Source organism: Peromyscus maniculatus, chromosome 5 (assembly GCF_049852395.1).
Source record: "Peromyscus maniculatus bairdii isolate BWxNUB_F1_BW_parent chromosome 5, HU_Pman_BW_mat_3.1, whole genome shotgun sequence".
NCBI lineage: Eukaryota > Metazoa > Chordata > Mammalia > Rodentia > Cricetidae > Peromyscus > Peromyscus maniculatus.
Window position 1 is genome coordinate 25,760,799 of NC_134856.1, and position 144,179 is coordinate 25,904,977.

The following is a 144,179-nucleotide window of genomic DNA, read 5'->3' on the forward strand; positions in this document are numbered from 1 at the left end:
AGCTATTCATCTCCTTGGGCACTAAAGCACTCATTTCTGAACTAGTTTTTGATTCCTTTGGACATTTGGGGAAAATCCAGGAGATACATTATTATGTATACTGGAAGATCTTTAAAGATGAGGCTTCAGAGATAAAGAAGTAATAGGAGAAAAACACATGTGCTTCTGCACTCACGCTCCCCCGAGAAAACTGTGCCTAGTAAAATGAGACACTGTCCAGGTGACGAGATGCATGGTTTGAACTGTGCTGTAGGTAACATTGAGCGCATGTTAGCAGGCTAGCTTATCAGAAGTTGCCTTTGATCTCTGAGTCTCAGTATTTTTAGTTGGAATCCTCAAGCTGTGTGCTACTAGGCAAGTTACTTAGCCTCTTTGAATCCCAGTCTCATCGTTTCAAAAGTAGAGATAGGACACACTTGGAAGAGCTGTGGTGAGAATCAGGAAATAATTCAAATGTGAGGCACTCATGTGTCTTCTTCTATGGAAGTTGGTTGTAAACTGCAAAGTGTTAGTTAAGTATTGAGTCATTATTAATGTTATTCTGAATCTATATTTTGGATGTACTTATTTTTTCTATTCAAATAACTTCAGTGAACAAAATAGAAGGCCTAGAATTGATATAGGGATTCTACTTGCTAATGCAAATCCAAGTTTATGAGAGTAACCCTTTACCCCCAAAGGGGGAGGGACAGTAATTAACAAAGAACTTGGCTTGGACATGGGGAAATTCCTATTTTTTTTCCTTTGGACACTAAGGTGGCCCCAAGGTAAGAAGAGACACAGAGTTAGGGGTGATGTGGGAGAGAAGGAGTGGAAATAATGACTAAACATCAACTGTGATACTGTGATCTTACTTACTTTTAAGAATGGAAGTCTTACCACTGACTCTTTGTCCTGATCGTGAGACACTTTTCCTCCTATTGGGTTGCCTTGGCCAACCTTAATATGAGGGCTTTCACCTTGTCTTATTGTGTCTTGTTTTGTCCAGTTTGGCTGTCATCTTTTGGAGGCCTGTTTTCTTCTAAAGAGGAAATGGAGGTGGGGGTAGATCTGGAGGAGAGGGGAGGTGGTGGGGAAATAGGGGGAGTAGAGGGAGGGGAAACTGTGGTTGAGATGTATTGTATAACAGAATAATCTATTTTTAATAAAAGAAAAAAAAGAATGGAACATTGTCTTAACATGCAGTTTCCTTTGAAGGACAAACATCTGTAATTAGGCACACACCACTAAAGAGACCTAGGAGGAGCTGATGTTTGGGAACTGAAGGTTCAGCTTTAAGGAATGGCAGGATATTCTTGAAGTTCCCTGTCTGTGTTGAAAATGTTCAAACCATGCAGACAAATCATAGACCCATCCTAGCAAAAGCTGGCACCACAAGGTGAGACCAAAGGAGTTAAATGCCTTGGGATAAACAATCTTGTGCATCCTTGAAGGACACTAAATATAGAAGCCAAGTCCAGTAGTGCAGAACACACAGAGGCAGGGTATCGTCGGGGCTATGTGAGGGTGTTTCTTAATAAACTAGGCTTCTCATGGATAATGGCTTGTTCAAAGTCGTGGGAGACACCTTAGAAGAACTAAGCTCATCTGTCCATCTGATATCAAATGAGTAGACAACGATCCATGGGAAAAAACAGCACTGAAACTTGAGAACTTGCTAGAAACCAGCCCATTTCTGCTTTGTACTTTGTGAGTTTGGTCAAATTGTGTATGTGTGTGTGTCTGTGTATGTATATATATCTTCTGAACTCCATTATCTTAATGTAGAATAAGGCAGCATTGGGTGACGTGCAAAAATGTATGTAAAGACTTGAGTTCTGTGACATATAACAAGCAGCTATGATAATGGATCATATTTTAAATAAAGTATGCACAAAATGCTCTGTCATGTGGTTAGGGGCTTCAACCAAAGGCCCTCTGTAGAAATATGTCAGGAATGTTGGAGCTGTCTCGAAAAATGTTCTATGCTAACTTGGAGAGTGAAAAATGAGGACTTAGATAACAAAAGCCAAACAAAATGGGAATCATACTCTAATATGTTCTTTGAACTTTGTCTGTTCAAGGAAAAGTTGCTTTGGACTAAGTAGAAACAGCTTCCAGATTTAACGATTCACTTTTGGACTCTGGCAATTGTCTTTGTGCCCAGAGACTTTAAATATGTTATTTTTTTGTTTGTTTGTTTTTAGTTCTGGAGAAAGTTTATTTATTTATTTATTTATTTATTTATTTATTTATTTATTTATTTATTTATTTATTTATTTATTTAGTTTTTTGAGACAGGATCTTCCAGGGTTCAGGTTGACCCCAAACTCACTGTGTTGCTGAACGTGGCCAGCCTTGGACTTGGGATCCTCTGGCCTCCATCTCCCACATGCTGTGATTGCTGGTGTGCTCCACCACACCAAAATGAAGGCATAACTTAAAGTATACTTCATTCGAATATCAATTAGTTGATTAAGGCTGCTACATTAAGTATGTTAAATTCCAACAAGTATTTATAAAATATACATGCCTGTATTATCTACCTTTAGTTCTTTCGAGGGGAAATTTAGTCAACAAAATTCATGACCCAGAAATGATATGATAATTCTATCAGATGCTGAAAAGCTAATTTTAAGTCAGTATTTTCTCTCCATGAAAAACACATATAGTAGTTAAAAAACAACGAACATTGCTATTTGTTTAGTGATGGCTGACTCCTTCTCTCAATGGCTGGCAGTCCAGTTTGGGCAGTGATTATGAGACATAGGAACGTGACTCCTTGTCTTTAGTGGTCTACTTTTCCTGGTTGGCTCATGCTGGTGCAGTTATGACCGGTCCTGCTGTCTGTCCACATCTACTGTAAAATCAGAGAAGTGAGGAGCTTTCCAAACCTGACTAGACTAGATGTCCAAGGCAAGCCAAAGAAGAGGTGGACTGAGTTTCCCCCTGGGTAGTTTGTTCTGACACTGCCTTGACTTTCATTTCGGATGATTCATTGACATTGTTCACTGACAGTTCACTGAAGGCCAGGCTGCACTGTCATCAGTGATAATTTACTCTATAGTCATTTATCATGAGAAAATTATGGTCTTTTGTTCATAAAGTATTCAACGAAGTGTTCAGTAAAGCAATCACAGAAGTATAAGACATTAGTAAGTAGTAATAATAGGACAAAATTAAATAATTGCAAGGCCTTCCAAGGACAGATCCATTATGGCAAAACATAGGCAAGGATAAGACACAGAGGAGGAGACAGAGAGGAAGTGTAGGGATTGCTGACCATGGCGGGCACTAACAGTGAGCCGGCCGGAAAAGGATGGAGATGGGAAAAGGATGGGGAGAGAAGGGAATCGAATGTCAGCACAGATGAGAGGGCACATGACTTGGTGACTCCCAGGCTTAGAGATCGGCAGCCCAGGAATGGGGTGGAATCATTCCCTGAGGAAAAATCAGGAAGACAGTAGACAGAGAGGGATGGAGAGTGAATAGACAACATGCAGGTTCAGGTATTATAACATCAGATATTATGAAAAGCAATGGCATACAGAGAAATACATATTTTCTAGATTAGTACTTAAAATAACAGAGATCAAAATAAGAGGCATCAAGGACAGATATATTTCAGCCATGACACAGACCTGTCTTTCATGACTCAATAAGTTTTAACTAAATAAGACTGCTCATTATAATAAATTGAGAAAATATGGTAATAAACATCAAAAGGACTTGTGAGGTTAATATGTTTTTTGTTTTCACTATTAAGAGGCCAGGAAAATAACCTGTACAATACATACAATGCACAAAAGACACACAGAACAGCAGTAAAAGGATCAAAACGTGAAGTCAGACTGGAAATCCAACAAGAAGGCTGAAAAGTAATCACTCAAATACACAGATATACAGATAATCAGCATTCAAAATTAGTTTTCTTGATGAGTCTTTAAAAATATGGGTTCTTTAGTTTTTTTTTTTTTGAAAACCAATCACTGGAACAAAGCATAAGGACAAAATAAGAAGCGCATGTCCCCTCTCCAGTTCCTCAGCTCTGGGGTCCAGGAATGGCTTCTAGCCTCTGGCTCTGGGGAAACATGGGACCTTACCTGAGCTGTTGACCAGCAGCTGGCCACAGCTTCTCAGGGCTTTTCCTAGGCCTGAAGAGACTTTCTTGGCTCTGGATGCTGGCTGGAAGCATGTGTGGCAGAAACATGGAGCCCATCACAGGGATCCTCACAACACAACAGCTTGGTACCCCCAGAGTGATGAGGGGAAGAACACAATATAGAAGCCACGGTTGTTTCTGTATCACTCTCAGGAGTGACACCTGTCATTTCTGTCACAGGCTATTGTCAGTGACCACTCTTGAAACAGTATGGGAGGATTCCACATAGGAATAGAATTCCAGGAAGCAGGGGTCATTAAAGGTCATCTTGGAAATGGAGTCTCACTGTGTCACGTGGCAATGGCAGCACATTACCTGAGTGGGGAGATGGCTCAGCTGTTGAGTACACAATGCTTTTGCAGTGGACCAGAGTTCGGTCCACAGCATGCCTGTCAGGTGGCATACAGCCAACCACTTGTAACTCCAACTTTGGGTGGTCCTACGCTCTCTTCCAGACTCCAGGTACCTAAACTAACATGCCTATTCCCTTCCCCCATAATTAAAAAAAGGTTAACTGAGCAAAATAGAGACTATGAAAAAGACCTTAATTATTATAGAAAAAGGTCAACATAAAGATAACAGACATTGTTTGCCTACATTATAAGCAGTGTTGGTTTGTTTCATTTTTTTTCTGAATAGATTTTGATATTTTATAAGAATTGTACAGTGGGCTGAAGTGATGACTCAGCAGTTTCCAGCACCTGCATGGTGGCTCACAGCTGTCTGTAACTCTAGTTCCAGGGGATCTGATGTCCTCTTCTGATGTCTGTGCATGCCCTTCCATGACATATACCCACAAAGAAACATACACATAAAAGTAATAAAAAATAAATCTTTAAAAATAATTTTATAATCACCACAGATTTATTTATTATATTCTTTATAAATGCTAAAAAACTCAGAACAAGCATTGATCAGTCAATATTAATTTTTCTTACATTCAGTATGAACATGCACAATACAAAGCAAATTCCTGACCAAAAAGAGTGAAGTATCATAATAACTCAATATGATTAATTAAATTTTGACTGCCAAAATTGAAAGGACCCATATGCCTCTGAGCCCAGGTATCGTGGAGGAATTCAAAGACAATAGCTAGGCTCTCGGTTGGTGGCAGGGAAGCTAATTTTTCATTTTCACCTTCTTAAAAGATACTTTGTGCCTAGGCTAGGTGACCTCTCAGGTAAGTTTCCAACTTCAAACTAGGTTGATTTTCAGCAGATATTTATTAAACGCTTAATAAGTATTTAAAGCATAATGCTTTCTCAGCCAACTGCTACACAGTCCAAGATTCATGAGGAATTTCAAGGTGTTTTTGGAAAGAACTGTTGCTGTGAATGTTTATTTTTTACTTGCACCATGAAGTCCAGACCCTGCCCCAGCACACCGGAGGTTGGCATTTGGAGACATGAAAAGCACGACAGAAGTTTTCTGCAGCATTTACAGCTTCAATTGCTTGCTCCATGGAGGGGGCATATCTGTGATTCTGCGCATTTAACCCTGAGCAGGGTCTGCTGGTACCCAACAGGTCGGTCCTGGTATTTCCTTCTGCAGGATGTCCGCTCTGCTTGTCTTCCCGCATGAGAGAATGCAGATGTTCCTGAAAGCATCTTTTCGTGGACTGATGCTGAGAGAAGGCATGGGGCTGGACGGGAGCTGTCAGGGCCAGCCGGGGGTGCAGCCCAGCTACTGAAACATGAGCTGTTTTCCAGGAAGCAGACTCACTCCTGTTTCTGTTGAACCAGAGGACAAAATGTTCTACTGCTCTTTTAAAATGTCAAGATCCAAATATCACCATTGCAAAGACACTCTTGGATCATCTGTTTCCATGAAGTGTCACTAACATGTTTCATGCAGGTGTGTGATGCAGAGACCTGGATGTGGTAAAGGTGGGTCCAAAGAACATGGAAATGTCATGTGACTGCAAGTAGGGATGATGAGCTCTGTACATGTCTGTCAAAATGTCACTCAAATGACAAAGCCACTGCTCCCTGTGAAGGGCTTTTCCAGGCTGTTTGTGATACGGACACCAATAAAATGTTGATAGTCTATGGCATATTGCATGCTTGAGTAGTTGGATTCCCTGGCAGATGGAAAGTCCTGACATCTGCCCCAGAGACCTAAGACATACAGGTGAGGAAAGAGCCTTGGGGACATTGCTCTTTAGAGACTAAGTTGAGAAGACACATTAGCTCATTCATACACTAGGATTGTGAATGCACCCTGTGTGTGTGTGTGTGTGTGTGTGTGTGTGTGTGTGTGTGTGTGGTGTCTCTCAATCATATATAAAGAAACACGAAGGAGGAAGTCAGACATGTGGGTGTGGACTAAACCAAGCCTCAGAAGTATAGTCGGGATTTTGGGCATGGATTTGCACCAAAGCAGACAAAATATATGTACCATAGAATGCAGAAACATTTTGGTCATATTCAAGTCACAAAGCAGGCAGAGAGTCCATAAAGATTAGTCTGAGAGCATGAAAAACTTCCCTGACTTCATCTTTTCCCACAGTCCCACAGATGGTCAGAGCTTAAATAAAATGGAAGAATGGTGGCCACAGACAGAATAAGGCTGAGAGGTACTTAATTACAAGTTCAACTTTCAATCTGTTCACAGCCAATAATTCCTTGGCCAATCAAATCCTTAAATGCTTGAACACAGCACACCAGGCAGTCTGAGTCAGCTGAGCCTCGGCTGTGTCAATGTCCCTGACTTGGTACTACCTTCCTTTGGAAAGCCTGACTGATTTACCACCTTACCATCTTTATCACTGGGAGACAGGATCGGTTTTCTGAGATGGTAATATGAAGTTCATGATTAACAAGATGTGAAAGTTGTCCATCTTGAAGAAGAATGGAAAGAGAGAAAAATATGTTTTTCATTTACATACCTAGAACTCTGTGTGGTAGGAGTGATGATAATATTTAACAAATAGTTACAGAGCAGGTAGTGTTAGTAACTTGTACACATTGTCTAGTGTAAACCCCATAGTAACCCAATGAGGTTGATACTATCATCTTGTTAAGGAAAAATCAGAGAACAAATGCACCCATGATTTACAAAATTAGTAAGTAGAAGTCTTTCTTTGAGACATGACATTATACTCAGAGACCATTCTTTTTCCACTGGCCAGTGTTTCTTTCCTTAAGTCTTGCATAAAGTGGCTCACACAGAGCTGTTAAAGAGGTCAACCACTCTGTGGTATTTCTTGAAAATATGCTCTGAGGGCCTCCTCATCGCCTGCCCTAGCCGTCCTAACAGCCACCTCATCACCTCCTCCTCTGGCAGGCCTTGCCTGGCTTCCCCATTAGAATGTGCCATGCAAACTTCCCTGATGTCTCTGATTTTGCTCATTGTGCCCATCGCTATATGATATTTTAGAGCTATTTTGTATCAGCTTATTTTTACCCTTATTCTGGTATGCATGCTTCACTGTGAGCTCGGTCCTCCTCCTCTTCTCCCTCCTCTTCATCCTCTTCCTCTTCCTTCTTCGTAGAACTTAGATCAGGGCCTAACAGACAAGAGATAATCTATAAGCAGTTAGTTGGTTCATATGCATAAATATACTGTTATGAATATTTTAATTGGTTTGAAGTAAAGGAGAAAAATCATAATTGGCCCCATCTTTGTTTCTACTCTGTCTTTGCCCACTGTACTCTGTTACTGTATTTATGAAATATCAAGCTTTAGTTAACTCTTCCCCTGTCCAATGTTAAAACTCACTACAAGGAAGACAGTTAAGGAAGATGACTGTGCCATGGATGGCCACGTGTCTACCCAAACCCACCATTCCTGTCCTGTAATGCTTGGAGTGACTGCGTAGCCTTCACCCATGTCTCCCAAGGTCTTCTTTCTGCATGGAGCACAGCCCTAGGATCAGCTCTTGGCAATGATGAGCCAGGTGCGTCATTTCAGGGATGATCTTTTAAGCACAAGATGAGTTTCCCAGTCTTCTCCAGCTAACTACCCATCAGGCAATGAAGCCTCACTGGAGGACGATCCAAAGATACGGTCTAGGTCTCTGAGTCATTCTGTGTAGGAAGATTACTTACTCTCTATAGGTGTAACACCAACATTTTAAATGAGTAAAACATGTGCCTTCAGGATTTATTTGTTTTAATGTCTGTTTTACCTACATTTATATAACAGGTGAGAAAAATTCTGGGAGATTTGGTGGAAATTTTGGTTCAGATTTACAGTTTTTTTGAACTAGAAGACATGTCAAAGATACTCCATATTTTTCTAATTTTTAGTTTTTAGGCTTAAAATATTCTTTAAAAATAAATCATTGTAACTTTGCTTTTTATTGGTGGGGGGAGTATAGGCATGGGTCTCTGCTTGCTGACTCAGAAGTGCCGAATGAGAGGAGGTTCATGACTGTAGACTCTCCAAATTAGTGGGGAACTTCTGACTAGGACGAGCCAGCCATATCTCCATGTTAACACATAGTGTGCTAACAGCAATGAAGGATGTGGATGGATGTCTCTGAAATACAGCTGAGTTGCCTAGACTCCTCATGGACCTCCCAATAAGGTTAAATGATAATGGGCTTTGAAGCTACTAGAGGCACGCCTTAACCTACAGTGATTTACTGCCTATCTTTGTTCACATAGAGCAGGACCTTTGAGAAGGGCCATATTAAGTTGGAAGAACCCCTGTGCCAATGTCCTAAAGGCTTTAAAATAGAACCATATTTAATTTGACTCTGGTTTCAAGGGAGATCCAGCCCATTCAGAGGGAAAGGCATGGCTGCAGGAAATGCCTTCTTACAAGAGGGGTTGCTTCATGGCAGTGGCAATATGTGAATGCTGCTTTTCACATCCTGGCTGACCAGGAAGCAGAACACTCATGGCAGAACCAGAAGTGGACATAACCTTCAGGCCTGCCACCAGTGACCCAGTCTGATAGGTAGGCCATACTGCCCAAAGGGTCCTTAGTTTCCCAGAACAGTGCCATCATCTGAAGTCCAAGTATCAAGACACACAAGCCTGTGTGTGTGGGGGGGTGGATTTTACATTCAAACCATAGCAGTCAGTGATTAAACTCATCTTCCATGATTATTGCTTTGGAGTATAGAAGATGTATAATAGCTGTTTTCCTAAACAATGCAAGCTGGAGAGATAAAAGTACTTTAAAAACTATTGATATAGAATACATAATGATATACTTATCCTGTACAAATCATGATGGATTTTTTACAAACTAAACAGACCTATGATATCCATAGAAAATAGCAACCCTATCACACACCCTTGAAAGCCTCCCACACTCCTTTCTAATGAGATTAATCTCTTTCAGGGTTTCTAGCATACTAGTTAGTTCCCCTTTTTATAATGTGTGTGAATGGGATCACATAGTGGATATTCTTTTGTGTCTGACTTCTTACACTCAATATTGAGTTGACAGAACCTACCCCATCCTTCTACATACTTATACACCATTCCTTATTACTGCTTCCATTAAATACACCACATTTGTTTAGACATTTTACCCTATAGACATTTGGATTGTAGCCAGTGTGGTTTAAAGTTATTGCAAATGGTTCTTTCTGCCAAGCATGTTCTAGTTGTCTTTTAGTAAAGTCAAACTGTATTCTTATAGCTATATGTACTCATAGCTAGATCAGAAGAATATTAGATAACACCAAAATGCTTTCCATGGTGGGTGAGCCAGTTAATGTCACTACCAGCAATGGGTGAAGATTTGAGTTACTTTGACAGCACTTAGGATATTTTTTGTCTTTATTGTTTTAACCACTCTAGAGGATAGTGATAATATACTGTGATTAAATTTGCATTTCCTTCATGGCTTATGAATTTGATAATATGGAAATATATTGTTGCTCATTTGGATACTGTAGTGGTTTGAATGAAACATGTCCCCATAGGCTCAGGTATTTGGGCACTTGGTTCCCTGTTGGTGGCGCTATTTGTGGGAGGTTTTGGAGCCTTTAGGAGGTGGAGACTTGATTGAGGAACTGAGGTGGCTGTTGGGAATTTATTGCCTTGCCTCACTTCTAGTTCATGCTCTCTACTTCCTTTGTGTGGTTAAGATGTGATCTCTCAACTTCCTGCTCTAGTCCCTCACTACTATGTCTCCCAGTTGCTGTGACTCCCTCTCTGGAACCACAGATCAAAATAACCTCTTCCATAAGTCACTTTTGGTCACAGTGTTTTGTCACAGAAAGAAAAAAGGTGACTCAAATACCTTTGTGAAGTCTTTTAGCTCCCTTTATCCATTTCTCTATTGAGTGGTCTGTCTTTTTTTCTTGTTGACTAACAGTTCTTTATATTCTTTAGATAATCATCTTTTAAAATGTTATGTTCACACACACATAATATCTTCCTACTTTGTGGGTTGTTCTATTATTTACTTAATATCATATTTTCATGAACCAATACTCCTTTTACAAAGCTACAAGGCAAAAAATGATACACTGCTAAGTGCTAAAAGCAATTTAGTGTGAAGAGTGGAAGAAATATTGAGATTCCTAAGCCTATTAAACTGCATATGTATCTTCTAGAATCCAGTGACTATATTTGTCTTTTTCATTCTTGTCTTTCTAATAATAGTATTTGAAAATCAACAGTTCCCCTAGTGTTGTGAAATAGTAGGAGTAATTAAAAATTTCTTTTACATTCATCATGAGTGTGAGCATATGTGTGAGCGTGTGTGTGTGTGTGTGTGTGTGTGTTGCACACGTGGACATCAGAAGACAACTTGCAAGAGTTGGTGTTCTCCTTTCACCATGTGGGTACCAGGGATTCAATTCAAGTTGTCATGTTTGGCAGCAAGGACTGTTTCCAACTGAGCCATCTCACTAGGACTATTAGGATTAATTAAAAAATATATTGCCACCAAGACATCTCCATGTGACTCTTTCAATCATACTAATTCCCCAGCAAAGATGGTTACCACAGCACAGGCCCTTTAGAGCCTTTAATGCCAAGTCCAACCTAGCCACAGGCTTCCCCAGAAAACAACTGTCAGCCTTCTGAAAACATTAAACCAAAAATCAATGTCCAGTTTACAATAGCACATAAGGAAGGCAGTGAAAGCAATGTTTTAAGATTTAAATTTACCTCAAACTCTTCTTGGGCTTTCTAGTATAGTTAGTGATATTTTTTATTTAAAAACTAAGGACATGAGATATTATTGAAACAACTAGAATTTGATGTCAGAACTCAATCCAGCACAAGTTCTATGTTGGAAAAAAACAAAAAAGACAAAGTAAGTTATAACTCTGTGTACAGTAATGTAAATGAATGAACACATTCTCTAGAGAATTGGAATTTACTATGTGAAGTCTTGTAAAGAAGGGATATTTTTAAAATCTTGGCTCTAGACTGATTGTTGAAATGATTCTTTTCCTCCTAAGACAAAATATATTCTTGTCATATAATTAAATATTTTATAACCTCAGAATGTTGTTTTACAGTAGACCAACTATGAGTTGGGATGCGAGCTGACTGCACTGTGGTCTGGTGGGAGTTGAAGCAGAGGACATGGTTTCTAGAAGTTATTTCTTCAGCCTGGATACTAAGGATCAGTCACCTGCTTGGTGCATCCTTTCTTCCCACAGATTTACTGTCTCCCTGTTGCCTGGAGAAAGGTACAGTTCCTTAAAGACTATCTGAACCCCTTTTGTGTTCCCATCAGAAGGGATTACCAAGTAACAGAGTCCTATTAGTAATAAATGAAAATACCATGGGACATACCTTTCAGCCCCATGTAGGAGTATAAATGAACATCAAAGTGGATTGGAAGTTCACTGAAATCCTTACTGCTGGACCTTTGGCATCATCCTGGAGGTGGGGTGGCTCTGCCTCTCCCCTTCCTGCCTTCATTGTTCCTAGCATGTTATTACACATGTTGGATAATGTAAATGTGCTTCTGGGTATAAATGAACATCAACTCTTCTTTGTGAAATTTTAATATAGGAATTTAACAGCTATTGCTTGTTATAAGAGTACATTATTAAGTATTCAGAACTCAGAAAATGAATCATTTAGTAGCAAATTCTTTTAATGAGGTACGTTTTCTCCCCCAATGGAAAATGTGACCAAACCACTACCAACTTTGGTATTTGCTTTTCTTATTTGAGACAAGGTCTCATATAGACCAGTCTGGTCTCAAACTTGCTGTGTAGCAGAGACTGGCCTTGAACTCCTCATTCTCCTGCCTCTACCTTCCAAGCGTTGGGATCACAAGCATATGCCACCACACTTGACTCATGGCAAAGTTGTAAAACACAAATCTCTCTCAAGGAATGTCTAAAGGGATAACCTCACGATGGCCCAGTGTAATTTTTTATGGCTTAAATTTCCTTTAAACATGATCTGTTTTATTTTAAGATATAAATATTTTTTAAAAGCATAAGTTGTAAGCAACTGGAAAATTGGTTTTAAGTACATGCAATATATGATTTCAAAAATGTTTAGAATCATAGTGTTATTTCCATGACTGAGATTTCATAAACACATCCTACAGTAACTCTTTGTGGTTTGGTATGTTTCTGTAAAACTGAGGCACTCATTAAACACAAACACATTTTCTACCCATCACTGTAGACACTATGCTTTATTGTGTTGTTAGAATGTTTTTATGTATAAATCTTTTCAAAAAATTTTCCTCTGGTCATAACCGTATCCATAGCTAAGTATGTGGGTTGATGTTAGTACAAGGATGGCGAAGTGTTTGGGCCCAGCTGCCCTTTAGACAGGTGTTGGGAGGTAAGCTGATATTATATACAAAACCAGTTCTTTCCCTACTCATCCAGAACTGTTGCTGTTCAAATTACTGTGCTAATAAAATTCACACTGCCTCTTCTGCTTGGTGCCATATCAATGCTGTTTACTTATCCTTAACATACAGTAGAATTAAAACTACAGAGGAAAATCTCTTTTTCTTATTAGACTGCTTCAGGAAAAAAAAAAAAAACCAAAAACCTTCCTTCTGTGATATCTGTTTCTAATTTGTCTTTGGGGAAAGAAATGCCAAATAGTTGCCTTGTTTTCCCCTCAGATATTCAGAACCTCACTAAACTGCAGTCCAACCAAGATGCGCGCCCCAGCGTGGGTTCCCCTCTCAGGATCATAGTCAATAAACTTGATTAGTTTGTAGAGCGTTCCAAGCCACCAGCCCACAAGGCAGGTTGAGCCAGTACCTTCACTTATTCCCCGTTCCTTCTAGACCACCAGGGCTCTAGTTTGTATTTTTAAACCTGGGTTAAATTGTGGCATAACCACAAACCATTGTATGCTATTAACAGTGGGGTTCCAATGAATGACTGACGAACAAAGTCTTAGCACACGAAGCCCATTCCTCTCAATGATAAACACATGTTATTAATGAAATGTTTCTAAGTGGCCCAGGCAGTTTGAAGTCTGTCTTGACTGACGAGACTGTATTTTGCTGTATGGGCTAAACAAACAAAATATTTAAAAATATTTTATTAGAAGAATATGTCTCAGTGAATCACTAAGACACAATTTGTAGATCTGGACTTGGAACTAAATGTCCTCTCCTCCTGGATGCTACTCATATTCCTCCAGAGGTCAAAGAAAACATATAATTCTTCTCTCTTTCTTAAGAAGATCTGAAGGGTGTCAAATTTAACTGCTAGGCCAGCTTCAAAGAGAAGTGTCTTGATGCAAAAAGATCTGGACACAGGTACTCCATGGGACACTGTGGGCGAGGATCTGTTTCCTGTGCGACTCAGATTCCAAATCCAGGTCCTTGGAGAATTTGTTCTCTAGGATGCTAAATAAAGATCAGATGTGATTCACCCCCAGCTTCCTCTAAGTTCATGAGGTAGGTGATTGAAGACTGTGTTCGTGCCTGTGTGGTGTTTTCATTCATCACCAACCCCGACTGATTAGCATGTGGGCATCCATGAACATAGACAGTGAGTCTTTTGTGCAAATTTCCCAAACTCCTGTTTAACATAAAGGGTAGTAAACCCCAAACCAAATAAAACGGCATTGGCGTTGCATGCTAGATGTCTGTGAAACATTCCAGGGCTTCGGACCACCAAACTCGAACCCACGATGGTTGCATTTAGTTTTGATCAAATTGGGCAGTGTTGCCTCAAGCTGGTTTGTATTTCTTCTTTTCAAATTTACCCAAACCCAGTTAGGGTAGCCAGAGAGTAGAGAGCTAGCAGAAGCACAACGTATCCTTAATCTGTCTGGAGCTCTTTTGAGAACTGCGCTGAATTGTGAGGGAATGAGGGACAATGCTACCAGCCTCCAAACAGCTCTGAGTAGCCAATGTGTGCAGAAGTGAAGCCTCAAAGTGGCCAGGTGAAGGTATGTACTTCAGAGAAACCACACTGCATCAGGCAGATCGCTCTCTGTTGGATGAAGTTAATGTCATCGATATATTGTAGCAGTAAGCTGCGCAGGCATCCCTGAGAGAGCCCAGGGTCCAAGCCCAGCCCCAGAGAATGCGTGAATGGACAGAAGTCTAACCAGCGCCACTCGAGCTCTGTCCACAGTTTCTGTCCTCAGGCAGCAGCACACCTCCTCTGTCTCTGCTCGTCCATAAGCTTATGACAGGTGCACACTGCCTACTTACATGCTTCCCGCCTGGGGTCCACTCTAGAAACAGTGCATTCAGAAGCCTGTGGGGCCTGGTGTCCTTTCTTTGGTGCATGAATTCTTCCTCCCGATCACTGGTGGCCCTTTATGGCCCTGATAGGCAGTGAACATCTTATGACATACCTTATCACTCCACCAAACACATTCGTCCTAGCTATTCCCGTTTCTAAAACCCTAACCGTTGAGCCAACAATCTAAAAGTAAAATTGCAGAGGCAGGGGAGATGACTCAGTGGTTAAATCATCCACTGTGCAAGCATGAGGGGGACGCTCAGGTCCACAGAAACCGCGTAACTGCTGTGCAAGCATGGCCGCCGGCCTGTAAGTTCCACTGTGGAGGGCAGAGACAGGGATCTCCAGAGCATGCTGCTCAATAAGGCCAGCTGTAACAGTGAACACAGGGTCCGACTGAGAGACCGTGCCTTGTTGAATAAGGTAGAAGAATTGAGGAGCCTGCGTCTTAACATCAACCTTGTCAACCATGGGCCTCTACATGTATACATACACACATGCCTATGTACTCACACATGGGCACCTACACACATGCAAAACCATGCATAGAAGCGTGTGCATAACACACACACACACACACACACACACACACACACACACACACACACACGAAAAATGAGAAAAACATAACAATAAAATTTATCTGCCAAGAGCTAATCATGAGCTCGAGTGTTATTGTGTACATTTCACAATAGCTTGTGTGGAGAGAACACATCCAAAATATGCTAATGAATTAGGATTGACAGATGGTGTCAAGGAGCAGAAGAAGGCTTCCAGATGTCAGACATCCCCTCATGTTCTAGCCTGTGGCCTGTTATGCATTAACTGCTGCCTCAGCTCCCCTCTACCTGGATGATATTATACAAGAGCAAAGTCTGTTTTCTAACACTCCCCTTTTGCAGGTAAAGAAACCATTAGAAGAACTGCCTTCTGAGGTTCAATTAAAAAATCTTCTCTACAGTTATTTGATTTGACAAATGGGTAGAGAAAAATAATTTCTGCATTACATGTTTTATGATAAGGAATTCAAGGGTCCTAGAATTTTGTAGCTGATAGGAGACTAAAGTCAAATAAATCCATATGATGGATAACAGAGTAAAGACCAGAAACCAAGTCTTTTTGGCCTTTCAATATCACACATAGCAAGATAGATAGATTACATTGTTTAAACTTTTCAATTATAGTAGACTCCTACTGATGGCTTGATATTAAATACATGCACATACCTCTCTCTCTCTCTCTCTCTCTCTCTCTCTCTCTCTCTCTCTCTCTCTCTCACACACACACACACACACTAATTGGAGGAATTGGAATTTAACATTAAATGCATTTCCAATTTTTCCTTTTGAGTTTGATATTTTTACAAATTCCAAGCCAATAGAAGTTGCTGTTTCACCCTCAGTATTAGAGAGCCCAGTACAGCAAGGCTGGGTTCATTTTTGTCTTGATTTTTACATTTTTGAATTCTATCTTGTAAAATCAGTGCTTCAAAGGCTCAGAGATGGGCCAGAGGAGACAAATGTCCTTCCAGTTTCAATGCTTCTTTTAAAGTAGGTGTGATGGCACAGACTTATAACCCTAGTACCCAAGAGGCTGAGGCATCAGGGATGGGAGGATCAGGGTGCAAGTTTAACCTCAACTATAATGTTGAGTTTGTGGCCAGCCTGGGTTATATTACACCCTGTCTCAAACAACACAAACAAACAAACAAACAAACAAACAAACAAACAAACAAACAAACAGAAAACCAGCCTAAGTGTTATCTTAAGTGGTGCAATGGCTTCACCAGCTGCTTTGCTCACTTGTACTCTGAAATTTATTAAGGACTGCCCATAATTTGGGCATCACATCTGGCACTGAGTATGCACACAATGAAATAAGACATTTCTGCCTGAGCCAGTGACCCATTAGTCTTAACCAACATGAATCCCTCCCCACACTTTTTTTTCAGGGCACACAGAGTATATTTTTCAGTCTCCTTTACCATATTCCATCCAGAGGAACGAAAGTGCAAGCTTCGTGAAAATTTCGGATTTACTCTACAAATGTATTGTGTATGAGGCCGGTTTCCATCTAATCTATGACATAAATGAACAGGACTCTACTAACCTAGAAAAGAGAGGAATCCCAAGAAAAAAGGAGTTTCCTGAGTGGCTGTGCGGAAGAGAGACCCTGCCCAACCCATCATCTTGCAGCAGATCAGGGATGGGAAATTCATTTCACTGTACTAAGTCATTGATATCCCCAAACCGTTAGAGCAGTTAACGGATAGTATCCATCAGAAGTAACAAACTCCTCAATTGGTGGCTGAAGATGAAAATGATCCTGGGTTGGCCATTTGGATGGGGCTCGTCTGGAGTGCCCATCTTTTAGATGAAGTAGAGAACCTTTATCACTCTTAGACCAGCCTTACAGGCCACACAAGGTCATTTCTGCCATTGTTTGGAAGCAACTCCTAAGCACATGAAGAATCAGGCTGAGTGGACACAGGTGCCTCCAACCTCCTTGGAGATGGCAAAGAGTTCCAGAGTCATATTTTCAGACCACCAAACTCCCTCTCGAAGCTTATCTGAGATATTGTTTTCTCTTTCAACCTGAGGATTTTGTTTGTCCTTCGTCTGAGTCCCAGGGTGGGGTGAGAAACTAGGGGTGAAGACTATTTGCTCTCGTCCTGTCTTCTCCAAAATATTTGCTCTGTGCCATGGTGCTTCCACTTATGAGGACTGGTGTTTGGAAACTCCAAGGCCGGGAAGTGGCAGGACACTATGCCTTTTACTGCTGCAGGCCTTCTCCTAGGCTAAAATGTTCTACCCAATGCTCCACTGCCTGAGGGTGGAGGACCAGCCGGTAAAGGAAATAGGGTGTTTGTGGTTGGGCACAGTTTGTATTATTAACATATATTTAACATTCAAACACTATTCCATCAAACATGCAACAAACCAAAGGATGAAAACCATTGTTCTGCTTTGATACTTCTAGGACACAATGTGTTTGCAATGGTAAGCTCTCTCTCTCTCTCTCTCTCTCTCTCTCTCTCTCTCTCTCTCTCTCTCTTCCTCTACTGCTTTCCCCCGCCTCTCTTTTTATTTACTATTTTTCTTCAGTTGCATCCTTGGGAGATTCCAGTAATTTATAGCCTTAGAAACCTGGAAACAGCGTGGGAACTCTACAAGATTATAATTTAAATGACCGTGCAGTTCCTCATGCTATCACAGGCTCATCAAATAGTTCACAGTTTCCTCCTTGGCACTATACAAGTAAGAAGTGTCACCGTGTCAAAGGCAAACCAAGTTGTGTAGATATACAAGTGTTTGAAATTCCCCATAAAACCTTACTATGGACAGGGTAAGAAAAACATGGAGTGGTCAGTGGACTCTTCCTGCTGTCTTTCAAATCTGTGACAAACACCTCTCAGATTAATATTGACCTTCACAGATACTGTTTGGAGTTTCTCAGATGTTTATTTAGTTCCCCTGCCTCCTGTTGTCTCTCTCTGTGTGTATGAGTGTGTGAACGCATGTGTATGCATGTGTGCACACACACATCGAGGAACTACTTCAGAAGTCAGCTCTCACCTTCCACCCCACTGAGGCGCAGTCTCTCTCTCTTGTTTCATCACTGTGCTGTACACTACAGACTACTCGGCCTTCACCTTTCTGCGTAATCTTTCTGTTTCACTTCCCAATGCACTGTGGGTGTGCTGGGACGACAGGCGTGTGCCACTGCATCCAGATTTCTGCAGTATCCTGTCTCCACTTTGCATCTCATTATAGGAGTGCGGGGGGTCACAGGTGCATGCCTTCTCGTCTGGCTTTTCATGTGCGTCAAGGGTCACACTTGCATTAGCATGTTGGTCTAAGCAAAGGCTCTAACCTGCTGAGCCATCTCTCCTGTCCCCAGATGTTTAGTTCTGGGTTTTTGAGCTATCATTTGATCTGTAGCGGCTGCTTTGTCTCTTCACACTTGTTTTGGGTTTTATTTGCGTGTCTGTTTCTGAATCCGTTGTGACAATGGACTAGCTGGAATCTTATCCACCAGGCCCATCCTTGGAATACAGGTGTCAGAGGTGAAGTGGAGAACTGGCTTTCTGGGGGGCTGTGTGCTGCACACCAGTGGGCACAGACAGCATCTGTAATGGAGGAAGAAGAAGAGGGTGGACCCACTACTATGGAGAAAAACTGGACACTGAGTGTTTCAGACAGACAATCGGAATGAAGGGTAAGAGCCTGATATTGATTCTCTAGATGGTCAGAGATCGGAGGACTGAAGGACCAAGATCAGAGAGAGTCCTCCTGGCCATATCCCACACAAAACACAGTATGATGCCCAAGGGGCCAAGGGATTGGTCAACATGCTTGTGGGAGTGACCAAGGGATGAATCAAGTTCCCTAATTGGTTGTCAGACCCTGAAAAAAATGATGCCTGTTCGATCCTATAACAACCAAGCAAAGTACAGCTGGCTTTAAAGATGAATTTAGATTCCCATCTGGTAGAAATATACTGATATTACATGCTTAAATCTTTTAGACAATTTAAACTTACAAAACACTGATGGACTAATGGAAAAGTGGTCTTTGCGAATGTAACATGAGCTTTTGTGTGTTGAGGGTAGTGCTGTTTCCTCAGAGCCGAACAGACTTTTGCAATCCCAGTACCTGCTGTGGGTGTGAAGTCGGAGTGTAGACAGTTGACTGCTTGGGATCCATTTTTCTTTTAAACCGCAGCAGAAGTCTGAATAAAATCCAGCCCAGTCAGCCTCTAGGCATGGATGAAATTCAAGTTCACAAAGATCTCTTGCAAGCCCAATCCAGCTTATTTATACATTTTAAGTGCCTTTGAAAGAAACGCTGGGCTGTAATTTCATCAAACACTGACTTGAATATTCAGCAGGGCAAATGACTGCTTCAAACTTCCCTTTCCAGCATGTCTGGCAGTTGATTTCGGCTGACAGTGCAGCAAATGGAGTTCTGTGCTTCAGGGCAAGACCTCTGGCACCTTTGCCCAGGCAGCAAGAGACGGAGACACTCCAGTATGTTAATTGCTAATCTCATTAGACTGTGGGATTGAGGTGTCTCAGTACAGTTAAGCCATTTGTCCCCAGCCAAATGCTGTGTCAGTAGGTTGCGACTGCCCTACACACTTCTGATCCTTAAACTGTTTTTTTTTTTTTTGCTTGTTTGTTTTTGAGACAGGGTTTCACTGGGTAGTCGTAGTCCTGGCTATCCTGGAACCCACTCTGTGTTCAACCTAGGCTGATCTTAAACTCACAGAGATCCACCTGCTTCTGCCTACTGAGTGCTGGGATCAAAGGCATGTGCCACCACTGCGTGGATGATCCCTAACTGGTATTCCCTCTCTAATATGGACTAGGGGGGTCCAGCCCCTTGAGTGCCCTCCCAGGGTCTGGAAAGAATCTACAACCAGTTGATAATTTAATCTTTGATGATAGGAAATGAATCTACGTACATGAAATTTTTTAGTCCATACGCTTTATTCTTCTGAGTCAGTTCTCTCCCTACATAGCTTCTATTCTGCTCTCTATGCCTTGCTCACTTCCTGCCTGATTTCTCTCTACATTTATCTGTTGTATCCTCCAAGTGATATCTTAATTCTCTTGCATTAGTTCTGCCCCATCTAGGTTCTCATCCATCTAGTTCCTTCCCATCTTAGCTCCTCTCTCATCTCCTTCTTTCTCATCTTCTTCTTCATCTTGTTCTTCCCCATCTGACTCTTCCTCATCTTCCATCTTGTTCCTCTGGTACTCTCTTTTAGCCCTTTGATCTAGTTCTTCCCCCATCTGGTTCATTCCTCTCCAGTTCTTACCCATCTAGTTCTTCCAGTCTCTTTTTCTTCTCTGTCTCATCCTCAGGTTCTATCCCTCAAATCCTCTTCTCAGTCTCCTTATGCCTCTCCACTCCCTCATCTCTCGGGTATTCAGTTATAAAACCAAGTAATGGAAATCCTCTGGCAGAGCAAGATCACCAGGCTTGAATCCCTACAGGGCCATAAAGGCAGATAAGAGTTTTCCTCAGGCAGTGGCCACCAGGCTTTCTTTTACAACCCAAAAGGGGAGTGGGAGGAGGTCAACTGAGAGCTAATGATTGGTTAGTATATCAGAAAAAGGGAATTTATGTGCTCAAACTACATTCCCAGAAGTGGTTAGGTAAGAAGTTAGGAGTCTATAGTGTTAGTAAGGCAGTATAAGAAAGGAGGGTCTCAGCTAAAATTGCACAAGAAATAAAGCTATCTGCCTGACCTAGGAAACATGTATCGTTTCCACAACATGTTACCTTAGTTCAGGAGATTGTTTGGCCTTGGGTGCTTGATAGGCATTTTAGATAAATATGCCATTAGGAGTTCTTGGAAGCACACAAGAAAATCATTTGCAGGAATTGGCTAATATACATACAAAAGCTAAAATATCACCAAGACTTCTTTTTTTATAATTAATTTAATTTTACATATCAGCCATGGATTCCCTTGTCCTCCCCCTCTCCCCTCCCCACCTTTTCCCCAGTCCACCCCCCATTCCCATCTCCTCCAGGGCAAAGACTCCCCTGGGGATTCAGCTCAACCTGGTAGATTCAGTTCAGTCAGGTCCAGTCCCCTCCTCCCAGGCGGAGCTAAGTGTCCCTGCATAGGCCCCAGGGTTCAAACAACTAACTCATACACTGAGGACAGGTCCCAGTCCCACTGCCTGGATGCCTCCCAAACAGATCAAGCTAATCAACTGTCTCCCAAGGGCCTGATCCAGTTGGGGGCTCCTCAGCTGTTGGTTCATAGTTCATGTGTTTCCATTCATTTGGCTATTTGTCCTCGTGCTTTTTCCAATCTCGGTCTCAACAATTCTCGCTCATACAAACCCTCCTCTTTCTCACCAATTGGACTCCTGGAGCTCCACCTGGGGCATGGCTGTGGATCTCTGCATCCGGTTCCCTCAGTTATTGGATGAGATTTCTAGCACGACTATTAGGGTGTTTGACCATCCTATCACCAGAGTAGGTCAGTTCAGGCTTTCTCTTGACCATTACCAGTAGTCTATTGTGGAGGTATCTTTGTGGATTTCTGTGGACCTCTCTAGCACTTTGCTTCTTCCTATTTTCATGTGGTCTTTATTTATAATGGTCTCTTATTTCTTGTTCTCCCTCTCTGTTCTTGATCCAGCTGGGATCTCCCACTCCCCTAAGCTCTCTTTCCCTCGAACCTTGCCCTTCATTACCCCCACTCACGTCCAGGTTGTTCATGTAGATCTCATCCATTTCTCTGTCATTGGTCAATCCCCATGTCTTTCTTAGGGTCCTGTTTTCTAGGTAGCCTTCCTGGAGTTGTAAGTAGCAGTCTAGTCATCTTTGTTTTACATCTAGTATCCTCCTATGAGTGAGTACATACCATGTTTGTCTTTCTGAGCCTGGGTTACCTCACTCAGGATGTTTTTTTCCAGATTCATCCATTTGCCTGCAAACCTCATGAAGTCATTGTTTTTCTCTGCTGAGTAGTATTCCATTGTGTATATGTACCACATTTTATTTATCCATTCTTCAGTTGAAGGGCATCTAGGTAGTTTCCAGGCTCTGGCTATTACAAACAATGCTGCTATGAACATAGCTGAGCAAGTGCCCTTTTGGTATGATTGAGCATTCCTTTGGTATATGCCCAAGAGTAGTATAGCTGGGTCTTGAGGGAGATTGATTCCCAGTTTTCTGAGGAAGCGCCATATTGATTTCCAAAGTGGCTGTACAAGCTTGCATTCCCACCAGCAGTGGAGGAGAGTTGCCCTGGCTCCATCACCAAGACTTCCTAAGCCATGGCTTGACCTTTGGAACAGTCCTTGACCTTTCCAAGTAGTAGCTTTTGTCATAGTAGCTGGGTTCCATGCATTTTCCTGTGGCCTGCAGCACCTCTCTCTTCTCTAGCACTTTCTACAACACAGTGGAAAGCCTGGCTCCGTGAACCAAGAGGGCACATGCTGCCAGTGCCACTCACAACCAAGCACCTGTGACCCTGGAGCCCCCTCAGGTACCCCTAGTATTCAGGTAGGTTTAGCCCCAAACCCCACCTGCCTTGGCATCTCTGAAGCACTCTCTGCAAGTAAACCCAGAGTGGAAGGAATAACCCCTGACACTGCACTCTGGGCATGCTGAGAGCAGTTGTGTTCCAATCAGTGGCTAACACGCATTTTTCCAACTGATCTTACTAGTTTTCTCTGTACAGAAAACAAAAGCCTGCTGTGGATATCGCTCTATATAAATAAAACACTGATGGCCAGTGACCAGACAGGAAGTATAGGCGGGACAACTGGCTCACTCCCCATCTAAACCCAGACATATTGCTTTAAAAAATGGTTAAGATTCTTGTGTCCCAAATCAGAAGAGCCCTCTGGTGTGGGACAGAGAAAAACCAATATTTTTATTTAAAACAGGTTGATTATAAATGCGATCTGTTTCTAAAAAAGAAAAGGGGATATGATATAGATATATAGGATATAGAGATAAGAAAAAGGGTAGATTAATGAACCTACTTTTAAAGAACAACAACTTGTTTAAAATGTTTTACATTGGTATAGATTTTAGTTTATGTTTAAAATGTTTTACATTGGTATAAATTTTAGTTTATTGATACAAACTTAAAAGTTTTGTTATCCTGTATATATATTTCTATTCTTGTTTGAGGTATTATGTTTATATAACTCATTTAAAATTGTAATGGATAATTAAGAAATAGATTAATAATTAGTCATCTATGATAATCATATTTATAGCCATGTTAGATAAGTCTTCTAGGTATACATAAATATATTTCAGATAGATGGGTAGTCTTCAAACACTTCAAAGACCTACAGAATATGGCATTTAAAATGTTTTAATAATTTAGACGTTCTGGACAGTGAGACATGTCTGCTCCTGGTAGCACTAAATTTACTTCGGAGAGGAAGATGGGCATCAAAAACACTCCATATGGAGTTTATCTTCACCTTGACAAAGATAGCCATTTGGGCAAGAAACTGTTCTTGCCCCGACTGCTTGATCGACTGGACATGCAAGACCATGGAAGGATGACCACTAAACTTTGCTTGACAAGATGGTCCTTCAGGTTCCTGCTTCACAGAGAAAACTGCCAGACATTCTACAGGACACTAAAAAAAAAAATGACAAAGAGACTCTAGGCCTGTGAGCTAAAGACAGATGCCCCAACTTTACATAGGAACATTAGATGACTGTCCAGGCTGTCAGCTGTCTCTGTCTACCCTGTAAGACTCCCGAAAGTTGCTTACATCCTTTTCCCATTTCTCAGGTAATATTATATCCTTCTGAGGTCTTTGATGTGGTTAAAAACTAGATAGTTGTAATTTCCTCAGTTATGATAAAAGATAAGTTAGATATAAAACTTAAACTCACAAATATAAGATAGATAGGACATCTTTAATATTGTAACTGCAATTCTTGCTCGATAATTGTTTTGTTATATGTAATTTTACCATGTTAAAGTTAAAACCTTCCTTTTTTAAAAAAAAAGAAGAAAAGGGGAAGTGCTGTGGATATTGCTCTATATAAATAAAAGACTGATGGCCAGTGACCAGACAGGAAGTATAGGCGGGACAAGGAGAGAGGAGAATTGGGGAAACAGGAAGAAGGAGGGAGAGACACTGCAGCCACTGCCAGGACAAGCAGCATGTAAAGACGCCGGTAAGCCACAAGCGACGTGGCAAGGTATAGATTTATAGAAATGGGTTGATTTAAGATATAAGAACAGTTAGCCAGAAGCCTGCCATGGCCATACAGTTTGTAAGTAATATAAGCGTCTGAGTGATTATTTTATACGTGGATTGTGGGACTGCGGGGCTTGGTGGAACCTGGAGAGAAGCCCTCCAGCAACAAAAGCCTTGGAATGACATGCTTTTGAAAAGATGGCCATGGTTTTATAAAAGAAACATTGGGTCCTTTGGCTTTGGAGATGCTCCTAACACAAGGTAAAACACAGTGCACATGTCAGCCATGACATGGAAAGAGGAGAGGGCCTTCTGGTCTTGGATTTCCAGGGAAGTGTGTAGGAAGTTTACTTCCCCGTTCTGCAGAAGCTGAGAAATTAGTCCCACTAAGAGCACAAACATGTATGGAAAGCATCCATGTCACTGTTACATGCTGTTGCACTTTTCAGAGGGAAACAGTCAAGACTTCAAATGGTCCCCATCCCGGATGTGGACAGTTTTCCTGTTCTTTCACTATGTGGACACTTAGTCACTTGGTCATTGTGAAGTGACTGATGGCTGTGGCCTGTTCACTACCACAGCCCTGAGATCCTGAGAGGGTAAGCTCAATATGTCAGACCATGTCTGTAGCCAGTGGCCCCAACCGCCCCTCCCCTGAGGACCTCCAACTGCCAGGCTGTTCCCACAGAACACTAATGGCTTTAATGGCTGGACTCAGCCCCTCCAGAGGCAGGATGCAAGCTCTGCCCTACAGAGCGAAAAGGCCAAGCTCAGGACTTGAAAATACACCAATCCCTGAACTTGAAATCCCACCAATCCCTGGGCTAGTCCCAAGCTCAGGACTTGAAATCCCACCAATCCCCACCCTGGAGATCTCCATGCTAGAAAGCACCACTCACCAAGAAACTCTATATAAACCCTGTCTTCTGCTCAGTTCTCTGCTGATTCTTGCTGGAGCAGAGTCAGCCCCGCTCCTGGGTTTCCCCCCATCAATAAACCTGTTGTTTGAATTTGGTTGTGCTGTGTGACCTTGTGGTATTCCTTAGCTCCTGACTGCAAGGATACCTTTCCCTTTAGAGCAGTAACACTTTGGGGAATCCGTCCCCATCTGGACCAGAGCTGCAACACTTGCTCTGGGGAAGCCTTTCCCCTTGGAGCTGTAACACGACACTGCCTGCTCCTGGTGTTTGTCTCCCAAACTTCCACACATTTGTGGTCAACGGGCTCCTCTGCCTCAAGGTTAAGTATTTTTCATTCAGAACTCACAGCAGGTCGGTTTAACCCTGCCCGATGCCGGCCTTTCCACCACAGCTATAGATTGGGTTTCAGTCTTGAGTTCTAGGTATGTCATTTTGCTAAGTTTTGTTTGCCTGGGACTCCAGCATCTTTATTTATTTTTTTCCTACAAAGCTTTGTGTCCAGTGGCTGAGGGTATAGGTCATAGAGGGTCAAAGAGGCCTGTGTTCTGGTCTTAGTTTATCATGGAATCAGGTATATTTTTTCTATTGGTAGATTTTTATTTATAAAGTAGGACTAATAAAATATAGCTCAGATCATTGCTGTGAAGGTTAAATAATATATTGTATGTTAGCTTTCTGCCATTTACCAAATACCCAAGACAGCTTACAAAGACAAAGGTTTATTTTGACTCATGGCACTGGAAGTGCTACTCTGTAATGGGCAGAGTTGTTGTTTTTAGGCCTCTCCTGTCTGTGGAGCTGAGGGCTATTATACACACACACACACACACACACACACACACACACACGCACACGCACACGCACACGCACACGCACACGCACACACACACACACACACACACACACACACAAACACACACACAATAGTAATAAATCTTAAAAATGATTCAGAAGGCAGGCCAACATCCTAGGAAGAGATTCTCTAACAATATTTTCAATTTTGACTGACATCTCCCTTGCTTGCATTTAGGTGCCCACGTGTTTGAGTGCTTCTTTTCGTCTTTAAATGACCTTGTTCTTCATGGTCTACACAGAGTGCTTTGTGAATAAGCAGGAGAGAGGAAAGTTAAGATTATCAAGCACATTGAAGACTTCCTATGGGCAATTTTGAGGGCCTGACTATGTTGAGGGCCCAGGATAGATACAGTAGTGTGTTGTCTTTTGTGTCCATGTTTTGCTCTAGCAGTTCAAGGACAGCACTGGAGAGTCTGCAGAGAGGAGAACTGACTTCCTTGGGGGTTTTCGTGGATAGAGTAACAGACCTTTGAGACTAAGCTCAGCTTTTGCTTTTCATTATGAAAGATGCACAGTGGACTGCCACCCATTCGTCTTCATTTCTACTCTTCTGTTATTTCTCATGTGTCGGTTGTAAATACTTTTATGGCTATTTTATTTTGTATTTGTTTCAAGTAACACTGTCTATTTTCTAAAGTCAGAATTTTCCCTGATGGGAGCTAAGCCTGGGGCACTGGGCTTGGTGGATAGTTACCTGGCTAAGGATAAGATGCACGCTCCCCATGAGGAAATCAGACCACAGTCACTTGTGTGTCTCCCTGTGTGCAAGTGGGTATCCCAGACCCGCGTGCTTTAGAGACTATGTATGATGCTACTTATCATCTTATTTCCACCCATGGATCCTTCAGTCTCAATCCCCTCTTTGCAGATAGAGCTCTCAGTGACAGGACCTCCAAAAAAGTGACACTTCCGACGTTGGTTCGTTCGCCAGTCTCTTGTCCTTGTCTTCTACCCCCTCTGATTTGGAGATGACATTTATAGTTAACAGTGCTGGGGGTCAAACTCAGGGCTTCATCCAAACAATGCAAGTGCTCTACCAACTGAGCTACACCCCAGCCTGTTGCCAACCTTAAATCTACCAAAGGCTTCACATGGTGGAGAATTCCCTCCCCTTTCTCTTCTACCAAAATGGCAATGCAGCCATGATAGGGTGGCAACTTGTCATGGCGTGGCCAGGCTCTGCCATGGTAGAAATGCTGCAGGGTGAAAACCCCTTTGGCCGCCCTAACCCAGCTCTAATCCAGCTCATGTGTAAAACTGGCCTTTTCGACCCTGACTTTTCATATAATCAGAACTCAGGCAGGGGGAGGGGTCATTCACTGGCAATTTCAAACCCAATGGTAATTATAACTCTAGTGTCCAAGGTATCTCATTGATTTAGCCTGTAAGTTCTGCATTAAGACTGTGCTGAAGTAAGTCTCACAATGACATGGGCTCAGTCCTATTACTTTCAGGAAGAGTGAGGCACTTCCCTGGGGGGTATTTCTGTAATTTTTAGTAAGTGTCTTGTTAATGACTGTAAAATAGTTTATAGTATCTTGTGATTATTTAGTCAAAATGAAATCCTTTAAAAATATTTCCTGCTATTACCTAAAAAACTGTCCAAGGAACATCTGGAATTTAAACTATTTATACTGGGGGCTGGAGAGAGGACACAGTAGTTAAGGGCACTTGCTGCTCTTGCAGAGAACCTGGGTTCAGTTCCCCGCTCCCACATGACAGCTCACAACTGTCTGTAACTCCAGTTCTAGGGCATCCAACACCCTCTTCTAGCCTCCATGGGCATCAGGCATGCATGTTGCTCATACAGGAAGCCAAAACAATCATACAAATAAAAATGAATAAAGTTTATGTCACTTATACATTGCCAATATGACTACAAATAAAATCCTCCAAGTGCTGATGTGTACATGGCCAAGGTGATTTTGGACAATCATGGTCTAAGTATTGATTCATGGGGTAGATGAACTAGAGTGACAACATACAGACCCTCAGTGCATATGGTTGGACTCATTAACCAGTCTACAGGTGACAACCTCACCTGGGCCTCAGAAAGACATAATTTACCTCACTGACCTTGAAAGACTGCAGTGAAGTTCACAGGGTATCCTAGCTACATTTCTGTTGCTGAAGAAAGCAACTTAGGGAGAAATTCTGCTTGCAACTCCCAAGTTAGAGTCCATCACTGTGGGGAATTTCCAGCACCAGGAGCTAAGAGCAGCTGGTCACACCACTTCCACAGTCAAGAGCAGAGAGAAAGCAAATGCATGCATGATTAGTCCTCAGCTGGCCTTCTCTACTCTACACTCCAGAGCACAAAGCCAATAAATGGTGCTGCCCAAGCTTGGACAGGGTCTTTCCACATATGTTGAGGCAATCAAGACCATCCCTTCTACCGCCACTGACCTGCCCAACCTGATAGACAATCCCTCACTGAGAGTCTCTTCCCAGGTCATTCTAGATCGTGTGAAGTTGACAAGACTAACCATCAAACACACTAAAAATTAAATGAAAAGTACTGTCCTGAGTAATTTCTTTCCCCCCGGCTAGTCCTCACAGTGTTATACAACCTTGCTGATGTTGTTCTCTTAGGATTCATGACCCTCGATTTTCGTCCATTGCGTTGATGATGTCTTCTTTCACATCTACTCACCAGGCTCAGCTGAGCACTGTTTGCCAGCATGTATTATCCTGGATTTCCCAGAATGCAGATGAGAGTTTGGAGGCAGATAACGTCCTTCCACAGCAATCTGAAGAAGCAGGAATGAAATAGGAAGAGAGAAAATAAACAAACGAAAAACCACTAAACCAAACTGGTCACTATCTGAAGCAACTGGTCCTTGATCCTGGAGAAATTTTTAAGAGCCTTTGAAATGCACTCCAGAACTGTCTGAGTGGATGCAAAGCAGAAACACTTAGCAATCACCTTCATGTTCACAGGTGGTCCAGGGACAGTGGTGGACAACACACACATGAGCGCTGAGCGCTGAGTGGCACACACCCGGGAAGCTCCCGTGCAGGCTGCTGAACGGCTTTGTCAAGTCATGACTGAAAAGCTGTAGAACAGTTACTTACTCACTCTGATGGCAGCTAAAATAAAGAGGCAAGTAAACTGAGGTGGGACAGACAGAGATACAGACAGAGAGCTGAACTGGTGGATTCCCATAGCTGTCAGGTTCTCTCACACACACTCGTGTGGTGGAAATGACTGACCCGAGTTTGTAATCCTCCAATCTAAATCACTAGTTCAGTTCACATTCCTGGATTGCACACTCACTCATTCTGTTCTCTACATGCTATCTGCATTAGAATACTCCAGAGAATATGCACACAGTTCCAAATGTGTAAGCCTAAGTCTTACAGGACCAAGAAGTTCTGGTTTGCTACAGCATAGTAGAAAAGCTATAGCTCCTATACATTTCAACAAGCTAGAAAAAAAGATTTGAATGTTTTGTCAAGGTGAAATAGTAATTATTTGAATACACAGATATACTTAACTGGACATAAACATTACAGAGTGTGTACATGCATGGAAGCATTTTGATATACTAATCATTTCAACAATTTTTATTCTTTTAATTTTCAGTCACAAATAAATTTAATTTGAGACTGGGACTGTAATGCTACCCCTAGGTCAATCATCAGCACCAGAAAAATCACTTTGTATCAATTTTTAAAATCCTAACCCTTGACAATTTCCTACAAACTCATTCTTCCCTTGGTTTTTAAGCAGGTTGATGGTTCCCAGGTTCCTCAACTGTTGAAGCAAATTTGTTGCTTATCTGTTGCAATATAGCAAATTACTGCAAAACTAGTGACTTGAAAGAACAGTTTCTGATGCACCATTGGTTGCACGAAGAGCTCAGAGGAGCATAGCTCCTCCCATAGAGGTTGTAGTTGAGCTGTGGACCATAGCCATCAAGGTTCAGGAGAGTGGGAAGGTGTGACTTCCAAACTGGCCAGTCCCACAGAATTTGCAAGAACCTCAGTTCTAGATGGAGCTGTTGGTAGGGGTCCTCAATGATCTGCATGAGAAACTCTTCCTTGGGATGCTTTCTTTACAGGAAGTGATCCAAGAGGGAGCCATTGAGGCACAAGCCTTGTACAATCCTGCCTCAGTCACAGACCATCTCTTCTGCCACCTTCCAGTGACTGCACAGACCATGTCTGTCACATTAGGGGAGGGATTACAAAAGGCAGTGAACACCAGAAAGTGAAGAGAATGAGAGGTGGCCATGGAGACCCCTCCTCATTACAACGAGTCCTGGAATAATCTTGTGGGTTCATTCAGTGGCTCCCCAAGTCCTGTTTATTTATTTCTATTATACAGTCCCGACTTTGTCCATTTTTCTCTGTCCTTGGTGTCATGGCCCCAATCAAACGCCCATCATATTCTGCTTGAACTCTTCATAGATATTTCTTGTGTCTACTTTGGCTTTTTTTCTGACTTGTTGTTAATGGTGTATCCAGATGAAGTATGCTTTGGAAACATAACACATATGTCACTCTGGAGATTCCCAATTATTCCACGGCACCCTTAGAATGAAATGCAAACCTCTTAATAAAACTTATGGGACCCTGTGTCTCTGATTTGACCTCTTTGTTTTCCCCTAATTACTATGGTACAGAATTAATTGAATCATTTGCTCAAATGTAGACACACACACACACACACACACACACACACACACACCACACCACACCACACTATGCACACCACATACATGCATATAACATACACCACACTATTCACACCACTTATGCACTTATGCACAGATACACACACCATACCATACCACATGCATGTACATAATACACAAACACTGACTACACTATACATATTACATAGACACATATAACATGCACACCACACTATACACACCACATGAACACATACATATACCACATTATACAAATCATACACACAATATTATACATACCACATAGATATATATAACACACATACACCATTATACATACCACATAGACACATATATCACAGGCACACCACACTATACACCCCACACAGACACACATAACATGCACCACACCATGCAATCGTGTAGACACACACTCATCCTATTTATCAGTTGCTATCCCAACCACTCTCTTTCTTTGTCCAACTTTGACTACCTTTCAAATATCACATGAAATTTCTGAAAATTTCCTAGCTCTTCAATCAAAACTATGTCCATGCGCTTTCTCTAGTGCTCTAGCTGTTGATACTTTGTTATACTCTGTGTGTCTACCCCATCCAATCACAGCTGTTGATACACACACACACACACACACACACACACACACACACACACACACACACACGGTGATATTTTGTGTATGCTCTAACAAATAAAACTTGTCTGAAGATCAGAGGACAAAGCCAGCCACTTAGTTAGTCATAGAGGCCAGGCAGTGGTGGCACACACCTTTAATCCCAGAACTCAAGAGGCAGAGGCAGAGACAGAGGGATCTCTGTGGGTTCAAGGACACCCTGGGCTACACAAGATTGATCCAGTCTAAAAGAGAAACAGAGCCAGGCAGCGGTGGCACACACCTTTGATCTAAGAACTTGAGATCTCACCCCTTTAATCCCAGCACTAGGGAGGTGGAGACAGGAAGTGATATGGCTGGGCAGAGAGAGGAATATAAGGTGGGAGGAGACAGGAGCTCAGCCCTTTCAGGCTGAGGATTCATGGAGGTGAGATCTAGTGGCTGGCTGTTCTGCTTCTGATCTTTCAGCATTTACCCCTATATCTGACTCTGGGTTGTTATTAAGACTAGTATTCATGCTGCACGGATAGCCACACAATACCACAACATATCTGTTAATTAGACAGTTAGTGAATAAATGAAGGCTACACCGAAGGAAGTCTTTCTATTATTATAGTTTTAAATAAAAAAATAATACTGTCTCTATATCAAAGTTTCCCACAAGTTCTGGATGACTGCTGAGCAAAGAATGAAGAGGAATCTACTAAGGGAAATAAAATATGGGTCACTGTCCACATTGCTATAAACTTAGTGGGATGAGATACAAATAAGCAGAAAGATAACAAACAGAGCAACAAACAAAAAATTATTTCAAACGAGGCCAACAGAGCACATGAAGCATGTTGTTACAAGTGAAAAATGCCAGCGTGGAGTTGCAATACAGTTCAGGAGTTCAAGTCAAAGTGAAGAATAAACGACTTTGCATGTATTGCTTTGCTTTCCAGGTCATTAATCCACTGACAGTGACAACAACATAAAGATAGAGCTCCGTCTCTGAAAAGCTCATTGCTCATCTGCTCTGAACACGATTAATCAAATGTGATTGTTTGATACAAAACAAGCTTTCTTCTTCCTAATGGCATCAAGCTGACGCTTACTAGACAGAGGGAACCAAGCATTTGCACATGCTCATTCTGGAGGAGGTCATGTGTTCAGATGAATGGTTTTTAATACTTAGCCAAGCTTTAGGTTGAGTATGTGTGTGTGCGAGTGTGTTGGTGCACATGTGTCGGCATGTACTGAAGGCCAAAGAGCAACCTTGGGTAGCCTTCCCTAGGAGCTGTCCACCTTGATTTCTTGAGACAGTGTCTCTCACTGGCTAGGATCTTGCCACGTAGGCTAAGCTGGCTGGCCAGTGAGCCCCATGATCCTCCTGTCTCCAGTCCCAGTGATGGGGTTACAGGCATACATCACGTCACCATGCCTAGCTTTTTTATGTGGCTTCTGCAGGTGGAGCTCAGGTCCCTATGCAACAAGCAAGTACTTGACTGATACAGGCCTCTCCCTAGCCCCAAAGCTGCAGGTTTAAAAACTATTTCTCCTCTCCTGTTATCACTACCCTTGGTACATGTATACTTGTATTCAGCACTGTGTAACTTTGGCTCTCTTTCCAGGAAAGCCAAGGAATGATTTTTATTTTCTTCAAAACTCAGTTGTCCAGTACCCAACGTCTACAAATCAATGACAGTTAAATATATTAATGCCTCCTTCTGTCTTTTCGCTCTTCTTTTTTGTCCTGTAACCAACCTGGGGTGTTTTAACAAATTTAATGACCATTTTCAAATCCTTTTCTGCACACTGTGCTACTTCTATGAACTTTTAACCAACGTGTCTGATGAAGGGAGAAAACTGATTGCTTTAAACATGGAAGGAACAGCTCTGCAGTTTCAAATGAACAATCAAAAGCAATTTCTGCTTCCACTGCTGCAGCAGGAACTGGAGCCTCTGGGAGAACGTGGGCATTCAGGGCTTCCTTCACTTTTAGCTTAAAGAAACGAGCTTTGAAAATTTACCTGTCAGTGGTCAGTTGAGACCTAACTCCTTGGAATTAACTTATACTTTCTTAGAAGGTGATGAAAGTCATAGAAAAAGGAAAATGAATTCCAGCACTTAGCCATACAAAACCTCCCTTGAAGCTCTCATGGAACCTGTGAGGCTGGTCTGGCCTCATGAGCCAGTTTCTTGAGTAAATGAAAATATTAAAAAAGAAAAACCAACCCTATATGTCATTTGCATTGAGTTACAAATACTTCATAGCACAGCTTCTCAATCTGTGGGTCTTGACCCCTCTGGGAGTTGCAGATCACATGTCCTATATATCAGATATTTGCATTAGGATTCATAACAGTAGTAAAACTACAGTTATGAAGTAGCAACAAAATAATTTGATGGGTGGGGGTCAGCACACCATGGGGAACTGTGTTAAAGGGTCACACATTAGGAAGCTTGAGGATCTCTGCTCATAGCAACATGTTGGTGCTCCAAAATGATTTTTTCATCCATTTCAGGACCACTGATAGAATGAGAAGTTCAAAAAATATGAAAGGAGGGTTGTTGATAGAATACACATGTTACTATGGTGATATTTTTGGAGCATAGAGTTTGCCAGGAACATGGTGTAATTCTGGCTAATTTCAGCTCAAATTAAATGCTGTTGTGACAAAACATGAATGTCTCTAGGTCACATCAGTGTGATTTTCCCTGGGAAATTAGATTATTCTTCATTGAAAACACCAGTTACAGGCATGACCACACAGCTTCATAAATCTTCCTGATGCAAGACATGGGAAATGAGCCCTTGTAATGCAACCATTATTAAGAAGTGTTCTAAATTCTCAAGATACCACTTTGCACAGATCCACCCTCCCAATTGCTACACTGACAAGTCCCTATCAGAGCTCCAGTTTCGAGCTGATGAGGCATGCCTGCCTCACAGGGAGCAAGCCTGGTGGATTTTGGACCACAACTCTCCAGAAGCAAGTGTGTACTAGAGGCAAGTGTTTGAAGGGAAAAACCTCAGCTCTTTCCACAGATACTCTCCTCAATGGCTTCTGTTTCACATGGCATCATAGGCTAGATTTTGTTAAGTTTTGCTTAATTTAATGTTTGTGTGGATTTTCCAAGAGCATTTGGGATTCAGGTTCATTGTCTCTGTCATGTAGAGGGATGAAACAGACGTCCCCCCCCCCATATGCCATTGGGTGTGTGTAGGTACCTGGTATTAACCTCAATGCACATACTCGATGTCAACAGATAGGACTTCTAGGAGTTTGGAAAGAGATGGAATGTCCATTCAATTGACAGTTTATAGTTAGCTTCCAAATATGGAATTCTCAGGTTGCTTCTTGTGATTTTCAGCTGTGGACTAGCCTGGTACTCCCAACCTTCTTTGAAATGAGCATGTGATGATAACGGTGTGAGGAAGTGGGTGTTGATGCATAAGGTGTCTGAAGCTGAGGCAGGCTTCTGGAGCATCTGGACATACCCTGTTAACATGAAGATGGACAGCCAGGGTTTCAGAACCTCCACAGCTGTGACCCGAGTGTGCAGAGTTGGAGGAAACACTGTGTCATGGCTATCTGACCCCATGTCTCCCAAAAATGTCACAGCTCTTCTGAAATTTGATTAAATCACTCGTATCAACTTAAACAATACAGCTTAGAACAGCATCCAACCCCATGAGAACAATGTGGTAAATTTGTTCAGTATTTGCCTTTCAGTGCCTACAAATTATAGCTCCCGGTTAAGCACTTAGTGTCAAATCTCTTTAAACAGTATCCACAAGAAAGTACTAAACAGCAACAGAGCAAACATTTCAATTCAGCTTGATATCAATAATAATCTCAAAATTGTAGGTTACATCACAACCTTCTAATAATTTTCCAGGATCCAAAAAAATTAATATGTTCCCAAGAATCTGAATGTGAGGGATATATAAAACTCACTATAGAAATAATATAAGATATTGATTAGGTATCTGACCCCAAAATATGATATAACTTTAATATGAAAACAATCATCATATTTCTTGGAATAGAAAAAGACATTTTGACCACATTCATTTTCTTTTCTTAAATATTTATTTTATTGTTTTTAAATTTGTGTGTGTGTGTGTGTGTGTGTGTGTGTGTGTGTGTGTGTGTAGGAGTCTGTGGAGGCCAGAGGTATCAGATCCCCTGGAACTAGAGTTACATGTGATTGTGAGCCTCCTGATATGTATGGGTTCTGGGAAGAAAACTCAGGTCTTCTGTAAGAGCAGCAAGTGCTCTTAATGGGTGAGCCATCTCTTGAGACCCTCTCTGTCCAGCAGTTCAGTCTGTGTGTGATATCCTAGCAGTCTCTCTCTCTCTCATAAACACAGAGTATGTTCAGTTTCTGCCTGTTGTGTGCACTTGTCTAGGCTTTTGACTCACACTTACACATGTTTCTTTTATGGAAAAGTACTTTCTGAGCAGAATTCATGGAAACACGGACTCTGGACATATATATTTTGTAGAATTGAGAACTTGCAAGCTTCACTGCATCTCAATATCATTCTCCTCTGTCAGCTCTCGCTGCTATAGATTCAAGTTGGATTTCAAACTGAGTCGATTCGGTACAGTCAATTCCACAGTTTTCAATTTCCTGACTGATGTGGAAGCCAATGCTTGAAAAACAGTCTCATTCCAAAGTGAAAAATCAAAGCCTGTTCCCAAGAATCTTATAAACAGATTCATTTTCCTCCAAAGACATTTATCTGCAACTGCCTAGACCAGAGACTCAAAACTTCGCAGCTACTCCACAAAGCTGGGAAGTGGCAGATGAAGAAGAGCCAAGCTGAAATCTCCCTCCAAATCTCCCACGCAACCCCACAGTATAAGGAGAAATCGTAGGAAAAAACTCATTTAATCTCACCATTTTCAAGACAGGGAACCCAAGAGGGGAAGCCGATGACTCTTCAGCTCGTCGGCAGCTCTAGGACAGGAACCATGGCATTCTTCATTCCAGTCTGGCTGCTAATTCTCAACTGAAAGAAAAAAATGATTCAGTTCAGTGAAATGATTCAGGAAAATCGCCCTTCAGTCTCCCCTTCACTCACTGCTTCCTCAATACTCCTCTAGTAAGAAAAGATAATAAAATACCTCTAAAATTTCATCAGAATAAATAAATAGTATTCTAGAAAATGCACTTAGTCAAAGACACACCGAAGAATTCCAATATCAACAGCTTGTTAGATGATGACTAGAGGTTTTTAATTAAAAATGATGTCCACAGGGCCAGAGGATAACTTCCTGGGGTGGCCTCTCCTACAGTGTGGGCCCTGGGGATTACACTAAGGTCATCAGACTTGAAGGCAAGAGCCTTTACCTTGGAAATGGAGTTTGTATCCCCAAAAACCATGGCCCCTGACCTTTTGGAAGGAGATTTAAGCACATTCTAAGCTCCTTTTGAAACCCTCTTCTCTGCTTTCTGGATCATTTGATGCTTAGATCCTCTCCTATGTAAGGTTTCTGGCTACACTTTCTCATCCCCTTTCCTAAAAATGAAACCTGAACATGGCTCCACAGATTCCTAACTTAAGCTGGTATTTTACAACCCCACATCTCGTATAATAATACCCTAAACATGGCGTTCCACATACCACTCTTCCCCCTCCAACACGAGAATTGTCATAGTTCCTTGCTGCTTTTCAAGGCAAGTCCAAACGTTTGAGGCTGGATTTGCTGCTCTTCATGGATTGGCTTCACTTAGCAGATCGGAGATTCCACTGCTTTTCAATTTTTAAGATTCCTGAGGTGGAGCCCATCCTTCACTATCCTTCACTAAACGTTTTCTCATTTCTCTGTCTTGGTTTTCACATTCAAGTTCAGTGGAAGACTATGCCTCTAGCTATGGCTGTAGATACCTCACAAACATTCCCAGACTGCATAGCTTCCTTGAGGTTTTTGAGATTGAAGTTGAACTAAAACCGCTCCCCTCACTAAGAATTCCAGCATCAGTCATACTACTGGCAGATATGGATGTCCTAGAAGCATCATCTAGACTGGAACTTGCCTATTGCACACATCCTTCTCTTTGCCTAAAATACACATCCCCTTTCTTTGCCCACAGCACACACACACTTCTGGTTGACTAGTGCACACACTTTCTCCTTGCCTGCAGTAAACTGCAAACACTCTACCTTGCCTACAGGACACAACCTTCTCCTTGTCTACAAAACACACCCTACGTTTTGCCTACATCATATACACTTCTTGTTTATGATGCAAACCCATCTACTTGAACAAAGAATGCACCTTCTCCTTCTTCAAAGCACAAACCCTTTTCCTTGATAGAGTACACACCCTTCTCTTTGCCCACAGCTCACGCCTTTCTCCTTGTCTACATTATGCGCCCTTCTCCTTGCCTACAGTACAAATCCTTCTCTTTGCTTACAGCAACACTCTTCCTTGCCTATAGCCCACATCCTTCTTCTTGTCTGCAATACACACTCTTCTTTCCTACAGAACTCAACCTTTTCTTGCCTACTGAACACAAGTACATACAGCTCATTAGTTTCCACAATGCCAATTAGCAAGTGTATCTTAAATTAAATATTTGTATACATTTATATTGATAACATATCATTATTTTATTTGGCTCTCATATCTATGAGGTTGATCAAGGAATTGTTTACATATTTATATATGGATAAAGAAATTGAAGGCAAAGAAACATTATGGAGTGAAAAGATTAGTATTTTTCCTTGCCAACTCTAATATTAAAAAGTCTACAATAACTTATTTTCCTGTTTCCTAAGTGAAATATTTATTGCTCTCTAAAAGTAAGATATTAGGGACAAGGGAGCCTGAGCTCTTTCAGGGTCTCATGATGTTTATCTACTTGGCTTCAACTTAGTGGGATGCCAAAGATTTTTTTCCTGCAGTGAAAATGTGTAGAGCGTCTGTGTACTTAGCATCCTACATCCTGTCCAGTTCCAGAGACATGCGATTTAAGTATTCTTAACTTTGCTTTCTGCTGCATGTGTGTACACACTTGTCTACCAAAGAACAGGCTCTCTCATGTAGAATTCATCACATGGGAAGAGGTGAAGGGGAGGAGAGGATGGGCAGAGGAAGGGTGTGGTGGTTTGACAGAAAATGACCCCCAAGGGTGTGGCACTACTAGGGAATGTGGCCTTGTTGGAGTAGGTGTCATCTTATTGGAGCAAGTATGTCACTGTGGAGGCAGGCTTTGAGGTCTCATATGTGCTCAGGCCATGCCCAGTGAGGCATTCATAGCCTGCTCATCTCTCATTAGACCTGACCATCCAACACTGACATGCCAGGGATGAGGTTTTCCATGTTCACCTTTTTGGAGATTTATTGAAACTACAGGAGACATGTCATCCTAGTAAGTATTGGGGTTTGCAATGTATTCAAGAATGGACTGTTGGCCGGGCAGTGGTGGCACACACTTTTAATCCCAGCACTTGGGAGGCAGAGCCAGATGGATCTCTGTGAGTTCAAGATCAGCTTGGTCTACAGAGTTCCAGGACAGGCACCAAAACAACACAGAGAAACCCTGTCTTGAACAAAATAAAACAAAACAGAGCAAAACAAAACAAAACAAAGCAAAACAAACAACAACAAAAGAATGGACTGTTATTTCAGTTTGTCCTTCCTACAAACTGCCTATCTCTATCACAAGGTCAACTTAAGTCAAGAGCATTTGACAAATTCATAATAAGTAAGTTATTTTTTGAAACAGAATCTCACATAGCCCAGGCTGACCTTGAACTCCTGATCTTAGCTCAAGCCTTCCAAGTGATGGGATTACAGGCATGAGGCACCATGCCCAGGACAGATTATTTTTGGAGGAAACGTTTCTTAATGAAATGGTTACTCTGCTGCTCAGTGTTTACTCTCCTTTTCTTTTTAAAACTTTAGTTTTCTTCATCTTCCTAATGTTAGGGAAATCAGGCATACTAAAGATGTACAGGAAAGACATAAAAATGAGTAGATATTTAGGGCTCTGGACACACCATTTACTCGAATCTTTAAAAAGCAGTACCTTTGGCATCCACTGTGCGCTAGCTGGGTCTTAGCCAGGCTGCTGTCGGATTAAACCCTCATATGCATCAGCTCGCAAAGCATGATGGGTGTGGCAGCAATAGTCTCAAATCGAGAACTGGTAGACTCTTCAGCCTCTGGAGCTGGCGACATCTCGTCTGTTTTCCAGCTCTGAGTGGAAAGTGCACAGCTGAGATGGGAAAAGACTGGGGGGGGGGGGCGTAGTTCAGCTGGCAGAGTGCTTGCTCCGTAAGCGTGAGGGCCTGAGTCTGATCTGCAGGACCTACGAAAAGAGACAGGTGTGGTGGGGGAGACAGGTGTGGAGGGGGAGACAGGTGTGGGGGAGAGACAGGTGTGGGGGAGACAGGTGTGGGGGAGACAGGTGTGGGGGAGAGACAGGTGTGGGGGAGAGACAGGTGTGGGGGAGAGACAGGTGTGGGGGGGAGAGACAGGTGTGGGGGGGAGAGACAGGTGTGGGGGAGAGACAGGTGTGGGGGAGAGACAGGTGTGGTGTGGGGAGAGACAGGTGTGGAAGGGGAGAGAGACAAGTGTGTGTGGGGAGAGACAGGTGTGGAGGGGGAGAGACAGGTGTGTGGGGGGAGAGACAGGTGTGGAGGGGGAGAGACAGGTGTGGAGGGGGAGAGACAGGTGTGGAGGGGGAGAGACAGGTGTGGAGGGGGAGGAGAGACAGGTGTGGAGGGGGAGGAGAGACAGTTGTGGTGTGGGGAGAGACAGGTGAAAGGGGCCCCATGGGCTGGCCAGTGTGAAAGAATGAGCAAGTACCTGTCCTAGTGAGAGACCTCATCTCAAAAAGCAAAGTGGACAGTTGCTGGGGAAGGATGCCAGCCAAAGTTATCCTCTGGCCTGCAGATGGATGTGCATACACACTGACACACACAGGAACATGGACACCCATCCACATATATGCACACGTGCACACTCACCCATAGACATGGACATCCTCCCTCTAACTAGCTGAATAGCATTGTCTTTAATTCTAACATCACTTGGGATTTGCAGAGCTTTGCCGGGACTGCAGGAACTACATGCCTCATATTCAGTTTGAATCTCTTTGCTCCTTCCTTCTGGATCCTTAGCTTCAGCGGCAATTTTAGGTATCTTTGGGTGCACTGTGGAACAGTGAGAATCTGATGTGAAGCCCTTGATGGATGAAGTGATCTCAGCTTCTCTATGTCTCCATTCATCTCTGGTTCAAACCGTGGCAGAAGGTGATACAGTATGGTTTTGCATTTCCCAACTGGAGCTGTGGCAGCTGGTCTCAGTATTTGACCTCAGCAGGGGAACCTGACATGCGAGCAGAGTTGGAAGCCATCTTTCCTCTGTTCTCTCTTTCCCTTCTTCAAGTCTGTTTATTTCCTTCAGACACTGAACTGATCTTTGTGCCATCTTATTGAAGATACTTGTTGGTACCATCATTGGGGTAAAATGGTTTGGAAAGGTTGGACTCTCGTTTTCTCCTCCTCCTTCTTCGGCCCTAATGAGCTTCCATGCACATGCACCTCTCCCCAGTCCTGTATAATCTAGTTTCTCCAGAGCAGCCCCAGAAGGCGCTGTTTTACTTTTCCAATGTTCTTCACCATAGAAATTGGACTGTTTGTTACAAGTCCATAGACTGGTATAATTACAAGAAGCATCTAGATCATCATTTGGATTCTGAATATTCCTTCAAGGGCCTGGGTGTTGAAGGTCTGGCCCCAGTGTGTTGAAACTTTAAGAGGTAGGCCTATGGGAAATCTTAGGTCACTTGGGGGGAATTGTGGCATTCTGCTCTTTTCCACTCTTTTGGATTTCCTCTTTGGGATCAGCGGCTTTCTCTGCCACATTCTCTCGCCACGATGTGCCACCACTGACCCAAAGCAATCAGTTGTGGATTGAAAGCTTTGAAACCAGGAGCCAAGGTAAACCCCCTCTTTCTATCAGTTCATCACCTCATTTTTTTATAATAGTAATAAAAGCCTGACTAACGTGTGCACTAATGATGGTGAGCTGATGGCCACACTTAAATGAGTGCACTCGATAAGTGACGCTAAGTTTAATATCCCATAGAAACATTACACAAAGACTTAATCTCTCCCTCCCTCCCTCACTCCTCCTCTCCCTGTCTCTGCTGAAAGCAAGCCAAGAAATTCATCGAAAGTGATTCTATGTAGTTTTAAGCTGTGGCCATTCCACCATTTAGTGTTTTTAAACCCAGCCCTCTCCCACATTCCAGAATGTCTGTGGTTGTATTTAAGTTCATAAGGATCTGGGACATTTTGCACCAATTTGAAACCTTCAACCTATGTGCTTTTTGGAGCAGTTGTATCTCCATGAATTTATCTTCAGAGAGGGGCCCACCCAAGTAGGCAAATAGCTGTTTTAAAAAAAAAGCAGCTCTTTATGGAGAATCCTAGAACCTGCTGGCTAGATCACCACCATTCCTGTGAATCTCCAACAGTTTCCTGCCTGTATTTGAACAGCAGTGAAACGTTTTGGTTTTCTACTACTGAGGGACTGAGAGTGTTCGGTTGTCTTTTCTACTCAAATCTAAGTTATATGTGTAGCAGATGTTTCCAGTTGTGTTAATGGCATTGAGTTTTGTGTGGGGTAAGATGCAGAAAACCAGAGCATAATTTGAGATCAAGCCAAACACTGCTGCTTATTGCTTTCAATGAGCAAAATTTGAACTCATGTTTCTAAGATACAAAACTTAACATGTTAGTATCTAGAAAATACAGTATGTAGGAGGTCATTCCCACCTGAAAACTCAACTGCTTTTTATGCATAAAACCATTACTTGATGAGAGCCCATTTTCTTCTAAAAGCTGAAGGGGTCTACTGCATATGTTCTTCAAAACTCAGAGAGCCAGCTCCTTCCACAGTGAGATGAAGCATTTCCTAACGAGACGACATCCTGAAAACACTGTTAGCACAGAACATATGGTCAAGAGCTGGGTAACTCATGCAGTATCTCCAGAGAAGAAGGACTTGGGGCCAAGTGTTATCACATTTCTCTGGGTTTTCCTCTCTCCTGGTGGGGATAGGAACTTGTGGTTTTATCATAAAGGGATAAAATGGCAAGGAATCATGTACTGGCTTCCAGTCACAGAGCAAAGCCATCCACATCTGTTTCTAGTATTCTGTTGAAGAATCTCTCCAGTTGATAATTTGGATTGGATGCAAATTGGTTTGTTTTCCTTGGTCCTTTCTTCCAAGCTCAGATAAAACAAACCTATCCCGTGGGTCCAAAAGTTTGCATTCTGAATTCTTGGTTTACGTGGTGCAGATTCCCTCTGTTACATTGCTAACACATTATCCATCTTGAAAAGAACAAACCTGGCAGGATTTATATTATATAAACTCCCACAACTGACTGCATTTTGTGTGTGTGTGTGTGTGTGTGTGTGTGTGTGTGTGTGTGTGTGTGTATGTGTGTGTGTATGTGTGTGTGTGTGTGTGTGTGTGTGTGTGTGTGAAATTAGAATTCTTATGGATTGCCAATGCAATTCTGTCTTACCATGTCATATTTGCTTTAACTGACTTGCCCTCTGTGACTTCTTGTTTAGAAGCCCTATTGTAACATTTATCTAATGAGATTAAAAGAAGGATGCAGCCCAATGATTAAAGGTAATAAAGTCTCTTGAAGTGAGCTGGGTAGCTTGACTGATTTCTGTTACTTGAAGAATCAGATGCATTGTTCTTTTTTTAAAATGTAATCCATAATTACATAATTCATGGATGAAGAGAATACCATATATAGACAAAATTTTAAGCTGAAGTTTTTAAGTTCAAGAAAAGAGAGTCCTTTTATCAGTGTTAAAAAAACATATTAAGGGGACAACTACAAAAGTAAACAAAGAAAAAGTTTTTTAAGATATAAATGTACAAACTCACAGAAACATGCCAAATGTGGTTGTTTATTCATCTTGTTGATAGATGAAAATGAGAAGCGGACCAAGGAGATAACAGGAAATAGTTCTTCAAGGAATTTTTGAAAAAGAGATGTCTATGTTATAGAAGCCTAGGGCGCCTTCTTGGCTAACGGATGCTCTAATGAATATCTAATTAATAAAAAAAGTCATGTTCTTTCCTTTCCTTTTCTTCCACTGGAATTCTGCTGCAGTTTTTCTCCTGAATAAAATGTAGAGTGATCGACTATTACAAAACTATCTCCAAATTAAATGAGACTGTGCAATGTGACTTTGCTTCTTCTAATTACACTTTCATAAAGAAATTCTAATGGGCTAAATGACCACTCCTTTGAAGTGACAGAACTTTAAAAAATCTTTGCAAAGATAAATTTTTGAAAGTCATAATAAGAGGCTGAAAAATATGAAATTGTTTTAGGAAAAGAATGTTGTGTCTTTGTGTTTTCTCAAGGCATAGCAGTATAAACAAGGGGTAAACAAGGGGCGGATTTCCTGGATGGCCGAAGGAGACATCAGCAAAGACAGTGAAAGAGAAGTGGTCTCCAGAGCCGTAGAAATGAGCACTGGAGTCCATTATATACACACACACACACAAACCACACAATGACTGTGACACACATGGATCCATTGAGGCACATTTGGGATCATTGGGTCTTCTCAGTGTAAAGGAAATGTTAAATGGCTGGACCGGGAACTCCAGGCTGTCTGACCACTAGTTTGAACTTGTTCAACATCTTGGTGTTGTGTCAGCTTCGAGTGACCTTGTCCTTGACCATTGTCTTTCTGGTCTTGTGTAATCTATTTCTGTGGGGCAGGTCTTTCTAGTATTGCGTATCTCCACAGGGCACATAATTTCTCATTAAGGAATTGATGTTCCATGTGGAAAGGAGTAAAATTACTGAAAATAAATCTTATAAACCTGATAAACCATTGACTGTAAAGAAGTGAGGAGCAATAAAACCAATTAAAATGTGAAGAAATGGAATTAGAGAAATGGCGTGGTGGGTGAAGGCCGCCCAAACCCAACAAGGAGGAGTTTGATCCCCAGGACCCACGCTGGCGGAAAGAGCCAACTCCTGCAAGTTGCCCTCTAACCAACCCTTATGCAAACACACACACACAAACACACACACACACACACACACACACACACACACACACACACACACGGAAGCTGGGGCAGAGACACACAGAGCGAAAGAGAATAAATGTAATCAAAATTAAAATTTTACGTAAAGAAATTCTCTTTACATTGTTTTTTTTTCTTATTATTGTTTAAAAAAGGAAACTTAGCAAAGAATGGGAAGAGCTTGTTCATGACTATTCTTTGTTTTTAATCAATAGTATGAAAATATAGTGATTTTCCATTGTTCATTCAACAACCAGAGTCTATGAAGAATTAACTATTTAAGATACTTGAAATTTCTTTTAAACTGAGTCATCTAAGCAGCAGCAGAGGGTGGCTTATTTGCGTCAGCATCATTCTCTCTGTAGCAGAGGACCCAAGAGCATCCTGGAAATTCTAAAGGCTTTGGGGTCATGACCTCCAGTAAAGTAGCTTTACTTACTAGTTATATGGGTTTGTATGAGCTGTTAATTCCAATATTTCTATGTGTGAAATGAAGGTAAGTAGAATAGTAGGATGTTGTCATAAAAGGTCAATTTATGTGAAATACCTGGCACTCAATATGCATACATCTTAAAATTGTTAAGAATATCTTTTATTGACTGAGTATTTCATGGAATATATAAAAGAGAATTAATACATATATCAGTTGTAATCACAAGGCTGTGATGTTACATATTAAAATCTCTAACATTCTCTATGACAACAGTTTTCAAATATGTAAAGGATATTTTTAAAGATGTCATTCTTAATTTCAATTGTGCATATATTGCAGGACTTGTGAATGTGAGTGAGTTTGCCCAGACACTTCAGATCCCCAGGAGCTGGAGTTACAGGTAGTTGTGAGCTAATGTGAGTGGTGGGAACTGAACTCTGGTCCCTTTGCAAGAGCAGTCAGAGCATCTAACCACTGAGCCATCTCTCCAGGCCAAGTAAAGATACTGTTTTCAAGCAAAAAACTTTCTGAAGAGATATGGATAAACTTCCTCTACTGCCCTGGACTAATGAGGCAGCTGAATGCAGGGATTCCTGTATGTTTTTAATAGTAAATGGAGCACAGAATAATGAATTTGAACCTGATGCTTTACAGTTAGAATACCACCACCCTCCCCTCTTCTGTGTTCAACTGGTACATTTTTGTTTGTTTGTTTGTTTTCGAGACAGGGTTTCTCCATGTAGTTTTGGAGCCTCTCCTGGATCTCGCTCTGTAGACCAGGCTGGCCTGGAACTCACAGAGATCAGCCTGGCTCTGCCTCCTGAGTGCTGGGGTTAAGGGCGTGCGCCACCACCGCCCGGCCCATTGCTACATCTTTTTGTTGCTTTTTCCTGTCAGGACCCAGAATAATTTTAACCTTTAAAAAGTGTAAAGCATCAAATAAAATGTAGTAAAACTGCCATGAATATTATCAGAGTTTATAACCTGAGTCACTCAGAATAGAATATTTTAGAGTGTTAAGAAAAAAGCCTCATTACCAATTCCACCTAATCCAAAATAATAGGGAGACATTTCATATTAGGAAACATATACACATCACTAAGCATGAAACTTAATTTATGAAATGATCCACATCAAAATACCTGTAAATGGAATCATTTCTGCTCTTCCTGTTCACAGGCTCCTTTACTAGATTCTTGTAGGAGTGTGGACCTTCTTCACTGGGAGAAGTTGCTCTGTGTCTAGGGGCACAGACAGCTCTTCCATGGTGGCAGCACTGGAGGCAGCATCTCTGATTACAGAGAGGCTGTTCTCTCTGAGGCATGCAATCCTGTAATTTCTCATCCCTAATTAGGACAGAGGGAGTGCCTGGGAAATACCACATTTCATAGTTCCTTTACAAATCTTTGACTCATAACTAAATTACCCAGTTGTAGAAAACTCCCACCTCTCATTTCTCTGGCAGAAGAAGATATTGATGGTGATGATGATAATGATGATGATGAGGGGGAGGAGGCAAATCAGAAGAATAAGAAAAAGGGGGAGGGAGAAGAAGAGAACGAGAAAGGAGGAAGAAAAGAAGAATAAAGAGGATGAATGGGAGGGGAGAAGGCAGGGGGAAGAGGAGGAGGAAGGCAAGGAGAAGGATGCCAGATGGTTAGTTTATCCATCAACTGAAGAGACATTGTGAGGCTAAAACCTCAAATTTAGGTTGTGTGAGAACTGCTGGGTTTCTGCACTGTAACATGTAGACTTCTGAGTTCCATCTCTAGGCATGCTGACTCAACATGTCTCAAGTAGAGTGTAGGACCAGATGGAGGGTTCAACAGTTCTAGAGCAAGTACAGAGGATTTGAGTTCAGCTCACAACCACTATATCTCCCTCCAGTGGGCAATGATCTCTGTGCACATACTCTCACAGAGGCGCGTGTGTGCACAAACACATACACACACCCCCAAAAAACAAAAACAAAAAAGCAAAAAATCAACCAAACAAAAAACTTCCAAAAAACAAATCGTGAGAATCTAAGTCCTTGTAGGCTGAGGATCAGCGGGAACAGCTTGTTTAGCATGGCCTGTGCAAAGCCCTGGGCTTGGTGACAAGCGGTACAATAAATAAAAAGCCAGTTAATCAACCAATTCCCCAACTTGCAAACCACCCCTTTGGGAATGGTGCTGTCTCTATGTTAGCAGCTGTGTCACACCTGAACCGGAGGAGCCACCGCCCAGCTGTCTGCAGTGCACTGACCCATGACTGTGAACCGCGTGCATCATGGACCCCATCTCCATCCTCAGTTCAACGCTCCCTCTGCAGCACTGCGCTCCACCGTGCCCCACTGCGCTCCACTGTGCTCCCTGCTCTTACCGTCTACTCTCCTGTCCTTGCTCCCTTCGCTCACAAAACCAGGAGAGCGGAGGGTCCTAGACGGCAGGGAAGGACTGGAGTTCATGAAGGGAGACTAAGGGGCTGTGAAAGCTCTACAGTTGAAGGTCTCAGTAGGTCCTTCCCAGAGGGAAGTGCACATGTGACTCCAGCGTGTGCATGTGTGCGTGCGTGTGTGCATGTGTGTGTGTTCCCTTTTAGAATGATGTTACTACCTTCTTCATCTCTCCACAAAAACAGTGGTTTGGGAGACCCACACCTCTCTGTCTCATACTCCAAATGATGTAGACTTCCCAGAAGTAAATTTTGTGTGTCCATAATTGGGGCAGGGCAATGTAGACCCATTGGAAGGAGGTGCATGAAGAAGGTCCAGAAGTTTCTTCCAGCAGGATGTGTGGGTGTCAGCCTTTGTAGTATAGGTCTTTTCTTCTTGAAAGTATCCCAACACATTTATAGGCACAGCGTACTTCATCTACTTCATAGCATCCATGCACAACACCAGCTCCTCCCATGTACACGAGCACACACAGCTTGCAGAAGTAAACATGTTAATATACAAGATGATTCATCCTAGTCCCAAGAGCCATTTTAGAAAAAAAAATTCCCCTAAGCAATATGCTCTATCCATGACAGCCAGCCACAATTTCAATGAGTGAGACACCTTCTCACAGTGGTTAACATATAGATCCAGCTGGGACTTTAAAGTCATCAGTCGGGTCACATTCCCAGGTTCACCAGGATGGGAAGGTCTTCCTGTAGACAGATAGCCCTCTAGGGACCAATGCATGTTGCAAGCATTTAATTCCTATTTCTGTTCTTGTTATTTCTTTAGCATCTTTCATTTCATTATTTGTTGTTTACCTATTTTAAAATTAACATGTAAAATTGTGTTGAGTTCTATGAATTTTATTGCATGCATAAATTTGTGAAACCGTTACCACAATCAAGACACAGGACACTTCCACCTCCCCAAAGTTCCACACCTATGCTTCTGAAGTCACACCCCCCTCCCACCTCATTCCCTAGCAACCATGGGATCTGTTTCCTGTCGAGCACTTTGTCTTTTGGATAATATACTGTGTAAGTGGAGTGGCGAGTGTGAGTGCCTTGGAGACTGTCTCTGTGATTAGCGACCTTGGAGCTGCGCCCTGATGCCCTGATCCTCATTAATGTTGCAATTATGGATTATTCAGCTACTTCAGGACTTCTGGATTGTTTCCACATTTCTGTGTTTGTAAATACAACTGCAATGGATATGCATAGGTAAGATTTTTACCTGAATATTAAGATTTCTTTTCAGTAAATATGTAGAAATATGATTGTTTGGCCATCTACAAAGTGCATGCTATTTGTAAAAACTGTCAAATCCTCTTCTGGAATGACTGTGTCAGTTTGCATTCTTCCTCTCAGTGTGTGAGGACTCGATGCTCTCTCTCTCCAGCAGCTCTCAGTTTGCCAGTGTTGGTGATTCTAGCTACCCTAGCAGTTGCAGTGTGGCAGCTCGGCATTGCTTCTGTTAGCTAGCATCCCTCCAGTGGTGGCGGTGCTGTTCTTCTATGGCAGATTTGAACACATCTTCCATTGAAGATTTTACAGTATCCATTTTAGGGATAATGTACACCTTTTAGATTAGCTACATTAGTGTATCTTTGTTTTCTGAACGCACTATTTTCTCTTGAATTAATTTTGTTGTCATTATTATCTCTATATCTTTGAACCACACATCTCTGTTTTTCCTATTTCTCCTACTATTGCTCTGAGTGAGGTCTGTCTCTAGCTTCCTACGGTAGCAGCTTTGATCATTAACTTGGCACTTCCTCTTTAATAAGCATGAATAGTGCAAATGTCTGATTCTGACTTTGGAAGCAGCTATGCATTCTGATACAATGTGTTCTATTCAGCTTCATGTACTTTCAAATTTTCCTTTTGACTTATTTTTTTAATTCATGCCCTCAAATATAGTCTGTCTTGGTGTCTATTTCATATTCTATCTGATCACTAATGTCAAGTTGGTTAGTGCTGTTTTTACACCTTTAATATCCCTTCTTTTTTCCTTTTCTTTTTATATGTGCTATTAACTACTAGAAAAAAGTGTGATTCTCAAACCATCTATATAGGTTCATCACTGACTCCTCCCCATTCAGTCAGGTTCCTCTCTTGTGTATTTTGATACTCTGTAAGTATGATAATATATATTTGTGTTTGCTAAGCTATTTTGATGAACTGATCCCTTTGTCCTCACATAATGCTTCTCTTTTTCTGTTATTATATTTGTTATTCTGGGGTCTATTTTTCTTATATTAACATGTCTGTTTCAATCATATATAACTGATCATGAACCATAGCCGTGGCTATTTGCATGGGGACTACAGAAGACTAAGCCTGTTTTACTTAAAAGTTATCTCAACGAGACAGATATTAGCATTTATGATCTGTGTATGTGAGAGCAAAAATTTTTATCAATCAATGCTTTTGGTCAAGGGAGCTTTAAAGATATAAATATAAATTGATGGAGGCACAGCATAAAGAGACAATCAGAGTATAATGTACATTCATACATTCTGTTATATATCTAGTTATAGTCACATAAATATTGTATAATAATATGCTACTAAACATAAATTAATCACTTGTTTCCAAAAATAATGATAGACATTTTCTAAAATAAAAATTGTGAATTTAAAGGGTTTAATACTTTCAACAATAAAAATTTTAGTCTATAATTCCACAAAGGAAATGACTTGGTCTGTTTCAAATACCAGTAAGAATTCTGTCACTTTAACCACATCACATACAAAGCACTCTGTGGTGGTTCTCTAGAGGAACAGAACTTTCAGAATGAGTCTGTATGTAGAAAGTGGATTTATTGGAATGGAGTACAGGCTGAGGTCCAGCATAGCCAACAATGACTGCCTAGGAACAGAAGGTCCAAGAATTCAGGAACTGTTCAGTCCATGACGTTGGATGTCTCAGCTGGTCTTCAGTATATGCCAGATTTCAGAAAAAAAGCAGACTCTAATGCCAGTGAAAGAATGGACTTGCTATCAAGAGTGAAATCAAGCAGGTAGGTAGGTAGGTAGGTAGGTAGGTAGGTAGGTAGGTAGATAGATAGATAGATAGATAGATAGATAGATAGATAGATAGATATGGAGATTTCTTTTTCCATATCCTTTATTCAGGCTGCCAGCAGAACGTGTGGTCCAGATTAAAGGTGGATCTTCCCACCTCAAAAGATCCGGATTAGAAATGGGTCTTCCCATTTCAAGTGATTTCATTAAGAACTAATTTCTCCCAGGTGTGCCCAGCCATTTGAGTTTTAGTTAATTCCAGATGTAGTCAAGTTGACAGCCAAGAACAGCCATCACAAGTGGCAACTTCATAGTAAACTATGAATAAGGAAACAAGTTATTCTTACCACTCCCATTAATACTAACGTATATGACGCCAAGTATGAAGTGCTCGGTGAGTGTTTATTGACCACAAACAGATAAATGGAATAAGTCAGCAGCTACAATATACCCCAAATACCTTCTTCTGCCCTTCCAAGGTACCAGGTATACATGTGGTGCACAGACATCCATGCAGGCAACACACACACACACACACACACACACACACACACACACACACATACACACACACACATGCATACACACATGCACACACACACACACACACACGCACAGTAAAGTGAAGAAGGAAAGTGAATGCTAGAAAAAATTAAATTTAAAGTTTATTGAGAGCCAAGAAACTTAGGTGGAATGAAATTTTCAGAAAGTTCTGGTATGTGAAAGCAAGCTAAGACTGCGAAGGTACAAGGACTTGCCAAAATTTATGGAGACTGAAGGCAAAGGATAGTTCAACCTTCTGCCCACAGACCCTCGAACATGGCGTGTGCCCATTGGTAAATGTGTGGAGTGAATGACTCCATTCTCCATCACTTTCTCTGGAATTTTCATAGGTCCCCATAGGTTCTCCACGGCCTCTGCACAGAAGACTTCAATCCTCCACTATGGTGCTAGCAGGAAGCCGTGATATCCGTAAGAGGTGGGGCTTCTTGTGAGGAAGTTCTATCCCCGTGTCCTTGAAGTCTCTTCCTGTGGTTCTTTGCTTTCCAGATACCATGGGGGTGACCAGCCTCCTCTAAGATGCCTTCCCATCACAAGGAACCAGGTGACTCCAGGCAAAGCAAAAGGCCAAGTGAGCACAACCTGAGACGACTGAAACGGTGAGCCGAAATGATAGTTTTTTAAAATAGGTTCTCTCAGGTATTTTGTTACAGTGACTGGAAGTGACTATATGGCTACTTTAAGGTTGTTGTAAGGTCACTATAACTTTTAAGTGTCGTTCAAACTAGGAAAACTTTATTGCCATAGTATCTGTACCCTTCAAGACTTCAAGTGGAAAACTTTGGTAATACTCAGCTAATGGCAGTCTAGGTCACGATCTGTTCTTTACTAGCCAGACTCACCTACCTGGGTTGGAATGAAGCACAGAAGTGTGTGGCTGCATCCATCACGTGGGGCAGCTTGGTTAAACACCATTCATCTTGTTTTCATGACAGTGTTACTCTCACCAGCTTTCCTTCTATGAGAAAACTGCATAATAATCAGAGAAATGAATGGAACAACATCTCCCTGTCTAGGGCAGGAATAGAGGAGAGCTAGCCAAGACAGACCTCAGGGTCCAGGAAAAACTCTCATTCGGTGTCATTTCCTGGGCACCATCAAGGCCCCAAGACCAGGGTGGCGTATTGATTTCTCACTTTGAAACTATTTCATCCATGTCTTAATTCATATCCATCCTCTTTTTTGCCAAAGAAAGTGACTAGTCTAAGGGCCACTTGAGAGTTCTCAACAGGGGGATAAATATGGAGCCCCTGAGTATTTCCTTTTCCCGTGTTCTTTCTCCGTATGGCTCTTTTCTTCTTAAGAAAGCTTGGTGGTGTCCTCCTCAACTTCTCTCACTCACAGCTTTTCTACAACTGTGTCCTCTCCCCTCCAGGAAACGTTGACTTGGGGGGACGGGACGGGACGAGGGAAGGGGTTTTTCTTGTACTGTCTGGAAGCAATAGGTACAATTGCCCGTGAAGCACGCTTTATCCAACAGTGCTGGGTGAAGGTGAGGAACGATTGGCCCACAGTGAGATTTCTGGTTCAGCGCTTTCTACAAACTATTTCATAATGGAAAACAAATGTGTTTTAAATGTGAAACAAAGAGAAAAGTTTCAAAGTATTTCCCTAATTAAAGAGTGGTTATCAAACATGTGGTGTTGTTCACTGTAAATAAACGCAGGAGATAACTCAGCAAGCTGTATTTATTTGTCCTTGCATATCTCGAGTGAATTTATGTGTGACAAACAATGGAGAAATGTGTGTGTGTGTGTGTGTGTGTGTGTGAGAGAGAGAGAGAGAGAGAGAGAGAGAGAGAGAGAGAGAGAGAGAGAGAGAGAGAGAGAGAGAGAGAGAGAGAGAGAGAGACTGGAGCTTGACACCAACTTTCTATTTTTACGCAGTGATAATCATAATCTATTAACGTTCTAAGAAAAGTTTCAAACAAGCAGTGAGATTTCGTTCCGCTTCATCAGCGTTTTTCTACACACGGAAAGGTCTTTGAAGTTAATTGGAGCCCACCACATTGATTCAAGATGAGGTTAAAAGTGGAAGGGAACCTTGGAGTCTGGTCACAAACCTCTGATACCTGTGTGGCAGGACCAGCCACAAGCTCCTAGAGAGCTGAGTATCCTCGCACAGGGAGCTTCCTGGGAGACCCAATCAGGGGTGACTCAAGTGAGCACGTGACTTAACTGAGAGGCGGTGCTTGCTTTCTCCTATGACTTCCCCAGCACCGAGTATCTGGCTGAGAAACAGAAAGGTGGCAGAGAAACCTTTAGGCAGGTTTAACCTACCATGTGAAGGATGCCCATCAGAGAAATGGTTACAAACTGTAAGGTATTAGTCATCCCCATCTCCATTACTAAAGATTTTCTAAGTGCACTCACAAAATTCTTTCAGGAAATAATCTAGTGCCCAATGCCTAGGTTATTTTATGATTCAATTTAGGATCATTTGTGTGTTATGTGGATACATGTTGCTTAGCTATAAAATCAGGAAGTTCTCCCAGTTCATTCATTCATTCATTTACAATTCACTCATTTGACCATGTTCTAAGCACGTTAGCAGTCACTAGGGACACAACACTAAACACAGCAAATGCTGAACAAACATTTTTCTCTCAAAGTTGGTACGTCCTTGATTAGGTGTTAAGCTAGGGTGGTTTTTAATAATACATATTTTTTCTAGCACTTTATTCATTATTTTTTTTAATAAGGTCACCCTGTAGGCCAGGCTACCCTGGAACTCACTGATCACCCAAGCTGGGCTCTTGCCTCAGCCTGGCTTAGCACTTTGTTAGACATTTTATTCCTGTTATTACTGATATGAAAGTGCCTATTATTGTGAAGAATTTTTATATTGTCTTAATTTTTTTAGATTTATTTATTTTATTTCATATGTATGAGTATATATGTATATGCACCACGTGTGTGCCTATTGCCAACAGAGATCAGAAGAACGCACCAAATCCTCTGGAATTAGAGCTGCAGATGGTTGTAAACTACTTTGTGGGTGCTGGGAACCAAACTCTGGTCCTCTGCAAGACCGACAAGTACTCTTCTTAACTGCTGAGCCAACTCTCCAACCAACGTATCTTGTCTTTTTTAAATGCTGCCTCTTTTCATGCCTTCACACTCTCAGCAGCTGCTGAGGTTGGATAATTAGTGAAGCGGCAGTTTGTTGTGGGTTCCTTGGAACAAACACAAAAAACAAATTTATGTTTTCAGTGTTATTTGTTAAGTAGATGCACTAATGAACTTTTTTTTTCATGCCCAACATTAAAATACATCCCCAGTTTGAAACATTATCTTATAATCTGTGTGCAAAGTCCACCTGACCCCGCTCCTCACATGAAAAGTGCAATTTGAGCCACTTAGTATATGGAATCTTGTTGTTTTATATGGGACACAACAAGGAAGATGTGGAGAAAATATAAAATAAGTCTTCTCTCAGAGTCACTCTTTCTTCTTGACAGCTAAGTACCCAGCACAGGCGTGGGACTGGATACCTCCAGTCAAGGCACACGCTGTCTGAAACATTAATGAAACGTCGACTGCATTGGCTTTCTTTGCTCTGCCTTGCCCATGGATGTCCTATAAACAGATTCTCAGGCAGGGCAGACACCAGCATGCTGCCCTGGTGACTTGGGCTTTCCTGTGAGAATTGCTACATGTTTCCCCTCCTTGTTTCCACATCACACAGCCTCCATGCTCACTACAGGTTTGCTCCGTTTCTGCATTTAAATGTTAAGAGAGCTAGAACTTATAAAAAGGGTGAACGAAATAGTCCTCTACACCCTGTTCCTGGATATGAACTTAGATTAAGCATCATCAGAGTTATAAAATTAGTAAAAGTTTACTAGGGAATCTACATTCCAAATGATTTCAGTAGAACTTGTTCTGAAGTGACCAAAATAGGAAGATGCCCGAGTGTCATACCTGTACAATGTTCATGCACTGTGTGTCTTAGGGTTTCTATTGCTGTGAAGAGACACCATGATCACAGTAACTCTTATAAAGGAAACATTTAATTGGGTCTGGCTTACATTTTCAGAGATTCAGTCCATTATCATCATGGTGGGACCTGGCGCCGTGCAGGCAGACATGCTGGAGGAGGAGCTGATAGTCCTACATTTTGACCTGCAGGCAATAGGAAATGGTCTAAGACACTGGGTGTGGCTTAAACATATATGAGACCTCAAAGCCCACCTCCACAGTGACACACTTCCTCTAACAAGGCCATATCTATTCCAACACACCTCCTAATAGTACCATTCCCTATGAGCTTACGGGGGCCAATTACATTCAAACCACCACACTGTGCAAACAGTGATAGTCACTGAGTTAAAATATTACTTTAAAAAGATGTATTTACATTTATGTGCACGTGCCTATTTGAGTTTTCTATGCACCGTGTGTATGCAGGGGCCTGAGGAGGCCTGAAGAGAGCTAGAGTTACAGGTAATTGTGAATTTCCCCATGTGGGTGCTGGGAACTGAAACTCTTAACTGCTGAACCATCTCTTTAGCCCCCAAAATTTCAGTTTTAAAGCCATACATTGGTTTCTCCTGATGTTCTGTTTTATACCTGTGCATTGTCAGCACCAATTATAAAGTGGTGGTATCCTAACCAACAATTTCTTTTAATTATAGAATCCATTTGAGCCTTTCTATAACAGAAAATCATAAAAACATGAATCTGATATTTATCTGTCCAATAACCTGAAACAATGCAATGTTCTTGAACAGCTCTGGGTTTGGTGGTATAATAACCTTATTCCTTGGTGGAAAATCAAGCTATCTCTTTTTGGAGCTAGTGAAATACATTGTTGAATGGACTGTTACTCTGATGCCCTGCTCTGTTCTGAAAATGCCATCAAAATTGTGGAGGGTCCAAAACAGCTTGACCACACAGCTGCCATGAAGGCTCAGGGGCCTAGACACAGCTTCTGTGACAGGCTTACTGGGAGGCAACACCCAGATCCAGGAAAAGCTATAAGCTGAAACCACCCAGGGATCCACCTAGGGATGGGGAAGTACCTGACATCCCAAAAATTCCAACCAGATGTCCCTGAGTCTAGCACACATCTATTTTTGTTTTACAGATACTCCTAGACAATTGTCAGCCAATCAGGGTCCTGAACCCTGGAAATCCCCTCACCCTGCCTGGGCTGGGGCTCTGCTCTCACTGCTGTGTCAGACAGAGTCCAAGCTCCAAGCTTGAAATAAAGGCTCTTTGTTTTTACATGCGGGATTCGGTCTCCATGATGGTCTTTTGAGGGTTCCCGAAATCTGGGTATAACATAGTCGAGTAACTTAGTAGTGGAGTAGCAGAGTAGTGGAGTGTTGGAGACCTGCTTTGGTAGGGGTTCAGGTCCCAAAGAGGATGTGTGGAGTTGGGGGAAGTGGGTGGGGAGGGAAGAGATGGACAGGATCTGAAGGTGAATTGGGATGGCTGCCAGCAGCATTTAATTGAAAAAAGACTACACCTTATATTGCACATAGTTTTAAACAGGATTGACAAGGGGCATGTGAGCGGAGTTGTGCCTTGAGATCAAGGAGTTGAGGAAGCTAGCACTGACCCTGACAATAGGCATCTGTTATATGCTAATGAAGGGCCACAAGTTCCTCTGGCCAGAGATAAGAATGACTGCTTTAGCAAGCAGGATCTTTCCTCAAGCTCCTGAGTGAATGGAGGCCCTTATCCAAATGCCTGACCTTGGGAAAAGGACTTCTGGGGAGCAGACACTATACTACAATTTAAGAGCAATTCTCATTCCCTAAGTGGTAAGTATTGTGCTATTCCCTATAATAAAAGGGATCCTGATGTCTTACCCTTTCCTCATAATACCTACCATTCTGATTTCTTCACACTTACTAACAAAACTCTTGTCTTTAATGGTCTCAGGCTCTGGATCTGAATTGTAGGCATTTTATCCTTGGGATCAGGTGTGTTTAGTAAATCTCTAAGTTTCCTGTTCTTGGTATAATGTGGTTCCTGGTTCCTCAGAGGTGGAGATTTTTTTTCCAAAGAATTATTTTGTTTAGAGAGTCTACCATTGTACATACTTTCATTCTTTACCAAAGGCCACACAGAATTTCCCAAAGGGAAAAGTGTTAATAGTGAGAATCATTAAAAATGAAAGTTAAAAGTTGCTGGAGAAGTGTGGTTTGCAATCTTGAAATGCTAGAACTTTGTCAAGCAGCAATGGTTACCATGTGGTCCATGCCAGTGGAGTAGCTGAGTAGCAGAATAGTTGAGTAGCTGAGTAGCTGAGTAGCAAACTAGTTGAGTAGTGGAGTAGCTGGATAGCAGACTAGTTGAGTAGTTGAGTGTAGCTGGAGAGTTTTTCTCTGGGTCCCACCAAGCCCAGGCAGTCCGATACCCCACTTATAAAATAAACACACAGATGCTTATATTATTTACAAACTGTATGGCCGTGGCAGGCTTCTTGCTAACTGTTCTTATATCTTAAATTAACCCATTTCTATAAATCTATACCTTGCCACATGGCTCGTGGCTTACTGACATCTTTACATGTTTCTTGTCATGGCGGCGGCTGGCAGTGTCTCCCTAACTCAGCCTTCCACTTCCCAGAATTCTCTTCTCTCCTTGTCCTGCCTATACTTCCTGCCTGGCCACTGGCCAATTAGTGTTTTATTTATACAGAACAATATCCACAGCAGTGGAGTAGCTGAGTAGCAGAGTAGTGGAGTAGTGGAGTAGCTGAGTAGTGACCTCCTAGTGGCTGAAACTTTATATACATTTGTTTCTTCTTGCTTTGTTTCCTCATGATCCTGGAAACTCTGTGGCTTTAAGATGGAGAGTTTTGTGTTTTTATAGTTTTTGGTCACCTAGAAGAATGTTGAGGGACTCAATGAATAGTTATGAAACAAAAAAGTAAACCAGGATAGTTGAGTTGACAGATGACTTTTTTCCTTTTTGAGTTTAAATGGTTGGGGGAATTTACAGGAAGCGGCATTGAGTCCATGCCTGGTATCATAGCAAGACTTTTGTAGATCATTTGACTTTAAGATATCCTGGAAAAAAGTCTCTCTTTTCCCTGTTTCACAGATGAGGATATGGATAGAGACAGATCTCCCAACTAGAAAGTTCTTCTTGCTGGGGTCAGTGTGACTAAGGAGGTTAGACTGACCCACCTCGGAACCCAGGCACAATGGCTTCCCACACAGCCATCTAGAGTGATGTGATGTTTACAATATGAAGTAAATAATAATGCTGGTTGGAAGAAAAGGGGACAGCAATTAAGAACAAGCCCAGACAATACACAAGAATGAACACTAAACTAAGATCAGAAATCTGGTGAACCATGATTGTTCTTCCTTATTGTCTTAGTCAGGGTTTCTATAGCTGTGAAGAGACATCATGACCATGACAACTCTTATAAAGGAAAACATGCAATTGGGGCTGACTTACAGTACAGAGATATAGTTTATTATTGTCATGATGGGTGGCATGGCAGCATGCAGGCAGATATGGTGCTGGAGAAGGAGCTGAAAGTTCTACATAATGATCTGTAGGCAGCAGAAGCAACTATGGCACTGAGCACAGATTGAGCATAGAAGACCTCAAAGCCCACCCCTACAGTGGCACACTTCCTCCAGCAAGGGCGCACCTCCTAACAGTGTTGCTCCCTATGAGGGACATTTTCTTTCAAACCACCATCCAGGGTTATTCCCTCACTTTTTAGTCAGGGAAGCATGCACCAAATGTTTTCTGAGATAGACCCAGTTAGTACGATCATCCCTGGGAATTATTGGTAGCAGTGTCCCAGTTGCAAGTGTTCCACTTTAGATAATATGCTTGATTGTATTAGTCCAGGTTTGCTTTAAACAAACACCTAACACAAACTGCTGAACGTCAGGGAAAGTGTATTGGGCTACTGTTTCAGAGGATTCATTCCTTGGTTGCCTGTTCTTATGTACTTTGGAAGAAAATCCTGGTAGTAGCACATGTAGTACACAGTAGTGCTGTAGGATGGTCTGTATGTCAAATCTGTTGCTCTGATTGGTCAATAAATAAAACACTGATTGGCCAGTGGCTAGGCAGAAGTATAGGTGGGACTAACAGAGAGGAGAAAAGAAAGAACAGGAAGGTGGAAGGAGTCACTGCCAGCCGCCACCATGACAAGAAGCATGTAAAGACACCGGTAAGCCACGAGCCATGTGGCAAGGTATAGATTTATGGAAATGGATTAATTTAAGCTATAAGAACAGTTAGCAAGAAGCCTGCCATGGCCATACAGTTTGTAAGCAATATAAGTCTCTGTGTTTACTTGGTTGGGTCTGAGCGGCTGTGGGACTGGCTGGTGACAAAGATTTGTCCTGACTGTGGGCAAGGCAGGAAAACTCTAGCTACACAGTAGTACATAGTTAGATGAGCTAGCTGCTCACAGTGCCCAGGAATCAGAGAATGAATGTGACAACACAGTAAGACATAGCCTCCAGGACACTCTAGAGACCTGCTTCCTTCAGCTAGACCCCATCTCCCATCTTCTACCTTTTCCCAGGTGTGCCGTCCCATTATAAATCCATCGAGGTGTTCATCCGTTCACTAGGTCAGAGCCCTTTTGAGCTGAGCCTCTCTGGATGTGCCTCATAGATATACCCCCAAGCACATTTTACTCATCTTATTGTTTCCAATCCAGGAATCCAACCAACATCTACTATCACCCAGATTACTCTGCTTTCCAATGTTGTCTTGGCATCTGCCTTCTCAGGACCCATGCTAAGCTGCTTAGGCCCTAAACTGTGACTCTGGCCAGGAAATTTGTGTTCCTCACATTCTTTGCCATCATTACTTTCTCCCAAAGAACTACTCTCAGTTCTCACTATTTCTTGGGCAACTGTTTAGTCCATTCCCTGCTGAAGCACATATACACAAACAAACACACAAAGCCTTTTAAAAACACACATTGCTTTTATCCAAAGTTAAGTTAAGTTGACCCTTGTACTTGGCTTGGGTGCAATGACTGACAAATTATCATGGAGGCTGCTTTGAACTCATCTCTCATATTCAATAGTTACAGGGTTTTTGTACCTAGTGACTCCATTTACAGGAAGTAGAGTAATATCTCTCCTGAGGTACGGTTGCTTCTTTGAAGTTTCTTATTAGGGTAATTGTCATCTTGTGAAAGTCGTAGGAAGATATTGCATTGATCCTTGGTGACTCTGTTGGCTGAGTCTATGGTGTAGCCCCACTTCTGCAGAGAAAATGTCAGATTTTCAGGCTTTGTTTCTGTCTGTCAGGAACATACTATATTATCCTCCCCTGGGTCCCACGGGTTTGGGTTCTCTGTAAGTTCTCAAGTCACTAGGCTTCTAGTATAATTTCCCGTGACATAGAGACTTACTATTAGTTTTCTCAGTGTCTAGAAATAAATAAAGGAAGATGGTCACTTTATCAAAGTTTCAGAAGTGGGTCCGTCAGACTTAAACTGCCTTTATTATTTTAAAGGGAAATATCTTTGATCTTACCATATAGTTTTTAAAAGAGAATAAAGCTGAATTAAGCATGTATTTTAAATGCTAAAGTAAAAAACATACTCAGAGTCCTCTGTCATTTTTAAGGACTTGCTGTTCTCTAAATTGGAGAATCTACAGTTATTGTGAGACTTGACAATGATACAAAGGCCTTAATTTCATCATAAATCTGTTAATATTACTTTTCTTTTCCCAGGGCAAATTTGAGGATTTTCAAATTAGATTAACACCTTTTAACTCAATTTTTTTCAAAACAAATAAAAAAATCCCTGCTTATGTTTTTTAAACTATGCTAAAAAGGAGAGACACAAGGCTCTGTATTCTGGTTGTTCCATCCCAATTCGGGATGGGATGGGAAAATACATAAGAGGGATACGAAAGAGAGAAAGAAACAGCATGAGCAGCCTAGGGCAGCCTGGTGGTGTGCTTCTCTCTCCACACAACATACAGAAACTTCCGATGTGTGGCTCAGACCCAAGTCTGAACTGGTTCAGTCCAGGTCATTGTGCCAATGCCAGCACATCACTTGGGGACGTGTAAGAAATACAAACACAATCTACTTCTGACAACTACATCAGAAACTCGAGAGATGAGACTGAGCAGCAGCAACTTGTAAGTGTGCTCTAACAAGCCCTCCATGTCATTCTGATGCACCCCAGGTTCAAGACCCACTGCTACAGGATAAGGGTTCCAAGCCAAGTACTGGGAACAGATGAAGGGACCATTATTTTAGATATTTGATTTATATTCTTAACACACACATTCACTCACCACATGCACAACACACACACATACACACACACCACAACAGACATCATATACACACTCACAAACACTCACATACCACACTACACATACACACCACAACACACACACCATACACATACTCACTCATATACACACTACACACATTCACTCACACACACCATATACATACTCACTCACATACACACTACACACATTCACTCACACACACCATATACATACTCACTCACATACACACTACACACATTCACTCATACACACCATATACACACACTCACACACCACAACACATACTTACACACACTCACTTATACACAAATACAACATACAACACACACCACATACTCACACACAAACACATCACACCACACTCACACTCACACATACACATTCACACTCACACACCACACACACATTCACGTACCACATACTTATACATACACACACAAACACAACACACAATTCACACACATACTCACACACTCACACTCATATATACCACACATACCACATACTTACACACACATACTCACACACTCACACTCATATACACCACACATACCACATACTTACACACACATACTCACACACAACACAACACACATCACATACTTATACACACACTCACACACAAACACCTTACACACTCACACATACACACACATACACACTCACACTCACACACTCACACATACACATTCACACACATACTTAGACACTCACACACAAACACAACACACACATATACACTCACACACATACTCACACTCACACACACATATACAAAGCAGTGATAATCGGGAAGAAGAGACAATCCATTTGAAAGTGAGGAAGCAACACTGAAGAACTTGGGAAGGGCTGGAGGGAGAAAAGGGTTAAAGTAATTATATTTTAATTACAATAAATTCATTTTTCAAAATGGAAAAAGCACCTCGATCTCGGTGCTTTCATTCTAGCTCTGCTTTCATACCCGATGTTTCTCAGAGAGCTCAAGCAATTAGGTTTGTGCTGTATGCATGTATACATGTTCATGTGTGAGCAGATGTGTATGTACGGGAGAGACGTGAGTACGTGTGTGTATGGAGGTCAGAAGACAGCCTCAGGTGTTGTTTCTCGGGAGTTAGTCACCTTTTCACAAGACAAAGTCTCTCTCTGGTCTGGAACCAAATGGCCTCGGCGGGCTGGCTAGCTTCGCCTGCGCCTGCCTGCCCTGAGATTATAAGCACACGCCAACCCACCATGCCAGGTTACATTTTTGAACATGGATTGCGGAATCGGACTCAGGGCCTCGTGCTTAGAAGGCAAATACTTGTTGATGAACTATATCTCCAATCCCAGACTAGATGTACTAATACTGATTCCCAACAAGGGTACATTTGATGTGTCTCCATTCACCTTTTAGGCGACTTCACAGAGGAAGTTCTATAGCCTGGGAAGAGGCCACAGCTGCTGCCAACACCTGACAGGGTCTCTCCTACACAATAACCTTGAGGATGAGTGACCCTGCTTGTGATCTTCATTGGTCATTTTTCTATCAGTGCCCTTCCCAGAACTCTGGGCTATTCCAAAGCCATCTAACACCATCAAGGTTTTTAAAGCCAAGTCCATAAAAATTTAGCAAAGACTCACAAACTAGATCTTGACTGTTTGAGGGTACACTTAGCTTTTGTGAAAAATTTCAAATAGGCCTTTTCCAACTTTGACGACCTAAGACCCAGGACACGAGCAGGTCCTCCTCTTAGGCTGGCAGCCAGGGTGGTAATGCTGTATACAAGCAATTCCTGCCAGATGATTTTACCCTAATCAAGATTTGTGTGAACACAACATTTTATTTATTCTGTTGCCTTTTTGTTCTTCTGATTTGTAAACAGCCATGGAGAGGGCAACAAATACCCTTTCTTGTTATAAACACAGATCTGTAAGTGCATAGACCTTTCCATGGGGCCAGACTCCAAAATAATTGGTGTTGTTCCTCTATTGAACCATAGGAGTTCAGACAAAAGTATGAGAAACGTGCATCCTTTCTTATGTATCAACCCAGATAGGTTGATAGCTGACCCCAGGGCACCCTGTACAGAATGCTGCCCTTCCTTACCCCCAGAGCACCTCAGTCCAACCCCAGGAGACGACATCCCATCAAACAGTAAAACACGGGTTACAGACTTGGGGCCAGCAGATTTCATTTTTACACTTCAGTTCTCCATGCTTCAAAGCTAGGACGAAGGGGAAAACTTGGACCACAACTGGAGAAGATAAAATACTAAATGCAAAATCTGCTCTATGGAGGGTGCTGGAGAGGTGGCTCAGCAGTTTAGAGCACCAGTTCTTGCAGAGGATCTGGGTTCAATTCCCAGCACCCACACGTTGGCTCATAACCACTTGCAATTCCTGTTCCAGGGGAATCAGTGTTCCCTCTGGCCCCTGTGGGTATCAGAAACACATGAAGTAAACAGACATACATGCAAGGAAAATACCCATACACATAAAATATATTAACCTGGATTTTTTTAAAAAAGAAACTACTCTATGTAGTATTGTGGAAGTGCATTACAGCCTCTTAATTAAGGCAAGAGTCAAAAGTCTCTTTGTATTGGGCCAGATAGTAACTATTTCAGGCTCTTCAGGTTGTGAATTCTCTTCTCCAACACCCCACCCCTGATATGGAACAATAGCAACCTTAGGCGAGCGAATGAAGAGCTACCTACCCCATAAAGCCTGTGTGTGGACTCTGGGATTTAAATGTCATGTAATTTTCATGCATCACAAAATGCTATTTCCTTCCATGTTTCAATCACTTTGAAATGAAGGCAACAGTTCTGAGCTTACGAAGACAAAACCAGTCAATGAGTTGTATTCCCTCATAGGTCACAGTTTTCCATCCACTGACAAGATATGTGATTGCTTAAGTTTATTATAACTGTTAGCAGAAAGACAATTACAAAACCACCCAGAAATCTATGTTTCACTTCCATGGCAAAGAAATCATTCTAGTTTGAAAATAAATTACTTTGACTGAAAAAACCGTTTCAGTAGTATAGCGCTCTTTCTGGTCCTGGGGATGAAGGCTTCTGCCTCACACGTGGTAGGCAAGTGCCCAGCATTGAGCCACTGTTAATATTCTGGTCCCGCTCTTTGGCACCACCCTATGCCCTGACTTAACAGCCCGTTCTTAAGGGAAAACTCCACCCATTACCCTGTCTTCTCTCTCCTCCACTTTCCTCCCACGGGATGCGCATCTCTAGAACCACTCACCCTCCATCTCTCTTTCCCTTTTTCTCCCACCCCAACCAAATAAAACTCTTCACTGAAGCTAGAAGGCACAGTGAAAGAAAGCTAAAGCTGATGGGAGAAGAGTCACTTGGTCGTTGTCCCCCCAGACTTCTGCTACCTGATACGCCCTGTTAGCCACTTCCGGTGTACCACCAAGAGTCCCATGCAGCACACACACATGAACACACACAAATGGTTTGTACTATTTTCCATTTGTTACGTTGTACTTGAAGCAGCCCCCCAGGATCGCAGGATCTTGTCCTCGTGACTGCATCAGGTGGTTACTGCCACCTTGTATTCATATTTGTAGAAACAAAGAAAGCCTGACAAAATGAACGAACAAATACTTGTCTATTTAAACAATATTAGCCATTTCTAGGGTGGACTTTTGGAGGGGTCATGTTCCTACTGATCCTACTTCCTCTTCTTACCAGCTTCTCCTGCTCTCAGGTTTAGCCTAATTCACAAGAGCCTCTTTAGTCTCTTTAATTGACAGCTCCACCACACCAATGCCCTTCACCCTTGAAGAAATTTCACTCATTCCTTAATAAAAATCATCTAGAGTGTATTAGTATACCAGCCATTAACAGGATACAAGCTGACATTCACTCAGACTTATGTATCAAAGAAGAAAAATAGCAGTAGGTACTGACTTCAATTGGGCAACACAGAGTATGAGTCCCATTACTGTTCTAATCTTCCTACCAATGAGAGGGGTAGACATCCTTGACTTCTGTTGAAAACTACTTAACAATCATGCCTTTTAGAGACAAGTGTTATGTATTAGTTTAGTCAACAGTACATTGAGGAATGAAGAGTTCTCTTATTTACACAGCTCTGTCCCTTCTCAATAGACTTCATTGTTTCTTATAATTGATCTGAGAATTACTGGCTGTTTCTTCCTCTCTCTGGAGACTGAGAATTAATCAATCTCAGAATTAGCATCAATCAAGAATTACACTGGCTTTCAGTGTCTTCTTCCTATGCTAGAGCAAGCATGACATGAGCTGTGATTGAATTCTTTTGCTCTGTTCTAGTAAATTTATGGAAATGAGACTAATAAGATGTTGCTATTTCCTTTCGGATCACCCACAAGGGTGGTCAGAGGGAGCTTATATGGGATTTATCCTCTTCGGGTGATTGGTCCTTCTGCCCACGGCACCATTTCCAGTTTGTATTTTGTTGTTGTTGTTGTTGTAAGAGAATTACCAAGAGACATTAATGCTTCGGATGATGAGCCCTATGTCCCCATCTAACTTCTTTTGGACAAAATGTGTGAGTTGCTTACTCTGTATTCTTTTCTTAGCCCCAGGCATAGGACCCAGCTCATCTCAAGCTATCATCCAAAGTTCTTTCCCCTTCTGTTCAGTTTCTAAACTCAACATTGATCCACCCTCCATTAGCCTATTCTGGGAATGTGATCCCATTCCAGACCACAGAAATAATAAACAGGTAGTGCTCAGGAGAAGCAGAGGGACCCAAGCTTTACTCAGGGAAGATGGGCATTTGAAGAATGAACATACTATAGTTATCCTTAACTTTAGGCAAAACCCAAACAGTTCTGTCATTGTCCCTCATGACCGCCAACTCTGCTTGGTAAAGAAGGTAATAAATCTATCATTAAGGAAAAGAAGAAACAGAAGTAAGGCCATCAGCCTTCTGCTTGGACAGGGATGCAGGTTGAGGATGGCTGTCCATCCTTAGAGACTGAGTAAAACAGCATGCCTGAAGGAATGAAATTCCCTGAGCATTCCCACATCAGCAGAGGGTGTCTACTAACCTTGTGGAAACAGTAGATGTCTCCCAGAGACACACATCTCAACTTCATGTAGCGGTGGTTGAATGCACAGAAATGGAACCATTCTGGCAGGCCATTCCCAGGGACAATTGCTTGAAACACGACAAACCACCAGCCCACCCCGAGAGGCTGAGGTATGCATACTACGCAGTTCAAGCAGCTACAGGAATGATGTCTCCCAAGACTTAGGCTGTGGTTAAAGTGGGTAGATGCTAAAATAAATGTTGCTGCTTGGGATTATGGGAAACTCGGGAGCTTAGTATATCAAACCAAGAGGATCCTTAAAGCTTTAAACCTTCTTTTCAGAGTCAAGAAGTCACACATCTGAGCTTTAAGTTTATCCTAAATGCTTCAGTTTATGATGGACAGTTAGGAGGTTCAGTTTTCCCTTACTAGCTTGCCAGACTGTATTGATTTGCAGGTTGTAGCTAACTGATCGAACACCATCCCCATCCCACTGCGGTAGACCAGCACTGTTGGCTTTGTTATTTTCCTGGAGGTTGTCTGTAAAGTGTTTCCAGACTGCAAACAACTGGGTTACGCTGAGCACTCTTGTTTTCTCAGCATTGGGCACACCCCTCCTCCCGTGACTTGGGTTGAAACTTCAATCTGTTGATTTAGGTGCCTAAAGAATTTAGATGGAAGATGGGTAGGCACAGAGGTAAACAGAGGGCAGGCACCCAAAGAGAAACTCTTAAAGCCATTTCTGTTTATGGAGGTCTGAAGCATTAACGTGTGGGTTGCACATCAGCAGAGAGAAAGAGAGAGGGATTAAAAGCAGAAAGAGTGTAAGAGAACATAAAAGGGAGGGAGAAAGAGACAGAGCAAGAAACAGAGCGAAAGTCAGTTCAAGTGGGTGGCTCTCCCCCCTGGCAGAAGATCAGACAAGCGAGTTCGAGCCAACGTCAATTTCACTTTATTGGACCACACTGTCTCAGGCAATTAGAAAAATATTTGTTAAACATCGGATGAGAAAAAGGAACATGGAGGCCAATAATGCACAACAATGTTTATAAGAGAGAAATCCTGAAGTGGGAAGAGTAAACACAATTATTCCATCAGCACCTCCTGTTCTAGAGGTGACTTGCTCACATGCAGAGAACAGCCCTGAGCACAGGGCCAAAATACTTTGCTGCTGGCCTTCCCAAACCCCCAGTGTGGCTTTAAGATTCAAACAAGAAGAGCAACAAGAACTTGAAGAATTAAAAATATATACATGTCATGGGATTACCAATCATTTTTAGTTCCAGTGATAACAAGCCAGAAGGTTAATAAAATTATAATTCCTAGTCACTCTGTGCTTTTCCACTTCGAGTGGAAAAAAAAGAAACTAATTGATAATGTATACCAGCAATAGCCACAGGCTATGTGCACAGAGAGGGTTATTTAGAGAGGAAAGTGTACATCAGCTCTTTATCCAACCCAACAGACTGTCCAATCCCTCAGAGTTCACGGAATTCATCTCAGCGTGGCTGGTCCTGCAGCCTGCACTGGCCCGCTCTGCAAGGACAAGAGTGGAGAAACCGGCAAAGATGAGGCACTGTATCGATCTCACCTTCTATGTGTGCACACACACACACACACACACACACACACACACACACACACACACACACACACCCTACATCTACCTACACATGTGAAATATCCATGGTTTGCACCCGATCCATATCCAGTAGATAAGCCTCTTCTTTCCCTCGTCCCCAATCTCTACCAGTCTACCCTCTTTTTATAGAACCTCTCTGTTATTTTCCATCCTTTATTTTATCCAATTCCTTAAAATTATCAAATTCTACACACGCTATTGGTAAAAGAAAAAGTTCATGCAGTTTTTCTCACATTACAGCAAAACAAAATTGGATCAAAGGTAATCTTTCTCATCTTCCACCACAACCTAATGTCAGCCTGCAGATCAGTCTGGCTTTTCCAAAATAGCAAATGTATCAAAGTGCATGTCAGGTTTTCATTGAAAAAGCCAGTTACTATGAAATGCATATAAAGACACTTTTTTTTTGTATATGGTGACTTTCCAAGAAATGCTAAGTTATTAAAAACTAAAATATCTACAAATCCTAACACTAATTCTATTCTTGACCAGCGTTAGACTAGGGCATCATTATTCATTGAAATCCAGTGATTCTCAGGAATTTTTTTCTTTTTTTACTGCTTTTAAGGGAGAGAGAAAAAAAATCATTGTCTTAAACACTGACTGTGATTATGTACAATAATGACTAGGGGACCTGCAGGTAGATGTAACTGAAGGCATGACTGTCTGCCTGCCACGAGAGAACTGGAAACAAATTGCAACTGTATGTTAAACTGACTTGGGTGTGTGAGTAAGTGCATCGTGTGTGTGTGTGTGTGTGTGTGTGTGTGTGTGTGTGTGTGTGTGTGTGTGTGGCATTTGTGTGGTGCTTATGTGTGTGTATGTGTGGTATTTGTGGTAGGTTTGGTTTTTGTGTGTGTGTGGTGTTTGTTTTGTGGTGTGTTTGTGTGTGTGGCATGTGTGGTGTTTGTGTATGTGGTGTTTATGTGTGTGTGGTGTGTTTGTGGTATGTGTGGTGTTTGTGAGTGTGTGTGTGTATGTTTGTGATATGTTTATGGTATTTGTGGTATATGTGGTGTTTGTGTGTATGGTGTTTATGTGTGGTGTGTGTGTGTATGTGTGTAGTGTTTGTGTGTGTGTATGTGTGTGGTATGCATGTGTGTGTTTGGTGCATATTTCTTTGCGTAAATGTGCCTCTTTTTGCATCCAGATTCTGCTTGAAGAACTTCAGAATGTGAAGTATTTATTATGCCCCCCAGTCAAAACACGAGAGGAGAGAAGCCCGCACGGGCATCTGGTCACTTTTAAAGTACTGTTATTGAATCACTGTTCTTGGAAGAGACTGATGTGGTGAAACATTTCTGCTAATTTCCCCTGAAGAATGTCACATTGGGTAATGTTCTGTGGGTGGTCATGTAATGAGACACTGGTGTCTGTCTATCACACATACTGTATATGAAAGGAGGTGTAGATAAAGGTAACTTGAATTCCACCCCCCTGTGTTTATATGATGCTTATCACCATGCTAGCTAGACACCCAGGCTAGAAGTTTTATGACAAGTAAAAGTTCCCCCCTCCATTTATTTGAAATCAATGGGCACTGAGACTAGGCAGGCTTCTGAAGGGGTAATATGGACTGATGGGTCAGCATAGTCAGAAATGGAATGATGGGCCCAAGTGGCCACAGTTCTCCTATTTCTGATAGTGTAAGCAACTGTTTCTGTGGGATGCCACTTGAAGCAAAAGTTTTATCTCACAAACACATCATAAGCACATTTGAGAGCATCTAGAATTGAAACTGTTTTTTACCTAAACCAGTGACTCTTGTAAAAACCTAGCTAATCACAGTCCTAGTCTATTTTGAAGAACAATAGCATTGAAAATTTTAAAGAACAATATTTGCTTCTTTTTTTTTCTTTAGAGAATAGTAAGAGTTGAAGCAACTCATGTGGAATGTGTCTATGTAGCATGCATAGATGAGTACTTGCGATGTATATCTGCCTGTGTGAGCATTAAAAAAATACCTACTCATTTTGTAAGTAAACATAACATTTTTAAAGCTGACGCCTAGATACTATTTTTTCTTTACATCATGGAGTTAACACAATAATGTATGTTGTTGATTAAGACCAAATATCACTCAGTCCAACTGGACGTTTACAAAGTCACACTACAGCAGTAAGGGGACACATAGAACATCTGTATTTTCCTTTGGAAAGTCTTTCACTTCCTTCCTCTTTCTACCCTCTAACTTCTGCTGTTTTCTTTCCGTCTTGAACTGTAACGAGGACATTCTAGCATGCAGATTTATTCCTCTTGACCTCCGCTGTGGTTAATCCACCCGAGACAAAGATCAACTTCTGGCAAACATTGCTTCCCTTCCCCTCAGATCAAGAAAGAAATCCACCTAGTTGCTTGCATTCTCTGGCTTAGGTGTTCCTGAGAAAGAAAATCCCAACAGGAAAGAAGCAGCTAGCATCTGTGCCATGTCAGTCTCCGCTCACTCACTGGGCACCGCTTCCAGAGGCACTGTGTTCTGGTATATTTGGTCCACTGGACACATTTCACTGCCTTGAAGCTCTGCAATACTAAAGAGGTCGTAAGGGATGCTGAGGAGGCCACAGTTCACGTGTGCATGTTCTGGTTCTGTTCTATTTTCTGGTCTCTTTGGGTAGGAGTAGATAGCAATATAGATTAATCAGACACACTGGGAGCAGCGAGGATCAATGAAGCCTTCACCAACACTAAGACCTCACTGGGACCATTGATTCTGACCTCTTTATCAAACCTTTCATCCAAGCTGCTAACAATGAACAAAACCAAGGCTTCTGAGGCTCTGTATTTTGCCTTTCTTCTCCTGATCAGTAGCTTTTGTTAAGAATTTACTCCACATGAAACACTGTAGACTCAGAGCCGCCAAACCCTGTTGAGAGACCCACTACATGAGGGAGTGTTAATGGCTGCTTGAGACAAAGTTGTCATTTTTGCAAATAAGTTAGTTTAGTGGTTAAGAAGGGATCTTCTGTTTACAATAGGGCTCCGTGCCCTCAAATCTGGTAACACATTGTTAGCATCTGAGAGAAGGGGTGAATATTCAGCATTTACTTCTGTTACCCAAGCACTAATTAGTATTTTCTGAAAATAGTGGTCTAGTTTTCAGTGACTGGGGGTATGGTCTTTGTTTGCAGAAAAAGGGGTGACCATCATGATTCCATAGGTTCTTAGAGAACCTTGGGATTTTAGAATCAAGAATGGAGAGATCAGTTAACTCAGTGGTTCCCAAACCAAAAGTAACTCTTAAATTCCCCTTAGCAGCGATAATAAAACCTAGGTTCTCAAAATCCAGCTTTCTCTCAAACTTAGGGAAATAGAATTTGGATGGCCAGAACCCAGCTTCTCAAGGCCTTGTATTAAATCTGAGGATCTACTTGTCAGATGCGGGGGTTACTGTCCAGGCCAAACCCATCAATGCTCAAGTGCGAGCGAAGCCTGGGTACTCTGGACCTGGTTGTGTAGGCAGTGCTGTGCAAGGCAGGTGGCCGGCTTCCCCACCTCTTCCCACATGGCAGAACTTCTAGACCACTCTAGAGGATGGGCTGTGCCAACCCATCCCCCAACTCAGTATTTTGCACTAGAAAACTCCAAAAATAGTGGGATTCCTGCTCAAGGGAACGAACGTCGAAGAAGCACAGTATTCTAGTTAGCCTCTCTGTTGTAAGAAAATACGGGGGAGGAAAGGGTTTATTCCATCTTATAACTCCCAGTGCACCATCAAGGGAAGCCAGGGCAGGAAAACCAGAGGCAGGAACTGAAGCAGACGTCATCCAGGAAAGCTGCTCACTGGCTCGCTCCCCAAGGCTTGCTCAGCTTACTTTCTAGAAGCCAGATTCACCTACCAAAGGGGTGATACTGCACAGAGTGGGCTAGATCCTTCCATGTCAAACATGGATCAAGAAAATGCCCCACAGACAGGCCCCAGGTCCGTGGGTAGAGGCGATGTTTCACTTGATTTTTCCTCTTCCCCTGGACTTCGGTTCGCATCAAGTTGACGAAAACTAACCAGCACACATAGAAAAAAAAATCACATCAACGTGAGTTGGAACCCTGGTGTTTTTTTAAGTTAAGAGGCAGAAACCACAAAGTAACAAGCAAGGAGACAGGAAACCAGCAACAAAACACATACAGAGCCTAAGCTGTGATACAGACACCATGGGATACCACACCACGTGACTGTCGGTGGATTCCTTGGCAGGGCACATGCAGCCCCCGTTGTTTTTACTTAAGATCTGTAGACTTGACTCATCTCTGAAGTTTATTCAAAGTGGAAATAAAGGAAGGGGGAGAGGAGCTCTCTTAGACAGCGTTTCTCAGCCTTGACTGCACACTGCAAGTGCCTGAAGAAGGGTGGAAACATTAATGTCCAGTGCTTGCTACACACTGGTTCTTCTGGAGCAGGAGAATCCAGGTTTTTTAAAGGATTTTATACATGAGCATTGTATTTACATGATTCCCCTCTTCTCCTCCTTCCAATTCTTCTTGTCCTTTTCCGATCTCTTATTCTATTTCATGATCCTTAACAATAAAGGTTACCTATATTATGTCTATAAATTTATAAATGCAACCCACTGAGATCATTTGGTATTGCTTTTCTGTGTTTAGTGCTCACTGGATGAAAATGAGAACATGGCGGCTCCAAGATATAGTTGAGGAGACAGTTTTTATTGTCAATATGACGGAGATTACAGCCAGAGGCATCTGGAATAGTCCAGAGCAGGGAGAGAAAGCAGCAGGCGAGACATGGCCAATAGATTGAACTGGACCCTGGATGGCAGGGGTGGGGGGGGCATGAGGGAGTGAGAAAGGAAGAGAAGAGAGAGGGGACCAAGAAGAAGCCGAGAACCAAGAGGCCAAGAGAGGCATCACGAGGCCGAAGAGTTACAAGAGAGTTCAGGGCCAAAATGGCTGGGTTAGGAAAGAGCTGCTGTAGGGGACAGCAGCCCAGGCCCTGGGCTGGAGAGTTCAGGGTCGGGGTGGGGCATGCCAGCCACACCCTAACAGTTAGGGACTGAGGGATACTGGGAAAACCGGGCTGCTAGGCCTGTTTTGATATATTAAATAGGCACCCCAGGTTTGAGACCTAACTCTGACCCTTTGGGACTGACTATCAGGGACTTGTCCTTGGAGAATACTGATTTCCCCTTCTCAGCCACCATTAATCACCTGTAGCCCTTTCAGAAGGGAAGCCCTGTGAGAATTCCCTTTTCCAGTCAGCTCGTCGGTTTCAGTTGTCATTTTTTGGATTTTGCTTGTGTGACTGTATTGTTGAGATTTCCTGGCTGCAGCTGTCCTGTGATACATAGAAGAACTATCATGCAATAGGCACTCTGGTATAGCTGTCATGGTGCCGTCCCTGTCCCCCCACGGTGATGCCATGGTTGGAAACAACTACTTAGGATAAGAGAGAGAACCATGGTCACTTTTCTTTGTGACTCCAAGAGGGTGACAAGTGAGCTATTCACTGATGGGACTGTGGTCATCTTCCTATGAGGCACATACACCGTGTCCCCCCCTGCCCTCCGGATAAAAGTATATTTGTAGAGCAAAGCAAACAAACCAAACATGTTAATGGTTGAAACATATAAAATAACCGTTGGGGCTAATGGCAATCTGATTGGGCAAAAACTGAGGTGGTGGAAGCGATTTAACTAGGCTTAGCGAAGTCAAGGTCAACGCACAGGAGAGGGAAAGGAGTTGCCCGTGTTGAGGAGAGCCAGGTCACATGAACAGGGTCTCAGGAGACCGAAGGTCCTGCTGCCCAGGGTTCTTCAAGCTTTGGTTTTCCTGCTCCCTGTGATCAGTTTTCCTCAGACCCCAAACAGGAGAATGCAAACGTCTACTTCTCCCCAAGCCTTCACTAACATGAATGGCTCACTCCCAGCTTCTTACAAGAAATGAAAACTTCCTAAGGCTGCTTTCAGAATAAAATTATCTATGGATCCATATGGTTAGTAAATTCATTTATTGTTCTATTGAAGCATGGCTCTCTATTTTGAAACTTTAAAATATATACGTGAAGGTGTGTGCAAATATGAATTCTGAAGGTCCAAGAGGGATGTGCAAGTGTCTGCTGCCTCAATGTTCGATGCTGCTCTGCTGTATTGACTGCCCACGTGAGCTCCCACCTTTAATGAAAGAGCTGTGGACAGCTGATGGCTTCTGGGAAGAAGAATCAAATTTCTTTAAGGGTATGGCTCCCAGTAGACCTCACTCTGGTGGACGATCCCATACTCCTGAATATGTGGGAACTCCAAACCCCTTATATATGGTGACCCCATACCCCTTGTATATGGACCCCATACCCCTCATATATGAGGACCCCATACTCCTGAGCATATGAGTGACCTAAGTTGGGCTAGGTGGGATATTTAAAAGAGCAGCAGAGCTGGGTGTTACAGTAAAAGAAGCATGCGGCAGGAAAACACGTTTGTGCGAGTTTCCTTAGGGCTTGACCTCTAACTAAGGGGACGGTTCCCACCCTCTTGGTGACGTAGAACAGTGAAATGCAGAGCAGCACCGTCTGCTTTAGTTGTGGGTTCCCAGCTCTGTCTCTACATTCTATCCTCACAGGCTATTCTGACCTCACCCTTCTTGTCTGAGATCTTAGGATTTGCACACTAGAAACCAGGTGAATATCTGGAAGCATTTTTCTTTACTTTTTAATTGAAAATAAATTTTCTTTCATATCATATACTACAGTCCTGATACAGTCATACACGGTATCCCTTCCTTCATCTTCTCCCAGACCTGCCTCACCTTCCACCCATCTAACTTCACATCATCTTTCTTTCTCTTTAGAAAACAAAAAAGAAAATGAAAAAACAAGTCAGAATCAAAAAGAAAAAAAACACAAGAAACACATACACATAGAGACACATAAAAACACAAAATTTGAAATTGTAATGTACAAGTGAAAGATTGTTAAGGCTAAAAAGAAAAAAGTCAAAACAAAGCAATCTGAGTCACAAAAGAAGTTCCCCAAATTACCATTGAGTTAGTTTTTGTGCTAGCATCCTCCTGCCTGTAAGCGTGGTTTGTATACCTGGTGAGACTCCATTGGAGAAAAGTAATTTCCCCTTTGTGAGTGGTTATCAAGTGGAGAGCTTCTGGGGTGGAGATGGGCGCTCGTGCCCACTTCCAGCCTCAGGGCTGGCACCCAGCCCAGCTTAGATCCGTGCAGCCCCATACTCGCTGCCCAGTCTCTGAGTTCAGATGTGCATCAGTCCTGCTGTGTCTAGAAGCAGGCCTTGTTTCCTGGTGTCCTCCATCCCCTCTGGCTCTTACAACCTTTCCTCCTCCTCTTCTGCAGAGTTTCCTGTGCCCTGCAGGGAGGGATTTGATGAAGACATCCCTTCTGGGATTAAGTGTTCCAAATCTCGCACTCTCTCTGCACATTGTTTAATTGTGAGTCTGTGTTTGTTCCTATCTATGGCAGGAGGAAGTGGAAACATTTTCCAAATCATACCTCTTTCTGCTAGTTTGTGTCAATAGAAACGCACAGACCCATGGCAGTCCTTCCCTCTTGTTTTTAAAGCTGTGTGTTTGTGTGGGGGAGCGCATGCGGTTGTGTATGTGCAGGCCGTGTGTGTGTGTGTGTGTGTGTGTGTGTGTGTGTGTGTGTGTATGCTTGAGGCTGACTATCCTTCTTTCATGGCTCTACCTTTGCTCTTTGAGACAAGGTCTCTTACTTTTAAGGAATGGGCTAGGCTGGCTGGCTAATAGCTTCAGGGATCCACCTGTCTTTGTACTTCATGGCCCTGCAAGGCTGAGGTTACAGGACCATACAGTCATGTGGCCAGTGTTTTCTATGTTCTAGAGATCTGAACTGAGGCCCTTTTTGCAGGGACAGGCACTGCTTTACCTACTGAGTCTTTTCCACACACCTCTTCTCTTTTTTAAGTGAAAGATGCATGTCCAGATATTTTTAGTTGAGGTTGTAAGAACATTAAAAATTAATGACAGACATGAGAAAGAAAGCAGAAGGCCTCAGAGGGTCTACTCCCCATGAAGTTAGATGATTCCAATCACTTACTTTGTCATGCTTGAATTTATCAATCTGCACTCCAAAGCCTTGCGCTTCTGCAGCCCTCTGTAATAACATGCCACGGAGTCATGATTACACAATCACACAATATAAAAACAATTACTTAACTCACATTCCCAGTCAACATTGGCAATTACCTGGGCATGTTTGTGGGCAAACAGACGTTTGGCTGTGGAAGACTGCTCTGTTAAAAAGTCAAATTACGATAAAATTGTGGTAGTTAAAAAAAATAGAAACAAAGAACTCTCAAAAGTGTTTGAAAAGGCACAGCTTCGATTGCTTGGTCTATGAATAAACTTTCTAGAATATTTTTCAAATTTGGCAAAGAACAAGATTGTGAGCCAAAGGATGAAAGGTGACTGCTGAAGAAGACCTCTTGAGTCCATTTGCATCTGGAAACAGGAGGTCCTTAAATGAGGCTGGAGCTGGAGACGGAGACACACACACAGTAAACTCATGCCCACGCTGACGGTTGTGTCAGTATATAAGATGCCTTCCAGAAACTGAACTAGAGCAAGAAGTGCACAAGGGTGGACAGTGCCCAGAGCTCCCTCCCACCTGCCTTGGTCAACACATCCAAATACCATCGCTTTGCTGACTTAGCTGAGGAGCTGGGAATCAGTATGAGAAAAAAATCATGAATTTAGTGGTTGGGTGAAAAATAACTCAGAGCACTGGATTGAACTGACCTTCGCTCTGGTGAAGAGGGCTGAAAGGGTTGCCCGGGGAGATGGAACCCCACAAGTCAGCGAGGCCACAGATTCACGTTCTGAACACTGCCTGAATTGGTTCAAAATGAAAATCACACCTAAAGTGATGATGGATAAATATGTGTTACAAATGTATGTACATGCATATGTGCAGAAAATAAAATATTGAATGGTGATTGTATGTCTAAAAGGATTCATTCAGGGAGAAACTTTTATAAAAAATTTCTTGTGTGCTTTATTTTGCTTTTCATAAAAAGTCTTCCTCAAAACAAGGCTGAACATTTAATTCAATATAATTTTCTCTTTGCCATTAGCCTTGGTAAACATTTGCACTATTCTTTCATACTGGTAGAAATAAACTCACAATGTCAAGGAAAAAATATCTATTGATTGAATATTTATCTGTATTTTTTTATGAATCCATATCCTCTAGTCTGTCATTAATACACCATTTTGGTTTCTTTATTTTTCTTCTTGTTGTGTGTGTGTGTGTGTGTGTGTGTGTGTGTGTGTGTGTGTGTGTGTGTGTGTGTGTGGTGTTAGATGGGCATACACGTACCACGGCATTGGTGTCACGTCAGAGGACCACTTTGTGGAGTCAATTCTCTCCTTCCACTTTTACATGGATTCTGGAAATCAACTCAGGTTGACAGGTGAGTGTTTGTACCTGTCTCCCAGCACCACACTATCAGTTTGTAAGTGTCTGTAAGTTATGGTATAAAATATATAATTTATAGTTTGATGAGACTATTTATTTGTAAAGAGTGAATAAAAAGTAATGATAAGCTAATTACACCAACCAACAGTTAAGCCAGGTTAAATTTGGCTGAAGAGAAGTTTACGAGATAGACATTCACCCCAAACTAGCCTTTAAATTAGTAAGCAGACACGAAGGCACACATTGTCCAGGGTGGACTGGCCCCCCGCCTGCCAGTTCTTTCGATGGCCTAGGTATGTGCCAATGAAATGACCCATGGAGAAGAAAAATACACACATTGGTTCTGCAATATGCACTAGATAATCTGAAACAGGGCACCCATACCGGCTTGGACAAATGTGCTCACAAAGGATTCACGGAAAGGACCAGAAAAGGTATCAGGGGACAGGCTGATTCTTGGGGATAAGGAAAAAAATAAAGCTCTAAACCTCAGAAGATGAGCTCTATTGTCCTTTGCTCTGTCTCTCTCCACTGGAACAAAACCCAAAGAAATCCCCTTTGTCTTCCTAATGAAAGCCAGAGTAAACAGCCACTAAACACAGAGGCACACTTTGGAAGACAAGGAAACCCAGAGCTTACCACATGGAATTCAAGGAAAATGCAGTTTTCCTTTTAATATTATAATTTTGATGTCTTTAAACTTATTCTCAAAAGAAATGAATGCCTGTTTCTCTAAAACTAACTTTCTTTTTAAAAAAAGTTCACTTAAAACCAATACCAAAGAGGCTCTGAGCTGCAAGTAACTTAACGTTGCTATGCTCTCAGGCTGGATAACACACTTTAATGGAAGGCTTACTATTTAGCTTTTCCAATGCTGTTAAGTCATTCCAATTTCATGAAGTCTCAATTATTAGAGCAGTATATTTGGCCTGGTCTGATTTTGTAAGACTAATGCTCAACAAAGATGGAGGTGGCATTTGACCTTAGCTTAAAGGAGAACATTGATGGGACTGGAGGGAAGTAGCCTTCTGCTCACAGACGGAAGGCCAAGGGTTATAGCTTGGACTTCACAGCGCCTTCAGATTTCAAAGGGGTTTCACTGGCTAGCTTCTAGACGCTACTACATTGGAAAGTGGAAAATTATCTTCAAAATGTATTTACAGAGTCCCAAAGACTCAGTAGTTACTTCCTGTTCTTGCCAATCCTTGGAGGCCAAGTGCTTAAATGCCAAGTGCAGAAGGTCATGGACCTGCTGTGGTACCAGATGAGGCCTCTAGCTGCCTGGTCATTTGGAGAACACCATGGCTATAGTCCCTTTGCCTACCTGACCTTTATTGCGTGCAGTCTTTGACACATTGTGAGGTTGGACATAGATTGTGGGAGAAATCTGAGCTTCAGCTGGTAAAGGGCACTTAAACCAACTCAGAAATGCAGACTCCAGGGGACTGAAGAGAGCCAGACTGACATCCATCAAAAGAAGTGGAGAAGGGCTCTTAGTGGACCAAATAGAAAACCTGACCTGAGAAGGAACTTTGCTTTAGAAGTGAGTGACTCTCTCTCTCTCTCTCTCTCTCTCTCTCTCTCTCTCTCTCTCTCTCTCTCTCTCTCTCTCTCTCTCATTTATTGATTATATATGACAATGGGTTTCATAGTGACATTTTTCACAAGTGCACATATTATATTTTATCAAATTTACCATCCACCACCCAATGAGTTTATTCAGGGTTGCTTGTGGAAGCATAGGAATTATTTAAGGGGAATGGACAATTTACTAGTGTCTACACCACTGAAGAAAATGTCTCTCCCTCCTCCAGCCACCATTTCCTGTCTCTAGATACCAGGAGGGGTGGAGCCAATGTTGTCCAGGTCTTATGCAGGTGTCACAGCTGCTGTGAGATCATGAGTACATTGGACATGTCATGTCTGGAAGACAGAGTTCCAGGACACTCCATCTCTTCCTCCAGCTCCTAGATTCTTTCTGCCCTTTCTCAGTGTTCACTGAAGAACTTTTTGAATTTGGTAGCTTTATCTTTGAACAGAATTATAGTGCATTAATTCTATTTGTAAAACATGATAGCCTCAGACATAACTGTTATTCTAACCAGAGTGCTTGAAGTATGCTTGTTAGCCCTATGAAGAAGAGAGTCTTGGGTTATCACTTAAAAGTCTTTTGAAAATTTTCAGCCATATACAGAAAATAGAGTTACTCAATGAACAAACTGTATGCCTATGATCAATTCCAATGACTACTTGGTGATTCCTGCTTCAGTTAAATCTCCACCTAATTCCCAACTCCTAAGTTGTTCTAAAGTCACCTCTGGCCGCATATCATCTTATCTGCAGATATTTTAGTGTATATCCACACAACATTTGCTTTTGTATTGAGTCTTGGGCACACGTGTGCAAAAAATAGAGAGTTGTGAATTTGAAGATGAGTTCCTGCAAAAAGGGTTTCTGCTTGGTTCTGGATAGACACACAGCCAAGAAAATCAGCTATCCTATAGATCTGGGAGCTTAGCTCAAATCCTCTATTCTTAAGCTTAACTCTATTTCTTCATTTTCTAAAAAAAAAAAATATGGTTGTTTATGATTGCTGGAGAGATGGCTGAGTGGGTGCTTAAGAGCACTGGCATTCGTTACTGATCTAGCCACTGAAGCATTTGACTTTTGTATTTTACTCATCCTAGAATCTCTCTCTCTCTTTCTTTAAATGAAGCAAATGTATAAGCTGCTAAGTACATTTTTATCTTCCAGTGGGTCACATTTGCTTTCTGATGAGAAAAATCAGAGAAAAATCAGGTGACTTGCTTATACTAGCAAGCAGTAGGAGTTGGCCCTGAAGTCTTTCATTTCCACAGTCCATTGCAGTAATGGTTCCCAAGTATTTTTCTTTTGGATGTGCAGTGCACTGAAGAGTTGGGTGTATTGTAGCTCTGTGTTGACATAAATTATTTTACTTCTTTGGGGAAGTTTATAAATATCCTAATTTTGAATAGCCATCCTATGTATTGATTTGGAGATACAAATAACTGTGAACTAAATTACCAACAGAGAAAATATTGAAGCAGAAGAGGCCAAGGTGACCACTCAGGCATAATCATTTGCTTGATGGCATGGATTGTATCATGCCTTGTTGGATCGCATATGCTTCCTGATAAACTCATTTGTATAGGTATCTTTTAATGATTTAGAAAACTGTCCAGTTACCCTGAGATGGTAGCATCATGAAGGACATCCCTGATAAGTCCATCATGTTCAAATCCTTTGCATCTTGGAATATGCATTGTCTGCTCAGTACCAGCACACTAAAAAGAACCCTTTCATCATAACAGCTTAAAATCATGGTTCTGGGATGGAGCTACCTTGTCTTTGGATCTCAGATGTGGTGCTTGCCGTTGTTTAGTTTTAGTAAATTATCCAACTCTCTTTCTTAGGTTTTATTTTCATGGGAAACAAAAAAAAATGCCGACTTCGTAGTGTTTTGTAAAAATTAAAGTAATCCACATAAAGCATTTAGTGAATGAATCATAAGCTACTGTTCTGCCTAGTTCTATGTTAACTTGACACATTTGGGAAGAGTAATTCTCAATTGAGAAAATACCCCTACCAGACTGGCTTGTGAAAAAGCCTGTGGTGCATTTTCTTGATCAATGATTGATGTGGGAGGGCCTAGTTCACTGTGGCCGTTGCCTCCTCTGGGCTGGTGGTCTTGGATTCTATAATAAAGCAGGCTGAGCAAGCCATAAGCAGCATCCCTCCATGGCCTCTGCATTAGCTCCTGCCTCCGGGTTCCTGCTCAGTTTGAGTTCCTGCCTTGACTTCCCTCAACAGACGTGAATGCAGGACATGTAAACTAAATAAACTCTTTCCTACACAACTAGCTTTTGGTCATGGTATTTTATCATAGCAAGGTGGAACCTTAACTAAGACAGCTACTATTTGGAAAGCTTTATGAAGACATGAGCAAAAATTCTCTATGTGCCTGAATTATTCTCTTACTTAATCCCTTCCAGGCTCAGAGAATTCCTGTTCTTCAGGCTCTATCAGCTTCTCAGCCTGGGACCACTGGCTACTGGCCCTGCACTCACAAATCATCCCATCATGTCAGTCCATGTACCCTTGGGATTTTCAGTACTGTCATGTAGACATCCCTTTATGTTTGGTTCTGATTTTGTTTCCAACAAGGTTATTGAGGTATAATTTTCATGCCATGAAATTTATCCATTTTAAGACTCCAATAATTTTCTTAGTAAATTTGTCAAGTTGAATTTTAAGTACTCTTATTAGCACTAAGAAGAGAGTCTTGGATTATTACTCAAAAGGCTTGTGAAATTTTCAGACGTACACAAAAATTAGAGTTGCTCACTGAACAGCAAACTGTATGTCTATGATCAGTCCGATGACTACATGGTGATTCCTGCTTCAGTTGAAGCTCCACCCAATTCCCAGCTCCTAAGTTGTTCTAAACTTGTCTCTGGCCCTGTATCCTCTTATCTGCAGATAAGATGATCTTAACATAACTTCAAACATTTTCTATTATTTTCTTGGCCCTTTGTACCTGTTTGTAGTTAGGTGATGTTCTCAAATGGCATTCAGGCAAACATCGGTTCACCTTTTGTCTCTGTCTCCCTAGATATTCACATAAATGCATCCAAATGATAATATCTAGCCTTCACTTTCCAGTTTCTCTTGGACAGTATGTTTCAAATTTAATTCTTGCTGTAGTAAACACTTTACTCCTTTTTTGAATGAGTAATAGTCTATTGTTTGACATCACACACTTTGTTTATTAATTCATCAGTTAAAGGGCCTTTGACTATTTTAATCTTTGTCTATTATGAATACAACAAAATAATGCTTATGCATGCAAAGATCTTTGTATAAATATGTATGTTCAATTCTCTAGTTGAACTGCTGAGTTTTATGGTAGTTCCTTAACCTCTCAGGAATCACCAACTTATCTTAAAAGCTAGTTATGCAATTTCACATTCCTGCCAGCAGCAGACACATGTTCCAATTATTTCTCCACTCTGTTACCTACAGTATGTATCACTCTCTAACAACAACCACAACAAACTAAAAAAGCATAACTCTTCTAGCTGGGGTGAGGCAGCATCTTCTGCCCGGGGCTTTCTGCCAGCCAATGGTGCCACACACCTTGTCATGAGCTGCGGAGCACTTTAACACCACTATTTGAAGAATAGCTATGCAAAATTTGCCAAGTTCAAAGGGGGTGTCTTTTTATCCTTGATTTGTAAAGGTTCCTCATCTATTCACAGCCCAGAATGCATATCAGATTTAACACTTGTAACCTGCCGCATTCTGTGAGTTATTTTCTCACAGTGTCCTTTCAGTACAAGTGTTCATTTTGACAAAGAATAATTTATATTTTTATGACATTAGGGGGGTCACATCTAAGGAATCATTGTCCAATTCAAAGTCACAAATGTCTGTATGTATCTTTTTTCTAGAATTTGTACAGTTTTGCTACAACATCTAGGCATTTGATTCATATTCTAGTCAGTTTTATTGCTTGTATAAGGCAGAGGTCCAATTTTATTCCTTTGCAAGTAGATTCATAATTTTCTCATCCTAAGTCATTAAAGTCTCCTTTACACTTTCTTGGCACCTTTGTCTAAAACTGCTTAGCTATAAATTTACAAATACACGTTTGAATCTAATCTATTTTAAATTAACTCCCATCGTTTCGCAGGTGGTTTTTCAAATGTCCCAGTGTCATTTGTTGAAAACCCATCTACCCCTTTCCTACCCAAATCGCTTTGCACCTTTGGCAACAGGCAGCTGCTCCTGATGACCAAAAAGAGCTCAGGTTGAGGACCTCCCACTTCCGTGGCCACACTCACTCTCTTCTCTCTTCTTGTCACCTAGTTTTGTGCTTAGCTCTGTCTGCCTAGAGAGGAAGCAACTTCTCTCACATTGGCAATTCTTGCCACACTCTCTTCTAGAAATATGCATTGAATGGAAAGCTAGACTATTGGCAGAAGACAGCTAGGAAGAAAGAATGACCGTGAACTTTCCTTTGGCAGCTCACAAGGTAACAAGGCTTCCCAACTGATAGCTCCACAGTTTCCCTAAAGCTGAGACTCACAGCAGAATGACAGGTTCAAGGGCACCCTGGGAGAAGTACCTCTCCAGTACTGATATCAAATGGCCACATGCTATGTCCTCAAAGGCAATTCCCTTTGCATAACACAACCTCTTGATTCTTCCCTAGGCACTGGACCAAATTAAAAGCCAAGGAAAGGGAAAGCATTGTGACAGAGTTCTGCAAGCATCCAGTAGAAGGCAGGTTCTGGGAAGGAGGACTCAACACACTAGCTTTCCTGGTATGACTACATGTACTCAGGAGGCAAGGTCAAGGCCAATAGCAGTTTGCGTGTTCTGGTCTAGCTGCTGGGCAATAGAGCCTCCTACTGCCTGGATCACTGAGCTGCAGTGGTAGCCAGCCCTATGGACCTCTGCCTATGGGATGTGAGAGGTTTAAGGAAGGTGCATGGAGCGGTGGTCAGCTGCCCCAACATGGAGACACTTGGAGAAACAGCTAGATGGGAGATGGACTAGGCCTGAGGGTCCATCCTGGTTATATTTCTTATCATTTTTTAAAAAGATTTATTTATTTATTATGTATACAGTATTCTGCCAGAAGAGGGCACCAAATCTCATTACAGGTAGTTGTGAGCCACCATGTGGGTGCTGGGAATTGAACTCAGGATCTCTGGAAGGGCAGTCAGTGCTCTTAACCTCTGAGCCATCTCTCCAGCCCTTCCTTATCATTTTATTTAATCTTGTGGTACATATACTAAACAATGCTATAAGGATATAAGTGGAAAATGTAGTTCATTGATAAAAATTAGAAAATAAAGAGATAAATAAATGAGAGGTTCATCATATCCTCTAAAGGAGAAGTTCATGGCTGGTTAAGTGGCTAAGAGAATTTAGTCAGAGCAGAATGTTCGGGTGTGGGTCCCAAAGCGCCTGCTGATGAACTCTGTCAGCTTGTTGGGACTGAACCACTGGGGCTTCTGTAGTTTTTGTAGAAGGGATAATGGAGCCATGTCTTAGTTAGGATTTCTATTGCAGTGAAGAGACACCATGACCACAGCAACTCTTACAAAGGAAAGCATTTAACTGGGGCTGGTCTATGGTTCAGAGGTTCAGTCCACTGTAATCATGGCAGGGAGCATGCTGACGTGCAGTCGACATGGTGCTGGAGAAGGAGCTGAGAGTTCTCCATCTGGATTGGCAGGTAGCAGGAAGAGTGCCACACTGGGCCTGACTTGGGCATTTAGGACCTCAAAGCCCACCCTGGGGACACACTTCTATAGCTGAAGCCTTGTCTCTGTCCTGCCTGGTCCCACAGCAGTTTATAAAATAGTCATTCAGAGGCTTAATATTAATTACAAACTGTTTGACCTGTGTAGGGCTCAGGCTTACTATTAGCTAGTTCTTATTCCTTAAATTAGCCCATTTCTATTGATCTATGTATTGCCACATGGCCAGTGACTTACTGGTACTTCCATATCTTGCTTCTTCTGTGTCTAGCTGGTGGGTCCTGACTCCGCCCTTCCTCTTCCCAGCATTCTTAGTTTGTCCACACTGGCTACTGGCCAATCAGCATTTTATTAAACCAATTCAAGTGACAAATCTTTACAGTGTACATGAAAATTATTCCACAGCATTTCCCCTTTTTTGTCTAATTAAAAAGGAAGGTTTTAACTTTAACATAGTAAGATTATATACAACAAAACAGTTATTAAGTAAGAATTATAGTAACACTATCTAACCCATTTGCATTGGGCAAAATTTAGAGAAAATACTTTTATCTATCTTATCTTGGTAAGTCTAAAGTTTTGTCTTTCTGTATGCTATCAATATGTGTTGCTACCATTGGTTAATAAAGAAGCTGCTATGGCCTATGGCAAGGCAGATTAGAGCCGGGAAGAGAATCCAAGCAGAGAGACAAGGAGGAAAAAAAGCAGTCAAAGGAGATGATGAGCACTGCTGGGGAGCAGATGTAATGAACACAGGCAATGCATGAAGCCACGTGGCAAACATAGATTAATAGACATGGGTTGTAAGAGCTAATTAATGACAAACCTGAGCCATTGGCCAAACAGTTTGTAATTAATATAAGCCTCTGTGTGTTTACTTGGGACCAAGTGGTTGTGGGACACAGGAAAACTTCCGGCTACACACTTCCTCCAACAAGGTCACACCTACTGCAACAAGGCCACACCTCCTAACAGTGCCACTCCCTATGAACCTATGGAAAGCATTTTCATTCAAAGCATCACAATCCACCTCAAAGAACTGCAGCAGGTCTGGTGTAAAATACTTAAGACTAACTTTAAGACTAACTAGAGTTTACTAAGTCCCATGGGCATTCACTCTTTATTTTATAATACTTACTTTGTTTTTACCATGTATTTCAATTCTAACTGAAACATTAGGGAGTTATTTGTACCTTAAAGCTTTCTATTCTTCTCACTTTGGAGTATGTAGGAATTAATGTTATTCAATAATAGCCACTAAAAAAATCTGATGTTTGATGACTGAATATTAAACATACTAATTATGTGGTGTTTTGATTCATAGTAAAGCTAGCACTTCTGAAAAGATGAGTAAATGGAAACTAAGCCCTCCAAAGTTGGAAGTAATCTATATTATTTGAGTAATATGGGTGTGGTGATTTGAATGAGAATGCCCCCATAGGTGCATGTATCTGAGTGCTTAGTCACCAGATGGTGAAACTGTTTGGGAAGGATTAGGAGGTGTGGCTTTGTTGGAGTAGATGTGGAATGTTTGGAGGAGGTGTGTCACTGGGAATAGGCCTTGAGGTTTCAAATGCCCATGCCGAGCCCACGCCACTTCCTACCTGCGGGTCAGGATGTGGCTCTCAGCTCCTTCTCCAGCATCATGCCCGCCTGCTGCCAGACTTCCCACCATGAAGGTAAGGGGCAAACCCTGTAAAACTGTAAGCAAGTCCTCAGTTAAATGCTTTCTTTTATGAGAGTTGATTTGGTTGTGGTGTCTCTCACAATACAGAATGGTAGCTAAGATACAATGGTATGTAGGTGATTTAGTGATACAGTGAATTAGAACACATTACTTTAAATATACAAATGACTTTGATTTTTATGAAAAGCAATTCCTAGTAAGAAAAATAGAACAAAGCCACATTGACATTATTTTCATAATAGGTATATTTCTGAAGAATTAAGTACAAGTAGTGTGATATTACAAAATGATTGATTGCTGTCATGAAGAGACAAATATTTCTTATAATGTGAGCTACCTGTGAGTTTAATTTGTATGTGTGTATAAAAAACACTTATAGAGATGGAGGCTAACCTACCTTCTAGATTTCTTTTAATCTTTTAGATTTTTAAAAAATAATTTTATCTTCTAGATGCACCAGATTCTCCCAATGATTCAAGGACACCAAATCTCGTCGTTTCTTTGTGATCATTAAGGCTTTTGGACAAACTGAATGGCAAACAGATCAACAGATATCCTCCCACCATGGCCACGGTTAAGTTCAAGATATTGCAAGGGACTGCATAATGTGGACTTGAGAGTTTGAACTAAAGAAATTCCAGATTTCCCCTCGTGCCTCATGAGAGATCTTGCTCTCCAAGCGAGTGTCACAGCTGACAATGAGGCTGTCACACCTCCTTCAACTTGACTTGTAGTTTAGTCTTCTCGTTTTGCAATCATATTTATCTCTTGCTTTTCATCTTTATTTTTTCAAAACTGTAAATTTAATTTATCTTATGCATATAGCTGTCTTGTCTGAAAGTTTTTCTGGGTACCATGTGTGTGCCTGGTGCCTGAGGAGACCAGAAAAAGGTGTTGGATCTCTGAAACTAGATGGTTGTCAGCTACCATGCTGGGAGTTGAACCCAGATCTTCTGGAAGAGCATCCAGTGCTCTTAACCACTGAACAATCTCCCCAGCCCTTATCTTTACTTCTTATCCTGTATAACGATGCAAAATTATGTCTTTGATGATGCTTCCTAAGATAATTTTATACTTTCTTCCTTCCTCCATGTTTCATCATTTCCTTATTTATTTTTAAGAGATGAACTTCTGTTCACCATTATCCATGACCTGTTCTACACAGTTCCCCCAGCCATTCTGTGCATTTTATGGTTTGTTTGCACCTAAGGTATGTAATTTTACACTCTTCATCGTGGCTGCCAAGCAATAATGGAAAACCCTATGGGAATTCCTCAGTTCCCAAACACACTCATTCAAGAAGGCTGTCCTCAGAACATCCATCTTCCTTTCTGACCTGCTGCAGATAAGCAGCAGCTGTTGGATCATCCTTCCCATAGCTACTGACTCCCATTCTGTGGGGTGATAGGATCTCAGGAAGCCAGCCCTGTCAACTGGATCTGCTTGTGGCTCCCATCCTGCAAGGCATGTTCTCAGGAATGCAGTCACTTGGAGACATGATATAGCACCAAGGAAGCATTTCACTCTGTACTATCCAGGTGTTGCCCTTGTCAACAAGGCCCATGGGAGTCTTGTTCGTCTAAGAGCTCGCCACAGTCAAGTTCCCAGGAAATAAAGTCTAATGTCTTTTTTGGCATGCAGCTCTGTTCTCATCAGCCAATGCTTTTGGGGAATAGATGTATTGAGCTAGGCATTATCCTACACACACACACACACACACACACACACACACACACACACACACACCTTGCTTCATTTCTCTTTTTGCTCACAATATATTTCTTTTGTAGCAACTTCTCCTTCACTCAACTATCCCCTCTTCCTTCAGTATAGTAAGCCTTCAAAATTAAGCTCAAGTCTCTCCAGCTTCCATGGATCCTGTCCACAACTGACCAAGCCCTGTGAGATTTATCCTATTCTGTTTCCTTTAGCACATTATTTCCCCCTACTAATTTGACAACTGTCATGTTTCCTTCAAAGAATTCCAACATTTTGCACTTGGAAAGGACCCTAGATAATCCCTTGGTCTCTTTGCTCCTTCATATTAGCAATTAATCAAGGCTCTGGACATTTGAGCTCTTTTTTGAGGACCCACATGACTTCCCCTTCCTGTGAATCCTGGGAGGTCTGGAGCTGTGCTCTTCCAGGGCCAGGATCTTATCACTGAAGATTATGATGCTGGCCTGCAACTATTCAGTGCACGGAAGTGGAAATCTAAACTCAAGTCCTATTGAAGAAAGGACCAAAAAAAAAAAAAAGAATAAAAAGAAAAAAAGAAAGATTTTTTTTATTGCCAAAGGCCAGATCACCAATAGCCACACACACACACACACACACACACACACACACACACACACACACCACAATTCTACTTTGTATGAAGTCACACTAGAGAGGCTAAGAGCTGAGTCAGAAATATCCTCTGTGGTCCTGAGAGCCGATATGTTATATACATTTGGAAAAGAATCAGATTATACTTTGAGAGACACTAAAAAGTATGTACAAGTTCACACACAAGGTTGAAGTGGTGGAGGTATACGTATGTACATACATACATACGTACGTGTGTGTGTGTGTGTGTGTGTGTGTGTATGTGTAGAGGTATACATTTACATACATGTGCAAATAAATATACTACCAAATATCTGTTGCCATATGTATATGTATGTATGTACATCTATATGTATATTACTGACCTTGAACTCTGCTATGACTCTCTTGAGGGCCATGGCTGGTTTTACCACATTAGAGTCTGAAATCTCTAGCTGTGCCCTTATTCATGGTATGTGCACAGTTCATGTGGTTCTCAGGACCTTTTCTGCAGTGGCTACACAAGTCAAGACGAGAAACTTGGCCTGCAGGAAACACAGAAGAAGAGTGGTTGTTTAGCTCTGGTGATGCTCTGGGTTTCACCCTAGTACTGCAAAAACAGACAAACAAATAAATAAAAGAATGAAGTTAGTGAGCTGCAAACTCTGCAAATTCCCAGGACTCTTCTCCATCTCTTAGTGGTCGAGATGCTCTCCCGCTCCTATTCGATACTGTTATTCGGATGCCACACTCAAGCAGCAAATGGGCTGGGTTCTCTGACTTTCTCAGTGATATCCCATGACCTCTTAGTGTTCCAGAAGGGATGAGGTCCCTTGGCCTGGACATCAAGGCCCTCACTGCAGCCTTTGGCAAACTCTGGTGTGCTGGTCTGGTGGCCAGAGAGTGGATCTGGTCCACTTAGCTGGCTCTCTGGGCAATCTGATAGGCATGAGAAAGCATTTCCACGGCTGCCTTGACCCCCGACATTCTGGCCCCTCTCAGACCCCAGGAAGTGAAGTGACCCTGGCACCATATTCCTTGGTTATAGGCACAGAGGTAAGGAAGCATGCCTAACGGAAGGCTGGTGTGAATTCCCAAGCCTTGCTTTTTGTTAGCCAGGGCCATGACACTTTGTAAAACCCCTCCATTTGGGCTGAACTGTGACAATTCTTGTAATGACAGTAATTTGGATTCCAGAGGTAAAGTAGCTTACTTCAATTCTAGCCTTTTCTGCCCTGTGGACCCTGCATGATGGCTTCCAGGAAAGATGTTCATGGCTTACCCAATGTTCTCTGACTGACCACTCACTGGTTACCCAAGCAATGGCTAACTTCAAACCAAGCAGGAAACTTCTCCACCCCTGACCCTTTCTGCCCCATAACTGTGCCAGATTGTAAGCTGACTGCAAGCTCTACTTTTTATGGGAACCCCGACTATGCAGGTATTTTCTCCCAAAGAAAGGCCTGACCTGTGTTCAATCATTCATTCCCTTTTCTGTCCTACATTTTCACTGACCGTTCAATTTTCACAAGACCTTCACTCCCCTCCACAACCTTAGAGCTACTCAGGGCTAGGAGGAGATTTCATTTTTCATGCAGCCTTCTGCTGGGAGCACAAGTGAAGCTGGGCTGGCCAGTGAGCCACAAGTATTCATCTTGTTTTTCTGCTGCCCCAGAGCTGGGATTACATGTGTGTGCCACCGTACATTCCCCCTCATCTGGTTCTGGAGATAAACTCAAATCCTTATCCTTGTGTGACAAGCTCTGTACTGACTGAGCCATCTCACAGCCCCAGAATTATTCATTCCTGAACATGAAGAGTTAAAGACAAAGATTGACCAGAAGGGACTGTGTCTGAGTTGTGACCTATGGGCAAATGGTGTCCTGTGGTGTATCATTGGCTTTGGGGTCTGTGGGCTTGTTTTGAGCTCTTTTCAGTGAACAAAAATGCTCAAAAAGTGATCAACAATCTTCCTTTTGCACACAGGTTAGATTTACAGAGGCCCCAGTCATTGCCACAGTTGGGGGTCCTCGGAGATTACCAAGCCTATATACCTTCTCCTAACCCTCTTAACTGAAGATACTTTTACAATGCTTAAAGCACTGTAGATACTTTCCAAAAGTAAAAATAAACTTAGCACTCGTTAAGATCCTGGTTTCTCTAACAGCGGCAACTTTCTCGGTTTATAGAAGAGCTGGCTTTGTGGGGGAACAAATGATGTCACATTAGTCATGCCATTTTTCAACTGCTAAAAACAAAACAAAACAAAAGCTCCCTCCACCTGTAAAAATAGAATAAATATTTTCTGTATATTTTAATACCATGTCGTAGGAAAAGAAATCCACCACCCAGACTCTTGACTGACACTCCTTTATCCCATGGTTAAAAATGATGCTATGCCTCCCTCCTTCAAGAGCCTCTGATTCAATCAGATAGATCTAGGTCTTCAAGGGAGCACCAGAGAAATGCACTTCCTGTGCTCCTCCCCGAAGGGCGATGGTGCTTACAGGGAAATTCAGCAAGATTTAAAATCCCTTTCAATCTCAAGGTTTTCCAATGTCTGAGGAAGAATCCTCCAGTAAGAAATAACTCCAACATGTTTACATAGTTGCTTTTCTGTGTATTGTGGGATGGCCTCTTTGTTTTCTATGCTGCCTTTTATAATGAGGAAGCTGTACTCAAGCCCAAAGCTCTGACATGAATCCTGCACTTCACTTTGCTGATATTAATTCTCTATGGCCCCAATGGACACACCATGGTCGATCATTCCAATGCTTCTCTCTTTATGCTGAGTTACATTCATTATGATATAGTGAGAGGGAAGACTGAGGTTGGGTTTTCTCAAGAGTTGCATTCCCTTCCAGTTTTAAGCTAAGCAGAGACAAGCAAACTCCTCATGCGTGTAATAAGCTAACTAGGCATCAGTCATCTCGCTTTACAAAATGACCTAGCTGTGGCATTCTGAATTTTGGCAAATTATAGAAAATGCTGGAGCAGAGTTTCATAGTGTTGATAAATAGTAACTCTTTGTTGTTCCTTTGAAGACGAGTGTACATAAAAGCCACTGGTATTCCAAAGCATGAACTAGCTCAGCGGGAGCAGACTAGGCAGCCTGTGTTCACTCTTGTGAGAGCTCCAGACTGAGCCACAGTTTTGTACCAAGTTCAAACAAAATTTTGAAGCCAATTTCTTTTGAAAACACAGGCAAGCTTTTCACTTTGATATTGTATTTAGGCAGTCAAACAAGAACAGGACTTGTTCTTTTTTTTTTTATTTTAAGAAATTACAATTATTTAGTAGTTAGGAGGCTGAGACAGGAGGATTCTGTTTGAGGTCAGCTTGAACTGCGTGGACTGAGACTGTGACCAAAACAAACAAACTAGCAAACAAATAGCATTTTATTTCAGGGTTGGTGTGTACTAATAAATGAGAAGTGTAATTTTTTTCTTTTACTATCAATCTAGTGAATAAGTGGAGTTTTCCTAGAAGGTAATTTATGGTATATCCTGTGGCAAAATGGCCTTTCCCTTCTTCAATGGATGGTGCTTCCTGATTAAAGTGAAGCTCCATGTTCATGAGGCAGGCTCAAAAACAAAAGAGAGTGCGTGTGATCTTTGCTCTAGTTTGGTCACTAGATCTGGAATCTGCCTCGTAATATACATGAAGAAATGTTTTAGATGGTGTCTTAGTTAGGGTTCTATTGCGGTGATAAAACACCACAACCAAAAACAACATAGAGAAGAAAGGAAAGGGTTGATTTCATCTTCCAGCATGAGTTCCAGCATGCAGGGAAGACAGGATAGGAACTCCAGGCAGGAACCTGGAGGCGTTACCTGGAGCAGAGGCCAAGGAGGAGTGCTACTTCCTTCCTCCTGCCTTGCTCACTTTGCTTCCCTCTACTGCCCAGAACCACCTGCCCAGGGCTGAACTGCCCATAATGGCCTGGGCACTGTCATAACAATCAAGAAAATGCCTTACCACTTGCCTATTGGTTAATCCTTGGTGACATTTTCTCAATTAAGATCCCTTCTCCCCAGATGACCCTCCTGTGTATCAAGTTGTCATAACAACTAGCCAGCAGACACAACTACACATCTGTATCACACCTTGGGAAACTGTGACAAATTAACTTTTTCTGAAGACTCCTTGAGTCAAAATAGTTTGACTATACTGCATGCTCCAGTTTTTAGTTATATACACCTTATTTCTGCTTTTAAAATTCTTGACTTCTTAACCTTGGATTGTTCCTAGGATATTTGTCTTGGTAGAAGCATTCCATACATAATATATTTGGAAAAGCTACAAATTTAACTGATGTTATAACTATGTTATCTATATAATAAACTTAGAGTTTAATCTTCCAGCAGCATTTACCATATTGCTATAAAATTTAAGACTGTTTTGAGAGGGGGCAGGGATTTTAGTGAAAAAGTTTTTAATCTTCCTCTGATGGCTCAAAGACTTGAGATTATTAATTCTTTTTATAAATACTTATCTGTACCCAGAATAATCTTTCCTATACCAAAGACTTTATAGTTATTAAGACTGATAATGATTTAGCAATCCATTTTACCCCTGAATGATAACTTTAATAGGAAGTAACGTTGTTATACTCACCACAGACTGATGAAGTTGATTCATGGGTACTACCTGCACTGGATTCTTGGAATCTTGTTTCACATTTGTAAGGAGTTCAATATTTCAATCAAGTTCAAAACCACAGCCAGATGTTGAAGTCTTTCGAGGTCTGCTTTCCAGCCTACCTCTCTCACAGTCAGTATTACGCCAGTCATGCTGCAACTGAGAAACAGGAACCACAACAAGGATCTGAAGAGAGAGAACCTGTCTTAGCTTCCTTTCCTGTTACTGCAATTAAACACCCCGGCAAAAGCAAACTCAACAGAGAAAGGTTTGTTCTCACAGGTCAAAGTACAAGAGCTTAAAGCAGTTGGTCACAGTATGTCTGCAGTCAGAATGGAGAAATGGAAGCATGCTCACTAATGTTTAGCATTATTTTTCCATTTTATTCCAAGATCCCTTGTCCAGGAAGTCGCCTATAACTAAGACATGTCTTCCCACTTCGATGGACAAAATCAAGATCATTCCCCTGCAGGTGTGCCTAGCTTTTCTCCTACGTGATTCTAAAGTTCTTCAAGTTAACAATTAACTCTAGCCATCACTATCTCATATAAACCATTTAGAACTGGGTAGAAGAGTTCCCTGAACTGGTGGTCCTGAGCTGTATGTGAAAGACAGCTAAGTGTAAGCAGAGAGCAAGCCAGCAAGCAGCGTCCCATGGTTTCGCTTCACGGCTCCACGGGAGGTCCTGCTTGACTTCTCTCAGTGATGAGCTGTAACCTAGATGCTGAAACAACTCCTTTCCTCCCTAAGTTGCTTTTGGTCATGGTATTTTGTCACAATAAAAAGGCAACTAGAAAGTGACCTGGCAGCTGCAATGTGTTGACTTCCACAGCAGAGGAAGATCTCAGGGTCTGTGAAGGATGCTGTATAACACAAAGCCATAGACTGAGCAGCTTGTACACAGCACACACACACTTATTTCTCTAGTTCTAGAGGTGGGAGATCCAGGCTCAAGGCATCTGCAGAGTCCATGTCTGGTGAAAGTCTCTTTCCTGTTACATAGACAGTTCTTTCTTGAGGTGACCTCACATGGTCAGAGGACAAGGCAGTTGCTGAGGTTTCTTTTGTAAGTACACTAACGTCATCATGAAGGGTCTGCCCTTGTGATCTGCTCATCTCTCAAAGGTCCAACTGAGTAGTGCTATTCAATGGCTTGGTTTTTAACATGTATTAGTTCCATTTCCGATGTTGTGATATAAGGTCCCAACGGAAAGCAATTTAGCAGAGAGAAGGGTTTATATTAGCTTACAATTCCAGATAACAGTTTACCATTGTGGATAAATCAAGGCATGAAATTCAGGTATGCATCTCACATCCACAGTAAAAAGTAGATAAAAATGAATGCATACACAGTCACTCATCTGCTTGTGCTCAGCTCAATTTCTCCACTCTTGAATTGGTCATGACTCCCTGCCCAGGGAATGGTGCCACCCACAATGGATTCAGTCTTCCATATCAATTAACTTACTTAACCTTTACTCCCAAAACATGCCCAAAGACCAATCTAATGTCAACAATCCCTCGCTGAAACTTTATTCCCAGCAATTCTAGATTGTGTCAAGTTGGCAGTTGAAACTAAAAATCATACATATATTTCAGGAAGACACAAATATTAGACCATAGCAGGAAACATTTGTAAAGACTTAAAGAATGCTGTTTTGTAAAAGTTTAATAAGTTACAACTAGAAAACAATGTTTTTTCTCTTTAGTTGTTTATCAAATCTATATAAAGTATGTTTCTAAAAGGTCATTGAGTAGACATGACTCTATTCTCTGTTAAAAAGTTCAACATTGAACTTAGCATTACTAGTTTTTGTGATGCTAATATGGACACATTTAGCAAAGCAGAACACATTATAGGTAAAATTATAATTGTATTCAATCAAATACAGAGAAAATTCTTCTTGCAATTGGGTGGCATAAACAAAGAAATTATAACCGCATTAAGCAAACTGTAACAGCTTCCCATAGGAAACAACAGCTGCTGCCAGCATCAGAATTTAAAAACATTTGATTAACACAACTGACTATAAAAATCTATTTATTAAAGTTACGTTAAATACAGAACAAAACAAAATAACCAAGCCAAAACACAGTCTATATTTTGCAAGGTGGTGTGTGCTTCTCTTGTTCTTATTTAATTTGGTTTTAGGAATGTTTCAGCATTCAGAAGAATTATATTATAAACGCCCACTAGTTCCATGTTGGCACTGAATGATTCTTCAATTAAAAAATGATTAGTTGGAAATCTTTTATCGAGATACTTGTGTGTTGGAAGCCAGAAGACTTCAGGTTTTGCAATAACTACAAAGGCAAACTGATTCCTACAAAGTCAGGAAGATGAGAAAATTAAGTGATGAAGAGCTCAAACAGTGTGCAAGATTCAATTTTGAAATTCTGTAAATGACTTGTAGGAACAATCTTTTGATCAAGCTCTGGTTTTGGTAATTGGATTATATCATGTACTGGAATGGAATGAAAGCCCTGTGACTTTGGAGCAACTATTTGGCAACACATTAGAATTATGAGCAGAGAATTTCTTTTTATGAGTTTTTGCCTTATAAAATGTTGTGTGGCAAAGAGAATCTCAAAACTGAGGCAAAGAGACATTATCTACAGAGTATTTGGTCTTGTATGTGAACACATTTCCCAAGGCTAGAGCTGACAGTCTCATTTACTTGTAACATTTTCTCCACATTGACTCCGTTCATGACCCACTCACCAGTGTATTTTCTCAATTATAATGTTATACATTACAGGGAAGAGCAGACATGTGTCCATCTCAAACATTATTAGAAATATTCATTTGAGGAATATTTGAAAAATTAAAAAGATAGCATTAGGAAAAGTAAGAACCTATGAAAATAATGTATCACATATGATATTACAGAACATTTTTAGTGAACCAGTAGTAGAGATGTTGTGTGTTATTTTTACTTATATTTAAGATAATATAAGTAATTTTAATATTTTTCTTTAATCTATGGAACTATGAATTTTATTTTATAGATAAAGTGACTATGCAAAGAGTTTCTGCCAAAAATACTTAAGTCAATCGATTTAAATCATGTGCCAATTTGTTGAAGGTTTCTCTCTCTCTCTCTCTCTCTGTTGTTCAGGTTGGCCTTAAACCCAGGTACAATTCATAGACATTTTATTTCTACTGAATTGTTTGAATCCATTCATAAACTCAAATAAAAAGTCAGTCTAGAAGGTAGAAAATAGCCGAGGTCAGTCTTGAATTCCTGATTTTCCTGCCTCCACCTTCCAAGTGCTGATATTGAAGATATTTAATGAATACTTGAAATATATCACTTGAATCAATTGTAATATCCCCCTTTGTTTTCAAAATTGTCCTAACTTGGGATCTGAGTGTGCTAGGGTTGCCATTATAAAATTCTACCGTAGACTAGGAGGTTAAACACAGAAACTTATTTTCTCCCAGGTCTGGAAAAGATGGAAGTCCAGCCTTGGATCAACAGCGCAGTCTGCCTCTGATGCAGGCACTACTCCTGGCTTCTAATATCCCAAACGCCATGGCAGGCTACCCCAAGTCTTGAGATGGCAGAGACACAGAGCCCAGTCTTTCTGGTATGTCTCACCAGTGCACTAATACTACCCAGAGAGCTTCAGTCACATGATCACATGTCATCCACATTACCTCTGATAGGCCTCATCAAATACCATCACATGGGGGGGGGCACAGTTTCAAAGGACAAAACTCAGTCCATTACACTTAGATTTGTAGTCCTATACCTAGGGATTAGTCACAGAAGAAGAAGGGACAACTGGTCCAGTACCACGCAGCTCCACATGCCCAGTCCTTGTGTGTTCTTGACCACCAACATCCCGGTTCTCAGCGTGCAGATGAAAACGCGTGTTTCCCTTTAGTCTCTGCACTCCAGAACGAGCCCTTTCCTCCTTTTCTCCTTGTCTCTGAAGGAGCTCTATTCTCAGAACCCTTTCTTAGCCATGTCTCTGCCCCGTTGAAGAACACATTTCCTGCTTTCCATCTTGCTAAGGAGCGTGGGATTCTGGGAGGCTGCCCTGAGGCATTTTGCTGGGTCCCCCTGGCTTTACCATTGTGAGTAACTCTCTGGCTTAGGTGGCTACTCTCCGAGGCTGACAGCAGGCTGGAGGTGCCACCCATTGGTTTTCTGTGGTCTGAAATAACTGTAGAATATTTGAGGCTTTTATTGTTCGTTCTGGGTCCTCCTTTAACTGCGGACTCCTTCCTGAGGGTTCATTCCTACCTCAGGACCAGTCACCCCCACCCCCACCCCCACCCCCGATTCTGCTCTCCAGAGTCAGCTTCCTCCTCTTGGTAAAGAGCTAGCTCTTAAATAATTCCACATTATTTACATGGACATACTTTAAATTTTACTTCTCATCTTCTACAAGATGCTTTGGGACCCTTCTACCAAACAACTCACACTTACAATCTGATGCATTTGGGTTTCAAGATTATTGTGGCTAATACAAGTTTAAAAACAACAATAATAATTCAGATGACTTCATTGTTTACTGCATCTACCCTTGTCTAAGTAATGAAAGCCAGTGGCTCCATGGGGAAGACAACAACCGGGGGACAGCCCTTAGTTAGTACCTCAAAATGTCCTGCCAAAAATGCTGGAATTTTAAGGCTTAAAAAAAGCTTTATAAATTATTTATTAGATCCACTCTTTTATAGATGTTCTATGAAAAGTTGAAACCCAAATAGAGTAAATGCTTGCTTTTAGATGGCATGCAACACTGGACCACAATGAAATTCACCTCCTTCAAGCCAGAATTCTTTCCACTGATTGACAGCTGCCTTTCCCATGTATCTTGTTTTTCTGAATTACTCTCAAAACGTGTCTTTGAGAATTGGAGACAGTGTTTTGGATACAGTAGAATCCTCTACATGACACATGATTCTCATGAAATTTCCTGTAGAAGTGTGTGTGTGTATGTGTGTGTGTGTTGTGTGTATTGTATACAAGTGACAGAAGATAAGTGTTCCACAGGTGCCATTCAGTTTTTCTTTTCTTTGTTTTTCTTTTTTAGACAGGGTCTATTATTTCCCTAGAATTTGCCAAGTAAGCTGGGCTGCCTGGCCGGCAAACCCCAGGGGCCTACCTGCCTTTATTACAAGCATACACCAAATGCCTGGTTTCTTCCCCCTGTTGCTTTTGAGAACTAAACACAGGTCCTGCTGCTTGTGGGGCAAGCACTTTCCTGAGCAAGCCTTTCCCCAGACCCTCGCATGGGAAGTTTGGCTACTCGGACTGACTTGGTATAGCTGTGGACCTGTCCCAAGCTCGTGCCCTAATCCTGGCATTCCTGCCCAGCCTGGGCTTCTCTTTGGGGTCAAGGATTTCCTTTGTGAACTTGCATTCAATGTCCAGAGCCTTGGAATGTCATGGAATGGAGTTGCTTTAATAATTCATACTGCTGAGGGGAAGGAAAATGATTTATGCTGTAAAAAATGAAACCCTTTCCAATTAGTGCATAATCTAAACCTTAACTGCTTATTAAAAACATTTTTCTCACGGAGTTGGATCAAGTTTCATCCCCAAGATTTTCCATTTTAAGCAGAACTTTTTAGATGCAGATGACTTTGGAGCCGTATCCTTTTTAGCACTAACACACTAGGATGTTAACCTGTCCTGTGCACACCTTTGAGGCTCCACAAACCACAGGCATCGTGTCAGAGCTTTGGGGAAAGCTGTCCTTACAAAACTACCTTACAAAAAGGCCAACATTGAACCTGTAAAAATATCAAGTTTAGTAGTTTTTTTTTCAGACATGAATTGTTTCTATATGACATTTTCAATTAAATCAACCCCTGACTTAATTAGGCCTGTGTTGACTGAATATCATTAAGTCCTTTCTTCTTGTACTTCCTCTTTGAGAAAAGCAGAGGAGGAGCATGCAGCAACATCTTACCTCAAGAAACTCAGATCCAAGACAGCAGATTTGTGTTATTGTAGTCTCTGAGATCAGTCTTACTGATTCCAGTTGATTTTACCTCCGTGCTCTTAAGAGTCATTGAAACCCTTTCAAACCATCAAATTTTAACTCCCAGAAAAGTCACCCACAGCTCCAAGTAAACTCTTCCCATATCCACAACCTTTTAGTCTAAGTCAAAATAAATAAACAAATCTATTAAGGATACTATTGTAATTTCAGGGTCCAGGTTATTTAACATATGGGAGTATAAAATGAGGAACAAAAGGAAATGTGATGCAAAACTATGATGATTTATATAATTATTTCCTGCCATGCTTCATCTCAGAAATGCAGGATTTAAAAGGGTGCTTTGCTTTACAAAACAACAATACACTGTATATAAACCAGAGTGCAAGCACACCAGCTCTGCTTAGCAACAAGCTGAGCCCGGTAAGAGGCCTCCAAGTCCTCAGCCCACCCACCAACTGGTGGGGGGAAGTGCATGGAGTTCTCGCCACTGTGTCAAACAGAATTTTATTTTCTAAACAGACCTCACCCAGTGGGGTCTTCAAGTATTCGATACTCTGTTTACTCCTTAGGTATCTATTCTGAGAAGTCATTGCTTCTCCATCTCTCTCTCTCTTTCTCCTCCCTCTCTTCCTCTCTCTCACTCTGCAAATTTTGTGGGTTCTTTCCTAACACAATGAAGTAAACTAGAGAAATAGTAACAATAACCACCCTTTACTTGCATAGTCCTTTCCCTGACTTCTACATGTTTATTTTTTGTTTGATGCTGAATAAGGAGGCTGGGAAGAGGAGGCTTGTGAAGAAGTCTCGGACTTCAATATACAAAAGACTAGAACAAGCCCACACAGCTTCTGATGACTGAGCCTGGATACTTACGAAGATTTCCAACTCCCAGGTCCTTCTGTGTTTCCTCCCGAGCTCTCTCTTGCAGGTCCCTGCCTGCTCTCACCCCTCCTGCCCTCCAAGCACTAACTTTTCTAATTTTATAGCATTCAGGGGCCATGCTTGGCAGACCCTTCCACTGCACCAGCCTCTTCTATTGGCTCATGAATGAGAGACCAGGAGTTAGACAGAATCCTGGTAGGCAGACAGATAGGAAGAGGGACCTTTTCTAGGCTGTAAAGATGGCAAACTTCCAAGATGGTTGGCTTCTTCTCACCCTCATGACCTGAGACAAAGGCCTGGCTGCTTAAAAAAAAAAAAAAAAAAGATCTTGTCGGCTTTTGTCTCTTATCAGCTGGCCAGATGGACTGGCTCAACACAGTCATGGCTGGATCAGGACTCAGGGCACGACAGTTATGGGTCCATCAGCAAACAGAACCAAACAAAATACCAGCTCTTGAAAACAGATTTGGTTTTTGGCTTCTCGAGTCCCCCTCTGTCTTTTCTCTGTGTGTCAGCTGCATGTGTTTGTTTCCCCCAATAAAACCCTTTCTCAACTGCTGATTCTGCCTGCTGCTGTGTGCAGTGTTTGAGATTTCTCCACTATCTGTGGTGCTCAAGATATTTCCTGCTTTTTAATTCTTTAACTGGTAGAAAGAAATGGATGCAATCAAGACTCCTAGACTGTATTATCAAGGATCACAGCAAACTGAACACCATTATTCCTTTCATATTAATCGGTTCACTAATGTGGCTTACACACCAGCTCCTCCCCTCCACCATCTGCTCCACCATCTCCTCCACATTTCCTCCACCATCTCCTTCCTCCTTCATCTCCTCTACCATTTCCTCCACCATCTCCTGCATCTTCTCCTCCCTCCACCATCTACTCCCTCCATCATCTCCTCCACCATCTCCTCAACCATTTCCTCCACCATCTCCTCCATCTTCTCCTCCCTCCACCATCTCCTCCACCATCTCTTCCATCTTCTCCTCCCTCCACCATCTCTTCCTCCATCTCCTCTACCATCTACTCCCTCCACCATCTCCTCCATCTTCTCCTCCCTCCACCATCTTCTCAACCATTTCCTCCCTCCACCATCTCCTCCACCATCTTCTCCATCTTCTCCTCCCTCCACCATCTCCTCCCTTTCAAACCTCATTTTCTGCCCAGGATCTCCTAAGGCACAACCATATGCATAGCTTGTTTTCATTCATGCCATAAGAAAAAACATGCAGATTTGGGTGATTTTCTGGAGTAATCTAATTATTTTGGTAGCTAATTATGTGAACCTTCTGCACTTAGAGAAAACAAAACAGTTCTCTGCTCTCCACATTCTCTCTTCCAGACCCAGGCAGAGCCCATTTGTGTGGACACCGAGTCCTTACTTGTCCATCACCTCTCCTTCCTTTCCCACTCTAAACATGGCACCTTGGTATGCTGAGTATTTTAAGATGAAGGAAAGTAAGACCACCAGAGCAAGAGGGTATCTCAACTGTCCCCTGCCTTTCTCTCCTGAAAAAGCTCATGGGAAGTAAATTCCTGCCACTGTCTCCTTCCGAAAACAGACCATAAAATCTAGAAGATTCCTCTCTGAACTTCTTTCTTCTTTCTCTATTTCGGACACTCAAGGGACAAGTGACCTACTCTGTGCCTAGATGGAGAGGTTATTATATAGAAATGCCACAAAGAACTGGGATGGCCAGGTCTTGTGCTTTCCCTGAGGTTATTACAATGAGAACACATTCTTCTGTTTGTCCATAACAGGCACAGATTTCCCCAAGTCACATTCAATGTTAATTACACTAACACACATGTTCTCTCGTTAGTCTGTTTTGTTTCAGGGGTTTCAGCCATAAGTCCCATGGTGCTTTCTCCTATACGATTGAGTGGCTGGGGTCCTAGCTAAGTTGATGCATCAAAAAAATTGTGAAATAGATGCATCAATTAATGAAAAGAGAGGCCATGGAAGAGAGCAAGGGGGGTCATATGGCAGAGTTTTAGAGGGAGGAAAGGGAAGGGAAAAGTGATGTAATTATATTACAATCTTAAAAAAATTAAAAATTTTTGTTGACCCCAAATACCTTTCACCTCAGCCGTTTTACAATCACCTCCTTTTATAACTGAAAAGGTAAATTAGACTTTTGCCCCTCATGTCTCATCTCTGACTGGTATTTCCTTCATGGTTTCTGAAAGGCATGTCTCACTGCTATCCCCACAACAGACCAGACAGCCCTCGCCATCACCTAGGCTGTAGAGACTTATCTGCAGTTCCCCAATGGCTAATTCACCTCCTTGAGGGCAGATGGCCCTTTCTCAGTGATACCTACCTTTACAGAGTGAGGTCATGTGGGAAAAAGTTAGCTCATTAGGAGGTATGTCCTTGACTGGGATATTGGGATTCCAGTGTCCACCACTTCCTTCCCAGGTACCGTAGAGAGCAACGTCACACACTCTCCTACTTCAGCATGCATTGACAACTAATGGCAATCAGTTTCCTCTGGGCTGAGTCTCCTTGAACCAGAGCAGTTGGAGTCACCAGTAGGAGACCCTCTTGACATCAGACCTACTAATGTTACCTCTGGGAAAAAGGCGGAGACTCAGTAGGCTCAGAAAACTCCTCCTTTTTCTGAGGGTACTTAAGGGATAAACAGTCCCCGGGAATTAAGGGGAGACTCAGTGGTATAGCAGTCTATACATTTCCCAGTGGGGCCCATCAGAAGTGTAGTTTTTATGAATACATCAAGCTGTGGACGGAACTCTTTATTACAATAGTTTACCTGTTTATAAGTTGCCCCAGGGACTTCCCAGTGGTGTCACTGCCCTTATTCCTGTAAATAATGCCAATAAATGTATTGGTTTACCAAGCCAGACTGGGATAGAAATTTTTCTTTGGGCAACTGGTACCTTCTTTATCTGGGTTGAATAGATTTTTCCTTTCATCTCCCCAGCAAAAAGTCCATAACATTCCACAAGCCCAAAGCAATGGGCTCAAGAGATCATGGGCTAAAACCTCTGAGCCTGTGAGCAAAACGAATCTTTCCTCCTTGTTAGTGGGTTTCCTTAGATGATTTGTGGCAGCAGCAGAAAGTTGCCTGACACCCCATCCCCACCACAGGAGTGAGAGGGGAGTGATAGGAAGAAGCCCTCTGCACCACAGGAGGAATGCTGAGGGCAATGCGATGATCTTACCATCATACTGTCTTCAGTTCACAGCAGGACACATCTTCTTGCTGAAGCATAAGAGGTATGGTGGAGATATTTTGATGGGGGATGACAGAAGAGATGAGAACACCAGGTAGTGGTCCTGAGGGGCTCAAGAAGGGAAGACCTTTTCTTCCTAGAAACTAAAGAAGAAACCTGAGCCAGTGTCTGGTAGAAGAGACAGGGTAATATTTCCTGGAAGGCCCTTGAATTGCTATCCTGCTGTTCATTGTCTGACTGGCTGTGTTCCTGCGACAGGTAGTTTTTGTTTTAATACTAGCTGTGAGAAGAAGCCTAGGCACTAAGCCAGGATTATTTGCTAGGATTCAAAGGGTGATCAAAACAAGGAAGCTTTGAGACAGAGATGGGCCCTGCAGTGCAACAGCAATGGGGGAAGAGGGTGGGTAGGTGGGTGATCTGGGCACATGTTCACAAGGAAACCGCTCTCTGCAGATGCAGCGTGGACCAAGTGTAGAAGGACAGTATTGAAAGGATGGAGCTTCCAAGTGAAATCACTTCAGGGGGAGCTACCTGATCACAAAGGTTTCTCCTTGCAGTCCAGCAGGGTCAAGGACATTCAGAACCTATGAAAAGAAGGACTCCCTGTGACTATCTTGATGAAGACTCCAGCTAGTAGTGGAGGGCCAAGGAACCCTGCCCATTTCCTCACTAGTGAAGGGTGACTGTGGCTCATTGTATCATCTTTGTTTGACTCATCAAGGAGCACCTCTTTGCCATCTACAGGGAGAGTCAGAATTCCCCATCCCCTCTGGCGAATCTGCCAGAGGGACTTCAGGAACCATGCTCTTTGTTTCCTCTTAGCCTGTCCTCCTTCCCTTGGTGCCTGGCAGAAGGTGTGGCTTGTCTGGCTGACTGGTAACTGACCCTCAGCCTGGTGGTAACTGAACAGAGAGGAAAGGAGTGGAAAGAAGGTGAGCCATCAATGACAAGCGGAACACCAGCATCCTGCAATGAAAGCTCTAGAAGGTTGAGCGTGGAACAGGAAGAAGTGCGAGGCAGAAACAAGGAAGTCCAGGCCACAGGGCTGTCAGGAGGCATTCCTTCTTGCTCCAGATAAGTTAAAACAGCTTTCGATAGTACAGAACATCACTTCAAATTCTCATCGAAGTAAGCAGACCGCCTTCTCAGGCAGAGCCTTTCAAACGTGTTTGGCCAGTGGGGCTTCCCAGCCATGGCTGCTGCTAAAACCCAGCGATGATTTTAACAGCTGTTCTCTCACAAAAATGGTTTCAACATGAAGGGCCTGGAATGGCTAGAGCTGAAAAATGGAATATATATTCTCTTTAGAATAAAAGGAAATGACTGGAAGCCCCATAATGAATGCCACAGCTTACTAGAAAGGCAGGTTTAAAGAATAAGGAAATGCACGTAAGAGCTCAAATTGAAAACAGGTGCTAGAGTCTCAGGGAGCCATTGAAAGTCAGAACTGGAGGATACCCAGGGGTACTGCATCTAATTCCCACACTTGATGTTTCAGGAAACCCAGGTCACCAGAAGTGAAGCGACTTTTCAGTGCCACACGCGGTTGGTGTCACATTAATCTCCTAATTCAACAGTTAGTCTTCTCTGCTCTGAATACTTCTGTCCAAAGTTGATATAAGAAATTTCTGCTTTGTTTTACAAGAACTATCATAAAGTTGAATTTTAAATCCCCCCCATTCTTCCTACTGTCTCCTCCTCTAACACCTTGTTTGAGCTGATGAACTTGGTGTCTCAATGGCTCTAAGCCTTGGGGCCCTTCCTGCTCGGTTTTCCTCATTTCAGTCTTTTCCTCCTATTGCCACATAAGTGTTCAGCTTGGATATTGAAATTTGTTTTAATGTATCAGCGGTCCTTGTCTATACCATTTGCTTCTCATGTTTTTCTTTCTATTATGGATCTTAAACATTGGGAAAAATCATTGTGTTATTTACTGATTCCAAAATTGCACATTTTTTTCAAACCCAAAAGAACAAATAAAACCTTTCAACTAACAGTCTCCATCATCCAACAGACCTCACTTACTTCCATGAAGAGGGACCATTGGTGACGAATGAGTGGCCAGCGCTTCCCATCATTACTGCTTCAGAAGTAAACTACAGACACCCCTTCTGCACAGACGCATTCTGGACTCCGTGGTCCCAGCAGAAGAACTTTTCCACTTTTCCCTTTCCACCCATATCTTGTCTGATTTTCAAAGTCCAGCAAACACAAGAGATGCAGGCTTCTGGTTAACCCACCCGGCACGTGTTTTCCACTTCTCTGGGTCCCTGAGGATGGAACACTCCACTTTGTGAGCTCTTGAACTTCCCATATGACTATGTTTTGCAAAGAACCTTCAGCTGACAACCGAACTGACACTTTTCTTTCGCATCCTTCTCGACATCTGCCATAGAACAGACTCAGCAGCATCCTGCCCAAAGTGAATGGGGTGGTGATGCAGAAGCACACTGAGGAGGTTGCTGAAAATGGAGATATGACTCCAAGACTCTCCAAGACCCATGTCCGCAAGCTCATGGCAATTCATGGCATGTCAGCCATCACATCATTTGATCATTTAGCCAACAAGCGTTGCTGGAGGTCTTCTGTATCCTGGGTATTTTCTGGGAAAGGCTATGGAGTCTGCCAGGAGAAAGCTGTGTCTGCCTCTGCTCATCACTTTACATACAGAACCCTTTTCACTTGCACAGCTTACAAGTTAGAAATGAACTGTTTCCACTTCCTGGCTGAAGATTGGCTGTCTTGGTTGGCTCCCTGGCTCCCTGAAGCAGACTTTAATACTCACAGTGACTGCTTGACTGCAGTCTAACCAGTGGTCCTGGTCCTGTGCTGTGTTCTGTCCATACAAACTGCGTGACTTGTTTCACATCCAGTGATGGCTATACTTAACACCTTACTCAGTTTTTCTGATTTGAGTCATGAAAATTAACAGCCTAGTTAGTGGGGCTTTTACTTCCTGGTTTTTGTCCTAATTTTGCCAGAGACTCTTTACTCTTAGGGATTTGTTGTGGATATTTAATCAGAGCTCTCTAGGGCTGGAGCGATGGCTTTGCAGTTAAGAGCCCTTGCTGCTCTGTCCAACTATTGGAATTTGGATCCCATTTGTTCCTAGCACCCATGTTGGGCAGCTCACAAGCACCTGGAGCTACAGATCCAGGGGATCCAATGTCCACTTCAGCCTTCTGTGGGCACCTGCACCCACATGACATGCATCCAAAGAGAAAGCATTCTCTAAACTTGTAGATTACTACTCATTTTAATGGTTGTGCTAAAAGGTAGAGGAGAGCCAGTATGTGGTCCTCCCAGATGATGATACAGGAGATAAAGCATCTAACACCTCCATAGCTATGAATAAATGAATGTATGAATGAGTGAATGTATGAATGAGTGAATGAATGAATGCTGCAGTGAAGTGTGCTTTTACCATGAGCATCCTCTTGCATCATACTTAAATAGTTAAGAAACTCCACCCGGAGTGTAGGGCTTGGTAGTCAGAATCCTCACCCTGTCTCTCAGTGAGCCAGGACAGTCGTCTAAAGCTCTACAGAAAGAGCGTGGTCAGCACCGCCTGCTGCGTGCTCCCCATTTGCACACTTTGTCCTCTGGGTCCTGAAAGAGGTGATGTGGCTGCTGTGACTTCTCCCTGAAGCTGAGACTCTGAACATTCCATTTGCTGTGATAGTATTCCTTCGGTGAACTTCCTTTTAGAGTATAGTTCAGAAACTAATTAAAGCCACGTACTCTCATTGATGAATTTTCATCATTTTATAACTGGCACACCAGCGCTCTTCAAATGCTTCCATTTAAAGTTGCTGAATGTGGATATGTTCTTTCTTTGCCCTTTTTCACACTTACACTGAAAGGGTAACCAACTCTATTCAGAACTAAAGAAAGGAACAATGTGGTTTTGTACTTCATAACAGCAACTGCTCTGTTTATAGGGAAGAGCTTTTCCGTGGATTCAAGAAAAAGTATCCATCCCTGGCCCCTGTCTCCTCTTCACTAAGACTCAGTAAGACCATCTCTGCGTCTATTTCCATATCGCAAAGAGGAGAAGAGGAAACTTTGGTCTCAGTTAAAGGGAAAAAGTGCTTGTTCCTGGAGAACGAGCAAGTGGGAAGTTAACGCTGGTCAACTAATGTACTCAGGCACACTGCCCAGCCTCTTCATGCTGCTCACAAAGGGACCCAGGGAAAAAAGGAAACTTCCAGTCCCAGATCCTCTGAGTGATGGCTACAAAGAGTCACAAAGGTGGTGAGTTAATGCTGCTCTTCCACCCAGCATTACCCAGGCACAGCCCACAGCTCCTGGCCCTTTGCAAGAACCCTGCTAATTCAGAACCTTGAAAGGCCCAACATGGGGTTGATAATTTTGTTTATCACTCACAGCCAGTCCTGAATGGTCTTAGCACACCTGGACTGAGGAAATTGGAAAGATCTTTGTCCTTTAGTAGAGGTTTTCATTCTACATGGACTAGGGGATGGAGGAAGGGAAGGGTAATGTCACCACAGTCAATCACTAAACTAAAATGTTCCGTTTCATTAGCTAGTTAATAAGACTCCAGGCTGCTAAAAGCTTTAGCATTCATATTCAGTAACTGCTAGCCATGTAATCCATTGATTCTGAGTAATTGTCAAATTATTTAAACATATCAAATTAATTCTTAAAAAATTAAAGTACTGGAAATGGAATCCGATGTCTTATGCATTCTAGGCAAGTACTCTTCCACTGAGATGCACCCCTAGGTCCTATACTGCCTTTTAAGAACTATGAGTCAGGGAAACCTTTTGATACATTGGGTCTTAAGAATAAGTACAGGAAAATGGCAGTGAGACTGTCAGGCATCAGCCCATTGAGTTACTTGCTTTAAAGGATGCTTTTGTTTAAAAGCATGGCTGCGATGCCTCCTTCCATGAGGATGGAGTGATGTACTAGCAAATCACACATAAAATTTTATTGAAGAGTGAAACTTAGGACTCCCAGTGATATATTTCTTTATGCATTTGTTCTGGTTTGTATCTGAAGAATCTTTAGGGTTACTTGATTCCCTAGTGGCTGGATCTGTTCCACGGATCCCTGTGGCCAGGTCTTGCAGAGTTACAGTCTAGTCCCACTTCCAGTCCTGCTTTCTGCTTCCTGATTGGCTGAGGTATGAAGAACAACTCCACCTCAGGTCGTGCTACCATGGATGGAGCTGGGGACCATTTCTGTAGCCACACCTTCCCTACCATAATAAACTGAAAATCTCCAAAACCATGAGTGTAAATAAGTCTTCCCTGTCCTAAGTTTCTGCTGTCAGGTACTGTGCCCCAATGAGTGGTAAAGTTATTAATATAATGTTCATGTTATTGTTTTTGTTTTGTTTTGTTTTGTTTTGTTTTTCGAGACAGGGTTTCTCTGTGTAGCTTTGCGCCTTTCCTGGAGCTCACTTGGTAGCCCAGGCTGGCCTCGAACTCACAGAGATTCACCTGCCTCTGCCTCCCGAGTGCTGGGATTAAAGGCGTGCGCCACCACCGCCCGGCTTCATGTTATTGTTAAGCATTTGAATTGAGCTAGCCGTATGTAAGTTCAAATGTGCCATTGTTGTAAACGTTGTAGGGCACATTCACTTGCATAGTTCTCACAGGCGGCTGCTGCAGAAGGCAACTGTTGTCAATAGCACTCTATGAAGCCACTGCTGTCCTAACCTTGGTGGGAAACTCCCTGGCTTCGCTGGGAGGAAACACAAATGGCAAAGGTAGCTCAGTACTGAATGACTTCTCTTCCTCCTACTAGTCAAAGAGGTTGTATTTTGGTTTCTTTTTTCATCACATAAATCTTTTACTAATATTTAAAATGTTAATATTTACTAATATTCACAAGAAGTTGGGTACCAACTTCTACATCTTTTTAGATGCTTTCTATCTATAAAAGGAGCAAACATTACCAACTTTTTAAAAACTTGTCCTAAGGATTAAATTAGAATGTTCAGCTGAGTGGGTGGGATATAGCAAGCACAATAAATTCTTGCTTATTTTATTAGTCATATGCTACTCAAATGGTGACTCAGAATAGCAAACAAGGAAAAGATTCTTAAGATAAGATAGAAAGAAGCAAAGAACCATTCCAAAGGACGGCCACTGTTTACAAGATGTTTTCTCCTAGAAATATTGCAGCCCAGTCTTGGAGTTCTTTATTGGATGCCTTGGTGAAACCAACAAAAGCAGAAAAACAGGATCATTGTAGAACTTAGATTAAACAGGAGGAGGCACAGAGGGAGGAGACATAAGGTCAGAGCCACATCTGAGAGACAGTTGTCATGTGTAACAGTGACAAATTAACAGTAACATTTCAAGAGAGAGGAGTCGACAGAAAGAACAGTCCTTCGCCCAGGACACTAGGAAGCCCATGAGACAAGAGATGAGGACATGGGGGTAAACTGCGCATATCGCCACAATGCACAGTATCTTGAAGAATGTGTCAGAGGTGTACACTCTCTTAGCAGCTCAGTCCTAAGCATGCTAAAGGACTCCAACTCCACACAAGAGCAGGAAGAAAGCATACACTGGCAAGAACACTAATATGCTCTTCAAGGAATGGAGAATTGTTACATATACAATCTGACTGTGTTTGAGTCTGTCAGTCCTTTGAATCTGTATTCTGGTGACATCTGTATTCTGCTTACTAAAAGCACAGAAACCGGCAAAAACAACAACAACAACCAAAAAAAACCAAACAAACAAAAAACAAAACAAAACAAAACAAAAAACCAAATTTAAAGCTATGAAGAAATAGAAATTATCCGGTCAAGAACAATCAAATACCCAAACAGACATCCTTCTAAAAATGACAACAGCAACTCAGACTAGGAAAGCTTCGAAGGTGGTTGCATATTGAAAATTGGGGGAGCCTGAGCAAACCGTCTAGTATCATCCCTACCTTTCTTGATCATTTTCTAGTCAGGTAATGAAAACCAAAATGCTGTCAGGGAGGTAAGGAAGCAATGTCAGGTTTCCGGGTAGACAGGACCCATGCCAGCTGGGTGCTGAGCTGAACTGAAGAGGCAGCTTGGAGTCACGGGATCAAGACTCTGGAATTCGAGTCTTAGATATTGCATTAGCTTTTGTGACTTTGGAAGGGTCACTTTACCTTTCAAGGCCAAGACTTCCTGAGAGGTTAAACCAAAAGATCAGACTACATGACTTTCCAGGTTTCTTCCCATCCCATCAGTCTGTGATGTCAGCTGTTCCTGTTCTTTCTTTTACTCGCTGTAAATCTTTCATTACCATTTCTCTGTATGGGAAAGAAAAGAAAAGGACAGGGCTGAGAAAATCCATGGGATGTGGTGACTGGAGCTGTTAGGGGCTCTGGCTGCAAACTCAGTCACCCCTCTTCAACAAGTGGGTAAAAGAATCACATGATAGTAAAGAGCAGAGAAAGATTTATCCAGTATTGCCAAACTGTGAAGAGCAAAAACAAATAGGCCTAGTGACCTTAGGTCCACCTCAGAGTCGAGGTGGGTCTAAACAGAGTGCCGGGGGCATGCACCACTAAGCAGTGCTGGTCAAGGTGTGGTCCCATCCATCACCGATTCATTATCATCTCAGCTCCATCCTAGCCTGAAAGGTGACCCTGACAAGTTGTGGGGACTGTATAGAATCTCTTCCTGGGAGATAAGTTTCTCCTCTGGCTGGCACCAGAATTTAGCTTTATTCTTCTTTCAGCATGAAATTTTGGGAGAAATTTTCCATGTCTTGAAGACAATTTTTTTTTTTTTTTTGGTTTTTCGAGACAGGGTTTCTCTGTGTAGCTTTGCGCCTTTCCTGGAACTCACTTGGTAGCCCAGGCTGGCCTCGAACTCACAGAGATCCGCCTGGCTCTGCCTCCCGAGTGCTGGGATTAAAGGCGTGCGCCACCACCGCCCGGCAAAGACAATTTTTAAAATAATTTTCAAATAAAAATTGCAACCTCTTTCTTGGGTTCTGGTAGCCAAAAATGGAAATACCAGTGCCTCTCTTGAATATCCTCCTTCTTGCCAAGTCGATTACTATCTTTCTTCAGTGTGAATGTCTGTGTGCTTCTCCTCACGTTGAGACCTGACCACCAAAGTGATGGTATTTAGAGATGGAGCTGTACCCTGTGAAGGAAGAACCTCTTGAATTGGACTGATGACCTTTTAAATGAGATCTAGAGAGCTGCTTCCCTCCTACTACCTGATGGCGACATTGGTGGATATATCATCTATGAACCAGAAAGCAGATTCTAGAAGATACCAAACCTCTGGACCCTGGCTCTTTGGTACATTGACTTTAGAACTGGAAGAAACAAGTGTCTGTTGTTTATTAGCTTCTTAGTTTATGGAATTTTGTGTAGTCTTTAACATTTCCAATACTAAAAGTCCAAATATCTTCTGAAACTCAAGACAATCACTTAACTTCGATACTTTGTAAAAATCAACCAATTATGTGCTTCCAACACACAGTGGTACAGAGTGATCGTTCCCATCCCCGAAGAGAGGAATTGAGGGCATAGCAAGGAAAGATTCAAGCAAAACAAACAAAAACACAAAACAAACAAACAAACAAAACCCAAAACCTGAAACACATCAGGTCAATAGTAAATCCTCCAGCTCTGTGTCTGCCACTCAACATTTGAGACTCATAATGAAATTATCTGGGCACCAAAGAGACTAGGTAGCCCAACTCTTCCAGCTCCATGGCTTGCAACTTACACGGCCTCTCTCTTAAATCGACTTTCCTTCAGGCTACTTTCCCTGGAAGACGTCCTATTATTCTGGCATCTCCAACATCCTGGGGTCTCCCTGGAAACTCGGGCTTGGTCATAGATAGCTTCCTTATATGTCCTCTCAGGGCCTTCTTGCAGGAACTTCAACTCTGCAACACTCTGCTTGACCTCAGTGGTTCTCTCTGGAACTGAGGTGCAAGTTTCTATGACCCCTCATTTCTTCAACTTTCATGCCTTCAAAACCAATGGCACTTGGATGATGCTATGAAGTTTGGTGCCAGATCTGTAGACCATAGTTGCAGCAACCTCTGTCCGCTGGTCCTGGGGAAATACTTCCTGAGGTAGTTTCTAGGTACAGGGGACTCTTTCAACATTCTGAGTTTAGGCGCTCTCTTTTGAAATAATATTGCATTTTTACAAGTTTGAGGCTTTGATGGGTGGGGTCTTATCCTAGTGTAGAGCAGAAAGTTTATCTTTTATGGCACCAATCTTTCCAACAATCACATAGGACTCTTCATCTTCACTCTCCTTGTTCTTAACTTTATTCATTCAGCCTTCTTCACCAAACCACATTTTTATCTCATTCTGCTCAACTCTTTTCACTGTAGACCTGAAAAAGAGCAGTAAGAAATAGCCGAGCCATGGTCCAAATGTTCTCATAGCTTGAAACTTCCTCCACCAGAAAGATTAGTCCACTACTTTTAAATTTAGCCTTCTACGAGTTCATGAGATATGGGAAGAAGGCAGACAGGTTAGTTGCTGCAGTATAACCTGAAAAGTCTCTAGCCCAGGTCTCTGGGGTTCTTGTTCCCCCTTTGGAAGTTCATGGGCTGAGCCCCGCACTGTCCGTGTTTCTCTAAGCATTCTTATTTTCTTTCTTTTTTCTTTTACATTCTTTTTAAAAAATATTTTTATTTTATAATTAATTTCACATATCAGCCACAGATTCCCCTGTCCTCCTTCCTCTCATCCTCCAGCCCTCCCCCCCAACCCATCCCCCATTCCCACTGACTCCTGGGGAGTCAGCCCAGCCTGGTAGACTAAGCCTAGGCAGGTCTAAGCCCCTCCTCCCTGCACCAAGGCTGAGCAAAGTGTCTCAGCACAGGCCCCAGGCTCCAAAAAGCCAGCCCATGCACCAAGGACAGGTCCCAGCTCCACTGCCTGGGGGCCTCCCAAACAGTTCAAGCTAATCAACTGTCTCAATCGGTGAAAGAGAGGAGGGATTGTATGAGCAAGAGATATTAAGACCATGATTGGAAAAAGCACAGGGATAAATAGCCAAACTAGTGGAAAAGCATGAACTATGAACCAATGGCTGAGGAGACCCCATGGAACTGGACCAGGCCCTCTGGATAAACATTTTTATTTTCTAAGACCCATTCAATGGCTCATTAATGTAGCATTTAAGGGCTTTTCAAGCCCAAAGTTCTAAATTCTTCAACATTCCTCCCTCAAGTTAGTCCCAAATGTCTAAGAACCACATGGTCAGGCTTATCATAGCAGCCACACCAATTTTTATGTTTCAGTTACTTTTCCTGTTGAAGTGATGAAATACCTGAAAAAGGCAATTTTAGTAAGGAAGGGTTTGCTTTAGCATGTCGTTTAAGAATATAGTCCATCATGACTGAAACGTCAAGGCAACAAGATCTTGAAGGGGTTGGCCCTTTCATATCTGCAGTTATAAAGAAGAAAGTGATAAACTGAGACTCAGCTACCTTTCTCTTGTTTATGTAGTCAAGAACTCAAGTCCAGAGAAGTGTGCTACCCACACTTAGGGTGGCTTCCCATATTATTGACATACTCCTTCAGAGGCTAACCTAGTCAGGTAATCCTTCTTAGATGTGCCCAGAGGCGGACCTCCTGGGTTTTTGTAGCTCTTGCGTGGTTTTCAGTCAGTGGTAACCGTCACACACAACTTACATGTACTTCCTCTTCCTCTTTGACTTGTTCACTGGGTGTGAGTAGTTACCAACCCAGCTACCTGGAAAGACAACAGGTCTGTCTGTACGTAACCAGGTTCTATCTTTACAGGAACTTGATGGTAAACATGTCTAAAGTTGTTGAAGATCTATGATGTTCATGTTTAGAATGTCACACGTGCATCAGTCTGCTAAACCGGCTCCTGGTGACAGTTCCTCTTTCTCTACGAGTCTCAGGCTCCAAACTGATCTCCCTTGTCGTTGTCACTAATGTTTCCTCCCTCTCCCAATTTTGTCTTGGTTGAAGTAGTTCATGGAATCATTTTAAGAATTATTTATACTGTTAAATGGGGTAGAGGTGGTGTATTTAAATCATGACTCCAGTTCACACATGAATCTCTATGCCGTGTGACTTACCCTTCTTTCTACCTGCTAGTGGAGATCCACCCTTCTCCAGGCTTCTTTGTGTTTTCTCAACCATTACTGTTTTTTCTTTCCTCTGGGGCACATTTTCTTTTTTTAAAACAAAGCCTCTTGTAACCCAGGCTAGCCTGAAACTCACTGTCTAACTGAGACTAACCATGAATTGCTAATCCTCCCCCTACCACCTCTCAAGTACTGGGGTTATGGGCATGAGCCCAGATTTCTGTGTCAATGTTCCACATAGAAAAGATCTTCTATGTGTGAAAGTTAGTCTGCAAATGAAATAGAAAGCAGGAGACCTGTAGGTCTGAACTCTGCTCCTGCTACTGAGCCAGTCCGTGGTGTTTGCTCACTCAGGAACGGATTGACCTACAGGAGATGCAAGTCTTGCAGACTGAGCCCTGCCCTGCTGTTCTGTCTTGACAGTTTTGGCTGTTTCCCCAAAGCACATCACCACGCTAAGCACTTTTCCTGCGTCTCTTTAACTCAACCCTCATACTGACCTTGTCAGACACGTGTTATTATGAATCTGTTTTTACAAACAAAGAAACAAACTCTAAATGATTCAATAAATGGCTCAAGGTCACTTTTCCTTGGCAGCAAAGTAAATTCTTGGGTTCAGCTTTTAACTCTGAAGTCTCTCTGAAATAGATCCTCCAGCAAAACTAAAGGTTACTACCTGCTATCAACTTCATGGTAAGTCACTTTGAAATTGTTGATATTGGGGGGGGGGAGAGGGTAGGAAGAGGGAGGACAGGGGAATCTGTGGTTGGATCATAAAATAAATAGAAAAATCTCTTAATAAAAAAGGAAAATAAATAAATAAATAAAAATAAAAATTGTTGATATTGTGAAATCATATCCATAAAAGCAGAATGCACATGCCAGTGCTTTTCAAACTGCAAATGATATCATAGGGGTTGATCAACGTGGAACTGGACCTAAAGGCAACAATTCATAAAAAAAAAAGTGCCCCATATATCATCCAAAGAATATTAGGCTCTATTAAATAAAACCAGAAAGAGCTTTTACCTTGATAGAGAGTAGATGATGTTACAGTTGGACATCTTCATCGATATTTTTTTTTTTTTTTTTTTTTTTTGGTTTTTTGAGACAGGGTTTCTCTGTGTAGCTTTGCACCTTTCCTGGGACTCACTTGGTAGCCCAGGCTGGCCTTGAACTCACAGAGATCCGCCTGGCTCTGCCTTCTGAGTGCTGGGATTAAAGGCGTGCGCCACAACCGCCCGGCACACAGAGGGTACTCTTGAGGAGAGAGGGATAAGAAATATTAGACAGAAGGATAGAGGGGAGAGAAACAGAAACACACGATAGTCTTGGGAGGGCCCGGATCATTATCCACCGGCCTCTTCTGTCTCTTCTAAAGGACTATTTATAGAAATGCCAATGGGTGGAGCAAAGACCTCCCCCTAGCTCGGCCAAGTGTAGACCCTTCCAATAACCTGGTAACCACGCACATGGTCAAGCAATCCTCCAGTGCAGCTCTGCTGGGTAAAGCAAGCTCAGATCTCACTGGGAAACCTCTTTTTTTGGCCTCCACATCCTACCATCTAGACTTCAGCAAAGAATGAAAACATTCATTATTAAAACAAGTTTCTAATTTTGATGCCAGGTGGTATAATTTGTTTTACTTAGAAAAAAAAATCTCCTTTCCTTTGAGGAAAAGGATAAAAGTTTTAAAAGGTATCAGGTTAAAATTTCTTAAAGTACAAAAAGGCAGTTCCGTTTTAACACATTCTTCCCCTGCCATTTATTGTTGGGTGGGATAAAGCACATCCAGGCCTTCACTACCATAGCATCTGAGTCCTATTAACAGGTGGATAAGACATTTATTTTTCTTAATAGAGTTAAATGCTTGGGGTTTATTTGGTGGTTTTTGAGGGAGACTAGAAAACAGGACTGCAAAGAGGGTGGGAAATGAGTCAGGAAAACCAAGATAATTTCTCGTTGAATTATGACCTCAAATGCATTCCCGAGAATGGAATTTCCACGACTCACAACGTTATTATTAGTTATTTCTGGAGTCATTGGTGCTGAGGGCAATATCCTCTATAGAATCCTGAGTCTATTTCCTGTCCTGTTTGTCTTTGCCTCCTGTTCTCAGTGTCACTAATTAATTGTGTTTTATATGCTGGCTTCCTGAGACAGATTGAGACGGCTTGTCCCAGACACCCAATGGCAGGCTTTCCTAACTGGATGAGGCACAGAACGAATTCTGTCATCAAGGGAAGAAATAGTCACACCATGACTGTAGCCTAGAACAAGACAAGGAGCGTAAAAGCAAGTTTGCACATCACTGGCAGTCACGAAAGGGAAGCTTAACCCACCAAGTGAAAGAAAACCAAAGTGAAGAGTTCACACAAATTCCAGAATGGCAATTGTAACGAGGAAATGGCCCCACCCTAGAAAAGCCCACAAGCACAGGAGGAGAGCCTGTTAATAAACAGTCACCATTACAAACTAAAGGAGCCAAGGACTCAGAAAAGACAGAGACATGACCAGAACGAGAAACTCATCTTCCCGGTGAAGAAGCCCTCCTTAAGGCTTCCGGATGTGATATTCATTTCAGAAACGGACAAGAAATAATCAAATGTCATTCAAATGATGTGAGAGTTAAAGTAACCTCTCAGTATACGATGTACTTTCAAGAAAACCACTTGGGGTTGGAGACATGGAATAGAGGACCAGAGTTTGGATCCTGAAAATTCATGTGCTTGGTGGGTGATGTGACCTTCCTGTAATTGCAGCCTGGGCGGCAACAGAGTTCCACAGAGCAAGCCAGCTGGTGGGCCTGGTGTATCAGTGAGCTCTGGTTTTGACTGAGAGGGCCTGCCTCAAAAGAATAGTGGGAAAGTGATGGAGGAAGATTCCAGGCGTCAGTCTTGGGCATCTACAAGCATGTGCACACATGTGCATGTGTATTACACACACGTGAACACAAATACATACGTGTACTACACATATACATACATATGAAAAGCAGGACAAGTATTTGAAAAGGGAAAGAAGACCACTTCGGATTAGGGAGTGGCTCAGTAGTGAAGTGCTTGCCTAGGATGCAAAAGGCCCCGGGTCCCATTCACAGCAATTTCCTGTCAGGTCAAGTCTAGAAAATTCAGTTCAGAAAAGCAAAGCAGGAAGGGTGAAAAGTAAAGAGGTTCCGCAGCTCGACTGCCCAGGCCACAGAAAGTCAGAGCCAACTACAGAGAGAGCAGGAATGGCCACTTCGAACGTTTGCTGCCAGTTGGCACGGCGGCCAGTTCCTGGGGGAGCAGGACCCAGGAGGCTCCTGTTGCAGTGTCAGCCCATTTCAAGCTGCTTGCCCTTGACTCGGTGGGTCAGCTTCTTGCAAGTGCATCTGGCAGGCTCTGGCAGGCATGGGGCTTCCCGCGGCAGCCGCTAGGTCAGCAGGCTCCACAGAGGAGGCTCCACAGAGGATCAGGGCAACTTTTCTTAACTGTCCACTCCCCTGGCTCTGAGGTTCTCCACTGCGTCTGCGGCCTCACTCTCTGCTGGGTGGAAGATGAACAAACAGGATGGCACGTCCCGCCACAGGGCTGGCGTCCGGAAGTGCTCCGATGGTATGCTGTTTCCACACAATGAGAACACATGGGTCTTTGTACGACGTGCATCTGGAAAACGTCCCAGCTCATGCATCTGCCCTCTGATTTACACCTTGCAGAAGAAGGCTGACCTGCAGGAAAGAAAGGAATCTATAAGCAGTGGGTGGGCTGTGTGCTCCCTCCCCCCAACCCTTGCCTCCTTCTTATTCTGAGAAACAATCGTGGGTGTTCCCACCTCCCCAAAACTCCCTCCCTTGGAAAAGAAAGGGAAAAAGCTGTTTCCTGGCGGAATAAAGCTGAAACACCTGTGTGCCAGAAACACGCAGATGTCAGCCAGGCAGAGCAGCGCCGCAGATCCATCTGCCCAGCACGCTGCGCTCGCGCTCGGGTGGTTTGGGTTGGTGACCAATTAGGGCGGGAAACCCACACCAGAGGGAAAGATTCCTTTGGCCTCATTTCTCTATTGCCTTGCAATTCTCCTTCTCACGTTTCTCTCTCACTGGAGCGCTACCTAAGTACCACCACGCATTGCCAAAAACAATGCTAGGCTCAAAAGAGTCTGGAAAGCAGTCGTGTTAGAAGTCTCTTCCTCTAACTTTTCCTGCCTTCCAGACTGGAGGTCCTAGAAGGACAAATGGAAAGAAAAGCAGTGTTTGGTGAACCATTGTCATAAAAATGTCTACCCTTTATGTTCTGGCGTGGGAACTTTTGCTTGGGTGAAAGACATGGCCAGCTCCCGTCATTCCTCGGGTGTTGACTGGGCGCTAATGCACCTGGTTTGTGCTTAGTGCTGGCACTAGGCCATTGTCTGACAAAGCTAGGGGGTGAAAAAATACTCACCAGTGAAATGACAGTACCTGTTGTGTGCTTCGGAAACGGTGTGATGTTTAACACAACTGCCTTCTGCATTCTGTTGCTGTTATCCGTAACTTGAATGGGTTTGTTTATTTGTTTCCCTTTTGTGTCAGAACAGTGTCCACAAAGAACGTAGGATGACTGTAAATGGATCAGCGCAGTTCTGACTTGTGATCATTCCAGAAGAATAATGAGATGCTCAAAGCTTTGGTAAGCCATTAAGTTCTGGGGCATTACACAAAGGACATTTTAGACTGCTCTGGGACATGATCTGGAGCATAGGAGTGGATGGATGTAAGGAGGACATGAAAATTATCAGTCAGGACCTCAAAAAAATCAGGATGAAACATATTTGAATATATATATATATATATTCTTTTTTCCCTCAAGTTAAAGTATGATTACAGAAAAGTCGCTGAACAGTACAAACTATCCCTGGCCCCTTCCCTTTGGTGGGGGTAATTCTAGAAACTAAATGACAGACTTACTCAGACTCCCTGGGTTCTGTCCTAAGGTTCTCTTCTGATTCTAGAACTAACCTAGGGTATTATAACAAGCTGCATTAAGGCTCTGGTTAGTTTTAGGTGAAGTATTTATCTAGACCCAGCTGCTGTCCTCCTGATGTGTCACCATTGTGGAAAGAAGGTTTCGTCTTTGGGTTCTGTAACGTGCAGAGAATGGGACAGGACAGCAGGTGGAGTCAGAGAAGGGGGCAACCACGCTGGTTTCACTCTCCATCTACCTGCAGAAAGAGCGGAGTGAGTCAGGAAAGTGGTGTTCTGACCCTACCTATCTTCTCAGGCCGGGCAGGGGAAAGGTCAAGTACTCTCTCTTGATAACTTTGTTAATCTCTAGGACTCAGTGGCCATTTACCCAGATCAGACCTGGGTTACTATTTACATGTCTCCATCCGGGAAAATGGAGGCCTGCCTCGCTGAATTGCTGCTTAGGACCACAAAGGCAAATCCAACACATAGGACCAAAATGAAGGCTTAAAGGAGGCAACTCAGCCTTGAAGGCCAGCTCATTGGTGAGCCTTACTATAACATGGGGTACTCGTTTGCCAGGAGATGAGGAAATATTGTGTGTATGTATATTTATATGCACATGTTCACGTGTGTCTACATGTGTGTGTAGGTGTGTGTGTACAGGTGGCCATAGGTCAATATGGAGTGTCTTTCTCAATCTGTCTCCTTAGTTTTTGAGACAAGGTCTCGCTGCACATGGAACTCACACACTGACTAGATTGACTGGCTGCAAGCCTCAAGGATGCTTCTGTCTGTTTTCTGAAATGCAGGTGCATGCCTCCACATTGTTTTTTTTTTTTTTTTAACATGGATGCTGGGGTTCAGAACTCAGGTCTCCATGCTTGCATGGTAAGCACAGATCGAGCATTCTCCCTAGCCCACCCCCACCCCCCAGGAAAATATTTTTGCAAAGAAATATTTAGAACAGAAGCTGAAGTGAAGACCCTCAGTGGGTTTTGGGAGACAGGAAGGGGTCCCTGTTTGTGTGATGGCAAACTCTGGCTGGCACCAACACAGGATAGCTTCTGGTGATTTTTCAATTGATTTAAGCTGAAATGTCGAGCTACTGAGTAATGTGGGTTTTTCCTACATGTGAAATTTGCAAGCCAGTTCCTTGGACTGGTCTGGATATTCTCTCTGGACCTTGAAGTCTAAACTGTCTTGGAGGAACATTCAGAGAGAGTTGGTTGCATTTTGGACTCAGAATCCCGAACTACAGACATCAAAGTGATTCGCTTCCCCATTCTGCACCAGGAGACGTGCTGGAGGCTGGGTGGCAGGTATTACAGCATCAGTGAAGATCATTCATCTTAGTCACAGTTGCAAGCAGCTTTCCTTGCCGCCCTCACGGTTCCTCCATTGATCCCCTTCCCTCACAATCCACACGAGGCCGAGTGTGCTCTTTCCTCTGCAGCAGCAATGCCAGAAAACCATGCTGTCAGGGGTGGGGGCTCACCGGTCAAAGCGGCCTCTGGAGCAGGGCAGTGTGGGAAATGAGCCCCGCGTCCCAGCCTGCCTCTCTGCTCTCACACACAGCACTTTCTCTCTCCCAACATCAGGCATTCTTCTATCGCTTTAGATTAACATTGAAGAACAATAACATAGTGATTCCGGACTGTGACAAACAACAGCCACAGAAAACTGGGATCCCTCCCCGATAAAACTCCACAGAAAACAAGAAACTGGCACATTTTAAAATGACTCTTTATTAGCAGAGGAAAAAAAAAATATCATATGAGGTAAATCCTTCACTGAGCAACTCACCAGGGAAACTGGTAAAAATAAATTGCAAAGTCTTAATTTTTCTAGCAGCTTCCATGCTATTCTTTGAAACTGAGTCCGAAGCCCTGGGCCTAATCCCAAGAGCCGAGCTATAGTAAATAGTGCACATTTAATGCCTAGGTTCCTTTTAGCGCCATTCAGACAGTGACTTCAGCTGCACAGCTTAGTCATAGCAGACATTTTTGTGGTGAAAGCATTAAACCCACATGCAGCTCTCTTTCTGTGGCCACTGGGGGTCATGCTCCCTTCCCATTAGCTGAATAAATCATAAAGTCGGCTTGGACCACCCAAGGAGCCCGGCCAGCATGCCACAGGCAATGCCTACAGCCGGCTATTTCTTTTCAGAATCTACAGAGAGAAAAAAAAGAAGCAGAAAAAGAAAAACAAGGTGGAACACACACACACACACACACACACACACACACACACACACACACACACACACTCTGCAAAACAGACTTGCTGTAGGAAAACATTCGCTTTTTAAAAAAAATTGCAATCTCTTTGCAAACAAGTTGGAATTTTCTTGTTTAGTTTTTTATCTATGTTGTTAAAAAACAAAGGAAGCTTAAGAGGAACGCTAGTTAAAAAACCAAAGCCACATGCACGCCTCCTCAACTGGACCTGGAGGGGTTGTTGTTGTTTTCTGTTGATTTGAGACTCCGGAAGCCCACCCTGTGTGGCCTGCTTCTTCAGGTGATAAGACACATCACAGATGCAACCAGGGAGCTGAGCATCCGGCTAACTGACAAGGCCAACGGGATTTAACGAGGAAGCCACCGTGTTGTCTAATGTCCCCTGTGTCAAGTGGTTCACTCCTCCTGGGGTAAGGGGGTAGGCGGTGGAAATGGGAGGAAGGTCTTCCAGGTCCCATTCCCATCAATCAGTAAATAAGATAAGAAACAGGAATTTTAAACACAACTCTTAGCAGGCGACTGCTATCACTTCAACAAACCACAGCTCATTATGTTGAACAGTTTGAGGGGAGGGGAGCAGAGGCCAGAGGGAGAGGCTTGGTCCTTGCAGTTTTAAAGACACACTGAACTTGAGCCACTCAAAAGGCTGACTGGCACCTGTGGTTGTGACTGAGTTTCAACCTCCCAACTACTACTCTTTGCCCCTCCACCAAGAAAATAATGGCCAGGACGTGGGTTCCCATCATTCTGCAGAGGTTCTTAGACCTGCAGCCTTCTGGGTTCTGAAGGAATTTGCAGCCAAGTGCTCAAATGGCTTGTCTTCATGAACAGGCTTCTCTGGGCTCTCACTGACTTGGGAATGTGTTTGTAAGTCTGCAACTGATTATTTAGGAAAATGACCTTCAATGAGTAGATTATTTACCCTTTGTTTCAAGTCAAGATAATCCATGTAATTTCTCCCTGACTGTTCATACAAAACTCTTTCTAGAATGTTCTAAGTTCTCATCACCTCCAGAAAAGATAGTTCACTTGTCCACCACAGGCCACGTTGCTGGGTGATTTGTGACTGCTGCCCACTGGGAGGAAAGCAAACATATGTCTATCCGCCATGTTTGTGACTTAATATGATGAGTTGTAAGGTCACCCTTAATCAAAGTCATCCTGTATGGTAACATGTTTTAGTGGTCAGCAGTCCACATCCGAAAACTCCAGCAAGAAGGCAGGCAAATCTTCCTGTTGATAACCTCCAGCCTGCTGTGACCCAGGCTAATTAAAGATTTCATTTGCTAGGTCAGTCCATAGAACTTTCACTGTATAATAAAAAGCCTGCTGACACAGTGAGCCCAGGATGTGTAGACCAAGCTCTTTCCACCACAACCTTCCATTCATCCTGTACACTGATTTTCCTTTCTCTATTCACACATTTTCCACATCATTGAGATCACAGAACATTCCTAAGCAGATGCTCTGCAGCACCCTTCCTGAGTCAGAGTGCTTAGAAGAACTAGGCCGACTCTTGCATCTTGTCTAGCTGGTTATCAGTGACCCACTGGACTGCCCTTGGAAACAGGACTATGTCCCTCTAATCAGAACGGACACAACATGGACAAAGTAGTTTGACTCTGCATCTGTGGGGTCTCTGCATGCAGCAAAGGCAAACAATCCCAAGGAAAATAGTCCACACACAATAGAAACTCTACTGGAAACAGATGAGAGTTAAGAAATAAATTTGGAAACAACTTCTTTCCTAATTAATAAGCATCAGTCAATTCTGTGCTTAGCTCTTGTAAAATTCTCAGCTCTCTCACTTAGTCTCTGACAAAATTAAAGTGTGTGTGCTTATGTTGCTGAAGTTGTGTTTGAATATGAAAGGGATATATATTTGGATGCACAGAGGGCATGGGAAATTCCCCTCATAGTTTGTAAAATTAAAAAAAAAAAACATAAAGCAAACGTTTTTTGTGGCCATGAAGATAATGGCATTGAAAGGGACCACTCTATTTCAATAGCAACCACATTAAAACGAGTTACCTACCCTTAACTCAGTCTATTTGTATTTCCCAAGGTAAGATCTCATCTCACTCACCATTTCTCTCCTAGCCTCTGCTGTCCCGAGGATTTCCTACATAGGTGGGCATCTTCTGATTTTCCTTTGCCATTTCCCCAAAGTCAACCTTTCTCTCCTCTGCAGGGTTGAACCTTTATCACAAGAAAAAATCAGTATAGTAGTAGTTATAGACAATGTGAAAAGTTCAAATGCACCACAAAACCAGCACACATTTTCTCCTTAAAGGCTAAAGTTAAATTAATGAGGAATAACACTTTCACCAACTAGAATCAACAAAACTCCCACTCCTTGAAGCATTTATCAAGCAACCATTTTGATCTACGTATGATTTATCCTTATATCAAGAAGTTTCTACAAGCTGCCAGGCACTGTCAGAGGTGACAGGCTGCTACTAAAAGAGACATTTCTAGAGCTTTGGATCTTACTTCAGCATTTGTCAGCTGATACACTTAGGCAAACTTTCTAACCATTTAATGACTGAGTTGTCTTATCTATGAATAAAGAGTAATAATGGTATCTCAATAAACATTCATACTATTAAGTGCTGGGGGTAGGGGCTTGTGATAGTGTCTTTGCTTCTACGAGGCTCCTGAGTGAGCAAATTAGCATACAAAGATATACTATGCATATGACTTCAGGAATTCCCCAGCTGTTGCTATAAATCATATGATGGCTTTGGTTGAATGATGCATGGTTTATTGGCCATGCAGCAGTCCTTGTGAGAGCTAAGGCAGTGCTGTGATAGCTCTGTGGGCAGTACGCTGGAGAGCTTCCGTTAAAATGCAAGCAAATATATTGTTGTCCTCTAGGCTTTGAAAATAGACAAAGAACTGCCATTACAGCCTGCTGACTGGACTTAGGAGTGTGAGTGGTCTCTGTGGGGGGCCAGTGGGTCTCTCCTTCTCATTCATCCTTTCTTCTCATCACTTATAGAGCTGTCATTTCTTGTTGTCCTTCTACCTTCCAACCAAGTGACTTATTACCTCTCATCTCTATTCTGGTCCCATACAGTCAACTGTTTTGAATGTAGGTCCTTTGGGGGAACAGGGAGCTAAGCTCTGTGTGGAGCACCCCAGGGGTCTCTGATCGTTCACAGTTTCCTCTCCCAGTGTTTTTCACCCCATCCTTACATTGTGTAACCAAACACAGGAGACCCTCTCAGGTGGGCATGTCCCACTGTGTCCTGAGAGGACCACTGCTGTCTAATCCAAACCAACTCTCCCCGCTGAGCCTGGAGAATTCCTCTTTTTACTTAATTAGCACACACATTACCTTAAAATACACATGGGAAAAGCCATCACATTGTGGTGTGGCCTAGAGAGGAGCCCTAAAGGGTAAATAATGTCCTCAGACAGGAAAGAAGGAACACACTGGTCAACATTTGAGGAGCATATTTGCCCATTGGGCAAAGCAGACATACAATCAGATTATTCCTGATAAGATGATGTGGGATATAAAGCAAGTGTAAGGACTATCTAGTATAGTTGGAGTTTTCTCCAGTCTCACTCAGGTCCACAGCCACTCAGACCCAAGTAAACACACAGATGCTTATATTACTTATAAACTGTATGGCAGTGTCAGGCTTCTTGCTATCTAGTTCTTTTATCTTAAATTAACCCATTTCTATTAATCTATACCTTGCCACATGCTTGTGGCTTACCGGAGCTTTACATCTTGCTTCTCATGGCAGCAGCGGCTGGTGACGTCTCCTGACTCAGCCTTCCACTTCCCAGAATTCTCCTCTCTCTTGTCCTGCCTATACTATACTTCCTGCCTGGCTACTGGCCAATCAGTGTTTTATTTATCAATCAATCAGAGCAACACATTCACAGCATACAGAAAGACATCCCCAGCACTCCCCCTTTTCCTTTTTTCAAAAAAGAAGGTTTTAACTTTAACATAGCAAAATTACATATAAGAAAACAATTATCAAGCAAGAATTACAGTTATAATATCTAGTCTATTTATAATATCTACTTTATTTGTATTTGGCAAAATTAAAGAAGATATTCTATCTATCCTATATTTGTGAGTCTAAGGTTTCATATCTAACTTATCTCTTATCATAACTAAGGAAATTGTAACTATCTAGTCTTCAACTACATCAAAGACCTCAGAAGGATATACTATTACCTGAGAAATAGGAGAAGGACACAAGCAACTTTTGGGAGTCTTACGGGAGTAGACAGAGACAGCTGGCAGCCTAGACAGTCATCCAAAATTCCTCTGTAAAGTTGGGGCATCCATCTTCAGCCCACAGGTCTAGTCTCTCAGTTACTTCTCTCTGTGTCCTGTAGAAAGTCTGGCAGTTTCCTCTGTTGAGCAGGAACCTGAAGGACCATTTTGCCAAGCAAAGTTCAGTGGTCACCTTCCTATGGTTCCTGTATGTCCAGTCAATCAAGCAGTCCAGGCAAGAACAGTTTCTTGCCCAAATGGCTATTTTGCCAAGAAGAAGATAAACTTCATATAGAGTGTCTTCTATGCCCATCCTCCTCTCTGAAGTAAATCGGTGCTGCCAGGAGCAGACATGTCTCACTGTCCAGAAAGTCTAAATTTTTAAAATATTTTAGATACTATATTCTGTAGGTCTTTGAAGTGTTTGAAGATTACCTACCTAATTGAATTATATCTATGTATACCTAGAAAACTTAACATGACTATAAGTTTGACTATGATAGAAGACTAGTTATTAATCTGTATTTTTAATTATCCATTACAATCTAAATGAGTTACATAAATATAATACCTCAAATGAGAGTAGAAATATATAGAGAGTATAATAAAATTAAGTTTAAACTTGTATCAATAAACTAATATCTATAGCAATGTACAACATTTTAAACAAGTTGTTGCTCTTTAAAAGTAGGATCAATAATCTACCTTTTCATCCTATCATATCTATATCCCCTTTTCTTCTTTAGAAAGAGATTGCATTTATAATCAATTTATTTTTATTAAATAAAAATAAACATTCATAAACAATATTTTGGGAATTTGGGCATAGCTTCTCATACTACTTCCTGCTGGATGAGGGTGTTGTATTCTTATGGGGGACACAAAGAACATTTTAGGATTATGGAGTAGTCTGTGAGGCTGTATTCTCTGAGCCAGTTACCTTGAAACCAGTTGTTCTAGATGTTGGATCATCTGGGCCATGGTGTCATTGGAGACCTTTAAGGGGGTCTTGGGGGATGTCTTTCTATATGTTGTGAGTGTGATGCTCTGATTGATTGATAAATAAATAAAAAACTGATTGGCCAGTAGCCAGGCAGGAAGTATAGTATAGTTGGGACAAGAGAGAGTAGAATTCTGGGAAGTGGAAGGCTGAGTCAGGAGACATCACTAGCCGCTCCTGCCATGAGAAGCAAGATGTAAGGTACCAGTAAGCCACAAGCCATGTGGCAAGGTATAGATTAATAGAAATGGGTTAATTTAAGATATAAGAACTAGATAGCAAGAAGCCTGCCATGGCCATACAGCTTATAAGTAATATAAGTCTCTGTGTGTTTACTTGGGTTTGAGCGGCTGTGGGCCTGGGCAGGACTGGAGATAATTCCAGCTACAATCTAGAAATAATAAATTGGGGGTGACAGGTGATTGAAGGTTAGAGACTCAGAAAAGCAAAAGTCTAAATGATGGGGCAAACTGTGAGAGTAAACCCACAAGGAGCAGTGAAGAGATGAGTATTGAAAAGGAAAATCACCTCTCAACTCAGCAACAGGAGAGAGAAGTTAACTGAAGCTGCAGGTGCTGCTTGGGTGGAGCCTGAGTTCCTGCTCAGTGGATTTGTTTTTGTAGGAAACAAAACCAGGTTGGGTTAGGGTGGAACAGGGCAGGTAAGGGGGTGGGTGATGAAAAGGGAATAGAAGAGGACAAAAGGGAGGTGAAATTTCCATATTCAGTGAGAGGAATGAGAAATCAGAACAGGCAAAGAGATAACGTGACCCCAGATCCCAAATGAGATAGGAAGGAGAGAGATTGACATAATGCAGTGGCCCTCAGTAAGACCACACCACCAAGGACAAGGAGAGAGGAGACAGATTTTAATTTGTTAAAGGTTTTGCATTCAAAGATGTCACAGATACTTTGAAAGAACAGCATACATGGTGGAAAGGGAGACCTGCTGGGAAGAGACTCTATGGCTGTTAGGACGAAGTTCAAAGTCCAGTACATTAACCCAGCATCCAGGTGGAACGGCCCCTCTTTGTGATTTAGTCTTTATTCTTCATCACTCCCTTGTGTATCTTCAATTCCTTAGCCCTCCTTGAAAGTACAAATATCTCGTGAGTTCTTGGGCTCTGGGCTTGGACAGTCCCCCTTCCCTGCACATCCCATTGTCTAAGGTTTTTCACACTTGTGATTACTTTCCTATTAACTGTCTTCTTCCATAGTGAAAGTTCATTGAACATTTTACTACTGTACCCTAGGTGTTGAACAGGGCTTTATTTCCAGTAGACACCCGAAGCCATTTGTAGGGCATGACTAGATGAGCTGACGGCACTAGAAGCATTAGCAGTGAGACATGTCAGGGCATGAGAGAGTGAGCCCAGGTGGACGGGTGATGCTCCAGATGAAGATGTCAGGGTCAGAGAGGCTTTCCCACAACACCGCTCAATATTAGCTCACAGGAAACCGATGGCATCGTGGACATCAAAGACCTGGAAGGCTGGTATTTGATGATGTGTGGGGGTTCAAGTAGCAATTGAAAACTCTAAGTACTTGTACCACTGGGATCAGAAAATGTTCTAAAGATCTAGAACCAAACTCCCTGGTTAATAATGGAGGATGAGAGACAAATCAGTGGCTAATTTATCCAGAGAGAAGTGGGTAGTAAAGTTCCATGGCGTGAGGTTCTGGGGGCGGGGGGAAGGGGACTGATGTTCTTTCCTGGGTGTCTGGCCTCCAGATTTCCAGCCCATGGAAGCAAGGCCAGGCTGCCTAGAGGGATTAGCATGGCACTGCTATGCTGGAACAGAACATTTGTTGAAAGTACAGTGCATACAATTTAGAACGTTTTTCAACACAAGGTCTTAAACAAACTGGCATTTTCTGATTAACAAAAGGTTAATGAAACCATTCATCAGAAACCTGTATTTCTTAAGCATTCTCATCTTTTTTCCCACTTAGCACTTAATAATATTTATCAAACTATGTTTTTTACTTATTATCATTTGTTTCCTAATAATAAGTCCAGGAAAGAGAAACTTGAACGTGTCTTGTTCACTGCTATATACATATGATTAAACAGGGCCTGGAGTAGAGTTGAATGCTCAGTTTCTTCCTTGAAACAAACCCACTTTTAAAAAGATTCAATATGTGCCATTAAATACTTAATTTTTATATGTGGTTTTTGTTTTAAAAGATTGATTACATATTTGATTTATGAAAAACGAGTCTTTATTTATGAATTGAGTCCTGCATATTACTCAATCTATTGTCCTCAGAAGTCCTGCTCTACAATCTTGTGTATTTTAAATAATAATTAAAATACCATGCAAGAAACTATACTTGCAGAACTACTCTGAGGCCACAGCAGTCCATCCCCTTCTGCTTTCCACAAAGAACAGTCAGGTGGGTATTCTTACAGACAACCAAAACAGCAAACAAGCTCCTAAGGCCATTCCAGTGTGCTTTCCATTCTCCTGGACACAGCAGCAGTAGCCAGGAGAATGGAGTGCTTTTGGAGCACAAGCTATGCAAAATACTGACTTGCCTGTGATCATGGTAAAAACACTGGGCATTATAGATCTTGAATAATGCAGTGAGTGTATGCATGCAGATTAAGCAAGTGTACAGAATGTGCAGCTTAACTAGAATGGTTAGATAGACAATTGTTTTTCTTGTAAGTGTGCCCTAAGTATTACTACACAGATCATGTCTGTAACTAAGCAACAGGTGTTCTTTATCTGAAGTCCAAATTTAGCTGGGTGTTGCTTTGTCTGCAGTCCTAACCACATTCTTGTTTTCCTGTTAGAGCTGAGAGTCTGAGGAGGCCCTCAAGACTGGAGAGTGAGCCCCCATGGGAGCCTTGAATGGATTCCATTACTAGCTCTTGCTTTTGATTCAGTCAGCTAAATGGAAGTAAAAATGAAGCTTTGACAGTATGGACAGAAAAGGCTTTCACAGATGTCCTAGGTAATGACATAGGAACATATGGGGACCAGTGAGCCGGTTCCAAGGGAGCCAGCTGCCCCTCTCTGCCCACTGGCTCCTCATGCTGTGTATTAAGAGAAGTGGGGCAAGATTGGAGAGACGCAACTTGTAAGCATATCTCTGACAGTTTACTTTTAATAACATTGTTTGTCTTGTGAAATTGAGTAGAAAAGGCAGCGATCAGTGGCAGCTTTAATACTGTTAAACACCACCAGATAGCTAAACTATGCAACAAGCTGCACTTTGGAAGTTCATTAACTCAAAGTGCCATTGGTAAACCTGGGAGAAGAAACCAAAAATGAGGAGAACTTGAGCCAGTGAAAGATTGAAGCCCAGCTATTGTGTAAGGCAATTTGTGTAAAGATGCTGTCTTTGGGAAAATTTCCCTTGAAGGTTCACAGAAAAACCTGAGACTAGAAAATATAGGCACATATGGACAATTTTCATATTAAATCCTAAGTTATATACTATTGAAAAAGCCAATAGAGGCTCACATCCAGTCTTGCCTCTAGTTACTACATAACCTCAGACAAAGTACTTACTATCCTGGACTTCACATTCCTATCTATAAAATGAATCACCACAACAGTTGACCATTCTTATAGAGTTCCTATGAGACCTCTTGGAATAATGAAGTCAAATGCTTCGAGAAACATCATACAAAAGCATCTAAATTCATACCTGCTTGCTGATGTTCATGAATGGTGAACAGGTGATTTTAATGAATTACTACTCAATATCCTGAGTGAACTTTTGTAATAGGCCAAACTGTTAGATCAGGAAAATATAAATTAACCAAAACACCATTTTGGAAATGAAAACACACTTTGGTTTTGAAAGTAAAGATGACTGCGCAGCTGTACCTCAGGTGCTCTGTAAAGGGCAAAAGGTGTAAGACTTGTCTTTGTTCTTAAGCAGTTGCAATTCATTTGGAGGGGAGAAAAAGACACATTCGCCACTACAGAAACACCCAGTCTAGCTTGTGATTTAGTGCCCATCAATGATAAGGGCAGTAGGGATTACAATAGAATGTGAGCCACATGGGAAAATTATTTCAGGGAGTTGGTATTCAGGCAGGATAGAAGGTGTTTATGGAAGTAAAGAGAAGAAGGCAAAGCCATCAAGACAGGGACATGATGTTAGAACATGTGGTCTCTGAGGACAGCAATGGGATTAGCCTGGCAGGAAGATGATCTCACTGAGAATAGCACACAGTAAGAACACAGTAAACAAAATGGTAGCAGGTAGATTGTTTCAAGATTATGGCAACTACACATTGAGCTGTAATTTTGGACTTTTGAAAGTTACATGTTTAGTTATAAACATATCATATAAGATGCATTTGCATGTAAAAACACATATATGATACACACACCTCATGGATGCTCTCTCTGCAGTAGTAGAATGGTATACAATATACATTGTATTTGTACTCTGTATTATCCCAAAATAGTATGTATGTCTTGAAGGCAGAGAAACTGACATCTGCTCAGAATAAGACTTTAAAAGCCCCTAGCACCCAAAGGTTGACTTGTGTATGAAACCATAACCATGATCCTCACAAGTTTTATAGCTTGTGCTTCCATTTAGCTATGCATGGCTCACGACTTCTGCTTTTCCCGATTGCTGCCTTCCCCATGACTGTTTAGCTGGAACTCTACTCCAAAATTCTGCTGTAGAGTAAGTAGTTTAGTTTCTCCATCCTCTAAGCCTGGCCAGTGTGATTTGCCGTGTAGAGAATGGTCACTGTGGTTTCTGCTGTCATCCCTTCTCCACATATGTCTTATCCAGGGAACAATCTCCATCTCAACATTGGCAGATTGGTTGCATTACAAACCTTTGTTAATTCAAAGTGATTTTGATGGATTGCTAAAGGTCCTATTCCTGTAGCAAGTCCAGGTCTTGAAACAGAAAGAAAAAAAAAAGAAAAAGATTGGCATGAATGCTGAGGTAGAAACAGCTTTGATTCTGGAGAGGGGTGCCTGATAGAATGGTATCTTGTTCTACCCACCAGTCTCCTGAAAGACATTTTGGTCTCATAGGTTTAATTTCCTGCACCATGGTCAATCAGCACACTGTTAGATATAGTGCAGCCAAGGAAAGAAAAAAAGTGATGATTTTTCCCCATGTTGTCAATGAAAATCTTATATTAGCCAAGTCTGGATTTTTTTGTTGAGTCTTTGAACACAGCTTTGGGATATGGATTTAATAAAAAGTGACCTATGAAACAATTCTGTTTTAGTCCATTGGTAATGAGGAATGGATTGGCCACGATGATGTCAGTGGTGACATCACTAAATAAGCCTTCAGTTCACTGAGGAGTTTGGAGATCTTCATGAACACTAGTTGGAAGCCAGACTTTTTGATCAGTTGCCAAGGCCCAGCTCTCAAAATCTTCATCAGCGTTTAAGCCACCCTGGCGTTTTCTGCATTTCTGTGTCGGTCAGCTACATTACTAAAACCCACCCTACCCCATGGTATTATGTTATGCATGGGTTTCTTGTCAGAAGACCACTGCAAAAGAATCCAGAGGATGGCTGGCATCAGACACCATGAACACTGTCCATGCTTCATGTAAATACTCCTTTGGACATCTAAGGAAATCTACCGATTTCCTTTTGAATCTGATCTAACACTACATGTTACAGGGGTATTGCTGCTGTGATCACAGTTGTTTTTAGCCTTTACTATAGAATTCTTCAGTGTGTATGTGTGTGTTGGGGTTCAGGAACTTGATTCCTTTTGGGAAAACTGCATCAAGAGACCGATTTTTGTTAAATTATTTTTAAGGTGGTACATGTCAATTTCTTTAAGCCTCAAAATATTTTATCTTCAAATTTACTATATATATTTAAGAAGTGTCTTAAATTTTGATCAAATGAACACAACCTTGTCTCTCTCCATAACTAGATATTATTACATCTAACCTTGGATGCTAAACACAGATGGGAAACTTGACTCAGGTCATAACCTCTGTGTTCTCTGCATTCTACCATATTTTCATCTGAATTTCATGTGACCTTGTTGGGCTTTGGAGTGTTTATGTTACCTTGTTCTTGATAAACTTATGTCTCTGACTTTTTAACTTTTTATTCTATGTTACTTGATAGAATCCCTCAAAGTCCTAAGGCAGTAGTAGGTGCTCTAATAGATGTTTAGTATGTAATAGCTATTCTGTCTCCACTAAGGCTGTATAGACAGATGCATATTTTCATTTTTCTCCCTTTCTTCACAGACAGGGGAAGACAAGGACCTGTGTGAGCAAGCTGATGGGTAGAACTTCTAAAAGATCTCTCCAATAGTCTTAATGACTTTTCTTCTTTCTTTTGTAGAATGTGGATGTGATGACTAGGGCTACAGTCATTGTATAAGTAGAGGATTTCTTAAAGATAGTGACTGAAAAAACAGACCGGGCTCTGAAGGCACCTGGTACACCCAGGATACTGTAGCACCACTGAGACATGCCCGAGCTCTTCCAGCATAGAAGACAGAAAAATAACCCTGTTTCATTTTAGGTGCTATAGTTTTCCAAGGCAATTATTAAGGAGTCTATGAATATTCCTACAGGATTCCTAAAGAATTCATGCTGACAGTCTTTTTACCTACTGAGACATTTTAAGTTGTCATTTCTTTAAAGATTTCTGGCATTACTTGAGAACAACAATTCCTTAAAATGAAGAAATTTGACATGCAGATACTGAGTTTCTGTCGGTGTTATATTCTTTCACTAACAGAACATTATATATAAAGCTGTAGATCGTTTGACTGCAAGTTTTAAAAATATTTCTGCTTTACTCTTGGGCTTCCAATTGTATCCATCAATCTGGCTAGAAGAAGCGAGCAACATCCATATGGTAGCTTTAATACTGTGTAGGTTTGCAATTTACTGCAGTATCATACTTAATCCATCACCTTTAACCCTTGCCTCTCACAAGGTCTCAGGACACTGGCAAAAACGTTGACAAGTTATTTCACAGATGTAATGTGATGGCCTCTGAACCCATCTTCCTTTTTCTCCCACCCGAAACATCATGAGCATAGGCTTTATCCACTCCACATCTGTGAGCATTCTGGTTTCCTGAGATCCTTCCAGAACCACTCATTAAGTTCTGCTTACAATATGCCAAGCTCTCTCTAGCCCACTTCACTATTTTGTAATCCCACCCACAGACTGTTTCTGAGGGCTTATGAGCCACATTTAGTCATAGCACTGGCCTTTTTTTCTGAACAAATTTTCTCTGTCAGATATTTTTTTAAGCAGCAGAATACCCGACAGAGACATATTAAGGGAGAAAGTTTCCTCTGCCTCAGTTTCAGAGTTTGGGGTTTATCATGATGGGGTGGGCATGACACAACAGAGCAATTCCCACCACTGTGGCAGGAACAGAAAGAGAACCCCATGGAACCTGACTTTCTCTAGTTTTCCTTTATTCCACCCCAGACCTAACTGTCTATGTCAGATACCCAGGGATTACGATGTCATAATTTTACTTTATAACATTGAAGTTTTGTTTTTTTTTAAAATAGCGACTCCAGGATTAGGTTGGTCAACCTGGTGAGGTGCAGGCCCAAGTCTGTCCATATCCAGATACAGTCTTTTCTCTGAAGCACAGGTGTCTTGAGCCCAGGATCTTGCATAGGCTACATAGAAGCTCTGTCCCCTAGCCATACCCAACACTTTCTATCTATGTATTTTTATTTTGAGATAGCGTCTTGTTCAGTTGAGTAGGCTGAACGTGAAGTGCCATCTTCCTGCCTAGCCTCCCGAATAGGTTGGGATTTTAGGTATGTTTCACTAGACCTCCAGATCTGTGAATTCTACTCACTTCAGCTGACTCCTGAGTAAAGAGAAGGAAAAATGCAATCAAATCTTTTTATCAATCTTACTACTGACAGTTTTTTTCAAGTTCCACTGATGAACAGAGAGAAGGACTTGGATAATGGGAAAGATGATGTGGTTTAGCGAGGGGAGCCTCAGGTTTTGGCAACCAGGCAAGTGGAGACTAAGCTTCTCCTCCCATGCAGCACTCTCCCCACTTCATAATCTATCACTTTTAACACGGCAGTGAGGAGGGTTTGGCTTGACATTTCTACTGATTTCAGGTTTCTTATTAATTTCAGAGATAATAGTACTTGTTCAATCACCTCCAATGATTTTTTTAATGAATAACAACTGAAGATAAGCTTAAAATATTTCCTGAGAGGGTGAGAGTTGTTTCAAAAGAAACAGAAGGCACATTCATCAAGTACCTGAGTCAACAAGTAGGAATCCAAGTTCTCCGAAATATCAGCCACATCAGGAGACTAAAATTGATGTCATTGGTGTGTCTGTGACCAAAAGAAAACATAAGCCAAATTCATTTACTGGACCCAGATCAGTTTGGTACACCAGGACTGTTCCCTGTGACTGCCTCCTTGTGAGCATTATGCTAGCCAGAAGAGAGTGGCTGGAACCCCAGGCAAACTTGACCACACTGGTTAAGAGAGATTTTAATATCAGACTCAAGTTTAGAAAGGTTTTCTTAAAACCCAGTTCTCCAAATTTAATACTCAAGTGCCTGCCTTATTTATCAAATCATTAGGCAAGTACATCTGCAATATTTCAACATATTGATAGACTCTGTTGACTTGACTATTCTTACGCTAGCTTTAGCTTGGGGAAGGAAGTAACTAGGGTATTTCTATTTCTTGCGTTAAAGCCTACCAAGATATAACCTATAAACAAACAAACAAACAAAACCCTAACTATGCCGTCAAGAGGATCTTAACTCTCTCAGCTTGAGGATTAAGTCTACCCAACCTTATGCTTTCAACACTTCCGTTAACTGATCACAGAGATTGCTTGGTAATAGATGGTTTTTGATCTTATCTGAATGGCTTCTCCTTGGCTGCATTTCCCCCATTTAAAGCCACTTTCTTGAGAGGGATGTACATTTTGGGCATCAGAGTATATTTGTAGAACTAGTAGTTATGGTAACAAGACTAAGTTTACATGTCCGTCCACATCAGCACCATGTACTCAAGATGGATTTCAGCTGCCAAAAAGGTCACTGCAAACTGCTTGCACAAACCTGTCTTTATGCCCTGTTTATTATGCTCCCATGTAGTAGATGTCTCAGGCACTGAAAAGCACGGCCATATATCAACAGCTCTCTGGTGGTTCCGAATGTTCTAAACAAGAGCAAGGGTGCACTGAACCTCCCATGTAAACTTTATACAACAGTTTCAGCAGAACTGTAATTATTTACAAAATGATGGCATGAGAAATCTCTGGATTTATATCTTACGTTAAAGTAACTTAGATGGTGTCCGCATAATTCTTGTATTCGTGGTAGGTTTGCAATTTATTTTGCTTTATTTGGGTTGCACTTGATACAGCTCTAAGGCTATTTTCATTGAAATTTCAAAAGGAAAACAATAAAGATTGAACAGGTTTTTGAAAGTACATGGCCGTTAAGTCTGGTATATCCATGGCGCCCATAGAAACTTGAATTTATTTTTGCTTGGGTACAAAATATTATGCATTGGTAATATCATGTAAAATCTGTATTTTATTCTTTTTTTTACTTTTATGACAAGTTAAAGTAGGAAAAAAATAGGTCGTTTTAGAAAAATATCTGTAGATACTGAGCCAACTAAATCAGGTGGAATTTAGAACTTCATGTCCCTTTTAAAAGTTTGTTCCATGTCCAAACTAGCAAATCTCAGCACAAAGCTCCCTTTGAGGCCAAGGGGACTCCCTGTTTGTACTGGCATCTCAGGGTGGGCATGAAAAAACGGAATGAAGCCTCAGAAAACATGGAAAAACCCCACTTCTGTGAAGATGGCAATCCTAAATTAAAGTGATATAGTAACATATATGATATATACTTACAGTTCACTGTAAATTATATCACTTAGTAGCTCACAAAATTGTATTTTGTCACTTATGTAATATCTCTATCTACTGTCAAGGCCTCTCCCCATGCCAGCAGAGACCTTGTGACCCTGAGGTTTCCTTAAAGGTGATACAAAAGGTCTCTCTTACGGCTTATCTGAAAAGCCAATTCTGTTAATTACATCTTCTTTTTTTTTTTTTTACTCTTGTGAAGCTGAGTTTTGTGTTTGCACTAGAACTCTTGGTCCATGTATTAAAATCACTTTGGATGTGTTCACCAAGACATGTCAGTAGGTGTTCGGTCACCAGACCATGGGTGATCTGTTAGCATTGCTCTCTTACCACTGTCAGCACACTGCCCAGCCATAACTAACTCTTCCTCCAGCATCTCTGTAGGAAAGAAAAGGATTATTTATCATATCTTCTTTCAGCAGCAGGAAAATGGAAGGAGAGCAGTCAGCTAAGTGTTTTTTGCCACAGGCAGGAAGGGTGAGGGCTTGCTGCGAGGCTAGGCTTAATAGGATGGCTTGTTCTACACCAGACGTGGCTTTGGAACTGCCTGCTGATTTAGGAGTATGAAGAAGAGATTCTAAACAATGGCTGTGACTCTCTGCATGTCATTAGTGGGGATAACTTAGGTCAGCTCTTGCAAGGGCTATTTATTTCCTAGATGCTGTAGATATCACGTATGCAGAGTGTTTAGTGTCACCCACTACCAGGAAGCATTTTTGTAAAATTGGAAATTTGCCCCAACTGGTAGCATATTAAACTATAATGTGCTTGGAGCTGGAGAGGTAGCTCAGTGGTTAAGGACACTTACTGACCTTGCACAAGACCCGGGTTTAGCTCCCAGCACCCACATCGTGAGGTTCACAACCACCTGTGACTCCAGTTCCAGGGAATCTGGCACACCTTCTAGTCACCACAGGCACCTGCAAGAATGTGGCACATAAAAACTCATGCAAACACACACACACACACACACACACACACACACACACACACACACACACACACACAAATAAAAATAAGTAAATTAAAAAATACAATTACTGAAAAAATAACAGAACTTACTACAATTTTAAAAAAGATTCCATTACAAATATTTTCACTCTATGGAAAGAAAATATTCTCCTGAAGAAATGTGACTTGCTACAGAGTCAAAGCCAGAAGCACACATGATGGCCTGGAGCTGTAGAGTTGGGAACCCTTCCATTTGTAAAACTAAGAACAAGGGCATTTTAAAAGAGCTCTAGAATTTATTTGGGAATGCTGTGCCTCACTTGAAAAATATGGACTGGGAAGAACATAAGCTCACATTTAATTGGAAAAAGTACGAGAGAAAGGTAATAGGCATTTATATTCTTTAGAGCAATTCAGCTGAACATCTGGGAGGTTGTCACACTGTATTCATTTTTGTGGTTGATTTTACACAAACGACCCTGACTCATAAAGTTACTGGTATGAATTTATTTTGAAGATTAGAGGCGTGTTCAAAGGTAAGTGCACGTTCTTGTCTCTTTCAAGTGGTAGTGATGCTTTAAAGGATAATTTTATGGTATGTCTTACAATTATTAAAGTTTCCCCCACATGTAATCTTAAACCAGTGTATAAAAAAGGTTAGTCTTTACAACTTTGCATAAATTTTATTTTAATTGCTTTAAGAATAAAGTTCATAACAATGAAGGTCAAGAATAGCTTCTTAGATTTATAAAGACAATACAAAGGAAATATAATCAAAGCTAAGCACTTGAACACAGGTGTATTGGTGGGGTATCTCTGGAAGTGATGATTCAGATATAAGGCATCTATTGAGATGCACCAGAAATTTCAAAATCTTCTGGACTATTAAAAATCTTGGGGAAACAGTGTCAGATTTTCTAAAGCTAGACTTTGAGAAAGAAGAAGTTTTCATTTTTCCAGAGAACTGTCAATTACCCAGTGTAAGTGAGAATGCACAAAATTATGAAGAATAGATAGAATCTATCTATCTATCTATCTATCTATCTATCTATCTATCTATCTATCTATCTATCTATCTATCATCTATCTCTCTGTCTCTTTTTCTGAGTGTGTGTATGTGTGTGTGTATACTTCGATATTTGTGTAAAATTGTATGTACTCATGTGTGCCTCTGCATGGATAGAGGAAGTCATCAATGTTGCGGCATTATACCACAGTCAGCACTATTATTTTGAGGCTACCAGCCAACAATTCCCAGCAATCCTCCTGTCTCCACCTCCAACAGCACCAGAGTTTTAAGTGCCCTTGACTACTTCTGGCTGCTTACTGTGGGTGCTGAGATCTGAATTTGTATCTTCACGGTGTACTCACCGAGTCTTCTCACCAGCCCCAGGACAGTCTTTTAAAGAAAGAAACTCCTTATCCTTCCTGGATGGAGATATCTGCGTCAAAGCTCTCCATACTTCATCAACTCAGTCTAGACAACCATGGGCTGAGTTCCATCCAAGCAGGCATGGCTGGGGAAGTGAGCTGGCTAGAGAGAAAAGGTGGTTGTTCTCCCACCTCAAAGCCTAACCCACTCAGACTATAGTAGCTGCTGCTGAGGTATGGCAAACACCAAGGTAGGGATAGTTCCTCCAGGTTAAGGTTTTGGCCATTGCTTCTTTAAGTTGAGAAAGCAAACTTGGGAAAAGATACAGATGGGTTTCCCACACCCCTTTCTGGGTTCCTAGTAGTCTGTCAGGAGGGCACAGGGAGAGAAAGACTGGGCAGACAGGATCTCCCAATTTGTTAGCAGCCACAAGGATCCTACTGCAGCTGAATCATCTCCCCTCACCATGCTGGAGCTTGGGCACGTCCATTACCCAGTGAGCAGCTCTACTGAGGACCTTTGTACCCTATCAGCCAACACCAAGAAATTCATCTTTTTTTCTTTGGTCTTTTGTTATTGTCATTTTATTATTTACTTTTCCTGATGGACACTGTCAAGATATTCAAAAGTTCACATGGGGACCTCATAATATAACAAACTAGGAAAGCTCCAAAGCTCTGTGTGAGATACACTGGCTGGTAACAGACTACTGTACCTCCCACATGGCTGAGGCAGTAGTTAGAGCCAGAACTATGTTCTTGGATGATTTCAAAGATAGTACCTGGATGGTTTCAAAGACATTTGATTCTGTTTTTTAACTTTTGTGTATGGATACGGTTGATGTTCAAACCCAATCCGTGGTGGTGAACTCTCCATGTGGGGATGCCTCAGCAGAGGCAGGCAGCGAGCAGCGTGGCTCTAATTATTACTTATTTCCTTCTGTCTCCAGACGTAGATGAATGAAAACCATTCACTCTATCACAGCTTTCCTGAAAGACAAGGCAGTTGAGAGTTCCGACTGGCAGAGCATCCGTGCCACCACTTGCCATAGAAGTAGGCACAACTGTCCCAACAGCCAAGTGGCATCCACAGAGTGTCATTCAAGTACTTCTCATCTACAAGGGACTTGGCTCAAACCCAAATCTGGAACAGGAGTATATTTTGAAGGAGAAAAGGACTGAGTGTGTATGCCTGTGAGACCAGACTGGCATGCCTACAACTATTTTAATTCCACATTGGTGAGTGAACCGGTTTTCTAGGAGTCTCTGGATTTTGTTGTTGTTGTTTTGAAACAGAGTCTCATTGCAAAGCCCAGGATGGCCTGCAACCCTTGTTCTCCTGCTTCAGCGCCCAGAGCCCTGGGATCGCAAGTAAGCATCACCCTGTCCAGCTTCTGGCTTTGTTCATTTGATCCCACACACACCCTGGTTAATCACAGCCAATTTCTCAATCTGACTGTGCCCCCCTCCCAAAAAAAAATTATTAAGCTGTTTTCTGCTCTAAGTTGTTCTGGTCAGTTAAAGCCTTTGGCCTGGAATGAGCAAGTTTTCCAGTTTAGACAAACATTCCTGGGGTCCATCACCACCGCTGAGTCCTCCGTCCTCGTCCCCTTCCCCTTCACCACCACCAGTGTCCTGACTCCCACTGCTCTAACGCTGACGTTCTGTCCTAACCTGCGGGAAACACTGTTGAGATGCTCAAAAATCCTTAGGAAGGCACTTTTGGTATAGTGAACACCACAGCACCCGACACTACAGAATATGAAGGTTTCTTCTTAAAAACAACAACAAAAAAACCACCCAAAGCCAACTTTGCAGTCGAGTCGGCAGCATCCACCGCACTGTTAGCCTGCCGCGCTGGTGCACACACTTCTTTGCGAGCATGTGCCGAGATGTTGTAAATGACTTAAGTACAGCAGCAGCATGCTTTCTCTCCCTTAATCTCGATCTGGTCCCTGAGGGGCTATTTATTACAGATATATACAACTTGTCATTGGGAGTGAAGTTAATGTAATATGACACAAGTAGCGCACATTGTTTAATGTGTTCCAGAAAGTTAGCAAATTCAGTCCAGTGGGTACGGACATGATCTTCTGCCTGGAAAGCAGCAAGGAAGGGGTGGGGAGGCGGGGGCAGATATTAAACACTGCTCACTGTAGGTGGCCAATTAATACACTGTGTCCAAGCTGGAACAAATCCTTCCTCTGTATACATAAAGCATATAATCTCTTATCTGCTTAGGCATTATCAAATATTTTAGCAAATCCCAGTAACTTCAAACACAGGTTTAATGGAATGCAGCACATAATCTGGTTGAGAAGGTTTCAAGAGAACTACTTTGCAATGCCATTATAATCTTATCCCATGGGGAAAGATGTCTGACTTGGCAAAACAGGACATGCGTGAAAACAAAAGGCACAGCCCTTGCCTTTCCGAACTTGGAGCCACAAATCAGGAAAAATCACCATGATTCTTTCGAAGCTTAGGGTACAGTTATGGGTCCGGTTCTCAACATTTGGTTACCAGATCATATTAATTTGAAGGGAAATTCTAATAGATGACCACATGGTATTAACAGTACAATCCAGCTGGGATCTGAGCCAGGATTAATTCAACATTGTGGTCTGTATCTCATCATCAAGTTAAAAGTGATACAATTAATTAGACCACAAGCATGGAAAAAATTGAAACCAACATAACCAATAATATTGCCCTGACCAAATTCCAGTTCTCACACATACATTGACTTTAAAAATGGATCCATCTTTCCCCCAGTGAGGTTATCTTTTTTTTTTTTTTTTAAATTTCCCTGGATGGCTGGAATGTATTTTAAGCATCTTTTCCTCTTTTCCTTCTTTATCTGGGATTCCCCTCAGCACTGGGGTGGTTTTGATGCAAGATCATCAAGTAGGTAAAGTGAGAGAAGTCTCCTTCTCAGAGTGAGGCAAACACAGCATGGAGAAGCAGTTGGAGAGAGAGAGAGGGGGAAAGTGCCTGGGGAAACTGCTCTTCTCTTGTGCTATAAGGAAAGCTCCATGATGGTCTTGACTTCCAAGTGTGATGTCTCATACTTCTTATTGTAACCCAGAATGCACACAGCCAATGGGCGGGGTCAGGCAAAAGGCAGGAAAAGCAAAAAGGAAAAAAGGAAACCATCTTATTTATTTTTTAAGATGTTTTTCAGGAGAGTGATGTACTTTGTAGGATTTGCCTAGCTGAGGATGTCCAGTGCACAGAGTGATGCAGTACAACGCTTCCTTGTAATTTTATATAGTAAGCAAAGATTTAGAATATTTACAGACCACCCCGAGTAAGAACGTCATTGGATTGTAGGAGCATGCTCAGACCAGAACATTCATTTTTAAAAAAGTGCCCAGTGGCCTCTGGCCATATATGGCTATAGGGAAGGTGTGACCTTCTGGGGCCAGCAAAAAATAGAGCATGTAGTCCTTACAGCCTGGTGATGGATTTTCCTCCCTGAATTTGTCACAATGACTAGCTTCTTATCAGATTTGTCCAATACCTGTGCTAAAGCACTGGACGTTTCCCAAATTTGGATCTCTGCAAAACGCTGTTGCAGGGATCCTCGCACTGTTCTGAGAGCCAGCATGCTGAAGTGGAGACTGTCTTCAGTGTGAAACTGTTTGCACCCATTTGATCACCAGCCATTGGGTGCTGCTGGCTTGCTCTCTGCTCACGGGCGGACACAGAAAGGGGGTCTGTGCATTATATTTTAGACAGTGCATAGCCAGGCTGGTGCAAGTTCCTTTTTCTGATTTATGGGCAAGTCTTGAAGCAGCCAGCGTTTCTTCTTATTACAATTGATGTAGAAACGGCCCTAGCTTTCAGCCATGAAGTATTTCTTTCATTTTTATTCTATACAATGTAATTGTAATAAATTACAGTATTTCACTATTTATATTCTCCACATACACTTTCATAGAACTTTCCAGTCATTCTGCATTAGTTAACAGATGGTATAAGGTCTGATCTTAAAGATACCTGGTCCTTGTGAAATTTCCCCATTACTAGGCAGCCAGTCCCTAACCCCACGTTAGTTATTTTCTCTTTGGGAGTAAGGGCACATTATAGAGATAACATTAACTCTTTGATGGCAACACCGATACTCTGGTGGGTATCATTCTGAAATTGTGCTTAGTGTGATAGTTTTGGGCTTCCTCCATTGTGTCTATGAGAAATTTCTTTTCTTCTGCTGGGTTCTGAAAGGTAAGATCCTGTGTTGCCATCCAGTGTCTAGTTTTCTACCATCTTTCAGAAGCGACTCATTACCAGTTCATTTCATGTGGCTAAGGAGAGTCAAGGAACAAGCAAGGAGGGGAGATGTTGGCAAGAAGGAACTCCACCTCCACTGAGCTGCATCCTTCATACTCTTGACTGTCAGTGAGAGCTCACACAGTCTTTAAGTGTTCACCTTCAGCATCCACATAAGTTCCACAGAAGCATGCAAGACCTACTGTGGGTGTTTACGCAGCATTTTGAGTGTCAGCTAGTGTCTGACCCTCTGCTGAAAAGCTTCCTGTTGCAGATTAGTTCCACAAATTATTTTCAGAGAGCCAGAAAAATGTAAACCAAACGAAGAATCATAAGATTATCAAAATTTTTAAGTTTAAGAAATTCTTTTGCGGCTGGGCGGTGGTGGTGCACGCCTTTAATCCCAGCACTCGGGAGGCAGAGCCAGGCGGATCTCTGTGAGTTCGAGGCCAGCCTGGTCTCCAAAGCGAGTTCCAGGAAAGGTGCAAAGCTACGCAGAGAAACCCTGTCTCGAAAAACCAAAAAAAAAAAAAAAAAAAAAAGAAATTCTTTTGACTGTATGATTCTGATTAAGGTTTTTAAATATAAAAAAAACCCAATAGAGTAAGTGGTAGTTTATTCAAAATCAGTGGTTTTCAAGTACCATTCCTGAGAGCCTCAGGACGAGGTTGAGCTAGTGTTGGAGACAGGGAAGGTACAAGAGAAAATGGATCTAATTCTGAAATTGTGGCTCAGTGTTGGTTGATGTCCATCATAAGATGCCACATGACAACAGTTCTACTCAAGAGAAAGACTACACAGTGCACATTCTAGAACAATGTGCTACCAGAGGAAAGGGGGATTCAGAATCACTGATCAAGGCAGTGGAGTTGTTTTATCTCCAAATAAAAATGTAAGAAGA

The 144,179-nt window shown here is 42.0% G+C and overlaps 2 long non-coding RNA genes across 2 annotated transcripts; one reads left to right on the top strand and one right to left on the bottom strand.

Annotated features, from left to right (window-relative positions):
* Positions 1-5,603: 5,603 nt before the first annotated feature.
* Positions 5,604-46,343, bottom strand: LOC121829719 (uncharacterized). Its single transcript, XR_006072783.2, has 5 exons — positions 46,169-46,343; positions 36,399-36,510; positions 28,888-28,984; positions 7,550-7,652; positions 5,604-5,874 (listed from the first exon to the last, which is right to left on the bottom strand). It is a non-coding gene; the product is annotated as an uncharacterized LOC121829719 (long non-coding RNA).
* A 2,180-nt stretch (positions 46,344-48,523) lies between these two features.
* On the top strand, positions 48,524-87,175 carry LOC121829720 (uncharacterized). Its single transcript, XR_006072785.1, has 4 exons — positions 48,524-48,671; positions 51,527-51,636; positions 77,258-77,367; positions 86,803-87,175. It is a non-coding gene; the product is annotated as an uncharacterized LOC121829720 (long non-coding RNA).
* The last annotated feature ends 57,004 nt before the right edge of the window (positions 87,176-144,179 follow it).